This window comes from Lissotriton vulgaris, chromosome 6 (genome assembly GCF_964263255.1).
Source record: "Lissotriton vulgaris chromosome 6, aLisVul1.2, whole genome shotgun sequence".
NCBI classification, from domain to species: domain Eukaryota; kingdom Metazoa; phylum Chordata; class Amphibia; order Caudata; family Salamandridae; genus Lissotriton; species Lissotriton vulgaris.
The window spans coordinates 767,516-911,694 of NC_141694.1; the positions used below are offsets into that span (position 1 = coordinate 767,516).

Genomic DNA, 144,179 nt, shown 5'->3' on the forward strand with positions numbered 1-144,179 from the left:
AGTCAAAGTTGGGGTAGGGAGGGAAGCACAGGCAATCCTTCACCAGGTGGGTGATGGGTAACTCAAGGGTGTGGGGGTAAAGCAAACCCCCACAAAAGGAGAGTTCAAACTCATGTTCTTTAATTTTGAAAAAACTGGATGGGGTTGAACAAAGCCAGACTTACTGGGACGATAAACACTGTAATTATGGCAAAAGGGATATCAAAGAAGAACAGGGAGAGAGCATCAAATCGGAAAGGCAGCTTAAGGTACACAACACATCTACCATTACGCAATGCACTTTATATTGTATGATGCACTTCGGTCTTGCCTAATTAAATAAATAGGCATCTTAATGGATATTACCCTTTTTTTGTTGTTAACGGAGACAATCTCTCCTATAAAAGGGAATTAGGCAGGGAATTATGTAGTCATAATTATGCACCCTCTTGCCGTATTTCTTCCTTGGTTGGTCTGCTGCAGTCAATTGGCAAGTCCTTGTTAGCTGGCCCTATATCTGGTGGAGACTGTGGCATGGGCTGGTTGCCAGTTCTTCAAGGTGCTTCACCAATCTTCATTGTTGGCCTTCGTTACACATGATTGTCTTCCCAGCTACCCTCTCTTTCCTATTGAGCTCAATACTCCATACTCACTGTCTCTACTCTGCCGGATCCTATACTTACTCCCTTTAATATCCTGTACCTCACACTCACTGTCTCTAATCTCCCAGATCCCATACTTACTGTGTCTAATATCCAGTTTTCCAGTCTCACTGTATCTAGTCTCTCAGATCTCATACTCACTGTCTCTAATCTCTTGTATTTCATACTCACTGTCTCAATTGCACTGCACTACCTTCAATGTTACCCTTTCTTTCTTATTGAGTTAAATATCCCATACTCACTGTTTTTAATCTCTTGTTACCCATACCCATTTTTCCTAATCTATCACACCCAATACTCACCGTCTCACATCTCATTTCCCCATTCTCACTGTCTGTAATCCTGTACCCCATTCTCACTGTCTATAATCTCCCAGTTTCCTTACTCACTGTCTCTAATCTCCCAGATCCCATACTCACTGTCTCTATTCTCTTGCACCAGCTTCAATGCTACCCTCTCATTCTTAACTAGTTAAATACCACATACTCACTTTCTCTAATCACTTGCACTCCATTGTCACTGCATTTAATCTCTTGTACCCCAAACTCACTTTTCCTAATCTCCTGTACCCAATACTGTAATCCTGTATTCTGTACTCACTGCCTCTAATCTCCCAGATCCCACACTTACCGTTTCTAGTCTCTTGGATCTCATACTCACTGTCTCTATTTTCCTGCACTACCTTCAATTCTACCCTCTCTTTCTTATCAAGTTAAATACCCTATTCTAGCTGCCTTTAATCTCTTGTACCCCATACTCACTCTCTGTGATCCTGTGTTCCATACTAACTGTCTATAATCTTCTGGATCCCTTACTCACTGTCTCTAATCTCCCAGATCCCACTCTCACTCTCTCATCTCCCAGATCCCACTCTCACTCTCTCATCTCCCAGATCCCATACTCCCTCTCTCCAATCTCCCCGTTGAGACTCATTGTCTCAAATCTCTTGTATATCATACTCACTGTGTCTATTTTCCTGCACAACCTTCAATGCTACCCTCTCTCCCTCTCTTTCTTATCAAGTTACATACCCCATTCTGGCTGCCTTTAGTCTCTTGTACCCCATACCCCCTTTTCCTAATCTGATTTATCCCATAAGCACTGTCTCTAGTCTCCCTCATTATCTCCAGAGCTGCCATCTGCCATATCTTTCTTGTGGAGTTAAATACTCCATATTAATTGTTGGAAATCTCCATTCATATCTGACATGTTCATTTCTTCCTCATACTGTGGAACATGTCACATTCTGACCATTCCAATCTCTTCCTCAAGGTGAGACTCATTCCCTGCCTGGAGTTGGCGCTCTAATCTCTCCCAGTTCCGTCTTGTCTTATGGGATTGAGAAACATAATACTCACTCTCCGGGGCTGCACAGGTCTGTACGGCACTCAAATGATGTGATGGCGGGATGCTCTAAAGTTTAATTTAAACTTTAATTTGATGCAGACTGCCCCTATATACCTGAGCCTGCATGAGGGGAGGGATCTGCCGCCCTCCAGTGTCCAATCATCTCCCAATTTAATTCAATCATTTGTAGCTTAAAGACTGACATTAACTCCACCCTCCTTCATGTTTTCCACTATTTGGATCCCATCAAAGCATTACCTACCTAGGCTCAGTGTTTAGGGAAAAATCATCTTTGGCACGAACACACCAAGACACACACATGCACACACACCAACACATACACACACACATACACACTCACAGAACAGAGGCTTGCCATTGAAGCCACCAAAACAACTACATATTTTGAAGGATGAGCTAAGGCTTTATAACTTTAGATGAAAACAGACCCCTGCCTCAACTGTCCCTGTTGATTTTCAGTGTGGCTCACGCTTAGCTCCATTCCTGACTCCATCCAGACTTACATTAATGCTATATTAAAGATGTCAGTGCAGCATTACTTTTAGTAGAATAACTATAGGATGCCCTATACATGCTCGAGGTTAGTTGACAATGACATTTATTCCGGTCTGAGTCTATATCGCTCCCCATACCTCTTTTGTGTCCTAATGCCCTTCCTAAGATGGTCCAATTGATGATTTATATGGTGCCTCCTTCTCTTGGCGTGTTTGTCAACTGCTCCACTTTCCATCGTATACATGGGCCCTCTTTGGAGCGCCTGATTGAAGGAGCCATTTGGGTTTGAATTATGTGGTACATGTTATTGAGGTGTGTGAAGTTTGATGATGTGACGGGGCACAGTGCACTGACTGTCGCTGTGCATAAGCACAAGTGTTGCAGACATCTGTTCGGGGTCGTATATGGAGTTCACTCAGTAGCGTCAGAAATGCCAAATCATTTGGGGGCTTGGTTACACCACCAAGGAGGATTTTTGGAGCTAATCCAGGAGTGACAGAGAAGCAACCAATTGTAGGCACTCTACAAACACTGTAGTGTAGTTCCTATTTCCCTTATAGGTTCTGCGCATTGGAATAACATGCACGATAGGCTTGGCATAGGACTGAGGTCTGTATGCCCCTATTATGTATATTAAACTTAATTACTGTATACCAGCTAGCTCAGAGGCCACTAGAAACTTCTTGAAGACAAGAAGGGAATAGCTTCCGGCAACCACATAACATAAAACCCACATCCCTCAGGATCATGGAAACAATATACTACTTTTCATTCAGTCACTCATCTCGGAGAAATACATAGAAGAAACAGTCGGGTGTGTTTACAATAACATTTATTGCACAGTTGTTCTTCTAGTACTGGTTATATATGCTGCGACAACTGTTGGACAGAAGCAGAGAATTATGGCCAGCAGTGCAGTTAAATAAAAAAGCTTTGTATAGTTATACCATTTTGCAATAGTAATGAACAAATACATGAAATACAGAATGCGTTAGGATAAAGCCTATACTCCTATGATGCCTAACTAGATGTACCTAAGCTCATCAACTTGCAGGGAATTTCAAACCGTTAGAAAGAAATTACGTATACAACCTGCATGATATGGCAGGAAGGAATACTACCCCTACCACAGCGGCGAGATCGCAGGACCGGCTGTCCTGCGATCTCGCCGCTGTGGTAGGGGTAGGTGCTGACAAGCCTAGTGCCTCGAGCGAATAAGGTAACTACCTTACAGCTCAGGCCCCACAAGGACAGTCTGTGGGGACCGTCTACCAGGGATTAAGGGGCGGGAACTCACGTAGGATTCCTTCCTGCCATATCATGCAGGTTGTATACGTAATTTCTTTCTAACGGTTTGAAATTCCCTGCAAGTTGATGAGCTTACTTAGGTCCTGAAGAATTGCCCGAGTGGCATGAAACATGTTGACCGCACCATAGGCGAGGGTTGATCGAGGCCAAATTACCTTACTCTTTGTGCTTCGGTACCCCTCCCTTCACCAATTTTAACGAGACAGTGAGCCATATCATTAAAGTTTTCTTAATGGACTCTACTGACCTCTTTTAACTCTTCACTCACGCTCACTACTGCACTCTTTAGGCCCCTCACACACACGCATCTATTGGCCTAGGAATAAAATAACTCCGCTAAAGAGTAGCACCCAGTGCTACCCGGCAGGCATTGCACCGCCAGCCTGTCGCTGGAGCGGGAGGCCAATGATGACACGATACAATCATTGGGTAGGATGGCAACAGTCGTCCAGCCTTTTAATTGTGTGAGGCATCCTTAATTCCGTCAAGGGATTACCTTATTCCCTGCTGCACGACCAACATTTTTCAGAGAGAGAGTCACTCCCTCATTTTACTCCACTTTGTGTGGGGAACTCTGTACACGCTTTTAATATCTAGTTGTAAGACACGTACATTGGACCCCGGTAAATATTGTCCTCTATCTGTCCCCCCTTGTTGTTAGAATAGGTCTTTAGAGAGCCAATAATCCCCCTAGGAGTTAGTCTAACCCCACTACCTTAGTGGGACTTCATCCTGATCTCGAGCTGAACACCCACAGATGGGTGATGGACCTCTGCCAGCTGGAGCTGTGGCATGACGCAGGTTGCAGCGCCTCGGGCAGAGTGTCGGCCTGGAAGTCTCTGTCTCCTCTGGTTTGCTTGGGCAAAGGGAGGTATACTTATACTTGATCGGTGTCTTTGGATTGACGTATGGTGGTCAGAGGAAGATGTCTCACAGGAAGATGTGTCAGAGGAAGTTACAAGAATTTATTGTGACATAGGTTAGTCACTGTTGGACATGGAGATTACGTATTTAGGATGGAGCGTCTTCTGCGCACAGAGCACAGAGTGTTCAGATAAGGGGACATCCTCTCTGTTGCTTATTATACTGAGACAGGGTACCTATGTAGGGCCTCAATTTCACTCATGACACCCACTCCACTCTGTGGACAAGAGTTAATAAACCATTTAAAGCAAACCACGTGACTAAAATAGGCATTTGCATATAATTGGCAGGTAGTTTGCATGAGAGGGTTTTATGAGTTAAAATATGTAAAATTATTATAGACTCTGTGGAGACAGGAAAAATCTATAGTGTCATTAAAAATATATATATACTCTTTAGAGTAAGTAGTTACTTATAAAAGTTTCTGTTTATAAAATTGAAAACTCTTTCATGCTTTTTTCAGAAGACGATGCTTTCTTTAAAAAAGTCAATTTAGAGGGAAGGCTCCGAGCACTCGGTGAAACAATAACAGAAAAAATGTGTTTCAGGACATGTTTTGAAGAACTAGAGATAAAAAGTGCTGGTAGTTACAACATTTCTTGTAGCCATTTGCTGCAGTGAACAGACCTTTTTAATACCTCGCATAGTCGTTGTGAAAGCACAGAAAGACAGTGCTGCGTGTTGCTTGTTCTGAGGCAGCCGGTGCTGAAGATTGTACCTGTGTGCCTGGATTTACTCGTACCTCACCTTCAGCCATATTCGCTGATGAGGTCTCAATCCATACCTTGGTGTTGCTAAATGAAGCACCAGGCACCCACTGGATTTGCAAGGAATGCTTTGGTTTGATGGGAATACGCTTGGGACACAGCCAAGCATTGGACTTCAGCAGACCCTGCATGGTGGTAATAGCCGCTGGCGTTTTACTTTGGAAGTGTCAGACAGATGCACATTCTCTATTGCAAGAACAGGTAAGTTGCAGTCTTGTCAGACTGGTCTTTTAAATTAGAAACCATGAGAGGCATAGTTCCTGTTCGAGGTATTCCCAAGGTGTGTCACACTGCTTGTATGTGAGAGACCGAATTTATCAAAAAGGAAAAATGGGCAGTCTGTATTTAAGTCTGTATTTAAGAGTGCTATTTTGCAAAAAAGACAAAAATATTTTTTCAGATTGCCTTAAGCATTGAATTTTACAAAGAAAACTTTCGTTTTTACTACTGTCAGTTTTGGGGCTTTTTTAAAAAAAGGCACAGCTTCCCTACACTGTAGGATTTCACTACCTCTGGATGTTATCTGTACATAACATAGGCCTGGCCTATGTATACTGAGTCCCTTGGTGACGTTCAGGAATCATTTCTGTGACAGGTATTTGTGTCAAAAGGCCAAACCACCCATATTTTCCTAGCTGGGTCTGCCCTGTTGTGTTGTAAATAGCATCTAATGTTTCCCCTGCTGATGTATCTATGGTGGTGTTTGGCAACGTTCCTACTGGTGCTTGAACAACCACATTTCTAGATGCATTTCAATTCTGTATGAGTTGATAACCTTTATGAAGGTAACAGGTATAAAGCGTTGCCATATGAATAAATCTCTAACATTTCATGATCTGAAAATGTAGCAATTATTCTTAAAACAGACAGCATTTTATACCCTGTATCAGTTACCCAGTTTTCGGAAAAATGTACTGAAGGTAATTACATCACTGAATGCATGATAAAAAATAAATGAAAAAGAATGAAAATTCAAACTACATTAATCAGAATTAAAAACGGGATGATTAAGTACATCATTTAGAATATAAAGGTTTGTTCGGGTCGAATACATTTATAAGTCTCTTTTGCATTTGAATTGAAAATGGACGTGGCTTCAGTTTTATGTTGATCCTGTGGTGTAGACAGTGTCCACTAAGAGTCATACTAAAAGCTAGCTCTAAGCAAAGCCAGAACGGAAAAAGATGAACCCAGAAATACTCCATAGTTCTACTCATGGTGAAGCGAGGTCTGTATCTTTTGGTAATGAAAAGGTTCATTAGTTCGTACTTGCATGTTTGTTTGTTTTTGGGCTGGCTGTCGCTTCCTGTTCACGTGGAGCCATGGAAAACGTATCACAGTTAATGAAATAGCCAGTAGCTGTAAGTTCAATTGTTGAAATTGCATCGTATTTATTTGAAGTTATTTCTGCTGTTTTTGTTGAAAACCTTGAAATGTTGAAGTTAAAAGTTGATGTCTCTGCTGAAAAAACTTTCAGATGTTGAAGTTATTATTTGATGTTTTTGTTGAAAAACTTTGAAGCTTTTATTATTTGATGCTGTTGTTGAAAAACGTTGAAACATTTATTATTTGATGTTTTTGTTGAAAAACGTTGAAGCAATTATTATTTGATGTTTTTGTTGAAAAATGTTCAAGCTTTTATTAATTGATGCTTCTATTGAAAAATGTTGAAGCCTTTTTTATTTGATGTTTTTGTTGAGAAAACGTAGAAGCTTTTATTAATAGATGCTTTTGTTGAAAAAACGTTGGTGTACACATTTATTTTTGGCCAAATTGCAACTTGAGTGTAGTCTTGATTTTTATTTTTAATTTGAAGGGTTGGTTCAAGGAGAACTGGTTCCATTGCATTGTTGCATAGTCCCCCACTCCATGGATTTGATTGCTCAAACCTGATGAGCCTTTCAGTTTGAATTTCTGGAATAGTAGTGAGAGGGACGTCTACTATTGTGGAATTCAGGAGGCCTACTGCTCAGTATTGGCCACATAGGTTTTGATTGATTCTTTCATTTGAAATTAATCTGATGTTTTTATCACGGCAGGAGGCGGCAAAAGTTCAGTTCTTGTTCCGTTCACTTTAAGGAGTGGCACATGTATTTCTGTATGAGGGCCCAAATTCCTTTGTGTCCGTGATCTTTTTCTCTCTCTGCCCAGAGCCACGACTTTTGGATTCAGACAGGACTTGCTGTGATTATCTTGACTTCCCAGTGGTGGCCTGTTTCACTTTGACAGAATCTTTGCTTGTTTTTTTGTTTCCTTTAGTTCTTGTAAAACAGCCAAATGATCATAGATACAGAATGGTTTTCATCTGCCACTGTGCCTTCACATGTATGATCAGGTTCCCATTTTTGTAAATGAGGTGACACCTCCTAGAGAGCTTCTTGGCTGAGTGTGTATTTCCCCCTGAATCCATATAAGTGTTTGACCCCACTAATGGCCCGCCTAATACCCTAGCTGTTAAGGATTGCTCTATGCCCCAGTCCTTCCTCTCCTCTACCTTAATTCCCTCAGGATAGCGTTGGAGAGGAGTACCTCAATACTACGTCCATCCCTTCCATGGCCTCTCAGTAGGCTCGAGAGCAAAGGGTGGGGCCACAGTCAGGGTGTAACGTTGATTGCGTATCTCCTGCTGTGGACTTGCAAATCTTTCTATAACAGTTTTGAGCGTCAGCCAAGTGTTGAGGCCATACTTATAGGAAACTTGAGCAAGGACCCACTGCCACTAAGATATATTTTTAAGCCACCTCAAAATGTGAGGGGCCGCAGTGGTCTTTTACACAACACGATCAAGTGGACAGTCTGAGGCTGTCTAGCAATGGGACCTGCGCGGGTCTTGTGATGGTGTAGCCTGGCATTTGTTTGCTGATGTTGCAGTTCAAGACAAAGCCAATAGTCAGACTTCTGATCCCAGGCCACCAATAGCACTGTTGCAATGAAGAAATAGTAGCTATTACCCCTGAATGCGCGGAGCCCAAGCCCTTGTGTGCTTTAAATGATTAATTCCTGCCTACTATCCATATTTGGAAATACTCTATCCCCCACTCCAGGAATCTGAGCATACGGAATGTTGTTTGCATCTAACTTGTAGGAGTATTTGAGTGGAAATTTCTTAGGCACTGCTGTGCTGCTTTCGCGTGAAGCAATTACAGCCACCATATTCTAACCGTCTTTTCTCGTTGTTGGATGAGTGTGCGTAGCTATGGAAGCTATGTGAACAGCCCCCCATGTGGCTTCAACAGCCAATGAATTCCCTTCAACATGCACGCCATCACGTTGATGACTCAGTGTGTTAATCACGTGAGTTTTTGGTAGGTCGTTTCTCAACTCCACTACCTGTTCCCATAATTTTTGTATTTTAATTGTGCCACCTTGTTTCATCTGTAAACCCATTTTGTTCCCAATGGTGTAAATATTTATTATATCATTGCACACAGTAAAAGGAATCAAACACAATGAGTGTTGGGAATTCTCGATCCGTGTTTACAAGTGCAAGTATCGGGGCTTTTAAAGCTGCCAACCAAGCTGTGCTATTACCTAGAGGTAGTTTTTTGGTGCAATGAGGACGGAACTTGCCATCCAGCATCTGATCTTTAACAAAAGCGGCTGGTGGGGCAGACCCATCAGTGTAGATTTTTTAAATTCATACTGATCCAGAGGCAAGATTTCATTTGGTAGATGGTGTTCTTTTTCATATTGCAGCAATGCCTCTGTTTTTGAACTTGAATCAAGTCTGCATTCAAAGTCTAATGCAGCAAAAGAGTTAGTTTTTTGTATCCATTCTGGATGTAAGGCTTTGGCATTAGGAATGCTAGCCCATGTATTGGGGTGACAACAATCATGCCTCTTCCCCTTAGCCAGTGCTCTTTCTTTTGCTACAGCCTGAATGGTTGTCAGAATATATTTATTTTTCTGTTGAATTAAAACTAATTTCAGTGTTTGTGTACAGATGAGAATCGTATGTGAATGGTACAGTTTCACCTTTATTAAAAGTTAAAATAAATGTACCCAAATTGACCCAAAATGATACTGAGTACCAAGTGGTGCTAGTTTACACGTCTGTGTATGTATTTGGAAGCAATAATATCTTCCTGTGTGAACAAAGAATATTGGTCTGTTCTTATGTCCAGTGTTTGACTGAAAAGTCATGTTTGAAAAATGTCGTAGAAAGGTTTTTCTCACTTTGTGAAATCAAAAATGTGTGTTCTGCCAAAATCTTGGAATCCCAGTACTGATAGGAAGTTGTTTAATGTATTTGGAGGCTGGAGCAGTGCACACTTTTTTTTTAAAGTTGGCTGCCAGGCTTTTGCCTTCACTTGAAAACTCTTATCCCAAAAATAGGACACTGAGGTGGGCAATTTCTGATTTTCTCAAAATTAAATTTGTAGCCCCCAGAGGGCAATCTCATAATAATGGTGCTCACCCTGGTCAAGTGTTTCCCCATAAGGTTGTCCGTTTAGATAAATATCACAGAATATAGGACAACACTTTTTCATCAAAGTGCTTTATCAATTCAGTAATTCTTTCAGAAAATACCCCTGAGCTGTTCTTATACCCACGGGGGAGATGACAAAAAATTGTCTCTGGGACTCTAATATACTAAATCCTGTTAGGTACCTGTTTTCAGGTGCTAAAGTTTGACAGAAACATCCATTTGAGATAACAAGTGTTGATTTGTATTTTATCCCGCATAATGTAATTCATTAATGAGGCACTGCCTGCATGTTGGACAGCATGTGTCTTTGTGCAAGTGTTCAAGTGTCTGTAAATGAAAACCAGACTAAATGTATTATCAGGTTTTGATAAGTGATGCAAGGGTTTGTTCATTTGTGAAGTGCATTTTTAAACGATCCCCTTGGATTCAAGATGATCTATGATCTAACTGACCTGTATTTTAGCTTCTTGCTTAAAAGGATTTTGTCTTTGAGCATGCGGTGAAACTATTAACAGGATCACATGGTGGGTTGAGTCCTCATCCCATCCAGTGTGATTTTTATACAATGCTGGAGCCTGGGCTACTGCCCACTCCTGTGCATGTTTATGTCTAAGGTGAACAGGGAACACGGTTGAAAAATTCAGGAAAAATATACTTTCTCCCTTTGGGCGCTCCCTGACGAATGCTGGCGGCTAATCTTATTCTGCTAACAGTATGTCAAAACCAGACTATAGGGTCTTGGCAAAGAGACCTTTTACTTTTCTGTGTTCATCCTCCTCCATGCGGAGTGTTGTTTCATATAACTTGTGTGGGACTCTCACCCTTTTGTCTGGTGTTTCTATGGTGATGTAATCATTACATTTTGCTGGCCAGAAATTCCTTCAGGTTCTGGTGAGCTATTGGTACTTCTGCTGCACAGTCTTAGCATTGTCTGAGCCCAATCCCCGTTCAGAAGTTGAGTCCTTAGGATTCCGTGCAAGTCTAACTTTGACACTTTTAAAAAAAATGTAAATTGAGGTGTGGCTTGTCTTCTGTTTCAGAAGAGTCCTGAGCGTGCTTGTCCCTGGACTGCTTGCGCTCTTCATTGTGTGCTGACTTTCCTTCTCTCCCTTTGTTGTTTATCGGGATGAATGTGTATCAGTATCCTGATACCTGTCAGGTTTCCAGTGCTTAATTTGTGCCGGGGCTTATGACTGTCTGCCACATGGTAGTGATGTCTGCCAATTTAGGTACAAGCACAACAACTTCTGTTCAATATTTAAATTTGCAATTAGTAGTATTTGCCTCCAAAGCCATTCTTACAGCTTTGGGGGCCTGTAATATTATGAATTGTCTCATTTTTAAGAGTGTGATGATTAGTAGTGTGTTGGTGCTGTCATTGGCAGCGCTGCCAGGGGCAATGGATGGTGCAAGCTCTAGTGTCCTCCTGTCGAGAGCCCCGGTACTATTTTATTATTTTTTTTTTTACAAATTAAGCACTGCAGTTTTCCTAATATTATCCCTATTCTAAAGGTTATACCTCTTTGCAGAGGGCTCCTGTTGAGGAGACCTACCTTGGGACTGAGAATCTTTTCTGAAAAATGTTTTTTTTTTATTATTATTTTCCCACTTCTTCTTTAGAAGAAGTAGGTGTCTGCTTAGAAGTGTCCTTCTCAGGACTGCCCATTAGCTGTGATTTTTAAAAGCTTCTCCACCCAATCTGTCCCCTCCCAGTTCTGCATATGCTGTTTTAATTATTTTGGGAAGTTCTTGTGGTTGGTCTATAAGACTGACCTCTCTTAGGTGTTGGCGGATCGCCACTGAAGCTGCTTCCCCTTCAATGTTAGCTAGTATTATTGTTGAAACCTGGTCATAATTACCTAGTAATTTCATACCTAAGCTCAGAGCTGGTTCAGCTCCATACTTCTTCTGTATCTGTCGTAAGACATCTGGAATTACTGCTAAGGAAGGAATACCATGAGTTCTGGTATATATGGCAGCCAAGACTGTACCCCAATTGGTGCAGTCCTCTAACTGTGGTGTTATCACTATGGGCAAGCAGAGTGTTAGCATTATATGCTTTCAAATAGTGTGGTATTTAGAAATACTGCTTCTAACTGGGTGCTTTTCTGAGCTACCCAGAAAGGAATCAGTTTATCCATTACTGTGTGTAACTTTTGTGGAGTGATTTTAGTAGCGGTGCTCTGTGTAGGAGCTGTATTATTTGTAGCTATCGTGGGCTGGACACCAAGTGTCCTCATGACAAGTTGCGTCTTGGCTCTAAGAGTTTTACCAACTCTTTGTGTTGTAAGAGCAGTGTATCTTGTGGCATTATATCAATGTCAGGAAGTGGTGTGTAGCAGGCTAATGTCGGCCATGTAGCTCCTAGTCTACCTAGTGGACTAAGCCTGGTTGTATTTATTTGTTTGTAGGGCGCCATTAAACCAGAAATTGTGATTCTGGTTAGTGAGCGGAATCTTAATCTCCTCAAAAGGAGTGTAGACCGCTGGGACTTTTTCATGTATGTAAGAATGAAAAGTCTGAGTTATTGCATTTACTGCTCGGAATATAACACAAGAATAGAACACATCTGTTTGATAATCTTCGTGTGCCTCTAGAATTATCACTGTAACTCCTCGGTCTGTTAAATCATGTCTGAGGTGTTTTTGTGTGAATCCATGCCTGATTTTGGGTGCAAAATGTATTGCATTTGCTTCCTCTTTGTCGTTTGAGACCTGTGTCCCAGTGACAGAAGCAGCTGCCTCGGCAGACATTGTGTTATGAAAACAAAATGTCCTAGAAAAGGGTTTTCAGATAAGGTTTTAAAAAGGCACAATTGTTCGGGAACTTTTTCCTTCAAGCTTGTTTAACCAACAGCCAATATATAGGAAGTTTGCCTACTCAGCTGTGGCGGAATTTTGTGCCTACCCACTCCAGACGTCTCTGGCATTTTGTGAGTAGGGGTCTCTGATAATAAGCATGACTGAATTACTCAGTTTATAAGTTGTTAAATAAGTGCCACTTTCACTGTTGGGCGCCATGTAGTGTAGTTCCTATATCCTTATGGGTTCTGCGCATTGGAATAACATACACGATAGGCTTGGCATAGGACTGAGGTCTGTATGCCCCTATTATGTATATTAAACTTAATTACTGTGTACCAGCTAGCTCAGAGGCCACTAGAAACTTCTTGAAGACAAGAAGGGAATAGCTTCTGGCAACCACATAACATAAAACTCACATCCCTCAGGATCATGGAAACAATATACTACTTTTCATTCAGTCACTCATCTCAGAGAAGTACATCGAAGAAACAGTCGGGTGTGTTTACCATAAAATTTATTGCACAGTTGTTCTTCTAGTACTGGTTATATATGCTGCGACAACTGTTGGACAGTAGCAGAGAAATATGGCCAGCAGTGCAGTTAAATAAAAAAGCTTTGTATAGTTATACCATTTTGCAATAGTAATGAACAAATACATGAAATACAGAATGCATTAAGATAAAGCCTATACTCCTAGGATGCCTAACTAGATGTACCTAAGAGTACCTAGCATGTGTTTAGGTCTTTAGAGAGCCAAGAATACCCCTAGGAGTTAGTCTAACCCCACTACCTTAGTGGGACTTCATCCTGATCTTGAGCTGGACACCCACAGATGGGGGATGGACCTCTGCCAGCTGGAGCTGTGGCATGACGCAGGTTGCAGCGCCTCGGGCAGAGTGTCGCCCTGGAAGTCTCTGTCTCCTCTGGTTTGCTTGGGCAAAGGGAGGTATACTTATACTTGATCGGTGTCTTTGGATTGACGTATGGTGGTCAGAGGAAGATGTCTCACAGGAAGATGTGGCAGAGGAAGTTACAAGAATTTATTGTGACTGTTAGTCACACCGCGCGGTGCCTGCCGCTTTCTGCATGCAAATGCAGGGGGGTACCATAGGTACCCCCCATGTGCACCCCCCACCCCCCCTTCACCTAGGGGGCCCGCAACGGGCCCCCGCAGTGAAGTTCCGTATGCTTTTCCGCGGTGGAAAACCCGCCGCGGAAAAGCATACTTTACTGGCCATCCTAATATGGTGGACGGTGTCTGGAAGACACCGTCACCATATTAGAGCTTTTCCGCCGTGGTTGTAATCCGACCGCAGCGGAAAAGCTGCGGACGGAAACCAGGACCCACCAGCCATCCTAATCTGGCGGTGGGTCTTTGGTCTGTCCGCTGCGGATTTTCCGCATCCTCGGGGCCGGCGGTGGCTTCCGCCGGCCCCGAGGATGCGGAAAATCCGCAATCATAATGACCCCCTATATATGGTCTATAACCCATCGTTTTTTCAGTGAATATATATATATATATATATATATATATATATTACCTACTGGCGATAGCCAGTAGGTATATATAGTTTGGATTTTTTTCCTATTGGATTTTTGAAAATTCTATGTCGAATAACTTTGGCTTATGAGGACAGAATTGGCTGAAATTTTCAGGAAAATGGAACATTTTGTTTCTGAGCAGCCCCTGAAAATTTGGGGGGTTTTCGTCAAGGGGGGGCCGAGAAAAAAGGGGGGTCCCAAAACGTGTTTTTCCCATGCAATTTTCCATAGGGCGGTTGGCCTCACTTTTAGCCTGAACGGCTGAATGGATTTACACCAAACTTGGCAAAATTGTAGGGACTGGTAGCCCGATGTGCCTTTGCTATGTCTCAAGATATAGGCTCCAGTGGTTTTTACGAAAATTAACTTTGAAAAATATAAATTGGGCTACATTGGGCTATATATATGTTGGAGCCCAAATGTAGCCCAATGTAGCCCAATGTAGCCCAATGTAGCCCAAAGATGGCCACCAGAGACAAAAAAACCAAATGTAGCCCAAATATCAGCCAGATGTAGCCCAACTATAGCCCAATGACAGATTGTCCCAGAGTGTTCTAAAGAACAACTAGAGTGCTAACAGTCCTACTTATTACAAAGGTATGGCACACCTGAAGCCATCTTGATTGGAATAAAGTGGTAACTCTTAAAACATTTAATTTAAAAAGGAACAAAATGAGGGGGTTCATTTTGCCATAGAAAGTATGATTAGCGAATATATGACGAAATCCCGCATACCATCAGTCCGCAAAAAAAATCCCGCATGTACTATTAGGCCGCAAATTAAAATAACGAAAACTTTTAGAACGAATATGCCTTTAGCATACACTAAACAACTAAACTACCCTAAACCCTAAAACACTACCCCCAGCATGACCCTACACTACACAAACAGTACAACACTACCCTAAACCCTAAAACACTACCCCCAGCATGACCCTACACTACACAAACACTACAACACTACCCTAAACCCTAAAACACTACCCCCAGCATGACCCTACACTACACAAACACTACAACACTACCCTAAACCCTAAAACACTACCCCCAGCATGACCCTACACTACGCAAACACTACAACACTACCCAAAACCCTAAAACACTACACCCCAGCATGACCCTACACTACGCAAACACTACAACACTACCCTAAACCCTAAAACACTACCCCCAGCATGACCCTACACTACACAAACACTACAACACAACCCTAAACCCTAAAACACTACCCCCAGCATGACCCTACACTACGCAAACACTACAACACAACCCTAAACCCTAAAACACTACCCCCAGCATGACCCTACACTACGCAAACACTACAACACTAACCTAAATCCTAAAACACTACCCCCAGCATGACCCTACACTACGCAAACACTACAACACTACCCAAAACCCTACAACACTACACCCCAGCATGACCCTACACTACGCAAATACTACAACACTACCCTAAACCCTAAAACACTACCCCCAGCATGACCCTACACTACGCAAACACTACAACACTACCCAAAACCCTAAAACACTACACCCCAGCATGACCCTACACTACGCAAACACTACAACACTACCCTAAACCCTAAAACACTACCCCCAGCATGATCCTACACTACGCAAACACTACAACACTACCCTAAACCCTAAAACACTACCCCCAGCATGACCCTACACTACGCAAACACTACAACACTACCCTAAACCCTAAAACACTACCCCAGCATGACCCTACACTACGCAAACACTACAACACTACCCTAAACCCTAAAACACTACCCCCAGCATGACCCTACACTACGCAAACACTACAACACTACCCTAAACCCTAAAACACTACCCTCAGCATGACCCTACACTACGCAAACACTACAACACTACCCAAAACCCTAAAACACTACCCCCCAGCATGACCCTACACTACGCAAACACTACAACACTACCCAAAACCCTAAAACACTACCCCCAGCATGACCCTACACTACGCAAACACTACAACACTACCCAAAACCCTAAAACACTACACCCCAGCATGACCCTACACTACGCAAACACTACAACACTACCCTAAACCCTAAAACACTACCCCCAGCATGACCCTACACTACGCAAACACTACAACACTACCCAAAACCCTAAAACACTACACCCCAGCATGACCCTACACTACGCAAACACTACAACACTACCCTAAACCCTAAAACACTACCCCCAGCATGACCCTACACTACGCAAACACTACAACACTACCCTAAACCCTAAAACACTACCCTCAGCATGACCCTACACTACGCAAACACTACAACACTACCCAAAACCCTAAAACACTACCCCCCAGCATGACCCTACACTACGCAAACACTACAACACTACCCAAAACCCTAAAACACTACCCCCAGCATGACCCTACACTACGCAAACACTACAACACTACCCTAAATCCTAAAACACTACCCCCAGCATGACCCTACACTACGCAAACACTACAACACTACCCAAAACCCTAAAACACTACACCCCAGCATGACCCTACACTACGCAAACACTACAACACTACCCTAAACCCTAAAACACTACCCCCAGCATGACCCTACACTACGCAAACACTACAACACTACCCTAAACCCTAAAACACTACCCCCAGCATGACCCTACACTACGCAAACACTACAACACTACCCTAAACCCTAAAACACTACCCCCAGCATGACCCTACACTACGCAAACACTACAACACTACCCTAAACCCTAAAACACTACCCCCAGCATGACCCTACACTACGCAAACACTACAACACTACCCAAAACCCTAAAACACTACCCCCAGCATGACCCTACACTACGCAAACACTACAACACTACCCAAAACCCTAAAACACTACCCCCCAGCATGACCCTACACTACACAAACACTACAACACTACCCTAAACCCTAAAACACTACCCCCAGCATGACCCTACACTACACAAACACTACAACACTACCCTAAACCCTAAAACACTACCCCCAGCATGACCCTACACTACGCAAACACTACAACACTACCCAAAACCCTAAAACACTACACCCCAGCATGACCCTACACTACGCAAACACTACAACACTACCCTAAACCCTAAAACACTACCCCCAGCATGACCCTACACTACACAAACACTACAACACAACCCTAAACCCTAAAACACTACCCCCAGCATGACCCTACACTACGCAAACACTACAACACAACCCTAAACCCTAAAACACTACCCCCAGCATGACCCTACACTACGCAAACACTACAACACTAACCTAAATCCTAAAACACTACCCCCAGCATGACCCTACACTACGCAAACACTACAACACTACCCAAAACCCTACAACACTACACCCCAGCATGACCCTACACTACGCAAACACTACAACACTACCCTAAACCCTAAAACACTACCCCCAGCATGACCCTACACTACGCAAACACTACACCACTACCCAAAACCCTAAAACACTACACCCCAGCATGACCCTACACTACGCAAACACTACAACACTACCCTAAACCCTAAAACACTACCCCCAGCATGACCCTACACTACGCAAACACTACAACACTACCCTAAACCCTAAAACACTACCCCCAGCATGACCCTACACTACGCAAACACTACAACACTACCCTAAACCCTAAAACACCACCCCCAGCATGACCCTACACTACGCAAACACTACAACACTACCCTAAACCCTAAAACACCACCCTCAGCATGACCCTACACTACGCAAACACTACAACACTACCCAAAACCCTAAAACACTACCCCCCAGCATGACCCTACACTACGCAAACACTACAACACTACCCAAAACCCTAAAACACTACCCCCAGCATGACCCTACACTACGCAAACACTACAACACTACCCTAAATCCTAAAACACTACCCCCAGCATGACCCTACACTACGCAAACACTACAACACTACCCAAAACCCTAAAACACTACACCCCAGCATGACCCTACACTACGCAAACACTACAACACTACCCTAAACCCTAAAACACTACCCCCAGCATGACCCTACACTACGCAAACACTACAACACTACCCAAAACCCTAAAACACTACACCCCAGCATGACCCTACACTACGCAAACACTACAACACTACCCTAAACCCTAAAACACTACCCCCAGCATGACCCTACACTACGCAAACACTACAACACTACCCTAAACCCTAAAACACTACCCCCAGCATGACCCTACACTACGCAAACACTACAACACTACCCTAAACCCTAAAACACTACCCCCAGCATGACCCTACACTACGCAAACACTACAACACTACCCTAAACCCTAAAACACTACCCTCAGCATGACCCTACACTACGCAAACACTACAACACTACCCAAAACCCTAAAACACTACCCCCAGCATGACCCTACACTACGCAAACACTACAACACTACCCAAAACCCTAATACACTACCCCCAGCATGACCCTACACTACGCAAACACTACAACACTACCCAAAACCCTAAAACACTACACCCAGCATGACCCTACACTACGCAAACACTACAACACTACCCTAAACCCTAAAACACTACACCCCAGCATGACCCTACATTACGCAAACACTACAACACTACCCTAAACCCTAAAACACTACGCCCAGCATGACCCTACACTACGCAAACACTACAACACTACCCTAAACCCTAAAACACTAGCCCCAGCATGACCCTACACTACGCAAACACTACAACACAACCCTAAACCCTAAAACACTACCCCCAGCATGACCCTACACTACGCAAACACTACAACACAACCCTAAACCCTAAAACACTACCCCCAGCATGACCCTACACTAAACAACCACCACAACTCTACACTACACTAACACAACACTACACTACACAACACTATACTACACTACACAATCACTAACCCACGAAAAAATTAACACAAACCCACTTACCTCTCTCGTCATCGTGGTTTTCACAACGCAAATGCATTTACCATACATGCCTTTAAAACGTAATTCTTTGTAAAGGCATGCGCGATAAATGCACATGCGTTTTGAAAAAATGCGGGATAATGGTATGCGAGCTCAATGACCTTGCGGGATAATGGTATGCGGACTGAAAGTCTGCGGGATAAAAAATGCGGGAAAATGGCTGCAAACCATGATTAGCAGCAGACTTCCCTGGTGAGCACTAGCTTGACTACAGTGATCTAATGAGCAACTAGAGTGCTAACATTCAGAATTTATGGCAAATGTGTGACACATCTGAATGCCTTCTTGATAGAACCAAAGTAAACAAGCATTGAAAATGCAATAGATCTCGCCCTCGTTTAAGTTAAAGCCATTCTGTTTGTAATGAGGTGGCTTTTTAGCTTTGCTTTAATTAGTGTTTTTAAAACTTTCATGTAAATAACATGCATATGTATGCATATATGTATATGTATGCATGCATTTATATTTATATAGATATGCAGATTACATATGTTTATATATGTATATTACCTACTGGCGATAGCCAGTGGGTATATATAGTTAGGATTTTTTCTCTATGGGATTTCTGAAAATTCTATGTCTAATAACTTTGGCGTTTGTGGACGGAATTGGCTGAAATTTTCAGGAAAATGGCACATTTTTTTTCTGAGCAGCCCCTGAAAATCTGGTGGGGTTTCGTCAAGGGGGGGCCGAGAACAAAGGGGGGTCCCAAAACGCGTTTTTCCCATTCATTTTTCCATAGGGCGGTTGGACTCACTTTTAGCTCGAACGGCTGAATAGATTTACATGAAACTTGGCAAAATTGTAGATATGGTTTGCCCGACGTGCCTTTGCTATGTCTCAATATATGTGCTCCAGTGGATTTTGAGAAATTAACGTTTAAAAAAATATATATATCTGTGACAGCGCTCCGGTTAGCGCCCCGGTTCGCGTACCTGACGCGTAACGGAACTTCGCGAAGCGAATCTGATTGGCTCTCCGGTGTCTGTCAACATTCTAAACAAACCGGAGCGGCCGCCATCTTGTCTCTCGGTACGATCGAGAGACAAGATGTGGTGAAAAACGAAGGGGGAAATGAAGGAAAGGGGGCAAGGTAGACCATTCCTGACCCCCTAGGATTGATGAGGGGGATATTAAAGTGCCCCGCGGGGCAAAAAATTTTGCGATTTTACGCCGTAGAGGCGCGTCCCGGTACGCGAACCGGGCAGCTCACCGGGCAGCTAACCGGGCAGCTAACCGGCAGCGTAGCTGTCAACATTGTAAACAGTCCGGAGCGGCCGCCATCTTGTCTCTCGGTAGGTTCGAGAGACAAGATGTGGTGAAAAAAGAAGGGGGAAATGAAGGAAAGGGGGCAAGGTAAACCCCTCCTGACCCCCTAGGATTTATGAGGGGGATATTAAAGTCCCCCGCGATTTTTCACGGTAGAGGCGCTTCCCGGTACGCGAACCGGGCAGCTAACCGGCAGCGTAACGGGAGTCCGCCATCTTGTGTTTTTGGAGCGTCCGGTTCGCGTACCGGGTAGCGTCCCGGTAAGCGTAACAAGGGGAAAACCAAGAGAAACAGTAAAAAAAAAATTAAGGGAATAGATTTCCAGCAAACTTGGCAAAATTGTAGGGACTGTTTGTTTGATGTGCCTTTGCAAGGCCTCAAGATATGTGCACGTGTGGATTTTGTCTAATTAAGGTTAAAAAAAATATATATATCTGTAAGCGTGCTCCGGCACGCTTACGTTACGGGTTTTGTTTGCGCTGCAGAACCGATACGTCACGGTTATGCGACGCGTCATGAGGCGTCTCACGTGGCTACGTGATACGTCACGTAATAAAGAATATATTTTACAGCTATAGATATTAGCTTTTAAAAAACCAATGAAATTCACTGAAAAAACCATAGGTTATAGACCATATATAGTTAGGAATTTGCATTTACAAAACCTTGAAAATTCACTGAAAAAACCATAGGTTAGAGACCATATATAGTTAGCTGGACATTTTATTGACAAAAAACCAATGAAATTCCATATATAGTTAGTTGCACTAACTATATATCGCGCACCCGCAATCCACTGCTGATGATGTCACATATTACATCATTCATGACATGGTCAGTGACATCACTGATGACATCACTGATGACATCTCAAATGACATCACTGATGACATCACTGATGACATCTCAAATGACATCAGTGATGACATCATGACACACCAATACCAGTTACTACATACGCACTCACTGATTCCTACGTCTACACACACATTCACTCATTCACCCATACAATCACTCATACATACAGTCACTCATTATTACACTATCATATGCACTCATACACCTATGCAGACACTCACACACTGCCACTCATCCATGGAGTTACTCACACACCTAGTCAGTCCTGTAAAGAATCAATCACACTTCCATTTCCTCATCTATACAGTTAAACACAGAACACTATACTTCAGTGACATCACTGATGACATCACTGATGACATCTCAAATGACATCACTGATGACATCTCAAATGACATCACTGATGACATCATGACACACCAATACCAGTTACTACATACGCACTCACTGATTCCTACGTCTACACACACATTCACTCATTCACCCATACAATCACTCATACATACAGTCACTCATTATTACAACACTATCATATGCACTCATACACCTAGTCAGTCCTGTGAAGAATCAATCACACTTCGATTTCCTCATCTATACAGTTAAACACAGAACACCATACTTTTCACACATATACTAACACATACTTACTCTCTTATACAATCACTGATACAAGTACACATTGATATGCACAGAGTCACACACCTCCCAGCCAGCCACACACACACTCAGTCTTCCATACATCCACTCATTCTTCAATATGTAAAACATATTTAAACTTTACAAAAACACACAGACACTAGATGATGTCATCAGTGATGTCATTTGAGATGTCATCAGTGATGTCATCAGTGATGTCATTTGAGATGTCATCAGTGATGTCATCAGTGATGTCACTGACCATGTCATGAATGATGTAATATGTGACATCATCAGCAGTGGATTGCGGGTGCGCGATATATAGTTAGTGCAACTAACTATATATGGAATTTCATTGGTTTTTTGTCAATAAAATGTCCAGCTAACTATATATGGTCTCTAACCTATGGTTTTTTCAGTGAATTTTCAAGGTTTTGTAAATGCAAATTCCTAACTATATATGGTCTATAACCTATGGTTTTTTCAGTGAATATATATATATATATATATATATATATATATATATATATTCACAGAAAAAACCATAGGTTTTACACACGTTATAGTTAGGAAGTAGCATTTAAAAAACCTATGAAATTCACTGAAAAAACCATAGGTTTGACACCAGTTATAGTTAGCTGGAAATTTTACTGACATAAAACCAATGAAATTCCACGTTATAGTTAGTTGGACTCACTATAGCTTGCGCGTGCAATGTACTGCTGATGACGTCACATATTACATCACTCATGACATGGTCAGTGACATCACTGATGACACCATCCTTGTGACATAGTGACAGACCTCCTTTCACTGTAATGTAATCCTTGAAACACATATTCAAAAATAGAAACTGAAATTTAAAAAAAAATGCAGATACCCATATCAGTTATAACAAGTAATTCAGTAATTCCACCATCTATATACACAGCCACTCATACATATACTCACTCATCATATGAAATGATACACCTATACATCCTGTTACACACCGACAATCATCGAAAAGTTACTCACAGACATACTCACACGTGCAAATAAACTATTGAACATCCATTTATTTGAATATAGAGTTATACACACACTTCCACCTTACTTCTATTGAAAATTACACATATTTATTCTCTTAAACAATCACTTATAGAAACACATACTTATTTAAACAGGAACTCTTTCAATCTCTTACTCTCACATATACTCACTTATATACATCAATATTCACATATACTAGATTAAAACATATGTCGTTACTGATAAAGACACTAGTGAGACAGTCATTCACTCACTAACAAACACATATACACACTCATCCACCCATACAGTCCTGCACATATGCTGTCTTCAAAACACATACAAACAGAGAGTCAGTCACTCATGCATCTATGTGCTAAGTAATACCCCCACCAAACCATATAGACACTCATACTGATACTAAGAGAAACATCTAATAACCCATATACATACGCATGTAGCTACTTACCAACACATGTAGCCACTTATACACAAAGTGAAACACTAATATATATATATTTAAATATTTAAACATTACTCACTAATATTTATTTTTCAGAAAGACACATATTCACAGGATGGTGTCATCAGTGATGTCATGAGTGATGTCACTGACCATGTCATGAGTGATGTAATATGTGACGTCATCAGCAGTGCATTGCACGCGCAAGTTATAGTGAGTCCAACTAACTATAACGTGGAATTTCATTGGTTTTATGTCAGTAAAATTTCCAGCTAACTATAACTGGTGTCAAACCTATGGTTTTTTCAGTGAATTTCATAGGTTTTTTAAATGCTACTTCCTAACTATAACGTGTGTAAAACCTATGGTTTTTTCTGTGAATTTCATTGGTTTTTAAAATGCTAATTCAGAAAAATGTCGTGTATGCAACCTATACTTTTGGCAATAAAGTTCTGGCAATAGTTTTTTTCGAAAACAAGCCGTTTTCTTCACTGTTCAAGTTGCATAGAGACTCCTTGTAAAGCGATACAGAATTCGAAAGTCTGTACCTTGCCTTTTTTTAAACACATTAAAATTTGTATGTAAATAAAAATAGCCTTACTAAACTTTCGTGCGCGACCCGGTGTGCGCACTCTCGGCAACAGTTGTCAATAAAATGGATATCGCATTTCCAGGCTTTCGTGCACGACCGAGTGCGCGCACCTGCCTATATATTTCGTGAAAACTTTGCAATTTGAACTTTCGAAAAACAGCTCCAGGAGCATATTATAAAGGGCGTTTATCGGCTTTCGATCGTGCGCGACCGTGTGCGCGCAACCACCTATATATATATTTCGGGAAAAGCTCGCGATTGCAACTTATTAAATTTCTTCATACACCCACCATAGAACTTATACTACTCAGAAGATATATTAAATCCGGATATGTTTCGATTTACTCCTTTTCACGTTTTGAAATTGGACCGCTACTTCCAACCAGATACTATCACCGCGTACACGTCCTGAGACGCGCATGTGAAGTCATGTGACTTGAAAACAACACTTCCAATTGGTTCCTAGTAGTTTCTATGCTGCGTCAATACCTACGCCTGCTTCAAACACATGCACAGTTTTGAAACAGCATGGGCCTGAAAGTCACTGAGTGAAATATCATACATTACAGTCAGCCACTTTCAAGACGCATTCCTTCAGAGGAACACTTACCGTTTATTAGAGGTAGATCGTCCGACTCCACCGGAAAACACCCCTAATAAAAAAGACATATATATAAAATGCGGACTAGCCGCTGTATCGTACTAGCAAACTTTAACTTAAAACTCGTTAGAGAAAACAAAAGGAATCGAACAAAATCAATAGGCCACTGATAGGATCTCTTTTTGACCTTGCTAAAATAGAAACATTAGGAACAACCCCTCATGAGAAATATGAAACTAGTGAGAGAAACCGAGCTCAACGCCATCTTGCCCCCTTTTAGGCCCCATCACGAACATAGATAGCCCTACATAGCAAAACGTGATCTTATCGCCTGCCCAACTTCAGATCTGAACCCCCCCCCTTTTGCTCTCATGTCCTGTCGGAATGTCCGGCTGTAGATTACAATCACATGTTCCATTTGGGAGGGGAAACGACATCAGAGCGACAAATATTAGAAATATACCACAGGACAGCAAAATAACAGATTAAAACGTTTTTATTCTTGAACAAAAATATATTAAAACAACTATGGAGAACCATTACGCGAATAGTCCGGAGGCGACACCATGCGCCAAGGCCTGTCCCCAGGATGAACCAAGGAATCCGTTCCTGGGACCGTGGCAAAGAGCAGGCGGTCGCCATCGGCCAGAGAAGGCATGGGCCCGACCCGAGATGTAGTTCTCTTCCCATTCTCTTCCTCTTTCGGCGCCTTGCAGGCCACGAGGGGGGGATGTCTTGCATATGCCTCCGACCCCCCCCCTCTCTTCATCGCCTGGTCCGGCCATAACAAATGTCAGCAAAACGCCGTGGGGTACACTGGGAGGGAGAGACGGCGCGGACGATAATCTTTCGGCGCCTTGCAGGCCACGAGGGGGGATGTCTTGCATATGCTTCTGACCCCCCCCCTCTCTTCACCGCCTGGTCCGGCCATAACAAATGTCAGCAAGACGCTGTGGGGTGCACTGGGAGGGACAGGCGGCGCGGACGAGCCTCTCCCGCCTCCCCACGTGCAGGCCCCTCACCTGCACCCCCAACGCTCCATGCACCCGTCAAAGGACTCATCCACTCTTGCGGTGCAGCAACGCTCCATGCACCTGGCAAAGGACTCGTCCACTGTGCCGGTGCAACGATGCTTCGCCCGACAGGCTTGAGTCCATCAGCTCCTGCAACCCAGTGACTGCCGGTGGTTGCAGATCTTTCCTTTCAAAATGCTGCCAACAATATTTACTGAATGGCGTAGCCACGAGACGTTGGCACTCTCATGCTGACGCCAGCCTCAGTTTGAATGACCAACAATCCGGGGCGCGGCGCGGAGCGCGTAACGTAAGCATAACAGGTCATGTGACTTGTTAAGGCTTTTCATTGGTTTAGAAATATTTTTATGAGCATATTTGACTATTTTATTAAAGACACTACACATAACCTGTTTTTCAAGTTATGTTTAATTTTAAATGAAACGGTTTACATTTTCACTTTTTATTTCCAGTAAATTTGAAAAATAAATGTTTATAGTTCCATATGCTGAAGCACGTCAGCTTCCCACCCTATGTCATACAATTCTGACAAATTGGCATCCTCATCATGTTCTTCATCATCCTCAGGATTTAAATCATCTAAGGGTTCCACTTCCACTGACGTTTCAATGACATGTTCAACAATAAGATCGAGACCAACGGATTGCTCATTATCACTCATGGTTAATGTCCTTATCTTTAAAGAAAGAGAACAACAATGAGATGTTGCAGAGTAAGGGACAAATCTCAGACACTATAATAGTAAAATTGTTTAACAACAGTTACATTTTGCAGCTATTATTTGGCCATGTCCAACGATGCTGAGGAGGTGAGTCCTATGTCCAAGTTTTCAGTGAACAGGACTCATCTCTTTTTAACCTTCGATAAGCTTCACCAACTCTGTGTCCCCTGCTCATACTTAAATGTAAAGGAGCAGATTTATGTTAACTGGCGCATCCCCAGAGATGCACCAGTTAATGTGCACCGCTGCTCTGCCACCCATGGTGTGCCGCATTTACAATGTGGAGCACCATTTACTCGCAGTGACAAAATGGCGGTCAACACTTCCTGATTTCCTTCGAATCGAACGTTAACAGACGTCACGCAGCAAAAAAAAATTCCGCTCGCGCGCAGCCCCTCCTTCCCCAAAGTAGCAATGTTGGGCTACTTTTGGGCTGCTTTCTAGTAGGGTTTTTGAGCGTCAGAAAGTCTACAAAAGCCGTCGGCAACGGCCTGGGGTAGAGAACCATTACGCAAATAGTCCGGAGGAGACACCACGCGCCAAGGCCTGTCCCCAGGATGAACCAAGGGATCCGTTCTTGGGGCCGTGGCAAAGAGCGGCCGGCCGCCATCGGCCAGAGAAGGCATGGGCCCGACCCGAGATGTAGTTGTCTTCCCATTCTCTTCTTTTTTCGGTGCCTTGCAGGCCACAAGGGTGATGTGAGATACCTAATAGTATAACTCATATATATCCGACCTCCCCCTCTCTTCATCGCCTGGTCCGGCCACAACAAATGTCAGCAAGACGCCGTGGGGTCCACTGGGACGGAGAGGCGGCACGGACGAGCCTCCCCAGATGGAGGCCCCTCAGCTGCACCCCCAACGATCCATGCACCCGGCAAAGGGTTCGTACTCTGTGGTGATATAGGGACACTCCACGAGCCCAGCAAAGCGTTCGCATACTCTGGCGGTATAGGGACGCTCCACGAGCCCAGCAAAGGACTCTCCCACTGTTGCGGTACAGCGACGCTCCACTCACCCAGCAGGGTCTCGTCCACTGTGGCGGTGCAACGATGCTTCCCCCGACAGGCTTGAGTCCATCTGCTCCTGCAACCCAGTGACTGCCGGTGGTTGCAGATCTCCTAAAAATGGCGGTCGACTTTGCAGGAATGGGCCTGGCGTGAAAAGTTGGCCTGGTCACCTGTTAACCAGAAAATGGGCCCCTGTCTTTCCTTTCAAAATGCTGCCAACAATATTATATCAAACTCTGCATCGGTACTTACTTATAAATGCAGAAACAACTCAATTAACACAAGGGCTCTTTTCAGAGCCACCTTATATCAAAGCACTCAAACTTCTGATTTATCTCCATTTTCACACTTTTGTAAATAGGTGTGCGCGCCCGAGTGCGCGCACCCCGCAACTTTTTCGAGAAAAAAATATATATATTTTCGCTTTTAAGGACCTTACTGCACACCCTGAGAAAACCTATGCAGCAAAACAATCTCTACCTTCTCCCCTTTCCATGTTTCAACGCTTTGAAATGACAATATATTTACTCGCAGTGACAAAATGGCGGTCAACACTTCCTGATTTCCTTTGAATCGAACGTTAATAGACGTCACGCAGCAAAAAAAAATTCCGCTCGCGCGCAGCCCCTCCTTCCCCAAAGTAGCAATGTTGGGCTACTTTTGGGCTGCTTTCTAGTAGGGTTTTTGAGAGTCGGAAAGTCTACAAAAGCCGTCGGCAACGGCCTGGGGTGGAGAACCATTACGCGAATAGTCCGGAGGAGACACCACAAGCCAAGGCCTGTCCCCAGGATGAACCAAGGGATCCTTTCCTGGGGCCGTGGCAAAGAGCGGCCGGCCGCCATCGGCCAGAGAAGGCATGGGCCCGACCCGAGATGTAGTTGTCTTCCCATTCTCTTCTTTTTTCGGTGCCTTGCAGGCCACAAGGGGGATGTGACATACCTAATAGTATAACTCATATATATCCGACCTCCCCCTCTCTTCATCGCCTGGTCCCGCCATAACAAATGTCAGCAAGACGCCGTGGGGTCCACTGGGAGGGAGAGGCGGCGCGGACGAGCCTCCCCAGATGGAGGCCCCTCAGCTGCACCCCCAACGATCCATGCACCCGGGAAAGGGTTCGTACTCTGTGGCGATATAGGGACACTCCACGAGCCCAGCAAAGCGTTCGCATACTGTGGCGGTATAGGGACGCTCCACGAGCCCAGCAAAGGACTCGCCCACTGTTGCGGTACAGCGACGCTCCACTCACCCAGCAGGGTCTCGTCCACTGTGGCGGTGCAACGATGCTTCGCCCGACAGGCTTGAGTCCATCTGCTCCTGCAACCCAGTGACTGCCGGTGGTTGCAGATCTCCTAAAAATGGCGGTCGACTTTGCAGGAATGGGCCTGGCGTGAAAAGTTGGCCTGGTCACCTGTTAACCAGAAAATGGGCCCCTGTCTTTCCTTTCAAAATGCTGCCAACAATATTATATCAAACTCTGCATCGGTACTTACTTATAAATACAGAAACAACTCAATTAACACAAGGGCTCTTTTCAGAGCCACCTTATATCAAAGCACTCAAACTTCTGATTTATCTCCATTTTCACACTTTTGTAAATAGGTGTGCGCGCCCGAGTGCGCGCACCCCGCAACTTTTTCGAGAAAAAAATATATATATTTTCGCTTTTAAGGACCTTACTGCACACCCTGAGAAAACCTACGCAGCAAAACAATCTCTACCTTCTCCCCTTTCCATGTTCCAACGCTTTGAAATGACAATATCTTTACTCGCAGTGACAAAATGGCGGTCAACACTTCCTGATTTCCTTCTAATCGAACGTCAACAGACGTCACGCAGCAAAAAAAAATGTATATATATATATATATATATACATATATATATATAACCTACTGGCGTCTCGCCAGTAGGTATATATAGTTAGGATTAATTCTCTATGGAACTTTTGAAAATTCTATGTCTAATAACTTTGGCGTTTGTGGACGGAATCGGCTGAAATTTTAAGGAAAATGGCACATTTTGTTTCTGAGCGGCCCCTGAAAATTTGGGGGGGTTTCATCAAGGGGGGGCCGAGAAAAAAGGGGGTCCCAAAACGCGTTTTTCCCATGTTAATTTCCATAGGGCGGTTGGCCTCACTTTTAGCTCGAACGGCTGAATGGATTTCCACGAAACTTGGCAAAATTGTAGGGACTGTTAGCCCGATGTGCCTTTGCTAGGTCTCAATATATGTGCTTCAGTGGATTTTGAGAAATTAACGTTTAAATCAAGATATATATCTGTAACAGCGCTCCGGGCAGCGATCCGGTTAGCGAACTTTTCGCGTATCGGAACTTTGCGATGCGAAGCTGATTGGCCCTCCGGTGTCTGTCAACATTCTAAACAGTCCGGAGCGGCCGCCATCTTATCTCTCGGTAGGATCGAGAGAGAAGAAGAGGTGAAAAACGAAGGGGGAATTTAATGAAAGGGGGCAAGGTATACCTCTCTTGACCCCCTAGGAATGATGTTGGGGTTATTAAAGGGTCTCGTGGGGAAAATAAAAAAATATATATTTTTCACGGTAGAAGCGCTTCCCGAGCCGCGAACTGGGCCGCAAACTGGTAGCGAAACGGGAATTCGCCATTTTGTGTTTCGTTTTAATTAAATTACTAGGTATAAGGGGGTGCGGGAGACGTATCCTGACCCCTTATGTTTTCTGAATATGTTGATACATGTCTTCCAGCGGCTGTGCGTGAGCTTTTTTTTTTTTTTTTGCTGCGTGACGTCTGTTAACGTTCGATTCGATGGAAATCAGGAAGTGTTGACCACCATTTTGTCACTGCGAGTAAATATTTTGTTATAAATGAATCCTTATTGATAAACATTGTCTGCGCCATCTTGCCTTTTTGTCCAATGCCACAATTTTGTCGTGCACGGCAGCCATTTTAGATGCCTTGACCAGACCCACTCTCTGCACGCCGTCGATTCTCAGCACGGCTCCCCACCCTCGCAAGCATCTCCTCCACGCACTGGTCACCCCTGCTCTCTCTCTCATGCATGGGCCATATACTTCCCCCCATCTGCGCTGCTCTTCCCTGAGAATCACACCCTGTGCCCGCCCGACACCTCTCTTTCACCCTATTCACTACCGCACCCTCGGACACTCCTCTTCCTCTGTGTCCGATTGTCCAGGCCGGACCCAGGCTATCACCTAGCCCTGCGGATGTAGTTTATGGCTCCAGCTGTAGAGAATCCAGACATACCAATCCTCCCGATTCAGGCGTGAGACTACTGATTTCAGTGCTAGTCTTCCGCCTCCCGATTCCTGCAAGGAAAAACCCGGGGGCATATTACCAACAACTAGCGATAATTTTTGTCTCTAACTTGTTTAGAGACAAAAATTATCGCCGCACATCGGCGAATTTTATCGCAGATAAACCTTGCTATTAGCAAGGTTTATCGCAAATGCGATAAAAAACGGCCGCAATGCATGAATATCGCTGAAAAGTCAGCGATATTCATGCATTATCCAGCAAATGCTCTTAGCCATGTTATCCACCTCCCATTGGATAACATGGCTAAAAACTGCTCAGGGCAGGTGTTAGCTTTTGGAGATATTCGCGCTTAGCGCAAATATCTCCAAAAGTTGGTAATAGGAGATAGCGATGGTTAGGGACTGTTTCCAGTCGCTAACATCTTGGCACGCCCACTTTGCATGTCATTAGTGATAAATATCACTGACATGCAAAGCGGGGCCCAAGATGGTCGCTATCTCCTTTTAGCTGTCACTAACTGGTGTTAGCGACAGCTTGGTAATAGGGAGATAATTTTATCTCCTTTTTTTGGCTTTTAAAGCCAAAAAAGCAGAAATAAACCCCCTTGATAATATGCCCCACGATTCCTCGGGGGTTTCAGCTGACAGGGTTTGGTATTGTGTTACGTGCTAATTCTTCCAGGAAACGTCAGAGGGTCGATGCAGGGGTTCTAGAAGGGGTGATAAACCATTTAAGCCTCATGAACAAGCGCATGGTCTTTTAAAGATTTGTGAAGTACTCGGGGCGGCGGTGTGTGTGTGCCCTCTTTCAAGAGCGGGCGGGGGGGCACTGCCAGCAACTTGTCAGGCCAGGCAGTGTTCAACACGTGCATCACCCTTTCTCTGCCTGCTATTGCGCTCCATGCTTCGGAAAGGTAAGAAAAAGAACGTGCATTTGAGTTTGAAATGTCCGATCCTGTAGCAGTACACTTGCAAAGCCCACACATGACAATAACCCGATTCAAGGCCTCATTCACCCGATTTTTAAAAAAAATATAGTACTCCAAGACAGTTGGATTATAAAACTTTATTAACTTTTAAATATAACGAACGCAACAAAAACTGTAAATATATTTAAACATTTTTTGATAAAAAAAAACAACAATGGTCAGAAGCTGTCTTTTGTGCGAATAGTCCCAAGGCAGCACAACGTGCTGAGTTGTGGAAGGCACCCAGGTGAAGAACCATCCCTTCTTTAAACCCCATGGTGACCAACTATAGTTTCAATGAGTGCTATGTCCCAGGTTTTACATAAAGTAGTGTTTACCTACAGTGGTGCTGTGTAGGACACTCTGAATGGAAATTAACTAGAACTATAACGATAACAACAACAACAACAATAATATAACTTTTCTGCCTAAATTACGCAAACATTTAGCTAATCTGCTAAAGGGGGGAGTCGCCATTTCTTTACAATAATCAATAATGAAAAATCCACATCAATAGGGTTGCCCGTATTCCCGATGCAGCACTATAGTGCAACATACATAGCACCTGGGGTGTCAAGAGTGAACAGGTCCTAGCTGCTTAACCAATGACTGACAAATGCTATATTAAACACTTACTATGTATAATACTTGCGTTCACAATAGTTTTACTTTACAAAACAGAACAAAAGATGTCCCCTGTAAGTAAACCCATATTAGCTGTTTCAGTTATTGAACATCCTAAGGTTTTATGACATGGGGAACAGTGGTGATATCCTGGGCGGGTGATGGAACTGGGATTGTTAATGGGAAAACATCTACAAACAAAACTATTGGTGAATTATACTTAAAAGGAAACTATAACCATAACAACAACAACAACAATAATATAACTTTAATGTCCAAATTACGCAAAGATTTAGCTAATTTGCTAAAGGGGGGAGTCGCTATTTCTTTTGATAATTTATTTATCCATCCGTAGCCTCTCTAATCTCCATTACAATATGATTCTTGCTGTCGCTAGCTGATGAAAAAACTAAAGTGATAACTTCCTCATCCTTATTTTGTCTTTCTTTGTTCCTTAAGATGTTATCTGTGTCAACCTCTTCCGAGAATGCTGATGCGTTAGGGATTTCCTTGTGTTTCTTAATAGCATTGGTGTCTGCACACTTCTTTGTCAATTCTGTGAACATGATAACTGCTTCATAAACAGACGATATCTTTGTTTAGTCATTAGTGTTAAGTGTGTCTGAAACTACAGTGCCCTTTTGTTTTTCTTTCTTCAGGCTCTATAGAGTTTTGTGTGTTGTTCTTTTGAGCGACAATTATTCCAGAGGTTTCAGGTTCACTTGTTTTGTCCTGCAGTGAGTTAACAGCTTTAGAGACTTCATGTTTATTTGCTATGTCCTGCTGTGCGTCAACTGCTTCAGAGACGTCAGCCTCATTTGTTATGTTTGTCTAGATCCTGGACCTGCCCGGCCGCGCCCAAAATGGCGCCGGTGTAAATGGGACTCGTAACTGCTTGTTGTGTACTGGTTGCCCAACCTTGATATCACGAGATACGTATGCAGTTTTGAAGCACATGGCGGAGGCTCGTCTGCTGTAGTGGGTTGCCCCTTCATCGTTTCAGTCGCCATTCCGCCCGCTTTTGCTACACTGTGCCTTTTCCGCCATTCAGCTGTTTACCGCCCGCTTTTACGGCTACAGCGTCTCGCTCACCATGTAGTTGAGTTGCTCCCACTCTTGCGGTGCAGCAATAGGCGGCTGCCACAGGACTCTTAAAATGGCGGCCGGCTCTTCGGATTTGGGCCTGGTCCAGTAAAATGGCCCTGGGACACCTTGGAACTCGGACGCTTGTCTGCCAGGGCTTGGGTTCCATTCTCGAAAGCGTCCCCTCAGCCTTGAAGATTGTACAAAAGTCTTGGGGGCCCTCGACTCCCGCAGGCTTCCGGTGGGGAGCGGCTGCCATGATTGCTTGCGGAATGGCCACGACGGAGCTACGAGATGGTGGTGCTCTCATGGTGACGCCAGCTTCAGTCTGAAACATCCAGAAACAAGGTGGGGCTTTCATCGTTTGGGAAAAAAAATGTTTTAATCCAATGAAAAGTGTTATTTTTAGGTCACATGACCTAGTCTTACATCATTAGGAAAACAAAAGTAAAATGAACCAATGAAAAGTTTTATTAACAAGTCACATGACCTGTTATGCTTACGTTACGCGCTGCGCGGCGCGCTCTGGATCGTTTCCGGGAAGCTGTGCCTTGCGCACCGGAGCACTTCCGGGTGCGCTAACGTGGCGCGTCATATGACGCATTACGCGAGAACGCAGGTCCAGAATATAGTCAAAATGTCTCCACCAACCAGCGGTCGGAATACAACCGCTTTCAGCAGTCCAAAAAGTTCGGTTAAATTTTAAGAGCGGGAGCAACTCAATTACATGGTGAGCGAGACGCTGTAGTCGCAAGAGCGGGCGGTAAACAGCTGAATGGCGGAAGAGGCACAGAGTACCAAAAGCGGGCGGAATGGCAACTAAAACGGTAAAGGGGCGCCCCACTACAGCGTGTCTTCAGGTCAAACGGATTGTGGGACAAGGTCCAGAATGGAAGAGTCATCAAAAGGGAAAAAATTCCGCCAGACCCCGGGAGCCGGCCGCCTATGTCGGGGGCGATCTCAGGCCACACCAGGGCAACACGACTTGGGGAGGGGGCAGGAGCCAAGCGCCCCCTCTCAGTCCGCGCCATCTCACCGCCCCTCGGGGACTCCGTCAAGCGGTTTAGGGAGGCACCGTATCACATTGTTTTCCAATGCAGTCACGTCCACAAACGGACCCCACTTACTTTGAATAGTGAAGCTGCAGCAGGTGCAAATAAGGTTTAAACAGTGTTACAAGCGCTGCTTAGAACTCTGAAGTATGACACTCAGCATCCAGGACTTATGCCATTTGTGTAAGGCAGTGACATCGAAGCAACTCAGGGACAAAAAGCATGAACGAACATTCACGTATGAAAATCTTATTTGGGGAAGGGGCAGGATCCAAACGCCCCCTCCCAGTTCGCGCCACTACACCGTATGTGGAAAATCTGAAGCCATCGTTCTACAAACTCTCAATGCTTGCTATCAGTGCATGAGTTTCATGCTCGATCGATTGAGCTAGCCGGATCGGGCAATAAAAAGTATAAAATAGTTATGTAAATAGTTATTTAATAAAATGTTTTACCCTGTTTCTTTGCTGGTGTGTTGTCTATATTTATAATATTTGCATAGGGTTTGTCGTTATTTTGGGCGGGGTGGGTGGCGGAGTCGAGCTGTCTCAGCCCTCATGGTGTGGAGCTCAGTTCATTTCACTATTTTCGTATTTCTCATGAAGGGTTGTTCCTAATGTTTGTATTTTACCGAGGTCAAAAAGAGATCGAATTAGTGGTCTACTGATTTTGCTCGATTACTTTTATTTTTTTACACAATTTTTCACTATCTGCAAAGACTAAACAGAGTATTGCAACTTTGTGCTTGTTTGTAAATAGAGAATGATCCAAAGAGAACCAATTCTAAAACAGTAAATGCTTGGATAACAATCAATCAAATGGAGAGACAAGCAGGTACGACGGATTACAACGGGGGTAAAGGTCTGCGTTAACTACCGTTCACTATCTGCAAAGAGAGAGTACTACTAAGAGAAAAGAAGGGAGGGGGGGGGCAGCGTTCAAAGCACATCAGCGTGCATAAACACGAAAACGTTTTTACCTATCACGTACTTCACATTTGACAGCTTTTGATATTTGCTATTAAAAAACCATTGAAATTCACAGAAAAAACCATAGGTTATAGTCCATATATAGTTAGGAATTTGCATTTACAAAACCTTGAAAATTCAATGAAAAAACCATTGGTTATAGAACATATATAGTTAGGAATTTGCATTTACAAAACCTTATTTTACTCGCATAAAACCATTGAAATTCCATATATAGTTAGATGCGCTAACTATATATCGCGCACCCGCAATCCACTGCTGATGATGTCACATATTACATCATTCATGACATGGTCAGTGACATCACTGATGACATCACTGATGACATCTCAAATGACATCACTGATGACATATCAAATGACATCACTGATGACATCACTGATGACATCTCAAATGACATCACTGGTGACATCACTCATGACATCATTCATGTGATAATACAATGAACCTCTTCTGACTCTAATATAACCTTAGATACAATCAGTGTAAACAGACACTCACAGACTGTCACTCATCCATGGAGTTACTCACACAACTAGTCAGTCATGCAAACAATCAATCACACCTCCATTTCCTGAACTATACAGTTATACAAACTTTACTTATTCAAATATATACTAACACATATTTTCTCTCTTATACAATCCCTGATACAAGTTCACAATGATCCATACAGCCACTCACACATTCACTGGCTCTTATGCACAGTTATTTATATATGTCAACTCTAACATGTACTGTCTTTTACATATGTACTTACTTTGACATGTAGCACTGAGATATCCATTCACTCACCAATACACTCATACACACAGTCAACCACCCATACAGTTGTTTCCACATGCAGTTTTGAACCCATACATCTAGTGAATCAGCTGTTCACACATCTATGCACAGAGTCACACACCTCCCAGCCACTCACACACACACTCACTCTCCCATTCAAATATTTGGGCAACCAATCAATAACCCATATAGTTACTCATATAGCTACTGATCAACACATGCAGCACTTTACAGAACAACAGACATAATGATGCACAAATTAATACAGTTTAATCACTAACCCATGCACTCAGTGAGACACATTTAATCACTCCCTCATACAATCAGTCATGCACCTACTAAATCCTTCATCCAGACATTTATACATCCACTCATTCTTCAATATGTGAGACATATTTTAACTTTACAGAAACATACAGTCACTGGGTGTTGTCATCAGTGATGTCATCAGTGATGTCATTTGAGATGTCATCAGTGATGTCACTGACCATGTCATGAATGATGTAATATGTGACATCATCAGCAGTGGATTGCGGGTGCGCGATATATAGTTAGCGCATCTAACTATATATGGAATTTCAATGGTTTTATGCGAGTAAAATAAGGTTTTGTAAATGCAAATTCCTAACTATATATGTTCTATAACCAATGGTTTTTTCATTGAATATATATATATATATATATATATATATATATATATATATATATATATATATATATATATATATATATATATATATATTCAATGAAAAAACCATTGATTTTAGGCCATATATAGTTAGGGATTTGCATTTACAAAACCTTATTTTACTCGCATAAAACCATTGAAATTCCATATATAGTTATAAGCGCTAACTATATATCGCGCACCCGCAATCCACTGCTGATGATGTCACATATTACATCATTCATGACATGGTTAGTGACATCACTGATGACATCACTGATGACATCTCAAATGACATCACTGATGACATCACTGATGACAACATGCAGTGACTGTATGTTTCTGTAAAGTTAAAATATCTCTTACATATTGAAGAATGAGTGGATATATAAGTGTCTGGATGAAGGATTTAGTAGGTGCATGACTGACTGTATGAGTGAGTGATTAAATGTGTCTCACTGAGTGCATGGGTTAGTGACTAAACTGTCTTAATTTGTGCATCATTATGTCTGTTGTTCTGTGAACTGTTGCATGTGTTGATAAGTAGCTATATGAGTAACTATATGGGTTATTGATTGGTTGCCCAAGTATTTGTATGGGATACTGAGTGTGTGTGTAGGTGGCTGGGAGGTGTATGACTCTGTGCATAGATGTGTGAGCAGTTGATTCACTAGATGTATGGTTTCAAAAGTGCATGTGGAAACAGCTGTATGGGCGGTTGACTGTGTGCATGAGTGCATTGGAGAGTGAATGGATATCTCAGTGCTACATGTCAAAGTAAGTACATATGTAAAACACAGTACATGTGAGAGTTGACATATATAAATAACTGTGCATAAGAGCCAGTGAATGTGTGAGTGGCTGTATGGATCATTGTGAACTTGTATCAGGGATTGTATAATAGAGTAAATATGTGTTAGTATATGTTTGAATAAGTAAATTTTGTATAACTGTATAGTTGAGGAAATGGAGGTGTGATTGATTCTTTGCATGACTGACTAGGTGTGTGAGTAACTCCATGGATGAGTGACAGTCTGTGAGTGTCTGTTTACACTGATTGTATCTAAGGTTATATTAGAGTCTGAAGAGGTTCATCGTATTATCACATGAATGATATCATCAGTGATGTTATCAGTCATGTCAAATGAGATGTTTTCAGTGATGTCATCAGTGATGTCATTTGAGATGTCATCAGTGATGTCATCAGTGATGTCACTAACCATGTCATGAATGATGTAATATGTGACATCATCAGCAGTGGATTGCGGGTGCGCGATATATAGTTAGCGCTTATAACTATATATGGAATTTCAATGGTTTTATGCGAGTAAAATAAGGTTTTGTAAATGCAAATCCCTAACTATATATGGCCTAAAACCAATGGTTTTTTCATTGAATTTTCAAGGTTTTGTAAATGCAAATTCCTAACTATATATCCACTATAACCTATGGTTTTTTCTGTGAATTTCATTGGTTTTTTAATAGCAAATATGAAAAGCTTTAAAATGTCAAGTACGTGATAGATGAAAACATTTTCGTATTTATGCACGCTGATGTGCTTTGAACGCTGCACCCCCCCCCCTCCCCTCTTTTGTCTTAGTAGTACTCTCTCTTTGCAGATAGTGAACGGTAGTTAACGCAAGCCTTTCCCCCCTTTTTAATCCGTCGTGCCTGCTTGTCTCTCCATTTGATTGATTGTTGTCCAAGCATTTACTGTTTTAGAATTGGTTCTCTTTGGATCATTCTCTATTTACAAACAAGCACAAAGTCGCAATACTCTGTTTAGTCTTTGCAGATAGTGAAAAATCGTGTAAAAAAAATAAAAGTAATCGAGCAAAATCAGTAGGCCACTAATTGGATCTCTTTTTGACCTCGCTAAAATAGAAATATTAGGAACAACCATACATGAGAAATACGAAAATAGTGAGATGAACTGAGCTCCACACCATGACGGCTGCAAGACAGCTCGGCTCCATCACCCATCCCGCACAAAATAACGACAAACCCTATGCAAATATTAAAAATATAGACAACACACCAGCAAAGAAACAGGGTAAAACATTTTATTAAAAAACTATTTACATAACGTTGGTTTATAAGATGATATCAGTAGTGGACCGATGTGTGAATAGATCGAAAGCAGCACAAGGCTCCAAGATCCGGATGGCAAGCTCCTGGATGTTGGGTGCCATAGTTTAGAGTTCTGAATTTGAGCCTTTTTCAATGCCTGTGCTTTGTTGAATCAAAATGGCGGCTTGACACAAAGCTGACTCAAGCGTTGCTACTGATGCTATGCAGACCAAAACTGGTTTTCAGTTTGTACATTTTTCTAGATTTTTCAATCCAAGTTTGGTTGACTTTGTAGAACGATGGCTTCAAATTTTCAACATACGGTGTGGTGGCGCTGACTGGGAGGGGGCGCTTCGCTCCTGCCCCCTCCCCAAGTAAGATTTTCATACGTGAAAGTACGTTAATGGTTTTGGTCCCTGAGATGCTTCGATGTCACTGCCATTCTCAAATAGCATAAGTTCTGGATGTTGGGTGCCATAGTTCAGAGTTCTGAGCAGCGCTTGTAACACTGTCTGAAGCTTATTTCCACCTACTGCAGCTTCACTATTCTCAAAGTAAGTGAGTGTCGTTTGTGGACCTGACTGCATTAGAAAACTTGGGCGGTGTGATGGCCATGGACTCGGAGAAGACGCTTGGCTCCGACACCCTCCCCAAGTCTTATAGCACTGGTGAAGCCTGAGATCGCCCCCGACATAGGCAGCCGGCTCCCGGGGTCCGGCGGAACTTTTTGCCTTTTGATGACTCTTCAATTCTGGACCTTGTCCCACAATCCGTTTCACCTGAAGACAAGCTGTAGTGGGGCGCCCCTTTACCGTTTTAGTTGCCATTCCGCCCGCTTTTGCTACACTGTGCCTCTTCCGCCATTCAGCTGTTTACCGCCCGCTCTTGCGACTACAGCGTCTCGCTCATCATGTAGTTGAGTTGCTCCCGCTCTTGCGGTGCAGCGATAGGCGGCTGCCACAGGACTCTCAAAATGGCGGCCGGCTCTTCGGTTTTGGGCCTGGTCCACTAAAATGGCCCTGGGACACCTTGGAACTCGGACGCTTCCCTGATAGGGCTTGGGTCCCATTCTCGAAAAGCGTCCCCTCAGCCGTGAAAATTCTACAAAAGTCTTGGGGGCCTCCGACTCCCGCAGGCTTCTGGTGGGGAGCGGCTGCCATGATTGCTCGTGGAATGGCCACGACGGAGCTACGAGATGGTAGTGGTCTCATGCTGACGCCAGCTTTAGTCTGAAACATCCAGAAACACTGTAGACTACCAATTCGATCAGTTCCGGTAGCGCCCCAACATGACCCGGAAGAGAAGAACTTGCCCTCCCCTCTTTGACTGATGGTTCTTGTTGCCTGTCCCCTCTGTTGTCATTTAACAGAACTTTTTGGACTGCTGAAAGGGGTTGTGTTCTGAACGCTGGTTGGTGGAGACATTTTGACTATATTCTTGACCTACGTTGTCGCGTAATGCGTTATATGACACGCCGCGTTAGCGCACCCGGAAGTGATCCGAGGCGCGGCGCGCAGCGCGTAACGTAAGCATAACAGGTCATGTGACTTGTTAATAAAACTTTTCATTGGTTCATTTTACTTTTGTTAATTTAATGATGAAAAGCTTGGTCATATGACCTAAAAATTACGCTTTTTATTGTTTTCGAACAATATTTTTTTTTCAAACATATGTTATAATATTCCAGGCTAATGTACTTTCCCGGAAAATTTACAACTGTCTTGCAAGTAAAATATATTCCTTTTTCGAGAAAAAGGGCGTTTCTTCCTTCCATGACGGAACCGTTGAGTAAAAGAGATTCGGCCTGCTGTCTTAGTCGCCAATACGCCTGATTATCAGATTCTTATCGATCACTTTATGTTGCAGACATGAAAAACACAACTGCCCTTGACCATTTATCTTTACTGCGTTCCTACATATTATACCTTTTATCCGTCATGTAATTGGACTGCTTTATTTCACTTGCCTTTTACTGATTCGAAAACAGTGACTAAAAGTAAAAACTTTACCAATGTAAATACTACTACCGTGTTTTGTTTTAAAAACCTTTATTGTGAAAATGTCAGTATACAAATACGGGCCTATAACCACGTGGGCCGGCCACGGAGCAAACTGAAATCGTATATGATGAGGAGACATTTACACTGTAGAGGAACGTAACGAGCGGGCCATTAGGTTGCAAGAACTAAGGTGTCTAACAGTTGCGGAATCGGTGGACATACATTTTGTAATTAAAATAGGACAGGGCCACTTACAATAACATTTTCTAGATATACATTTGCGGGCAAGGAGTTACGAGTCCCATTTATACCGGCGCCATTTTGGGCGAGGCCGGGCAGGTCCAAGATATAGTCAAAATGTCTCCACCAACCATCGGCCAGACCAGAACCCCTTTCGGCCCTTTATGCTACAAGATGGTGTCTTCCATTCAGAAAATATTGTTGGCAACATTTTGAAAGGAAACAGAAACAGCCGTTCTCCTAGTGAGTTTCACATTGTTACATTTAGGAAGAATGTTGAAGAGTAGTATGTGGAAAATCTGAAGCCATTTTTCTACAAACTCTCAATCAGACTTGGATGGAAAAAAAAAACCATGAAGAATGTACAAACTGAAAACCAATTTTTGTCTGTATAGCATCAACAGTAACGCTTGAGTCAGCTTTGTGTCAAGCCGCCATTTTCATTCAATCAATAGCGTCCCCCTGCACACATTCAGGGACCTGGTCGTGTCTTCAGATGAAACGGATTGTAGGAAAAGAAGCAGAAAGGAAAAGGCAAAAAGTTCCGCCGGACCTCGGGAGCTGGCCGCCTATGTCATGTGCGACCTTTGGCCACACAAGGGCAATAGTGAAGCTGCAGCAGATGCAAATAAGCTTCAGACAATCTTACAAGCACTGCTCAGAAATCTCAACTGAGGCACTCAACATCCAGGACTTGCCATTCGAATCTTGGCGCCTTGTGCTGGTTCCGACCTATTCACACATCGGTCCTGGATCTCGGCGCGTTCGACTCACTGTACCGCAACAGTGACCGCAATTCAGCTGGACAAGCCGCCATTTTCATTCACTCAATAGCGTCCCCCTACACACATTCAGGGACCTGGTCGTGTCTTCAGATGAAACGGATTGTAGGAAAAGAAGCAGAAAGGAAAAGGAAAAAAGTTCCGCTGAACACCACCTTGGGCAATAGTGAAGCTGCAAAAGGTGCAAATAAGCTTCAGACAGTCTTCAACTTACTCTGATTCTTATAATAAACTTCAGATAGTCTTACAAGCACTGCTCAGAACTCTCAACTGAGGCACTCAACATCCAGGACTTGCCATTCGGATCTTGGCGCCTTGTGCTGGTTCCGACCTATTCACACATCGGTCCACTACTGACATCACCTCATAAGCCAATGGGGCACCCCACGCCGACTTTCGGCGCAGCATTGTAGGATGGCCACACCAGTGCGGCAACTTGCTGGACACAACATCGGGGCCATCCAGATCTCGGCGCGTTCGACTCACTGTACCGCAACAGTGACCGCAACTCAGCTGGACACGCCGTCTTTCGGCGCAGCATTGTAGGATGGCCACACCAGTGCGGCAATTTGCTGGACACCACCTCGGAGCCATCCGGATCTTGGCGCGTTCGAGTCACTGTACCGCAACAGTGACCGCAATTCAGCTGGACACGCCGTCTTTCGGCGCAGCATTGTAGGATGGCCAGAGAAGTGTGGCTCAGGGGTTAGAGGCGGCAGACCTGGAGCTTGAGTTCGGCCCTGGACCAGGGTTCAATTCCCCGCCTCGGCGGGTCTTGGGCTCAAAAATTCCACGGACTCGTTAATTCTCGCTCCGGTGCCTTCTCGACTCACGGGTTCACACTCTGCGACTCTGGGCAATAGCTTGCTTAATCTCCACAATGGCCCCTCGCGGCGGGATGCCTGACTTTCACCTTGTGGATACCCGCTGGGGCTATCACACAGGGGAATATCAGGACGGGTTCCCTAAGCAAGCGCCGGGACACCCACTGCGGGTAGCTGTGCGCTATATAAGCTCAACTACATTTACATTTACATTTACACCAGTGCGGCAATTTGCTGGACACCACCTCGGTGCCATCCGGATCTCGGCGCGTTCGAGTCACTGTACCGCAACAGTGACCGCAACTCAGCTGGACACGCCGTCTTTCGGCGCAGCATTGTAGGATGGCCACACCAGTGCGGCAATTTGCTGGACACCACCTCGGTGCCATCCGGATCTCGGCGCGTTGTGCTGCCTTCGGCCTATTCGCACATCGGTGGGCTACTGACGCCGCCTCACGTGCCAACGGATTTTCTACGCTTTTTGTAGCCCTATGCCGCATAACAGGTCATGTGACTTGTTTATAAAACTTTTCATTGGTTCATTTTACTTTTGGTTTCCTAAAGATGGAAGGCTTGGTCATATGACCTAAATAACACTTTTCATTGGTTTAGAACATTTTTTTTTCCCAAACGATGAAAGCCCCACCTTGTTTCTGGATCATTCAGACTGAAGCTGGCGTCAGCATGAGAGCACCACCATCTCGTGGCTCCGTTGTGGTCATTCCGCGAGCAATCATGGCAGCCGCTCCCCACCGGAAGCCTGCAGGAGTCGGGGGCCCCCAAGACTTTTGTAGAATCTTCACGGCTGAGGGGACGCTTTTCGAGAATGGAGCCCAAGCCCTACCTAGCAGGCAAGCGTCCGAGTTCCAAGGTGTCCCAGGGCCATTTCAGTGGACCAGGCCCAAAACCGAGGAGCCGTCCGCCATTTTAAGAGCCATGTGGCAGCCGCCTATCACTGCACTGCAAGAGTGGAAGCAACTCAACAACATGGTGAGCGAGACGCTGTAGCCGCAAAAGCGAGCGCAACTCAGCTAGATGGCCGCCACCTGGGGAGGCCCGTTCACGCCGCCTCCCCCACCCCCAGGCCGCCGCACGCCAATTTTCGGAGCAGCATTGTAGGATACCAAAACCAGTGCAGCAGTTTACTGGACATCACCTGGGTGCCTGTCGTACATGTTGTGTCAGCCATGTGACACTGGACACAGTCCCATCAACATCTCAACGCGTTCTGCTGCCTTGGGACTATTCGCACAACAGACCGCTACTGACGAGGCCTCCCCCCGCACCACCCGGGACGCCCCACGCTGTTTTTCTGTGCTGCATTGTAGGATCCCAAAACCAGTGCGGCACCCAGGCGACATCACCTGGGTGCCGTCCAGAACTCTGCACGTTGTGCTGCCTTGGGACTATTCGCACAAAATACAGCTTCTAACCATTGTTGCTTTTTGTGTTGAAAAATGTTTAAATGTTTTTAGTTTTTGTTCCGTTCGTTATAGTTTATAGTTAATAAAGTTTTATAATCTTACTTTGTTGGAGTGTTATCTATTTTTTTTAAAACGGGTGAATGGGGCCTTGAATCTGGTTATTGTCATGTGTGGGCTTTGGAAGTGTGCTGCTGCAGGATCGGACATTTCAAACTCAAATGCACGTTCTTTTTCTTACCTTTCCGAAGCATGGAGCGCAATAGCAGGCAGAGAAAGGGTGATGCACGTGTTGAACACTACCTGACCTGGCAAGTTGCTGGCAGTGCCCCCACCCCCGCCCGCTCCTGAAAGAGGACACACACACACCGCCGCCCCGAGTACTTCACAAATCTTTAAAAGACCATGCGCTTGTTCATGAGGCTTAAATGGTTTATCACCTCTTCTAGAACCCCTGCATCGACCCTCTGACGTTTCCTGGAAAAATTACCATGTAACACAATACCAAGCCCTGTCAGCTGAAACCCCCAAGGAATCGTGGGGCATATTATCAAGGGGGTTTATCTCCGCTTTTTTGGCTTTAAAAGCCAAGAAAGCGGAGATAAAAATATCTCCCTATTACCAAGCTGTCGCTAACACCAGTTAGTGACAGCTAAAAGGAGATAGCGACCATCTTGGGCCCCGCTTTGCATGTCAGTGATACTTATCACTAATGACATGCAAAGCGGGCGTGCCAAGATGTTAGCGACTGGAAACAGTCCCTAACATCGCTATCTCCTATTACCAACTTTTGGAGATATTCGCGCTAAGCGCGAATATCTCTAAAATCTAACACCTGCCCTGAGCAGTTCTTAGCCATGTTATCCAATGGGAGGTGGATAACATGGCTAAGAGCATTTGCTCGATAATACATGAATATCGCTGACTTTTCTGCGATAATAGCAAGGTTTATCTGCGATAAAAATCGCCGATGTGCGGCGATAATTTTTGTCTCTAAACAAGTTAGAGACAAAAATTATCGCTAGTTGTTCGTAATATGCCCCCGAGTTTTTGCTTGCAGAAATCGGGAGGCGGGAGACTAGCACTGAAATCAGTAGTCACACGCCTGAATCGGGAGGGTTGGCATGTCTGAATTCTCTACAGCTGGGGCCATAAACTACATCCGCAGGGGTAGGTGATAGCCTAGGTCCGGCCTGGACAATCGGACACAGAGGAAGAGGAGTGTCAGAGGGTGCGGTAGTGAATAGGGTGAAAGAGAGGTGTCGGGAGGGCACAGGGTGTGATTCTCAGAGAAGAGCAGCGCAGATGGGGGGAAGTATATGGCCCATGCATGAGAGAGAGAGCGGGGATGACCAGTGCGTGGGGGAGATGCTTACGAGGGTGGGGAGCCATGCTGAGGATCGGCAGCGTGCAGAGAGTGGGCCTGGTCAAGGCATCTAAAATGGCTGCCGTGCACGACAAAATTGTGGCATTGGACAAAAAGGCAAGATGGCGCAGACAATGTTTTTCAATAAGGATTCATTTATAACAAAATATTTACTCGCAGTGACAAAATGGTGGTCAACACTTCCTGATTTCCATCGAATCGAACGTTAACAGACGTCACGCAGCAAAAAAAAAAAAAAAAAAAAAAAAGCTCACGCACAGAGCAGTTTTTAACCATGTTATCCAATGGAAGGTGGATAACACGGCTAAGAGCATTTGCTGGATAATGCATGAATATCGCTGACTTTTCAACGATACTCATGCATTGTGGCCGATGTGCGGCGATAATTTTTATCTCTAAACAATTAAAACGAAGCACAAAATGGCGAATTCCCGTTTCGCTACCAGTTTGCGGCCCAGTTCGCGGCCCGTGAATCGCTTCTACTGTGAAAAATCATTTTTTTTTTCTTTTCCCCACGGGACCCTTTAATAACCCCAACAACATTCCTAGGGGGTCAAGAGGGGGATACCTTGCCCCCTTTCATTAAATTCCCCTTTCGTTTTTCACCTCTTCTTCTCTCTCGATCCTACCGAGAGACAAGATGGCGCCCGCTCCGGACTGTCACGCAGCAAAAAAAAAAAAAGCTCACGCACAGCCGCTGGAAGAGATGTATCAACATATATCAGCCTCCTCAGCCACCCTCAGGAAACATAGGGGATTAGGATACGTCTCCCGCACCCCCTTATACCTAATAATTTAATTAACGAAGCACAAAATGGCGAATTCCCGTTTCGCTACCAGTTTGCGGCCCAGTTCGCGGCCCGTGAAGCGCTTCTACCGTGAAAAATCATTTTTTTTTTCTTTTCCCCACGGGACCCTTTAATAACCCCAACAACATTCCTAGGGGGTCAAGAGGGGGATACCTTGCCCCCTTTCATTAAATTCCCCTTTCGTTTTTCACCTCTTCTTCTCTCTCGATCCTACCGAGAGACAAGATGGCGGCCGCTCCGGACTGTTTAGAATGTTGACAGACACCGGAGAGCCAATCAGCTTTCTGCGCGCAAAGTTCCGTTTCGCGAAAAGTAAGCGGACCGGATCGCTGCCCAGAGCGCTGTTACAGATATATATCTTGTTTTGAACGTTAATTTCTCAAAATCCACTGAAGCACATATATTGAGACCTAGCAAAGGCACATCGGGCTAACAGTCCCTACAATTTTGCCAAGTTTCGTGCAAATCCATTCAGCCGTTCGAGCTAAAAGTGAGTCCAACCGCCCTATGGAAAACTCAATGTAAAAAACGCGTTTTGGGACCCCCCTTTTTTCTCAGTCCCCCCTTGACGAAACCCCACCAAATTTTCAGGGGCTGCTCAGAAACAAAATGTGCCATTTTCCTGAAAATTTCAGCCGATTCCGTCCACAAACGCCAAAGTTATTAGACATAGAATTTTCAGAAATGCCATAGGGAAAAAATCCTAACTATATATACCTACTGGCGAACGCCAGTAGGTAATATATATACATACATATATACATATATACATATTCACTGAAAAAACCATAGGCTATAGACCATATATAGTTAGGAATTTGCATTTACAAAACCTTGAAAATTCACTGAAAAAACCATAGGTTATAGACCATATATAGTTAGGGATTAGCATTTACAAAACCTTATTTTACTTGCACAAAACCATTGAAATTCCATATATAGTTAGTTGCACTAACTATATATCGCGCACCCGCAATCCACTGCTAATGATGTCACATATTACATCATTCATGGCATGGTCAGTGACATCACTGATGACATCACTGATGACATCTCAAATATATATATATATATGTGTGTGTGTGTTGAGTAAAATGCTTTGGTTAAATATAAATGTGTTTGTTTTATTAGCATTTAACAGAAAATACTCACATTATTGTTCTTTCTGTTTTGTTGATGGCTTTATTTGTTGTTTTTTGAGTTTCACTGTCATAATTTCTGTAGATGCGGTAGAAAATTGTTTATGTTATTTAATTTGGGAGATTACTTTTACTTTCTTTGTCTTAATAATTTATTTACAGTGAAAGTATACTTACTTTTTGTAGTAGATTAATTTCATTTGGTGAATGTTCTTTGGTAGATACCGTTTGTTGAAGCTGTGATGAAAAATATATAAAATAGTTTTGTTTTATCTATTTAAGCTTGTAAGAAAATTAGACAATGGTATTTTATTTCTAGGTAAGTTTATTTTTTAATAGTTCATGTTTATTGTCATGTAGAATTAGATAAGGTACCTAATCATGTTTGTATTTTATTTGTTGTTGTTGTTAGGAAGTTTAGTTTTAATTTAAAAAGAAGAGAACATTTAATCAATTTAGGGAGTTAGGTTAACGATGTTGAGGCATTTATATTAATTAAAAATGTTTTTCTTACCTGTGTTGTTGTATAATCTGTTATAGTAGTGTTTGTAGATCTTCTTTCTCTCTCTCTCCAGGAAAGTAATGCTCTTCCTCCGTGTTTGGCAGATATACGGTAATTTTCTTTAAGTTAGGTATTAGTTTTTATAGTGGTTAGTTAAGTACTTCTCAATTTTAATTGGTTTGTGGTCTTTTACTTTAAATTCATTGGTTTAGAAGTAGTGTGGCTCACTGGTTAGAGGCGGCAGACCCGAGAGCAGAGGACGGCCCGGGACCAGGGTTCGATTCCCGGCGCGGCAGGTTTCTGGACCATGGTCAGCGGACTCGATAATTCTCTCGCCTTGGTGATCACACTCGGCAACTCTGGGTATTAGCTTGCCTCATCTTCACTAACGGCCCCACCAGACCGCCGGGGATGCCTGGTCTCACCCTGGAGATACCCATTAAGGGACCATCTCTCAGGGAAGCCAGGAAGGGTTTCGCAGCGGTCGAAGCGCCTTGGGACCCTACGGGTAAGTAGTGCGCTATATAAATGCCTATACATATACATTATTTTGAATTAGGTAGCAGTTACTTTTTAATTAGACAACTACATGTGTTGTTTGTTAGATGTTTATAACATATTTTTGTTGTAATGTTTTAAAAGTATTTGTTAATAATTTTAGTTTATAACTTAAATAATTGTTGTATATGATATCTAGATGTGAATAAGTATGTGTCAGTGAGTATATTTATTGTTTTATGTGAATGTATATATTTATTTGTATTTTTATATTTGTTTTAAATATATATTACTTTTATATATGTTGGTATTATTAAATACTATATGTTTTTAAATATTAAATTATTATATCGTTGCACGGAGTGCTTATTTAATATTGAATAGTATTATCGATAATTTTTGTATAAGTTATAAATATATTTGTGCGTCGATATTAGTGTTATCAATATTTTTGTTGTGTTTCTTCTTAATTTAATATTTTCAATGTTTTTTTTTCGATATGTTTGTAGTCTATATTTGTGTTAACGATATTTATTAAGGTGATAATTAAAAATCAATATTTATGTAAAAACTCCATTATGTATAGGATGGCGATATTTTTGTATACAATATTTTCACCTCAATATAGTTGTACGTCTGTGTTTTTTGTGATCGATAATTTACCAGTGATCCCTATGTTTTATTGGGACTCACAAAGGTGTTTAACACTGATAATATAGGAAATATTTTCTGCATTTCCACCTATCAAATTGTATATGACAGTGAATGAGAAAAAGTGATTTACATTAGCTGGGTTTCACTTTTTGTCTCCACTGGTGCAATAATTTTCCCCATTGAGAAATCTATTTCCTTACATCCTCTACTATTTGACCCATTGTCCCTGAAACAAACTCAATACTGCACTTGATGAGAGTAAATCTCCATGCATTTCGAGTTTAATGGACTACTCATTATTTGTGTGTGTACAAAAACATTTCAAAGTGTTGCCACCAGAAATGCCTGCTTGACACCCAATGGAGGGGATTACATTAGTTTACAAGTGGAGATTCACCTCTTTTGAATAGCAAAAGTCAATTTGATTTCATATATCAATCGGAGGGTGGTACACAATATTTATTTTTAAAGTAAGTCGAAAATTTTAATGATAACTAATTATTTTTAAGACCATCCCTATCTGAAATGTATATTTATCTTTTTTAATGATTAATTGTAGTGTAGTTCCTATATTCCCAATAGGCTCTGTGCATTGGAATAATATATACTGCAGTTTAGACGAAGGACTGAGGTCAACTAGGTCTCTGTAGCATGTATTAGACTTAATTGTGAGTGCCAGCTAGCTCAGAGGTCACTAGAAACGTTCTCGAATAAACAAGAAGGGATTAGTTTCTGACAACCGCATAAACAATACAACTTTGTTTCCCAAGAATAAGAAATCAATCTCTAGAGTCGCGGAAACAATAGAATACTATTTTACTCAGTCAATCGTGCATGCTTCGTTTCACCAGAGGTGCTGAGAAAATAGAGAGACGGGCGTTTTCAATAAAAGTATTTATTGAACAGTCTTCTTTCTCAAGCATAAGAAATGAACTGCTACAATCGTAAAACTGGTTATATAGTACAAGGCTTATAATACAAAAAGTACTGTAAAAGCATTGTATGGTTTCTAAGCCATATAAAATAACATATAAAACATACAGTAATAAATAATACCTAAAAGTACTCAACTGGTGCTTCTAAAATATGCCTACCCCGGTGTACCTAACCTTTGTCTAGTACGAGGGAAGAAGTAAGGGTCCCATTACGATATCGGGCGGATTGCCTCCGCCAAGGTGGCGGTGGCCACCGCCACCAAGGCGGAGGGAATCTGCCCGACAACCACTCTCGTGTTCCCCTCCGCCTGATTAGGATGGCGGAGGGTACAGCGGCGGATGGAAAGACCGTCCGCCACTTTACCGCCACGGTCGGCTTGCGACCGCGGCGGTAATAGATTAATATGGTGGCGGTGTCCAATGGACACCGCCAGCCATATTACAATGGCACAAAGCAGAGGCCTTTCCGCGGCGGCAATGACGCCACAGAAAGGCATGCAGTGATTCCTGCGGGGGCCCCCTGCAGGGCCCCCAGGTTGGTGCCACTGTCTGGGGGGCACATGGGGGGTACCTATGGTACCCCCCCCCCCACATTTGCATATGCAAAGCAGCAGGCACCGCGCGGTGCCTGCCGCTTTGCATATGCAAATGCAAAACAGCATTTTTTACATTGTGGCGGGCGGTGCAGAGTATACCGCCCTCCACAATGCAAAAACTACAGGATGTGCCCGCCACTGTGGCGGGCACATCCTAATTCCCCCCACGGGACCCCCGCCCTTATGGCGGGCGGTCCCGTTCTACGATAGGGTGGCGGGCGGACAATGTCTGCCCGTCATCCTAATGGGGCCCTAAGTGAGGTGTAGCCTAAGTTTTAGTATTCTTGCCAAGAATCTTTTCCAAGAATTCTCTAAGAGTCTAATCAGCTCTGTACCTTGGTGTAGAATGAAGGAGGTCTTGTATCTCTCTCTCAGGACTCGATTTCCCAGCTACCCGCAAGGGTAGGCTGGAAACACTAGAGCTGGATTTCTCGGCACGAGAAAAGACAGAGTCTCTCAGTGCGTCTGCTGGAGGGTCGGCTTCCTTTGGCACTTGCGGCTGCAGGGTGTCAGGCAAGTAGTTAGTCTATCTGCTCCAAACCACTGCGTGTTTGTCTGGGCAAACGTGGGCATATGTATACCTTGAATGTGCTGAGTTTGACGTATTATTGGATTTAATAACGCCATCAAAGACTCAGTTCTTTGAAAACTCCATTATTTCCTAGATAAATTAGTATTCAAGCAGGGGGAAGTCCCTAGCTTCTGAAGGTGGGTTTTTCTAAGAAATCGTTGTTGATTCTCGGAACTTAGTGGAAGTAGCCATGCCGTATTTGGGCTGCATAGGCTCAGTCTAAATATGGTAATGATTTCTATGCCTATATAAGGATAGGGTATTTTATACCAATATATGGGCATGAATCGGGAAAATTACACTAGGGTCCTAGATTCATATACAACACCCACTCCACGATATTAAGTTCAATACATTTTAATCTATAAGCACTGAACATATCTAAGGCAAGTGTTTACATTCCCACCCAAAATACTAATTTGCATTTGATAAGAATGTTCACATGAAATGAGTAAGCATAGTATGAGTGCAAAATATAGCAACATAATAGAATATGAATTTACATTCATGAAATGTCTCTTAAATTACAGAAAAAAGGTTGAGACCATCCCATGGCATAATATATAAACTGTTTTGTTTTTAGGATAAGGCCAAATATTGTCATTAGGAAGTCTCTCAAAAGAAATCTTGTTCTTTAAGAATAGTTCTACTTTAAGCAGATTGCTCTGTGCCAAAAGTTCTATTTTGGAAAAAGTTCAAATCGTATCGGAGAAAAAGTTTCCAAGTTAGGCAGTTTACTTAGGAAAATTGAAGCCCGAATTTCAGAGTTCAGGGAACGCTGGGTGCATGAATCAAAAGTTATTCTCAGTGTCAGGAGAAAACATCAGATCGTCTAGGCTGGCAAAGAAACCGTCTACCATAGTAGGTGAAAGTGGAGCCACATTAGTTAGCATGTCAAATGTGCATCGATGAGGATCATCGCCGTCAGCGTTTGATGAATTAGCAATGTCCGCAGTAGGTGGTACCTGTGTGTCTCTAGTGTCTCGTTACACACCCTCAGTTAGACTTGCCGATGAGACCTCAATGAATACCGTCATCAGATGGGCAGCCGTTGGGGGAAACACGATTCATGAGTCATTACCGGACCTAGCAAGGCGTCAACATCCGATGGCAGGACTGATGGAAGTGTAAGACAAATGTCCAACAGGCATTCTTCTCTGCAAAGCAGGCATCTTAGATCAGGTAAGATGCAATCTTGCCAGATTGGTCTGAATGAAAGGAACTAAGTGGTGTTCAGATCTCTTAAACGAGCCAAGCCAAGAATCTGTGTAATGCGTTCACGATACCTTATGACAAGGAGGGCTTGTTCCATGGTTGTCTGGGTATCGATGGTGACTGGACTTGCCATATCGGAGCAGAAGGAATAAAAATAGAATTTCTGCTACGAGACCCAAGATGAGAGGCAGGCCGCCGAACACAGAGTGCACGAAATTTGGAAAAATGCAGAGGACTGCTTCAAATGGTGCTAACAGTCCCGAGAAAATCGTCTTAAATACATTTGCGATGCCACTGGTATCAGACATATTTAAGATTTGACTTAACATTTTGGTGAAATGTACCGGGCAGTTTGTTGATAATAATGCATGTATCTCCGCAGAAGTCCTTGCAACTTGCAGATCATAAGTTTCTCTAGATGAAGTCAGTGGCACAGTTTTTTGTAAAAGAATGGCTTTCATTCTGCTTAAAGTATCAATTCGTATAGAAGAGATATTCAGTGAAGGCCATAACGCCGTCCCCCTGTCTGTCTTGCTCTTTGGATACAATACTTGCATACAACAAGTGACCCTAGATGACACACTAACTAGGTATGCTTTTCCTGGCAACATGCCACAACAGATGTGGTCATTGAGCATAACGTAGCTGCCATTGGAAAGCTGTCTGAAAATTGGTTCTATCATTGTGGAGGGTGAACCGTGCAGGTGGCAAGAGAGGTTATTTGCAGAACCATCGCAGGCTCTGTGTAAATTAATACCTTGGCACAAAAGTGTACCACTTAGTGAGTTCTTACAATTCTTTCCACTAAGGAATACCTCCTTTCCCCCACTCCAACATTTGTGTGTGTAATGTAAAGTCCAGGTTGACTTAATGTATTCTTTACCCAACCTTTCATACAGGCTCACTGGCATATGCAGTAGACTATACTGGAATTGGAAAATCGTCACTGGTATCGTGATGGTGCCAAGTATTATCCATTCAATGACAGGCTTCTCAGAAACTGTCAATTGTAATCTTTCCAGTTTTTCAATGCTCAGCACCGTATAGTCTGCGCCTCTTTGTGTCAAAGAGATTTGTTTATCTGTAAGGTTAAATACAGCAAACAATGACGTTGTGTTGATTAGACGCCATGGCACGAAGCCTGAATGCAGATTTTGTAATGTCCAGACTAGCTGCATTATAGAACGTAATTGGGACTGACCATGTTGTAACATTAGCAAGTCCTGCTCTATTATGTCAATGCCAGAGGATACAATGCTGTCCAAAGAATATATTCTGGAGGACAGAGTCGTTAACCCGTTGTTCACCACAGAGAGACTTTTCTCTAAATTAATACAATCAATTTCTCCTATTCTTTCTGCAGTTTCCACTTGCATTATTTTCCAAGCTTCGTTGTACGCAGCCTATATACCGGCGTATACGAAACGTTTTTGACGTGGTTTGCGAGGTCTCATTAAGAAATCTCACAAATCATTGCCTTCTTCAAGTAAAGATAAGTGTTGTTGGATTTCTGGAAGTGTAGATTTCTGTAGCCACTCGAGGCATAGCTTTCCTATACTTTCAGCGGTTACTATCCCTGGATGTTGTCTCTGGGAGTATTCTGGATCTGGCCTTTCTACTGTGAACCCCTGTGTTTTGTTCAGGAATCTATCTTGACAGTCATTAGTGCCTGTGGGCCAGATTAACCATTTTTTCCAATCAGGATTAGTTCTGTTCTGTTTCAAAATATAGAGCACGTCTACCTCCTCTTCTGTAGTAGCATCACTGTCAGATGTGGGTCTGGGTATAGATGGTGTTAGACCCGGGACCCCGGCTGGCCAAGGCTCACACCAAAGTCAGTCAGAGATCACCATGTCTAAGGTCAGGGCAAGGGAGTTACACACCAAGGTAACCCCTGCTCACCCTCTAGGTAACGTGACCTGAGCAGCAAGGCTAATCTCGGAGGCGATGTGTAAAGCATTTGCGCGCACCCAGCAACAACACCCAAGGCCCACCACAAAGGAAACTCCGCACAAGTAATTACTGGTAAAGGGTAAATACCTCCTATCCAACCCTAAACACTGTAGGAAAATCACGCAGGGAACAAGGACCTTAATATCAGAACCTATAGAAGGAAAACCAGCACCTAAGCAGGTCACTTTTAGCAAAGGGGATAAAACATAAAACCCATTGCACATGAGGCATTAAAACACATGCAGAGGTGCAGGTAGAACATTTGCGCAGGAATCAAATAAGCAAGTAAATCACAATGCGCAGGGTGCACATAGCACAACACTAGAACTGTCCCCCAGGCCAACTGGCCTCGCAAGGGCTGAAATGCCCTGAGTCCAAGTGTCAGGGAAGGCTGCGCAGGCAGCCAAGAACACAAGCCTAAATGTAGCAAATGTCCACTAAGTGCTGGACAGTTGTAAATCAATGATGGCCAACGTTGGAGCATCGTGGGCTCAAGAACAAGGGTGAGGGCAAGTACTGCGTGGGAGCCTCGGGGCTCTGAAGTACAAATGGCGCAGTGAGCCTTTCTGGGGCTCTAAACAAATATGGCCGGGAGCCCCTCAGGCTCGATGAACAACTGCGGGCGTGGGGAGCCTCTGGGCTCAAAAACCAGAATGCCCTGAGCCTCTCGGGCTCTCAACACTAAAGGTGTGGCTCTCTCTTGGGCGGTGGGGTCCCTCACGGGGGATCCGCGGACACGTGGGGCGTCTTTGTTGGAAGTCCCCCCCTCTGGGGGACTCGAGATGCCACAAATGCCCCTTGAAGCCCTCGTGGCTTCACAAGAACAACGAGCGCGAGATCGCGCTACCGGGGGGGGGGGGCGGACACCGACAATATGTCCCGGCGCCCCTCCCTGCTCCTCTACCCCACTCACTGGGTCTGGCGGCGGCTCTGCTTCTTCTCCGGGGCTCTCCCTTCGCTTGGAAGCCTCGGCAGAGCACGGCAGGCTGCTTCCTGATTCTTCGTTCCTCCCCCGATGACGCGGCAGGAGGCTCCGCTGGCTGGGCCAATCCCAGCGCAGCAGGGCCGATGATGCGGGCAGACCCCGGGCCCGCGGCAGTGATTTCTTCCAGCAAAAGGGAGGAATGGGCTCCCTCGATTAAATCACTAAACAGGGAATACGCAGCGTGGGCAGCCGCGGAAGGACGTAACCGCGCTACCAAGTGCTGAGGGGACAATAACAACACTCCCAGCGCTATAAGCGAAAATGGGACAGAATCAAGCGCTCCCAGCGCCATGGGTCAAATAAAGTGCTCTCAAGCGCTAGGCATGGAATCATAGCGCTCCCCAGCACTGAAGGACAAGAGAACAGCGCTCTCAGCGCTATGGGCAAAAGCAAAGCTCCAGCAAGGTCTGGAGGCAGTTCCAGACAAAAAACGAGGTACTTAGCTGAAGGGATACTATGCGCACCACTGAGTATTTGGAATGGTCTATACAATGATTGTGCTAAGGTGGTGCAGCTAGGACAAGGGGTGACCTGTACAACCCCTAAACAATGTAATGTGCAAACACTTACATATAATTTGAATAAAGAAAAACCAGCGCAACCACAAATAAATACAGAACTGTAATAAATTCTTTGGTCTTGATTATACAGCAACAACAGAGGACAGTTGGTAAATGCAGCAATATTATTTATTGCGCCAGCCGACACGTGTTTCATTAGAGTGCAATACACTCCAAATCTTCAGGGCCAAATCCAAATGGACAAAGGAAGAATAATCCCCCACGACTGATGATAATTCCAACCCAGTCCGGGTACAAGGATCTTCAAGTCAGGTGCGCCGGTTGCGTGTGGAATACACTTCAAAGTCATTCTGTCTCGCCTTCACTAGTGTGTTGCTGTTTCCGGGTCAGGAGGCAGGCAGGGGGGCAAGGCTGGGCCCAGAGCCAGCTCACTGGGTCTCCAGGCAGGGAGACAATCCAAGTGGCGGTCCTCCTGGCCCCAGCTACAGCAGCAGCCCCCTCAGCTAGGATCCAAAAGCAGAACAAATTGTTAGGGGACACAGCCCCTTCTTATACTGTAAATTCCTTCGTCTGTAGGTGCAGGGTGAGGGAGAAACCAGTCGCAGCTGGTTTTGGAGCACCCTTGATGGCTCAACCACCCATTTCATTCACTAGCAGGGCTAGGGTCATCAGCCGCACCACAGGGGGTGGAGCCAGCAATGTTTGGGGAAAGTCCAGCCCCATCAGGGACCAGGTGCACTCCTCCCCAGCCATCAACACGCTAATCTCACACTCACCACCAGGCAGACCCATCCAGCCTTCCTGGAGCCAGGCTCACCGGCCAGCTCCAGCCAATCACACGCCAGGCATATTTTATACTAATATGCCAACTCCTAGAAGTGGCACTTCCACACAAGAGACAATCATGCCACATACATCATTGCGAAGCATTCATTCTCACGAGTTTGCACATACCAAATTCGAGCCTGCACTCCCCAACGCATCAGGAACTAACAGGGACACACACATTCCCCATGCATTCCTAATGGGAGAGCAGGCCAGCCTAACTACATGCACGCACTTTACTCTGGGACACAGGGAAAAATGTGCGCAGAGACCAGAAAATCATCAACACAGATCACAGATTAAAAGCAAAAAGATTAGGGGTGAACCTGCCAGAAGGGTCAAGTCCAACAGACGGTTTGTTTAGATCTTTTATCTTAGCAAGGCCAAGACAAGAAGTCTGTTGAACAGTGTCGTTCAAAAACATTATGTGTTCTGGAATAATGCAGGCTCTGAACAAGGCTTCTAAACCTTGCACCTGCCAATCTTTTGTGCCCAAGACAGTTTTTGTCCCAATGTTGTCTTTCCAAAAGTCAAAACCTAATGTAGACAGTTGAGCATAAAAGTTTGCAGAATACATATGGCTGAGATACCCGCCACCCCCTCTCAACACAATCCCCAAAAGGAAGGGAAACCGGAAACTGTTCTTAAAGTTTTTGGATGTGGGATGGAGTGACCATCCCGGCCGTATTTATTAAAACAAAAGATTAAAACATTAAACGTTTTCATGTTATGTACAATTTCATTATCACATTACGATGTTTGGCTAACCTTAACATAATCTCTAATACAGAGGTTCTCCTAGCCGAACTAGCATCCTACAAAACATTCTCTAAGAATACTGAAATTGTACATCCTAACGTTTAAGGGCCAACGGCGAGGTCATAACCGGTGTCAAGATCCCTAACCAGACTTACCCCTCCCACTTAGGAGGGGCGATGGCACAGGGGCTTACCACAAGTGCAACTACTAACAATTTCCCTTGACTTGACGGGGGCACTTAAGACTCGACGCCATTTAAAGGTCGTTCGAACACTTGTGTGTGGTATCTAGAAGGTATCGTTGACCTCTCCCCACCCCACACAACTTACCGCATCTGCCGTCGCAGATGACACTAGCCCCGGGAAATTCCCCAGGAGGGGGCTGTAACCCCTCCTACAAAGGAAGGGGCCTTGACCGCCTTTCCTTTACTTCCGGCGACCCGCCCTTAGACGGGACCGCCTCCCCACTGAGGGGCCAATGGCCACCTCTCCCGAGCGCTCCCATCCGTGTTGGGTGACGCCCACTCATAGGGATCTACCAATTAGTGCTCACCGATCATGACCTTACCGCCTACCAAAAAATAAATACGACAGTTCTTCAACCTATGAAAACATTGGTCGCTACGACCGAAGGAACATGCTAAAAATGCAACATCACATCAAATCACTTTAATCATAACAACCTAAACGATATTCACCATCTTTATTAACTACAAACTGCTACTGTTATAGCCTGTAAACGAAACGGAAAAACAAACTTATCAATTCACTTTATTGCACAACAACTTTGCTGTCCTCAGGGGCTGGTGGGTGGGTCAAAATTGGCTCTTCGTTCCGTCCCGAGCTCACGTGTAGCGAGGAGGTGCAGCTTCGGAGCACAAGAACAAGAGGACGTCTTCTGGTCTTGCGCCTTCTTTTATCCGTCTTCAGGCCGGGCGAAAACCCGCCCCTGCCCGCCCCGGGGGCGTGGCTGGCTGCGTCGGTGTCTAGGCCAGCCCACTCTAGGGCGGGAAAAGGCGCGCCCCGGCTACGCCGCTTCGGGCATACCAGCCGAGACGCGCCTCCCGCCCAAAAATGGCTTCCCGGGGGGATCGAGGCACTCATCCATACGTTCGGGGGGACCGAGTGGTCGCCCCTTTCCATATGGCTGAGATACCCGCCACCCCCTCTCAACACAATCCCCAAAAGGAAGGGAAACCGGAAACTGTTCTTAAAGTTTTTGGATGTGGGATGGAGTGACCATCCCGGCCGTATTTATTAAAACAAAAGATTAAAACATTAAACGTTTTCATGTTATGTACAATTTCATTATCACATTACGATGTTTGGCTAACCTTAACATAATCTCTAATACAGAGGTTCTCCTAGCCGAACTAGCATCCTACAAAACATTCTCTAAGAATACTGAAATTGTACATCCTAACGTTTAAGGGCCAACGGCGAGGTCATAACCGGTGTCAAGATCCCTAACCAGACTTACCCCTCCCACTTAGGAGGGGCGATGGCACAGGGGCTTACCACAAGTGCAACTACTAACAATTTCCCTTGACTTGACGGGGGCACTTAAGACTCGACGCCATTTAAAGGTCGTTCGAACACTTGTGTGTGGTATCTAGAAGGTATCGTTGACCTCTCCCCACCCCACACAACTTACCGCATCTGCCGTCGCAGATGACACTAGCCCCGGGAAATTCCCCAGGAGGGGGCTGTAACCCCTCCTACAAAGGAAGGGGCCTTGACCGCCTTTCCTTTACTTCCGGCGACCCGCCCTTAGACGGGACCGCCTCCCCACTGAGGGGCCAATGGCCACCTCTCCCGAGCGCTCCCATCCGTGTTGGGTGACGCCCACTCATAGGGATCTACCAATTAGTGCTCACCGATCATGACCTTACCGCCACAGGTCCGGATAGTTGACCGGCTATCCGGACCCCCCACAAAACTCCTACCTAAAGGTCATGTTCCAAAGATTTTAACCAGGCTAGGAAGTCTCCTATGAGTAACTCATTCCCCGCCCTCGACAAATGCACACCATCCCCCAGATACATACTGTCATCATTAATACAATTATGCGAGATCGAATGCAATGCCTTGGAACGGAACAACCTACTCACTTTGTTATTCAATTTTCTAACCGAATGATTCAAAGCAGGGATCGAGATAGCCCCCCGCCACACTTTTCGTGGGATCATATGAGACCATGCGATTAGGCACCCCGGAACTCTCCTCGCTAACCAATTTACCGTGGAAAGCATAGCCTCCAGGAGAAGTCGTCTACCGGTGGTGACCAAATCATTGCCCCCCAAATGCACTATGACTATGGACGGCGGTGACCTCATCCGCTCTAACAAGCCCTCAAAAAATTCCTGAAACTGGTCAATACAGAGACCGCCCCTTCCGTAGAAGGACACTCTGTACCCGTATTCCTCAGGTACGTGAACCATGTCACCTGCTTTGAATACGTCTGCAGCCCGTCTCACGTATGAGTGGCCCACGACCCAAACCTCCTTCCTCACAGCCGGTGACGTGCGACCGCTGACCTGGTGTTGGGTCGACTGCTCAGTCTGCCCTGCCGCGTAGGCTTGCGCAACTGAAAACAAACAAAAACAAGAGGCGTGAGTACATGATTACAGTTTCACAACATGTGCAATCGCACGTACCTCTTATAACAATTGGAGGACCAGCGCCCCACACGTTTCACTTGTTCTACATTAAGACCTCTGGCTGTAGCTTCAGTGGCAGCCCCTATACGAAAGGAGTGGGTCCCAAATTCGCCCGGGTCCAAGCCCGCTGCAGCAATGGCCATTGCAAGCACCCGTTGAAACTGAAACCTTGTCAGCGGGGTGGCGTCTGCATGCCTCAACAATGTCCCTCCCCATGATGCCACCCTTCGTGCTAGGTAATCTTCTAAGCACTGTACCGGACACATGGATGAGTCGAGGTTCCTGCGGATGATCGTGCAGTCCCCTCTCCCATCTTGGTCAGTCTTGGACCTGAGAAAGGAGACAATCATCGCATCACCCCTGATCTGGACATGCTCCCTGCACAAGCCCCCCGTCACGTCCCGTTTGTTCCTTGCAACCAGCTCACTAACTCTCATAGCCCCGTGAAATGCCAGCGTAAATGCAGTCCGGAACAAACAGGTCTCGAACGGGGACGAGCATGTGTTCGGGAGCGTGACCAGTAACTGGGACAACCTGTCTAGACCTATCGGTCGTCGTACATCTACTCTGCGACCCTCTAGACGTTGCCACCCACGTAGCGCTTTTTGTACCGTGAAAGACGCTGTTGGGTCCAGGATGCCATGGGCCCTGGCAACAAAGGAAATGGCGGCACGATGCCTTTGGGCCGTAGCCACCGATTTCCCAGCCCTACGTAAGGACATCAGAAAAAGTACTACCAACTCCTCCTGACCCCAAAGTCCTCCTCTCTCTGCCCCCAAAAAGGCTAAATAGGCCTGGAACGCCCCTTCATATGCCTTCCTTGTCCTGGGTGCTAGACTCTCTCCCACGAGGTGACGAAGTTCGGGGCACCGAGAGACCAGAGAGCTTCGGGGAAGGGTGCCGGCTCCGGGTCCGCTGAAGGAAGGAAACCCGAGAAAGCCTGCATGTGAAAACGAGACAGTGCATCAGCAGCCTGATTCATCACCCCTGGGACATGTTTTGCTCTGAATACTACGTTCAGTTGCATACACAGTAAGACAATTTCTTTGAGGAGCCTCAAAATCAACTTACAACGGGCTGCCTGACTATTGATGCATTCTACCACGGTCATATTGTCGGACCAGAACACAACAGAATGATCCCTGAACCCTTCTGGCCAGGTTCTCAGGGCCACCAGAATGGGAAATAGTTCGAGGAAAGCGATGTTACTTGTCAGCCCCTTCTCGTGCCACCATAGGGGCCACTTTTGTGCCGACCATTTTGTGCCGAAGATGGCGCCAAAACCTACGCTTCCTGCTGAGTCTGTCCATAGCCCAAGCTCTTCAGAGGAGACGGCTGGCTTGTTCCAGACGACCCGGCCATTGAAGTCCGCCAAGAATGCTAACCAAATCCGCATGTCCTGGCGGACCTCGGCCGATAACCTTGTGCGATGATGACCCTCCTTTAAGCCAACCATCGCTTGGGCAATTGAGCGGGAAAAGGGGCGAGCCATTGGTATCACCCTCAAGGCAAAGTTCAACTTTCCCACTAACTGTTGCAACTGATGCAGTGTAACTTTGGATGCCTTTAAACATACTTGGAGGGCTGCCCTGAATTTCGACACTTTGCTAGCTGGTAAACGGAAGCACCCCTCCCTTGAGTCCAACTCGATCCCCAAAAACTCGAGGCAAGTCGTGGGACCCATAGTTTTACCTGGTGCCAATGGCACGCCAAGATGATCCATTAACACACAGAATTCAGCTAAGGCCCGGGCACATTCGGAAGTACCGGCGGGGCCAAGGAACAGAAAATCGTCAAGGTAGTGCATTACATTTTGGAAACCCGTTTTCTTAGTGAACACCCATTGCAGGAAAGTACTGAATTGCTCAAAGTAAGCACATGATATAGAGCATCCCATTGGCATACACCTATCCATGTAAAATGACCCCTGAAACCCGAATCCCAGAAGACGCTGATCGTCTGGGTGTACCGGAAGCAACCGGAACGCTGACTCGATATCAGATTTCGCCATCAACGTCCCGTGCCCCAGGCGATTCAAGATGGCTACCGCCTCATCAAAAGATGCGTATCGCACCGAACAAACTTCTGGCTCAATTGCGTCGTTCACCGAAAGACCATATGGAGAAGATAGATTATGAATCAAACGAAACTCACCCGGGTCCTTCTTGGGGACCACCCCTAACGGAGAACAAACGAAATCCGGTACCGGGGGCTCACTAAACGGGCCGGCGACCCGTCCCCGGCTAACCTCTTTCTGAATTTTTTCTTGCACTACAGATGCATGTTGTAAAACGGAAAGTTGATTTTTGCACATCCCTACACCCTGAAAGTCCCCTACCGGGATGCGGAAACCATGTGTAAAACCGTTCCGCAGCACCCCGGCAGAAGTGCGATCCGGGTATTCGCTGAGCCAGGGAATCATTGCCAAGGTATCAATCGGGGTTGGTAAAGGCGCCCCTCGGCCTAGCTTAGACCTGTTTGGCGCCTCCCTTACCCCCATTCTCACTCGTTCTGGCTCTGCACGATGACTCAGGATGGGACGACCCACACGTACTACACTCATGTTTGAATTTACACGATCCCGGAGGCCTGGTACACTTCCCCTTGTTAAAATTAAAACAGAAACCCTTTCTCCCTGTATTGCCTGCGGGCCTCGACTGGTCGTCGGTGCTCGTACTTGGTCGAAAGGGCGTCCCCACATTTTGGCGGGAGTAATCAACAACAGTGCTCCCGACCAATGGCATTCTTAACATTCCCGATTCTTTCATCTTATCCCATGTTAAAGAATCGTAACAATCCCAAGTCAAACCCTTGTTATGTTCCTTTTCTTTCCTGAACAAATTGTCATAACAAAACCAATGGTTACCTTGATACGCTGTCGAGTAACCCATAATTCGTGATTGATAAACGGGAAACTCAGGAAGCAACTCGGGCCTACGTTCCCCCAAAATTGATGTGAAAATACCCCATGCATTGCCCCAGTTGCCAATGTTCTCATTTACCTTAAAGGCGGCCATCTTTGCGCGCCAAACACTCGGATGCATTAAGTCCTTCTGACTTTTTACATGTTCCACATCATAATGATCAACAAGCAGGGAAAAAATATTCACGTACTCCCCCGCCCAGATCTTTTCCTTTATAGCTAAAGGCACATGTTGTCCTAATCTCTCTCTACGAGAGGGTGCTGACTCGTCCCTTGCAATCGGCAATGGCCGCTTACCTGCACCGGACGCAGCTTCTGCCGCTTGCGGCTTGTCTATCCCCGCCAACGGTGTAGCCACTCTAGCTGCCTCTTTCTTCTCACGAAGCCCTTTTATCAGCGCCTGTGCTTCGGCAGCCGTGGCGCCATCACTACTATCCCCCAACCATGCTGCTAGCTGTGCTGCCAGCTCGGGGGGCATGTCTTCCTTGGATGTCGGGGTGACGACAACGGGGATTGGATTCCCCTCCATCGGTACTGGGGTCGGCGCCTCGAGCGGGGCAGAGGGAACCGGGACGGCCCCACCGGCTGGAACCTTTCTCGGCCTCTTAGGTCTCCCTCCAGCCGGCGGGGTGCCCGAACCCTCCTCCCCATCTCGCTCCGCCAACCGTTTCTTTATGTCGGACACTTCTTTGCAAAGGGCCCGCACCATCTGATCGGTCGTCATTCTTTTTGCGCCTTTCTTGGGCATCTCTCCGAGGAAATATCTAGAAGACAAAGAAAAAGATCAAAACGCTCAAAATTGGCTCTTCGTTCCGTCCCGAGCTCACGTGTAGCGAGGAGGTGCAGCTTCGGAGCACAAGAACAAGAGGACGTCTTCTGGTCTTGCGCCTTCTTTTATCCGTCTTCAGGCCGGGCGAAAACCCGCCCCTGCCCGCCCCGGGGGCGTGGCTGGCTGCGTCGGTGTCTAGGCCAGCCCACTCTAGGGCGGGAAAAGGCGCGCCCCGGCTACGCCGCTTCGGGCATACCAGCCGAGACGCGCCTCCCGCCCAAAAATGGCTTCCCGGGGGGATCGAGGCACTCATCCATACGTTCGGGGGGACCGAGTGGTCGCCCCTTTCCATTTGTTTAGTATTGGTCAACATTGTTTTCATTCCTGTCTTATTTACATTTTTGAAATAAAACTTTTCTGGATTTGTAACATTAAACCCTGAGAAGTACGGAAACTTTTCATAAAATGTTTTCAAGCTGCCTTTTGGCGGTGTTGAACAATGTTCCCATTGATTATATGTAAAAACCTTTCTAGGGCTTGCAGATTTATGCAAATAATGGTGACCATAATGATTAAAACAATACATTTGTTCATAATCTGATGAACCTTCTAAATAGTCATGTTCTGTGAATTTAGCTGACATTTCTAAGTCTGTCATCATGTTGTTAACAGTTTCAAACTCCCAATCATCAGAAAATGTGCTGGGTGATACAAAGTAACTTAAAGAAACCTTGAATTGGTGTAGAATCTTGAGCAGTTCCACCGAGCCATAGATGTCATAATCAGTTCTCTCCCAAGCTATACCACCAGATATAGGAACGGCTGTGATGTTCACTGTTGACAGGTCTCTTCGTTCACGATGAGATGATTTGTGAGATTTCAGGAGCAAGTTGATTTTTTTACTTGCTGTGTCCATTTTTTCTGTATTTTCCATCTATCATCCTTCCCAAACTTAACACAAGTATGAGCCAAAGCAGGAGGAAAAGTTCACCTAACACAATCCAAAATTCAACCTATGGTGAAACCAGATACATTTTCTCAAGTTGATGAAAGAGTTCTGTTATTTTTGCTTTAAAAGTTTTATTTGCTGGCATTGTTTCTGGTTCACTGGGATCCTCAGAAAAGTTATTATTCGATAACTTTATTTCGGTCATAACGGACCATAAAAGTACAAGATAAAATACATGCATACACAAGGATAAAATCGATAAATAAGATACAACAATACAGGGACAATCACAATCACATATATATACACAGTATTCACAGAGTTAAAACTATACCTTTGTTCATCCCATCATAAATCCAAATTAAACATTCAATATAGTTATCGACTATGAACATTACATTTTGTGCAAATTTTCCAGCTATCCAATTATTTCACTAAAAAACTTTTGCGTTTATGCCACATCCCATTTAAAAAACGGGAAACGGCAAAAACAATAGGGGGTGCATGTCATACTTTTTTTTTTCTTAAACTCTTTATTCGTGACTGTCACAGGATACCATACATTTCTGTACATTTTCTTATCTCAGCTTACATCAGACTTTTCCCTTTTCATAACCATTAATTTGTGGGAGCAGTACATTACAGATATAAGTTGCTTGTCAGAGCAATCCCCGGATACGTCCCATATATACTCTGTAAACTCCAGAATTGTGTCTTACATAAGTATCACACCCCAACTGTCCCTCCCTTCCCACCCGCCCACCCACCCGCTGTCTCCTGGTCGTTCTCACTTGTGCACCCCCCCTCCTGGGTCAGAGTGGCTCTGTCTATTTGTAATTTGGTAAAAGCCGTAGGTCTGGTCTAGCCCTTGTGAGTCGCAATGGTGCTCGTGGTTCTCGTCCCCCTCCCATTACATATGTGAGGTCACTCCACCGGGTCTCCCGAACTATCTAGGTCTGTCTCTTCCAGCTCCAGCAGCATTACGTCCCATTCCTGAGCTATGGGATATTTGCGCAGGCCCTTGCTCTCCTCCTCTCGCAGTGCCGCAGATTCTGATTTACCCCATTTCAGTAAGTCGCTGCGCCATATTTCTATTTGTGGGGCCCTGGGCGACTTCCATCGCATGGTGAGCACCCTGATCGCCAGCACTAGTGCCAGATCCATATGTCTCAGCTGTGCCTTACATGTCTTGGGTCGTTTCCTGTTCCCCAGTAGGCATGGTGACGCTCCCTCAGGGATCTGGAGTGTTGTTATGGAGTGTAGCGTATGTTTGACCGTTCCCCAATAAGTGTGCAACTTCGGGCATGACCACAGCATGTGGAGAATATGTGCTTCTTCTTGGTAACATCTCGGGCAGCAGTGTGCGGTGGCAGGGAACATCCGATGCAACCTCTGGGGTGTAAGGTAAGTCCTGTGGAGAACCATGGCCTGTATGAACTGAAACTTAACATTCCTGGACACCCGTCTATGATGGCCTAGGAGTGCATGTCATACTTTAGGACTCTAAAAGCTTGAGAGCAATGTCTGAAATCTAAGTTTCTACAAATAGGTATCACCCAATGTTTGCATGAAGCCTGGTAAACGGGGCAGAAGATAAAGACATTAATTTTATTTTTAAGATTGTGTTTACATACTGGACACTCAGGGGTTGATTCCGATCCTGGAAAAAAACGTCTGTTCGATTCGTATCCGGAACCCTCTCAGTATGAATTGTAAACATGCCGTACGACCCGACGAGTACGATCCGGACCGGGGTATGAGGACGCGATTCGTACGGTCCACATCAGGTAAGGGCGATTCGTATGGAAAAGCACACAATCACATGCCCACCGTACGGTCCATACACCCCATGATCGCTGGGTACGGTGTGTACCCCTGCGATCATGCGGTGTATGCACTGTACCCCTGTGATCGCAGGGTGTATGCACCGTACACCCAGCGAACATGGGGTACGGTCCGTACACCCCATGATCGCAGGGTATGGTACGTGTACCCCATGATCACAGGGGTACACACCGTACCCCTGCGATCATGGTGTGTACGCACCGTACCTGGGGGGGGGGGCGTTCCGTACCTGTTTTGAGGCAAACTCTGCTTTTACAGCTGTTTTCAGCTCCTGTAGAAAAAGGGTCGTACGGTGCGTACCCGACACGAATCGTACTTACTGGGTCAGGAAAACCAGCCGCGAACCATACGGATGTCGCGTACAGCCGGTTCCGAGGGAGATTCGTACGGGGATTTGATTCGTACGGTCTCTGTACGATTTATATGGAGTCCAGCTCCTGGTACGAATCCTACTTCGTTATACATACGGAGGACGTTGCAGGGTACGATTCGTACGGGAATCGACCCCGCAATGTTATTTTTACTGTCCCATTTGCTAGTAAACTACATAAGCGGAAGACTGCCCATCCTGAATTGCATGTATAATTTCCTCGCCAAAGCTGGATAGATGAAGTCTAGGAATTCTTCCTTTTTATAATCTTTTACTTGGACAAACGTAATTGTCAATCCACCAACTGTAGAACTCACATGAAGAGATGATAGATTACAATGCCTTAAGTGGCGAACCAAAGCAGCCCTGGTAGTTGCTGGGCATGCTACATCTGGTGTTTCCCAGAGCTCGGGTAAACCAATCCTAGTGCTAATTACCTTAATATGAGTTAGCCACAGAGTTTTCTTTGTTCTCATTACAGCCCAAACCTCCCTAAATTCGTTAGGTGGTTAGTTCAGGGACTGTCCATAATCTTCTCCAGTACATAAGTGGCCGTAATGCCACTTCCTCCTCAATAGGGAGTAGCCCTAGATCCATCTGGAGTGGTACTAGTGGAGTACTAACTGATCCAACAAATTCCTCATAAATGTGTGCTCTGCCTTCCTGAGGTTTGTAGGCCCATAATGCCACCAGAGCTCCGCCCCATACATAGAGACCGCTCTGGCCTGTAATTTATAAATTTCAATGACAGGGGCAGCTGGCTTGAACTCGAACACTCTGTGCATTTTCAGTATCCCTCCCGCCTTTTGAGTTAATGTTAGAGCTGCCTTTGCCAGCTGCGTATCCCATTCCAGGTGTTCTGCCAGGGTAATACCCAAATACTCAAAAGTCTTCACTCTCTCCAGGAGAGTGCCATCCAGTAGTGGATTTGGGCGGGTCTGCCTGGGGGGATTGAAAATCATAAATTTGATCTTAGTTAAATTTATCTCCAGGCCTCTCAATGCTCAGAAATCTACAAAACCGTCCAGGGTACGTTGGATACCCGTTGATGTTTTGGACAACAACAAAGTGTCGTCTGCGAACATCAACGCGGGCACCCGACCTGAAACTACCCTTGGGGCATCAATATCCTTGACTCCAAGTAGGTGGTCTATAAGCCCATTAATATATAGACAGAATAAGGTGGGGGCCAGGACACACCCCTGGCGCACCCCCTTTTTCACCCGGAAGCGAGTTGACAGTTCTGCGTGCTTCCCGCACCTAAATTGTGCGTAGGTTTCAGTATGAAGCCTCATTAAAACATCCAAAAGGTATGGTGGGATGCCAAGATCCAACAATACGCTCCACAAACGCAGAACTCAGGTCAACAAAGATGAGGTAGAGGCTGCCACCCTCCACACTCACCGTTTTCCAATACAGGACTTGAAGTCTGAATATCTGGGCAATAGTAGATGTACTCATCCTGAAACCAGCCTGGAAGGGACTTAAGCTCTTATTTTCCTCAATCCAGCCCTGAACTCTGTCTAAAATGATCCATCCCATACATTTTTGGGTGATATCTATCAGGCTGATAGGCCTGTAGTTAGACGGTAGCAGAGGACAGCCTTTTTTGTGGATTGGAACTATCTCGCCAGGTATCCGGCGGGTCCGTGCCCTTTAAGATAGTATTAAAGAAAACACATAAGTATGGTGCCCATATTTTTGGTTCTGACTGAAATAAATCCCCTGGGAGCTTATCTAAGCCAGGCGCCTTATTGGGCAGTAGCTTGACGATGGCGAGTTCAACCTCACGGGGTGTGATCTCCCAAACCCCTCCAATCGATGCTCATGGAGGAGGCTGGTAGTTGAAGTTGAAAAATCGTCATCGTCCAAGTATGCATACAGGGTTCCAAAATGAGCTTCCCAGACTGCTGGTGCTATATTAGGTTCTGTCGCTGATCTACCCTCCCTCCCCCGGAGCTAACTATTGTCCAGAAAGATTTTGAATCCTTTCACTGGAGTGCAATTCTATTATCTTCCCATTTATTGGCTTCCCAATCTTTCTTTTCTGAATGGTCGACCCGCTTGTACTTAAGCCGGCATTGCTTGATCCTTGGCTTGTCCTTAGCCTTTACAGCATTTAACAAATCTGTTTTGGCTTTGCGGCATTTGAAATTGAACCAGGAATGGGCTGAGACAGGCTTTACCTTTTTACTTCCTTCCGGGTAGAACACATCAAGCAGTTTAGAAGTCAACTGTTTGTGTATTTCTAAGGACCTGTCATCCAGCCCTGATTGCGTATCTATCGGCCCAACCTCACCCATTTCTCTTAGGTATGGCACAACCTGCTGGTATATGTTTGTTAGTTTGTTTGGGGAACCCTGTGTGTGGGGCCATTTTACTCTCCACCTGTTGTATTGAGGATGTTGTATTGAATTGGGCACTGGCAAGGGGTTGGACAGGCCCCAGCTCCCTGGTTTGAGTGTCATAACTAGGGCGATGTGGTCACTATCTTTCCTCTGGTGGATCTGGAAATCCAAGACCCTATCCCATGTTCTGGATTCAACCAAAATATAATCTATAGTCGAGTTTTGCCCTTCTCTGTTGAAGGTGGATAGGCCAGGTCTGTCCGATTTTGTCCTCCCATTACATGCCCTCAGAGAAGATGAAAGGGTAAACGAGTTTATTTGGAGGACCAGCGGCGTCCATGCTCTAACAGGTGGTGTGAGAAGTTGGCCTGGTATATAATGCTCACTAATTATAGTGATCACTTTGTACCATGTCAAGCAACCCTTATGATGATTGGTTGTAATTCAACCTTGTAGACCAGTTATCCTAGTGGTAACGTGGACAAAGCAGTCTTAGGCTAAACTCTGAAAGGCATGTGAAGCCAGCTGTATTACCATACACAACCCCCTTGAATACCAAATGAAAGGGACACCACACAGATATATATTGAAAATATATATTGATTTATTAACTATAAAATCCCCTGGACTCTTTATGAGCACAGAAGCACAAGCGTTAAATCACAAGACAGTTTAAAATACACAAAAGTTGCACAATATGGATGAGCCCTAGGGGCCACCTAAACCATATACTAAGAAAGTGGTATAAGAGATACCAATCGGAATGGGAACAGGCCTAGGGCCTTGGGAATCGCTGGAGCTATTCGAGACTATCAATGATTAAGTCGGGAAAGGCCCGCGGGACTCGGGCGCAATGTTCAAAGTGCACGCACTTTCCAATGTAAAGTCTATGGTGCGTAAAAAGTACAAAGTTAAAGAGTTAGGAACCTTCCGAGTGACCTAGAACGCTGAAACTTAAGACACAGGCCCTTGAGATGTGTACCAGTGTAGGAACACCGGCGGAGCTGAGTTACCTCACCCACAGGAAGCGGGTGCACAGGGTCGAAGTAGTGTCGGGTTTCGTCACGCTGGTCGATGGCGCTTGGAGCTGAAGATGCTGCAGGCGGCTCGAGGTGAAGAGTTCCGGTGGATCCAAGGGTGGATCTGAAGATGTTAAGACCTGAAAGCAGAGGGGACAATGTTCAAAGTCACTAGCCAGTGGCTACCGTGGAACCAGATTGGAACCAGGCGATGTCGGGTGCAAACAGGCATTGTCAGGTAGCTTCTCTTTGCAGCCACGTGGACACCGGGGATCGAGGACGTCCAGGAGTCGGTCACGAGCTGTCCCACGCAGGCTTCTCACTGTTGGCGGTGTCGGCGACCTGATCGGAGCAAATAGGCCTTGGCTAATGCAAGCCACGCAGGAATCGAAAGATACTTAACACTCGGACCAGCAAGGTCAGAGCGAGTGCTCCTTTTCACAGGAGCTTGGGTAGGTCTGGAGCAACCAGACCTGCTGTGTAGTTTGTCGGTTTCGTTGCCAAGATGGCCGCTGACCACATGGCTAGTGGCCGGGATGGCGCGTCGAGTGGCACAATGCAAAAAGGCCCCATGCAGATCATGGAGATGCTGGGGGGCTGATCTTCTGTGCAAGGGCTGCTCGATGGTGGGGGTTCTCAGTACCCAAAGCACAACGTCGAGGATACCTCAGAAGCTGCGCAGTCAGCTTTTCGAGTGTCTCCCAAGAGGTCCGGTCCCACGTCACTCGGTGCCTCCACGGGTCCCTTCTTTGCAGAGACTGTGGATCGGGCTCTGAGAGGTCTGGGAGTCTGGTTCTTGTCGGGCTCTGGGCTCGGGCTCCGGCGGGAGGCGGCGGCAAAGCAGACGTCGAGTTGCTGGTTGGTGCCTGTGTTCACAGGGTGGCCACTCCTAGGCCACAAGGGAGATTCTCTTCAGTCTTCTGAGCAGCAGAATGTCGAAGTCCAGTCTTCTTCTTTGTTTAAAGTTGATTCAGGATGATCTGCTGTGCAATGGCACTGCTCCCACTCTTATTCCCAATCTGAGGGGTGGATCACCTACTAGGTCCCTCCTCTGGGAGGAACCAGGAAGGGGGCGGTTACACCCCCTTTCCTTTGTCCAGCTCCTCGCCAGCCCTGGGTCTGGAAAGTCCCAGGACCGGTTTGGACTGGCCTATGCACGGGGACACCTTGTGTGCCCCGGGCATGTCTGATTCTATTCAGCCCTGTCCTACCCAATACACAAAACCCTGTCTGGGGTGGTGCTCGCACCTCCCAAGGCAGGAAACCCTTTGTCCAGGCCACCATCTGCCGAGTTTCGGTCAGCAGCAGGAGGCCAGACTCGTGTCTGTGGTGGCAGCATCCATTTTGTGATGCTGAGGCTCTGGTTAACTTTAACCGGGGTTAAGGCTACACACATGTCGTGTCCCTCTAGAAGGGTGGAATGCTATCCCCGTCAACAGAACTGTCAAAGGGATAGTATTCCAATTCGTATGACACCTTACTCGACATGTTTTGATAAAGCCAAACCAAAGATAGCATTTAACCGCGAGGATTATAATGCACTTAAGAGTATATGGTATGGCAATATCCCGGAACAGCTTAGGGAGTGGTTCCCGACAGCTGCAGACAGGCTCAGCTCATGCTAGAGCACCATCTCACATATTTCCAAGCACTCTGCCTCCAGGATTGATGAGGCCTTCCATAGGAGTGGCTGATAGGAACATATGTGTCCAGTTTAGGGTTAGGCACAGGCATACTGTACCTAAGTAAGAGGTGATTACACCAACTTACCCCAGCTGAGTGATCAGCCAGTTGTGTCAAATATGGAGGCAGGCCAGGGGTGGCACAATACATGCTGCAGCCCCTGGTAGGCCTTGGAAACACCTGTGCCCTGGGTACCTAGGGTACACTGTTACAGGGGCTAATAAGGTGAACCAGTTCCAATTAGTAATGCACCTAAAGTGCATTGGCAGTAATTTAGAGAGAGAACAGCAGGCTGTGGGTCTGATTAGCAGGCCCACAGCCACATTAAGTCATAAACCAGTGAAGCAAAAAAGCAAAAATTTGGGGTGACCATAGGATAGCAGACCCTACTCTCCTACATAACCCCCCCAAACGCAGGGACATTAGACTAACCTTGACCAGTTGTGTCTTCATGTTCTAAGTGGAAGTACCTGGAGAGACCATCTGCGTTGCCATGATCAGTCCCTGGGCGGTGCTCCACTGTAAAGTCCATCCCCTGATCCCCTGTAGGGAAATGGACCACCTGAGTAGTTAGGGGTTTTCACCCTTCATCTGATTAAGCCATAAGAGGGGCTTATGGTCGGTCTGAATCAAGTGAGTGCCAAATAAGTATGGTCTCACCTTCTTCAGGGCCCACACCACAGCAAAGGCCTCCCTCTCTATAGCTGACCAACGTTTCTCTCTGGGGGTCAGCCTTCTGCTGATAAAAGCAATGGGCTGGTCCTGGCCATCTACATTAAGCTGTGAAAGCACTGCTCCCACTCCCAACTCAGAAGCATCTGTTTGGACAATGAACTCTCTTGAGTAGTCAGGACTCTTCAGGATAGGTGCAGAGCACATGGCCTTCTTCAGGTCATCAAATGCCTTTTGACAGACTTCTGTCCACTGAACCTTTTTGGGCATCTTCTTGGATGTCAGATCATTAAGAGGAGTCACAATGGACCCATAGTTCTTAACAAACTTCCTGTAGTACCCAGTCAGACCCAAGAAAGCTCTGACCTGAGTCTGGGTAGTTGGAGGGGACCAGTCCTTGATGGTCTGGATCTTACTCTCCAGTGGTTGAACTTGGCCTCCACCTCCAAGGTGGCCCAGGTATACAACCTTGCTCTTGCCTTGATAGTGAGGCCTACCTTTTGCAGAGCCTCAAGCACTTCCTTCAGGTGGACCAGGTGATCCTCCCAGGTGGAGCTAAAGACAGCAATATCATCCAGATAAGCTGCGCAAAAGTCATCCAACCCAGTAAGGACTTGATTCACCAACCTTTGGAAGGTGGCAGGTGCATTTTTCAAACCAAAGGGCATTACCACAAATTGATAATGCCCACTAGGGGTAGAAAATGCTGTCTTGGCTTTAGACTCCTCAGATAACCTGATTTGCCAGTAGCCAGCTGTCAAGTCAAATGTGCTCAAATATTTGGCAGAAGCCAACCTGTCAATGAGCTCATCTGCCCTTGGAATAGGGTGTGCCTCTGTCCTGGTGACAGCATTGAGTCCTCTGTAATCCACACAGAACCTCATCTCTCTCTTGCCATCTTTGGTGTGAGGTTTGAGGACCAGAACCACTGGGCTAGCCCAGGGGCTCTCTGAAGGCTCAATAACACCTAATTCCAGCATCTTTTGCACCTCAGTCTTTATACAGTCCCTGACGTTGTCAGGTTGCCTGTAAATCTTGCTCTTTACAGGAAGACTGTCACCAGTGTCCACCACATGTGTACACCAGTTAGTCTGACTGGGTGTCAATGAGAACATATGCCTGTATGCCTGTAGAACTTGTCTGCAGTCATGTTGCTGATGTTCAGTGAGGCTGCCACCTAAGGCCACACCATCAACTGAGCCATCCTCAGGGTTCTGAGTGAGCAGGTCTGGGAGAGGGTCACTCTCTTCCACCTGTCCCTCATCTGTAGCCATGAGCAAGCCCAAATAAATTTACCTAGTCATTTTTACTGTATAATTATCATTACAAGACAGCTCATTCAAATGAGAGGCAGAGTCCGTGGTATCTGAGTCATACGGGTTTTAATGAAAAACCTCGAGGTTGGAGATCATGTTCCGTCACCACTAGGGTTCGGGAAGGGACAGTCAACGTTTTATTAACATTACACATTATATATAGTAAAGTAACATAATTGAATCCAATACAGTAGGCGTAACAGGTGAAAAAGAGCGAGATAAGAACACATGTGCGTAAGAAAAGGCGTGAAAGAAGGCGTGTAATAGGCGTACACGGAGGCGTGCACTGTACATGTCAGAGAAACGTCACAAGAATCGTCACATGTGGGTGGGTGCATAGAGAAAGGTGCAGAATCAGCAGAAAGTGCGGATGCGCGCGCAGCTAGCATGACGTGACATAGACGTGTAACTGGGGAGAACTTTAACACTAGTAGAGGAGACAGAAGTCTGGGATGTCAGAACGACCTGGATCTATAACATATCTGGTATCTTATGTTTGGAGGATGTATTATCTGGAGTAAAAGGTCTCTCGGGCAGAGGCTATTCTATACTGAATGCTAGTGCGTGCATATGGGTCTACGTGTCTACGTGCAGGGTCATGGGCCTACTATGGCAACGGGAACTGTAAATTACTTGCATGAAGACAGGAAGGCTTGCTCTTTGCTCTGCAGCCGGGGAGCTGTTTACCTAAATCACTAGACAGGAATGTGTTTTCGAGGAGGCTGAACAGATAACTTGAAGGCAAAATACGGTTTTGGCAGGCAGGCCAAGTTGAGCCAGGCACCGCTTCGCTTGGCAGGAAATAAGGCAGAGGTCAGGGATACGTGTCCATGCTGCAGCTTTCAGAGGCAGGAGGCAGAAAGCAGAAAGGGCTCGGAGACAGAAATCAGGGCCTAGCTCGGCAGAGCCAGGAAAAACGTAAAAGTGTACCATGTAAAGACGTTGGCATGGTATGGTTAGAAACTGAATTATCGATCCATTCATGGTGGATCTGAAAGAGGACATGTTAACGTTGGACGCAAATGTATTTGCGTCTTCATATTCGGTCATGGAGGGAAATTACATGTACTTTAAGCACGTACATGGAGACGTTGGGGTACACGTTAGGGGACATACTTGACCATAAAAATTTCAATTACCTCATTCCCTCCTTGTCCCCTACGTTCCCTTCAGGATATATCAATCTTCATGAGTCCATCTATCTGTTCATATAACATCATTTGCTCATCTTTTTTCATTCGGGCACGAGAACGTGAACTTGGACGGGGAATACATGATGTGGCGCACAAGCCGCAAATCGCTGGCCCACATTGTAGACATAGGCAACAACTGAATACTATGAGTAGGGCTATTCCAAGGAAGGATAGGACTTTCCATCCCCAGGCTGATAACACGCTCCAGAGCCAACCGGACCAGGTCCAGGTGCCTGGATTTTGGTGTATCTGACTTGCAATCTCGTGGAGCCGAGTTATGGCTCTGTATACTGACGGTGCGTTATTTGGAATGAAAACACAACAACTGGATCCGATGACTCTACAAGCCCCGCCCCTATCTGCCAGGATGACGTCAAGGACGAGACGATTTTGAAGAATGACAAGTCTCATAGCAGACTGCTCTTCTGTTAAGTTACCTAGGGCAAAAGTAGTTTCATTTACTACAGCTTCAAGGGTTCTGGTCAATTTACGTATCAGTTTACTGTTTGAGACAGTTCCTAAATAAGGAAAGAATCCTTTATTGAAATCTGTGTATTGTTCCCATGTTGTTTCAGTGTAATCGACAATCGGGAGTTCTCTCTTGGGTCTAACATGAATGAGATGAGAATTTCTATGGTAATCAGGTGGGGCTAGAAAAACAGGTGGCAATAGGAGTGCAATGTAACAAGTACCATCCCAGTCTGGAGGTAAACGTATGTAAGCAGTATGGCCACAAATGAAATAGGAATGTCGGGAAGCTTTGAATGTAGACTTGCCTTTATCACTGAATCCAATAACTGTATTACAATCGCTGTGTCCTAGATGTACTGAACCATTCTTTCTAACGCATAGGTCACCTTTTACTGGCAAAACTGATATTGAGGGTAAGTTCGAACTAGTTTCTGACTGGACATTCAAAATCATGAGGCTAAGTGTAAAATTACCTAATCCATACACTTCGTTTTCTAGATCGGTACCTGTCATTTGGGGAAGACCCTCCTTGTCAGGGAAACATGCCTTATTCATAACTGTATTCAGGTCTCCCCATATCCAATTACCTTGGGAAACTTTGGACTTACTGTCTAACGAGGACATTAATGTAAACCATGCACCACATGAACCATTATGTGTAAACGGGTAAGGAAAAAGAGGCAAGGCTCCCGTCATTTTCTGATAGGGAGGGAGTCGGCCACATACCCAGCAATTAGTAGCATTGCTGGTCTGGTGAGAATGATGTAACATACGGATGAAAGAATTGTTACGCAGTGCAAGTCGGTAAGAAAGTTTGTGCGGGGGCAGATCACTAAACGTGTGGTCTGCAGTGTCATTGAAAGAAGAATGTGCTTGTATAGGAAAATATACATGTAACATATAGCTTAGGCATACAATCGTAAGACTCAGAAAGAACATGACAAGTAAAGTAACAATACATCTACTTCGGAGATTCTTGCAATATTTCTGTTTCTTGATCTCCTGTCTATCTCTCTCACTATGTGGGTCTAGCTTGTACATGTCAGGAACCTGTCTAACCGCTTCACCCAGGGGGGGACTTAAACAATTAAACTGTCTGACTTAGTAGACCTCAACTTTAATTTGTACTCCTGGGATGGAGTTTTCTCTACCAGGGGGAGTTTAGTGTCAATGATTGGAATGCGGCAATCCTGGGAAACAGTTTTTGGCGGAAGTCCATAACATTTCTTGACGTGGCTCGAGTGGAGCCAATTTTTTCTGCCTTCGAGTTTCACGGCAGTCCTTGTGGTCATCAAAACGATCTTAGGTTCCTTCCAACGGGGCTCCAGAGGGCTTGACCGGTCAAAATTACGGACGTACACGCAATCACCAGGGACGATCTTGTGTGGCTTCACCTCGGTGTTGTCTGGGAAGGCTGCTCCGACCTGTGAACGACATGATTGTAGTGCAGACATCAAGGAAGCAAGGTAATCTGTCAGCATATTACTGTCAACATCGGTTAATTTACGGGGCAGAGGCGTCCCCCACATATTCGGTGGCCGGCCAAAAACCACCTCATACGGGGATAGCCCTGTCCTAGAATGGGCTACCATTCGCATACAGAAGAGAGCAACTGGAAGGGCTACTATCCAGTCTACTCCTTTTTCTGCACAGACCTTGGCAAGACGTGTTTTCAGAGTCTGATTGTGTCTCTCTACTAATCCAGCTGCTTCGGGATGCCAAACACAGTGGAACTTCCATTGGTACCCTAACAAAAGGGAAACCTGCTTCATGAGCTCGGACGAGAATGGCTGTCCGTTATCTGAATACACGACACGAGGCAAACCAAACCTCGGGAAAAATTCGCGAACCAACTGCTTGGCAGTGGTCACGGCAGTGTAATCTGGGACTGGATATGCTTCTGTCCATCGGGAAAGTGCACATACAACTACGAGGACATACTTGAATCCTCGACAACGGTCCATCTGGATATAATCCATCTGAAGGACTTCAAAGGGGTGATCAGGAGGATGAAATCCACCTTGCTCTACTGGAATGCCTTTACCTGGGTTGAACTGACAACAGATCATGCAAGTACGCACTTTCTGTTTTGCTGCTGCTCGTAAATGCTTATTGAACCAAAGGTTTTGAATACTGTCTAACATAGCTTTTTCTCCTAAATGTGCATGACTATGTGCTGTGTTAATGATAACTTGAACCATAGAGTCGGGGAGAAACCATGTGGCTTTTCCCTTCGTCATCCATCCTTGTTCTGTCTGGATCCCTCCTAGTTCTGTCCATTTCTTGATTTCGTCTGGGGTAGCATGTGTCTGTATGTCAATTACATCTAGTGCGGGATCCCTAACTGTCATGCAATGTGTTGGAGCTACTGTCTTTGTCATATCAGTCGTATGAGTATGAGTCTGTGCTGTATGTTTGGCTGTTCGATCTGCCAGGTCGTTACCCTGGGAAATGGTATCTGTGACTTTCGTATGTGCCTTACACTTCATGATGGCTATGGTTGTAGGCAAATGTATTGCTTCTAACAGAGCTTGAATGAGGGGACCGTGCTGTATCTTGGCACCGTGGGAAGTTAAAAAACCTCTCTCTTGCCAAAGGACTCCGAAGTCGTGTACAACTACGAATGCATAACGGGAATCTGTGTATATGTTAACTTTCAGGTTCTTGGCTCGAATACAGGCTTGGGTCAGAGCGATGAGCTCTGCTGCTTGGGCAGACAGGGTGTCAATACGATGTGTTTCTATGACTTCAGTTTCAGTGGTCACTGCATACGCGGCCACCAACTCTCCTGTACTTGTTCTCATACATGAACCATCCACATAAAGTGTCAGGTCTGGATCTGGTAATGCGATATCTGTCAAGTCTTGTCTGGGCTTCGTCATAGTGTTAATGACTTCCACACAGTCATGTGCCATAGGGTCTGTTGTACTTAACGGTAACAGTGTAGCAGGATTCAGTGTGTTGCAGCGTCTGATTTCTATGTGTGGCTGGAATAACGTCAATTCATAACCCGTCAGTCGTGCTATAGTCAAGTGCTGAGTCTGTGTTCGGTTTAAAAGAACTTCCACGGAATGTGGAACCTGTACTGTCAATTGGTGTCCTAATTCTATGGAATCACTTTGTCTAATTGCTAGAGCTGTTGCCGCAACTGATTTCAAGCACGCAGGCAGAGCCTGGGCTACTGGGTCTAATGTACTAGAAAAATAAGCACATGGTTTGTGTGAACCTGCTTGATCTTGGGTGAGTACTGACAATGCAGTACCTTCGCGTTCTGTGACAAAAAGTGTAAAAGGCTTGCTGTAACATGGTGTTGCTAAAACAGGTGCTTGACATAGGGCTTTCTTCAAGTCGTCAAAAGCTTGTGTATGTTCCTGAGTCCAAGGGAGGACAGTCGATGTCGCTGCCTCCTGGGTTGTCAACTGTATAAGGGGTTTGGCTAGATATGCGTACTGAGGGATCCATTGTCTACAGTAAGAGGTGAGGCCTATAAAGGCCCGTACTTCTTTTTGTGTCTTGGGTTGTGGCATATGTACAATTAACTGAATGCGGTCAGGTGTAAGCTGTCTCCCCCTCTTGGACAGCAAGTGACCAAGGTACACAACTTGCTGAACACAGAATTGCAGCTTCGAAGGAGACACTTTGTGTCCCTTGTCGGCCAGAAAATATAGGACTGTCAGAGATGCTTGTTCACATTCTTGTTCACTTCGAGCGGTGATCAATAGATCATCGACATACTGAAGTAGGGCAGTGTTAGCAGGCATGTGGATACTGTCAAGTTGTCTTTTCAGTGCTTGGCTATAGATACTCGGACTTTCCGTGAACCCTTGAGGTGCGCGTGCAAATTTAAAGCTTCGGCCATTTAAACTGAATCCGAAAAGGTACTGGCTTTCTGGATCAATGGGAACACTAAAGAAGGCATTCTTAAGATCGATTACAGTAAAGAACGCCGCTTCGGAATCAATAGCAGTCAATAGGGATGAAATATCTGGGACCACTGGAAACTGAGGTATGATACATTTGTTAAGCTCTCTAAGGTCAATCACTAGACGATATACAGGAGGTGCATTTGGATCAGTACGTTTGAGAATCGGAATGATTGGAATATTACAAATATTGGAGTCAGTTTCCACAACTACTCCTTGAGCAATAAGCTCGTCAATGATTTTCAATAAGGCTGCTACAGCCTCAGGTGGCAATTTGTATTGTCGGATTCTGGGCAGAACAACACCTTGCTTGAGTGTAACACGATATGGTGTGATATGCATACAACCTACATCGGTCGGACCTTGTGCCCATAAATGCTGTGGTACATTCTGTAATCGGGGATCAAAATCTCTCAACACATAGTGACCCTTGAAGTCACGTAAAAACAATCTCACTCCTTCCGGAGAACAACATATTACAGCTCCTAGAGCTTTTAGCGTTTTAATACCCAGCAGGTTTTCTGGACATGACTTCGTAAGCAATAAATCCGTAGTACGGGACAATGGACCAACTGCAAGGGGAACTGGTTTCGATACTTCATTAACAATAGGCTTTCCTGAAAATCCAAGGGAAACATTCTGCGAGCCTGAGAGGGGTGCCCCTGGAACCTCGTCATGACTAATGGTAGTTCTGCTTGCCCCTGTGTCAATCAAAAATTTTCTGTCTTTTCCTAATACCTGACTATGTACATAAGGACCGTCTTGATCTACAGGAATCTCGATGAGAGGCAAACCCACTTCCCTCTCTAGGCTGTTTCATGAATACTGTTGGTAATCTGGATACTCTGACTGTGCATACTGGTACATCTGCTGTGTAACGTGTTGTGTTGCGGCAATGGGCTGGGGCTGTGGGACCGCTACGGTCTGTTGCTGAACATGTTGTGGAGCACGTTGCGGATTCTGTTGAATATTCTCTTGAACATATTCTGGCCTAGGTTGACGTGGTCTTTCTTTCGTTTTGCCTGCAGCAATATTATGTTTCAGAACGGCACAATCACTAATAAAATGACCGGGCTGTTTGCAATAATTGCAATTTCCTTTAACGGGACCTGTAGGATGACTAGTCTGTGTGTTCTGCGTGTTACCCCTCTTCTGACCATCTGCTGGAACAGACTGGGCAACTAATACTTTCATTTTAGTGTCTTTCATGCGTCTCTGTTCATGATCGTGTTCCTCTCTGATTCTATTCTGGTGGTACTGTAACATTTGTAACATTTGGGAAGGCGTATTTGCTTGCCATGTACTTTCGACTTTCAATACTCTGTTCTTAACCTGGGGTAAGGAATTCTCAACTAATTTGGTTACAAAAAGATGTGGAAATGACTCGCTACTTGTTTTCAGGCCACTATTAATAATGAAACATTTCTCGAATCTAGAATAAAAATCACTACTGTCTTCGTCTGGTTTCTGTTTGCAGGCTGAGATTGCATCCCAATCTTCCTTTTTAACTGTCAATAATCTAGGCAAAACCTGTACTAACAATCCTGGTAATGCTTTAGTTTTGTCCCCAAGACCCAAACCTGGGGTACGTCCTTTTTCTTCATCTTCTAATTCGGTCCAATTAATCTTTTTATCTCCCACCTCCCAATCCTTCTCTTTCAGTTTTTCGTAAATCCCTGCTGGCAATAATACCTTTAACATTTTAAGAATGTCTGAATATGTGTAATCGCCCATAAGTAACATATCTTTCAATTCACGGTGGAACCCTGCAGGATCTTTATCGTGACAAGGTACAATTTTCTTCATTTCCAATAATTCCATTTTAGTCAAAGGAGTGTATACAAATACACGTTCAAGCGTATCATCTGGCTTCCGGATTGGATGTACTTCTTGTAAAGGATTCTGTCTGTCTAGGTGATATGGCTGTCTAACTGGGGGTGGAACTGAAACAAGACGTGGAGTCAGGAACGTATTATATTTGTGACGTTGTTCTAAAATGATATCAATTAAATCGGTACCTAGGCCTCTCCATCTTCTCAGGAGTAAGTCTTGCAATAGATTATACAGCGGACCTGGATCAGACTGTTGGTTTTCATACTGGGTAATGAGATGTTGAGTCATGTATATACCAGCTAGTCGCTGTTCTTCTGGAGTAAGACTTAAAAACGTTTGCACTACTAGATCATCTGTATATATACTGTCATCCCCTGCCCATTGGACTGCTGACCGGGCTAGTTCCTGATCACGTAAGGTAGTGAGTTCATGATAATCTACTCTTTCTTTCAGGATTTTATCAGTAACTTGGAATATATGTTCAAGAGAACATTGCTCTGGTATCGGGGAAAGGTATCGTTTCTTGCTTTCTAGACGAATGGGTCTGTCAAAAGGACTATTTAAAGGATACTGTTTAGGAGGTTTCGCTCTACCTACATACGCTAACAGGTCTTGAGTTATTGTAGCATTCTCTAGTTCTTCCTCCTCTGAGGTATCTTTATCGTCTGACTCGGGAGGCCTATCAGCCTCCCGTCGGGCATGTATTGCTACTATTTCTTTACGGATCTTTCTTGACATGACATCTATACAATTCTGTTTGTCATGTTTACAATCTGCAATATTCTGACTCCATTTTGACAATCCCTCCATCTCTTCTTGCGAAAAGCCTGGCTGGTCTTGTTCCCTTATCAAACAATTAATCAAAAATCGCAATATTAAACCTTGTGTCTCAACTTTCTGATGTGCCATGGCTTCACGAACACAACCTGGCCTCTCTCCTGTTCTAATAAAATGATATATGTTGTCTAGATGTTCTGGCATTTCTGGTAATAACATCAGATAATCTGTAACACGGCGTAGACGTAATGAGGCTAACATCATGGGTCCTGTCTTGCCAGGTACTGGATCATATCTACAATCCGTAAGTAACTGTTTAAGCTTTTCGGCTGGGCTTGCTTTAGGTGTACGTTGCATTGCTAATTCCCTCATTGTCACTCGATGTAATTGTGGCGGGGTGTGATAGGGACCTCCTGTAGCACCTCCTGAGGCGGAAGCATGAGCATAACCTGACGGTAGGGCAGGCATATGTAACGGGATTGAACCCTGGGCTGCATCTGTCGAGAAAGGATTAGTAGGGGGAACAGTAGGGGAAGTGACAACAGGTGCGGGAATATGCTGACGTGGAGGGGTCGGGGCTTGGGCTTGATCAGCAGGAATATGTTGTGGCAGATTATTATTAGCAGGTTGTGCGGGTACATTGGTATATGCGGGAGCTACATCATCTAAATAGGAAGAAAGGAAAATATCTGCTGCGGTCTTATGGTGACGTACTTTAGTCGGAACCAATGGTGGTGGCAAGTTACTGGATACTTCCGGGTTGGCCTTAGGCAGGCCCTCGGCAAGAACTGGATACATGCCTGTAATGAGTGCATTTCTTTGACGGTCTAATTGTTCTGATTTGACCTGTTCTCCTTCTTCTAGTAACTCTTTTTCTTTGGCTTTTTCGGATTCTTCTCTAGTTCTCTCTGCTTTTCTGAATTCTTTCTCTGTTCTTCTATGCGATTATTTACGCCACAATTCTATGGCATCTTTCTGAGATTGTCTGGCTTTCTTTTTCCATAATGCTTCTTCTACTCTCATGATGCACTCGGCATCCCATGTCCCTGAGACAGGCCATCTAAACTTCTCTTCTAAGTGCTTGGTGTAGTCCACCCACAAATCTAAATACAATACAGCGTCTAAGCCGTGCTTGTGGTACATAAAATATCCTGGAGTGTCCCTAGGCGGGACAGGCACTGCTTCTTCGAGTATCCCTTTCCTAGTTCCTATCTGACGTAACTTTAAAAATAACGGCATTTTTACTTTGACTCGAACACAATAAACACAGCAATGAAAAGCAAACAGTCATTCATACCACGACATGAAACACATTAAAACATTTCGAATAGATACTGTCTAGTACATAAAACACAATACTTAGAATCACGTGAGAATAATGCTAGAAGGCTTGAATACTGAATCACTGAATCACTGAATTACTAGATGCACTGCTGAACAGTACAGACCGGTCCCATAAAGAGACACGTCATACCGCGCTCACCTAAGTGAACACGTACGGACCAGGACTGTGTACCCAGACCTGTCTTGACCGGACACAAACTAATGCACCCGTCTAGATGCGTCCCTAGCAACGGTACTCACCGGGAGCAATACTTGAACTTGAACTTGAAGGCCTCTGACTGGACTGGACTTCTACTGGTACTGTTACTACGCATGCGCCTCGATACATCGGAACAGGTGGGCCTCTGGATACCTCGGACACTGCTACTCTCGGCTGGGCTCTGGTCGGGATCCTCCGCACTCCTCACCGCCCTGTCTGGATGTCGACCGCAGTCTCCGTCACCTCTGTAGGCCTGAGGGAGATACAGGAAAACCTGCAGATGCGCATAGGTGTCCGTCACGGCTGTGGCAGGGGGCAAGGCCTGCGACGCATCGCCGGCGCGTGGGGTGGGGGAGGGGTCCCTGTTCGGGCGCCAAATTTTGTGGTAAATAAATTTACCTAGTCATTTTTACCGTATAATTATCATTACAAGACAGCTCATTCAAATGAGAGGCAGAGTCCGTGGTATCTGAGTCATACGGGTTTTAATGAAAAACCTCGAGGTTGGAGATCATGTTCCGTCACCACTAGGGTTCGGGAAGGGACAGTCAACGTTTTATTAACATTACACATTATATATAGTAAAGTAACATAATTGAATCCAATACAGTAGGCGTAACAGGTGAAAAAGAGCGAGATAAGAACACATGTGCGTAAGAAAAGGCGTGAAAGAAGGCGTGTAATAGGCGTACACGAAGGCGTGCACTGTACATGTCAGAGAAACGTCATAAGAATCGTCACATGTGGGTGGGTGCATAGAGAAAGGTGCAGAATTAGCAGAAAGTGCGGATGCGCGCGCAGCTAGCATGACGTGACATAGACGTGTAACTGGGGAGAACTTTAACACTAGTAGAGGAGACAGAAGTCTGGGATGTCAGAACGATCTGGACCTATAACATATCTGGTATCTTATGTTTGGAGGATGTATTATCTGGAGTAAAAGGTCTCTGAATGCTAGTGCGTGCATATGGGTCTACGTGTCTACGTGCAGGGTCATGGGCCTACTATGGCAACGGGAACTGTAAATTACTTGCATGAAGACAGGAAGGCTTGCTCTTTGCTCTGCAGCCGGGGAGCTGTTTACCTAAATCACTAGACAGGAATGTGTTTTCGAGGAGGCTGAACAGATAACTTGAAGGCAAAATACGGTTTTGGCAGGCAGGCCAAGTTGAGCCAGGCACCGCTTCGCTTGGCAGGAAATAAGGCAGAGGTCAGGGATACGTGTCCATGCTGCAGCTTTCAGAGGCAGGAGGCAGAAAGCAGAAAGGGCTCGGAGACAGAAATCAGGGCCTAGCTCGGCAGAGCCAGGAAAAACGTAAAAGTGTACCATGTAAAGACGTTGGCATGGTATGGTTAGAAACTGAATTATCGATCCATTCATGGTGGATCTGAAAGAGGACATGTTAACGTTGGACGCAAATGTATTTGCGTCTTCATATTCGGTCATGGAGGGAAATTACATGTGTTTTAAGCACGTACATGGAGACGTTGGGGTACACGTTAGGGGACATACTTGACCATAAAAATTTCAATTACCTCATTCTGACATATGCCTTCAATCTGTTGACATGGAGCACCCTGTGGGGGCTCCTGGGAGTTCCTAGGTCCACCAAGTAGGTAACCTCTCCCTTCTTCTCCAGAATTGTATGGGGTCCAGACCATTTGTCTTGGAGTGCTGCTGGGGCCACTGGCTCCAACACCCATACCTTCTGTCCAGGCTGAAACTCAACAAGGACAGCCTTTTGGTCATGCCAAGCTTTCTGTAATTCTTGGCTAGCCTCAAGGTTTTTGGATGCCTTTTCCATGTACTCTGCCATCCTGGAGCGGAGACCAAGTACATAGTCCACTATGTCTTGCTTAGGCTTTTTGAGAGGTAACTCCCATCCTTCCTTCACCAGACACAGGGGTCCTCTTACAGGGTGCCCAAACAACAATTCAAAGGGGCTGAAGCCAACCCCCTTTTGAGGGACCTCTCTGTAAGCAAACAAAAGGCAGGGCAGTAGGATGTCCCATCTTCGCCTGAGCTTTTCAGGTAATCCTTTAATAATGCCCTTTAGGGTCTTGTTAAATCTCTCAACAAGCCCATTACATTGTGGATGATAAGGAGTGGTGAACTTGTAGTTGACACCACATTCCTTCCACATAGCTGTCAAATATCCTGACATGAAGTTGGCACCTCTATCAGATATTACCTCCTTAAGAAACCCCACTCTGGAGAAAACTCCAAGTAAGGCCCTGGCAACAACAGGAGCTGTTGTGGTCCTAAGTGGAATTGCCTCTGGGTACCTGGTGGCATGATCCACTACCACCAGTATAAATCTGTGCTCAGATGCTGTAGGGGGATCCATTGGACCTACAATATCAATCCCCACTCTTTCAAAGGGAACCCCCACCACAGGTAGTGGTATTAGGGGGGCCTTTGTTGTTCCACCTGCTTTACCACTGGCTTGGCAGGTTTCACAGGAGCGACAAAACTCCTTGGTGTCTTCAGACATGTGAGGCTAGTGAAAGTGAGGGACAAGTCTGTCCCAGGTCTTATTCTGGCCTAAGTGTCCTGCTAGAGGAATATCATGGGCTAAGGTGAGAAGGAAACCGCTAAATTGCAGAGGTATAACCAACCTCCTGTTTGTACCAGGCTTGGGGTCTCTACCCTCTGTGTAAAGGAGTCCTTCATCCCAATAAACTTTATGGGCACCTTGAGCATTCCCAGCAGCCTCCGCAGCAGCCTGATGTCTGAGGGGTTCAAGAGAAGGACAGGTTAACTGAGCCTGCCCCAAGTCTGCCCTAGAAGGTCCCCCTGTCCCCAGAAACTCAACCTGATCAGGTTCAAGTTCTTCAGAGACAGTTCCTTCAGGGGTCTCAAGACCAGCTTCCTGTGAAGCTTGATCCTCACTTGCAGGCAGTTGGGAAGGCACAGCCTTAACCCTCCTGTTCTTCTTCTTGGAAGGTGCTTGGTCCATTGTTCCAGGATCCAAGACCTGAGGTTCAGAGAGGCATTTTTTGGCCTGTGACCTGGTCACAGCAAGGACATGTGATGATGTCCCTAACATCTCTGCATGAGTCCTGTACTCAACTTCTGACCATAGAGAGTTCTCCTGGTCATTGCCCAACAAACATTCAACTGGGAGATCAGCACTAACCACAACTCTTTTTAGGCCAGTTACCCCTCCCCAGGAAAAGTTAACAAGTGCCACACTATGTGTAGTAGTGACATTGCTGGCATTGGTCACCTGGCATGTATTGTCCAGGGTCCACAAAGTTGGGTGTCACCATAGTGACACTGGCACATGTGTCCTGTAAGCTTGAGCCACTTTGTTATTAATCAAAGGCGTCTGTCTGTATTTGCCCAGGTTACTGGGGCTTATGTCAGGGGTCAAATCTATGTCCCCTTCACAAATCAGAACAGCTTGAGTAAGGGTTCTGACTAGGTCAGAATCTCCTTCAGTTCCCAAGGTGATACCCACTACCCCCTTGGTTTGTGGACCAGCACTGCTAGCTGTACTAGTGGGTGCAGTTGCCTTAGGGGCCGCAGTGCTGGGGGCTCCACCCTTTTTACACTCACTTGTCCAGTGAGAGGTGTTTTTACAAGTTTTACACCAGGGTTTCTTCTGACATTCTTTCTTCTTCTTCTTGGAAGTTTGGGACCCACCCTCTGTATCATGTTGGGGCCCTGTTGAAGACTTCTGGTCTTTAGCTTTCTGCTCCCCACCCTTCTGGTCTGTTTTCTTCTGGTCACCACCCTGGTTCTGGTTCTGGTTCAAGTCAAGTCAAGTCAAGTCAAGTCATAAAATTTTATATAGCGCACTACATACCCAGAGGGTTTCAAGGCGCTTGGGGAGGGGAGGGGGGTTATTTGTCAAATATCCACGTTTTAAGCTGTTTTCTGAATGCTAGGTGATTCTGGGTGAGGCGAAGGTAAGCGGGGAGTGAGTTCCATGTTTTGGCAGCCAGGTATGAGAAGGATCTGCCTCCCATGGTGGTTTTGTTGATGCGAGGGACAGTGGCGAATGCTTGGCTGGAAGATCGAAGTTGGCGGGAGGGGGTGTAGAAGGACAGTCGAGAGTTGAGGCAGTCTGGTCCGATGTCGTAGAGTGATTTGTGTGCGTGGGTAAGCAGTCGGAAAGTGATCCTCTTGTTGACGGGTAGCCAGTGGAGGTCTTTAAGGTGACCAGAGATGTGTTCGTTGCGTGGGATGTCTAATATGAGCCTGGCTGAGGCGTTTTGGATTCGTTGTAGTTTCTTCTGTAGTTTGGCGGTGGTACCTGCGTAGAGGGTGTTTCCGTAGTCCAGTCGGCTCGTGACCAGAGCATGGGTGACTGTTTTCCTTGTTTCGGTGGGGATCCAGCGAAATGTTTTTCTGAGCATGCGAAGGATGTTGAAGCAGGATGAGGATACGGCGCTGACTTGTCTGTTCATTGAAAGTGAAGAGTCCAGGATGACGCCAAGGTTCCGTGCGTGGTCTGTCGGGATGGGTGCTTTTCCGAGGGCTTCCGGCCACCAGGAGTCGTCCCATGCAGAGGGGGATTTACCTAAGATGAGGACTTCTGTTTTGTCTGAGTTCAGTTTCAGACGGCTTTGTTTCATCCATTCGGCGACTTCTTTCATTCCTTCGTGTAGGTTAGTTTTGGCGGTGCTGGGGTCCTTGGTGAGAGAAAGGATCAGTTGAGTGTCATCCGCGTAAGAGATGATGTTGAGGTTGTGTTGGCGGGCGATGGTCGCGAGGGGGCTCATGTATACGTTGAAGAGGATGGGGCTGAGTGAGGATCCTTGTGGTACGCCGCAGATGATTTCAGAGGCCTCGGACTTGAATGGTGGGAGGCGGACTCTCTGGGTTCTTCCGGAGAGGAACGAGGTGATCCATTCCAGTGCCTTTCCTTGGATTCCGATGTTTCTGAGGCGCTGTAAAAGGGTGCTGTGGCAGACTGTGTCGAAGGCTGCGGAGAGGTCGAGGAGTATGAGGGCGACTGTGTCTCCATTGTCCAGTAGAGTTCGAATGTCGTCTGTTGCTGCGATGAGGGCGGTCTCAGTACTAAGTTTTGCTCGGAAGCCAGATTGTGAGGAGTCGAGGGATTTGTTGGCTTCGAGGAAGGCGGCGAGCTGGTTGTTGACAGCTTTCTCGATGACTTTGGCCGGGAATGGAAGAAGTGAGATGGGGCGGTAGTTTTTGAGTTCGGTGGGGTCTGCTGTTGGTTTTTTCAGAAGTGCGGTGAGTTCAGCGTGTTTCCAGTCTTCTGGGAAGGTAGCGGAGTTGAAGGAGCAGTTGATGACGTCTCGGAGGTGCGGAGCTATGACGGAGTCTGCTCTGTTGAAGATGTGGTGAGGGCATGGGTCTGTGGGGGATCCAGAGTGGATGGAGTTCATCAGGCGGATGGTGTCCTCAGTGGAGATTGGGTTCCAGGCGTTGAGGGTGTTAACGGGGGGAAGATGGTCAGCTGATGGTAGGGTGGGTTGGCTTCCGGGTTGGTTGTCAAAGCTGTTGTGGATGTCAGCAATCTTGTTGTGGAAAAAAGAGGCTAGGGAGTCGCAGAGAGTTTGAGAGGGGGTGATGTCGTTGGAGTTGGCCGAGGGGTTGGAAAATTCCTTGACGATGTTGAAAAGTTCCTTGCTGTTGTGGGCGTTGTTGTCGAGTCGATCCTTGAATGCTGTTTTTTTGGCTTTTCGGATCAGTTGGTGGTGAGTACGGATGGCGTTTTTGAAGGCGTCCTTGTTGCTGGTGGATGAGTCTTTTTTCCAGGCCTTTTCAAGGGAGCGGCATAGTTTCTTGGATTTCTTGAGGTCCTCGTTGAACCATGAGGCCTTCTTGAGTTTGTGTAGGCGTTTTTTCAGTGGTGCTAAGGTGTCTGCGGTGTTGGATAACCAAAGGGTGAGGTTGGAGGCGGCTTCGTTGGCGTTAGAAGAGAGGGCTGGGGAGGTTTGAAGGAGCGATGAGGAGATCTGTTCCGTGGTGATTTTGTTCCAGTTTCTTTGTAGAGTTGGTTGGAGGTGGATGATGGGTTTCGGCTTGTTGTAGGTGAAGTGGACGCAGCTGTGGTCAGTCCAGAGGAGTTCCGTAGTGTGGTTGAAAGAGACATGGTTGCTAGAGGTGAAGATGGGGTCGAGTGTGTGACCTGCGATGTGGGTGGGGGAAGTGACCAGTTGTTTAAGTCCGAGGTTTGCGAGGTTGTCTAAGAGGGTGGCGGTGTTGCGGTCGTTGATCTTCTCAAGGTGGAAGTTGAGGTCTCCCAGGAGGATGTAGTCTTTGGAGGGGAGCGCGTGTGGAGTGATGAAGTCCGTGATGTCTTCACTGAATTTTGCGCGGGGTCCTGGTGGTCTGTAGAGGAGGGTGCCTCTGAGTGTGGTCTTGGGGTCGATGTGGATCTGGAAGTGGAGGTGTTCGGAGTTGGCGAGGTTGGCGTCAGAGCTGGTTGAGATGCGGATTGAATTCTTGTGGATGATAGCGATTCCTCCTCCTGTTTGGTCGGTGCGGTCCTTGCGTGTAATTTTATAGTCGTCAGGGATAGCGATGGCGATGTCAGGGGCGGAAGAGGCGTTCATCCATGTTTCCGTTAGGAAGGCGACGTCAGGAGAGATGGTGTCTAGTAGGTTCCAAAGGTCAATGGCGTGCTTGTGGACCGAGCGGGTGTTGAGAAGGATGCATTCTAGGTGGTTGGGGTCGGGAATCTGTGGTGTGGTCGGAGCGGAGATGTTGACGGTGCCGCTGAATTTGCAGGAGGGGCAGGAGAACGGTCCATGGGTGCGTCCAGGAGCGGCTTGGACGCAGTTGGGGGCGCGACCGGGGTTAAGGGCTAGGAGGGTGGCGGCATCGTAGGTAACGCGGGGGGGCTGGGTAGCGCGAGGGGCAGGGGGTCTGGCGCTGGGCGCGGTCCAGGCGCGGACGGGCGTAGACGGGCTTACCTTTGGCGCACCTTCGGCGCGGATTGGGCGCGGTGGCTGCGCGTGAACGCTGCGCGCGGGAACTCCTGTCATATATGGATAGTGGAGGGGGAGGGGCGAGGGCGTCACAGCTGGGAGGCGGGGCGGGCACACGAGGACAACAACAAACAAAATGGAGGCGGAGGGGGGGCACAGCGTAGCGCTACAGTCTAGCGCGCTAATAGGACAGAAAGCGCTGTGTAAATGACCAGTTAAGCGCTAATGAAACAAAGCGGCAAAATTCTACACAGCATATGCAGTTTCCTAAACAATTACACAGTTTAAACAGTGCAGGCAAGTCAGCGCTACGTAACAGTTAAAATAGCAGGCGGAATGCAGTCACAGAGCAGTTCAAACAGGCAGCGCTAATAAGTGAATACTACAGCAGGCGATGTGAAAGCAAATCAAGGCGCTTTTAAGTTAAAATTTCTGGCAATGCAGCGCGATAACCAGATGCCTGCAAGAGACACTGGGAGCGACCACTCAGCTTGTAGGCGAGGAGCGAGTCACGTCGAGTGAGGGGAGTGGAGCGTTCTTACTATTCTGCGGGAGGGCGTCACAGCTGGGAGGCGGGGCGGGCACACGAGGACAACAACAAACAAAATGGAGGCGGAGGGGGGGCACAGCGTAGCGCTACAGTCTAGCGCGCTAATAGGACAGAAAGCGCTGTGTAAATGACCAGTTAAGCGCTAATGAAACAAAGCGGCAAAATTCTACACAGCATATGCAGTTTCCTAAACAATTACACAGTTTAAACAGTGCAGGCAAGTCAGCGCTACGTAACAGTTAAAATAGCAGGCGGAATGCAGTCACAGAGCAGTTCAAACAGGCAGCGCTAATAAGTGAATACTACAGCAGGCGATGTGAAAGCAAATCAAGGCGCTTTTAAGTTAAAATTTCTGGCAATGCAGCGCGATAACCAGATGCCTGCAAGAGACACTGGGAGCGACCACTCAGCTTGTAGGCGAGGAGCGAGTCACGTCGAGTGAGGGGAGTGGAGCGTTCTTACTATTCTGCGGGAGGGCGTCACAGCTGGGAGGCGGGGCGGGCACACGAGGACAACAACAAACAAAATGGAGGCGGAGGGGGGGCACAGCGTAGCGCTACAGTCTAGCGCGCTAATAGGACAGAAAGCGCTGTGTAAATGACCAGTTAAGCGCTAATGAAACAAAGCGGCAAAATTCTACACAGCATATGCAGTTTCCTAAACAATTACACAGTTTAAACAGTGCAGGCAAGTCAGCGCTACGTAACAGTTAAAATAGCAGGCGGAATGCAGTCACAGAGCAGTTCAAACAGGCAGCGCTAATAAGTGAATACTACAGCAGGCGATGTGAAAGCAAATCAAGGCGCTTTTAAGTTAAAAGTTCTGGCAATGCAGCGCGATAACCAGATGCCTGCAAGAGACACTGGGAGCGACCACTCAGCTTGTAGGCGAGGAGCGAGTTCTTTTGCTTAACTCTGGTTCTTACCCATTTATCTGCCCTCTTTCCCAATTCTTGGGGAGAGGTCAAATCTGAGTCAACCAAATGTTGGTGCAACTGCTGGTTCTGACAATTATTTAAAATTTGTTCTCTCATCAGCAAATTATACAATCCTTCATAGTCTGTAACCTTGCTTCCCAGCAACCATCCCTCCAGAGCCTTAGTGGCACACTCAACAAATTCAGACCAGTCCTGAGTCTGTGTCTTCTGGGTATCTCTGAACATTAACCTGTACTGTTCAGTGGTTAAGCCTAACCCATCAATCAGAGCACTCTTCAGGACCAGGTAGTTTCTAGAATCCCCATCACTAACTGTGAGGAGTCTGTCTTGGCCTCTACCTTCAAAGGAGAGCCACAAGATTGCTGCCCACTGCTCTTGAGGGATCTGCTGTACTCTGCAGGCTCTCTCCATTGCAGTTATCCATTTATGGATGTTATCCCCAGCTTTGTAGGGGGGCACAATCTTACTCAGGTTTCTGTTATCAAAAGACCTGTCTTTATCCTTGTGGATATTGCTGCCACCAGTGGGTTCTATTACCCCACTCTCTCTAGGCTGTCTTGCTCTAGCAAGTCTCTCTTGGACCAGGGCAACCTCTAATTCTCGCTTCTGGATCCTAAGCTCAGCCTCTCTCATTTTGGCCTCATGTTCCCTTCTCTGAGGGCTAGTCATCTCCCTTCTGGAGTGACCATGAGAGCCTCTAGAAGCATGGGAGTTGTCAGAGTCACCTGAGTGAGTCCTTCTCCTCCTAGGCTTCTGGTTAAGTCCACCTGGGGGTCTGAATGGGTTGTTACCAGATTCATTCTCAAGTAGGCTTAAGTTAGCCTGGTTCAGTCTACTGACCAGCACCTGACTATTTCTGTCATCATCTGACTCACTGCTTCCCCCCTCTGTCTCTTCTTCCTCTTCCTCTTCCTCCTCATCTACCTGAGGAGCTCCAGTGATGGGGGCTTCCTCATCTACTAGGATGATAGGGCCAGGGGTATCTACAGTGTCATCCTCTGAAGGATGGCCTCCTTCAGCATCCCCTGTGGGGTCTGCCTTAGAGGAATTTAGAGTCTCAGACTGATCCAAGATCTCTCTAAGGTGGTCTGTGGTAGGGGAAGGCCCTGTCCTCAGACCCCTTAAGACACAAAGCTGTCTTAATTCCTTAAAGGAAAAAATAGCAAATTTGGATGGTGCCCTTGGAGGGTCCCTCTCAACAGGGATGTTCCCAGTGGAACCCTCTGCTCCAGACATTGCTCTAGTGTGGGTGGATGTGTTGCAATCTACCTACACTGGTGTTTACCTACTAAACCTATCTAGTAGTTGTAGCTAGGGTGTGCTACTCCCTTTGCTCTACAACAACTAAGTTCAGTAGAACTTATGTATACTAGTCTTGTTTTATATGTACCTAGCAGGTACCTGTATGATCTTTCAAATGATAATCTCAAAGATTGTAATGGTAAAACAACAGCAAGCTCAGATCCCAATCCGCAGCTCACCAATGTGAGAAGTTGGCCTGGTATATAATGCTCACTAATTCTAGTGATCACTTTGTACCATGCCAAGCAACCCTTGTGATGATTGGTTGTAATTCAACCTTGTAGACCAGTTATAAGCATGGGCGAATTTTGCGGATCTCGCGTTCGCGAATTTTGCGGATTTGCGAACTCGCAATCCGCAAAATCCGCGAATTCCCGCGAATTTGCGGATTTTTTTTTTGTGTTCGCAATTGTTTCTGCCAGTTCGCGAGGATTTGGTACTAGTTCGCAATTGCGAACTTACTTGTCGGCTCGCAACGGTCGCGACTATGTTGTTTCTACGTCTGGTTCATCATCACAGCCTCCCAGCACCCTCTGTTTCACCACTGGCACCCTCTCTTTGACCCATGCCACCCTCTGTTACATCAATGCCACCCTCTGGTTCATCATCACTGTAGAAGATGGGGGGGAAAAGCAAGCCCACCTGCCCTGCTTGAACTGACATGAATTAATTTGGAGTTAGTTTATTAACAACACCTGCCCTGCCCCAACTGACAATAATGAATTAGGGGCTAATTAATGTGTCACTGAAAGAATTTCAACTTCCAGCCTGGCACCTGCTTGTCTGCTCCTTTAGCTGTAAATCAGGACCTTTGTGGCATACAGTTAAGGTCAGAGCAGGGTCACACAATAGTTGCAAGCAGGCAACCGAATTCTGGAGGGCCCCCTCAGGAAGCACTACAAAGAATCGTTACAAATCATGAGGTTGACCTTTTGCACCTGCTCATTGCTTTTGCTTTTGCTGAAATCGTTTTTCGGTTTTTTTCGCGCTATTCGCGGGGCGCGGCGTCGTGCGAAACCGACCGCGGAAGCCGCCAATTCGTGCAAATGAGCATTTTATTTTTTTGCGGCTTGTTGTTTCGCGAGTTTTTTTGCAGTATTCGCGAGCCGCTTGCAGCGCAACACGCGAATTTACCCCAAGATCGAGTACGGGCGCGGCCATTTTGTTTGCGTGACGTATTTCCGTTTCCGCCCGCTATGTATAATCTCGCGCAGTAAGCGCATTGCGAGTAGAGGTTCGCACGAGATCGCGCGGGAAATCTAGAGGTTCGCACGAGATCGCGAGGAAAATCTTGCGCGAACTTACTTTCGCGCTCGTGAACGGGCGCCGGCCATCTTGTTTTTCATTCATTTCCTGTGTCTAGGCATGGTGTTTAATCCTCTTGGTATCTTTGCCATCCTTTGCTTGTTTTCAGTTTTTTTTTTACGATTTTGCTTCTTATCTATCCCTCTCTTTTCCTAGCTGTATATTTTTGTCTTTTCTGCTATTTTTCTTTACTTTTAAACTACTTTTTTAAACTCTTTTCTTTTCTTCTTCCCTATCCTATTCTTTCTTAATTTTCTACTTCTTCCTACCTTAGCTGCCCAGACCATGGTCAAGCCAGGCGCCGTGAAGCTGCCCAGGCACTTGAGGGCCGCAGCGGTGGCGGGGAGTAGTGCTGGACCCAGTGCCAGGACAGCATGCGGGAGATTGAGGGGGGAGCAGGTGACGCGACGGGAGATATTCAGCCCGGAGGAAGTGGGCGCGCTGGTCTACTTCGTCCAGCGCCGCCTGCCCAGGACCATCGCGGGAGGCGGCAGGATCGCGGCCGGCGGCTACAACATGCGGGAGCGCCGGAAGCGGTGGGAGAAGGTGTGCTGGGCCATATCCCACCTCTACGGGGTCCAGCGCACCTACAGCCAGGTCACCCATCGCTGGACGGACCTCCTGGACCGCGAGCGCGACCTGCTGGACCAGCTCGGCTTGGAGATCCCCGGGCTTGGTGAGTAGTAGTAGCCATTTAATCACTCACTACTATGATGTTTTCTCCTGCTCTGTGTTGTTGTATTGCAAATATTTGTTTTTTACATGGAGCAAGCCAATAATGCCGCTGATGACGATTACATTGTAGTTAAATTATATTTCAAAATCTTCTGTGCATTTCAGGTGCACTGCTCTCCTTCTCAGTGGCGTTGCTACTATGCTTATTTGTTTTCTATTTCGTGGTCTCATTGGCCTGAGTAACTATTATGTATGAGTGTACTTTACAGAACTGCGTAATGCTAGACACTAGGGGGCAGATTACATTTACAAGCCCCTTGCGCCACGTTTACGTTGCCTTGCGTGACGCAACAGCGGCATAAACGTGCCGCATCCCTGCGAGTCATTTACAGCATGACGCATCTAGGGAGATGCGTCACGTTATAAAGCCATGGGCCTGCACCACAATGGGTGCGTTCCTAGTACGCAGGGTGGCCGGTCCAGCGGCTGTGCGCCTCGCAAAATTGCCTGCGTGAAATCTACAAGATTTAACGCAGGCACTTCTGCGACGCTGCTACGTCAATTCAATTCCTTATGTCTGCTCGAAGCAGGCAAAAGGACTGACACAGCATGTTAAGTATTGGGTGGCCCTGAGCATTACTGGAGTTGCATTGCGTTGGCGACGTGACTCCAGCGATGCGCCGCTCTTACGTGACAAGATGAGTCACGCAAGTGCCTACCCTTGCGCCAGGGCGCGCCGCATTGTAAATGAGGCACATCTGCCGTGTCGCAAGGGTAGTTTTGCGTGACGCATTTGATCTGGCGCATCTCTGGAGATGCGCCAGAACGCGTAAGTAAGTATGCCCCTAAGGGGCAGAATTGCAATTACCGTCGCATCCCTGCAAAGTAGCAGGGATGCGCCATTAATTGTGCGGCCCGCTACCACCACCAAACATGGTGCGCCGTATTTGCAATGCGGCGCACCATGGGCCCAAAACGTCACCGAAGCTTTACTGCTGTAGTTGCGTCGCAACGATGGCGCAGCTCCATCAATGCTCTGGGGTACCCTATCTCCCCAATGCTGGGTCAAGCCGTACGTCTGCTTCAAGCAGGTGCAGGGTTTGTGTGACGCATCATTGTCCTAAAGGTGACTGATTGAAATTTTGTAGATTTCCCTCAGCCACTATTAGGATGTGTTCCAGCGCAGGAATGCCCTCCCTTGCGCCGGAACGCCCCCTGATGGCGCAGGGCTTTATAACGGGATGCATCTCCCAAATGCGTCACGTTGTTATAATATTATACGCCGCACCATGGCGCCCTTTTTTGTTTAGCTGCTGCGTCACAAAAGTCACGCAAGAACGGCGCAAAAGAGCCGCAAGGGCTTAAATCTGCCCCTTCCTTTGTACCCCTGACAATAAGAAAAATAGTGGCGGTGGATTGATAGTTTGACTATTTAAATGACTGGTAATGTAGCAGGCAACTGTTAGTGTTGTCACTGATCTGACTGAAATCACAATGGAGTTTGTCTGTCACTTTGCGTCTTGCCTGCGGACTGCTGCCTGCCAGTCCTAGGTGAACGTTTCAGTACTTTGTTTAGTGAGTTACGTGACTTTCGAAGTCACAGGTCCGCAAATAAATGAAAACTAACCATAATCAATATAATTTCGCGGAAATATTTTGTTATTGTTCTTTTGAAATGTTTGATTTGGTTGACATTGACAAGCAACAATCATCCATGTTTTCTGTTCTTTCTTTCATGTTGTACGTCAGCTCCCCCCAGGGGCGAGAGGAGGACACAGGAGCAGCAGGCGGCGGATGCTGTTCAACAGGGCCAGGATCGGGCAGGCGAGGGCTCCTCTGCTGGCCCCAGTAAGTTTTCATTTTAGACTAGTACCTATTTTTCCTAGCGTTCCTCATTTGACTTTTTTCAAAATTGTCTTTGCTCTTCTTGTAGACTGTATCTAAATTCTTATCCTGCCTCTACTATGACTCCCTGTGGTATTACTAGATTATTCTTATTAGTCTGTCTGTGTAGCTAACTAAGATTGCACGGTTGGCGAAACTCCCATGATTCTAGTCAGCAATAGCTCTATCAACTTAGTGCAGTCCTCTGGGATTGTCCATAATGTCTTTTGATGTGTTCTATCTGGACTCATGCTTGCAAAAATTGCAAAACCTTTCGCTCACTCACTCTAGTCTGGACCAAAAAACACAGATTGTATTTAAGTTTAAAAGCTTTATTAAAAGTAAACACATTTATTAAAATTAAGTCATAATAAAACTAAACGTTTAACTGATAATGGAAAAGTGGTTAGTGCTGACGATTAATTGAAGACATTTCTTGTGGTCGAGCCGAGCTCTCACCTGGTTTCAACTTGATCTTGTTGTTAGAAGTCCATCTTCTGTGTGTGTCGAGAAAAATGGTGTGTGTTAAAAAAACAGCCTTCATCAGTTGTGCCAAAAAGTGCAGCAAGACAACCTTCCCTGGAAAAAGGGACATTTTTTTTAACTTTAACGTAGACAGTCACAAATTACATTGTTTTCACATGTCTTCATTCCTAGACCAAAGACTAGTGAGTGCTTTATTCTAACATTCTTAAATGTACTTTGTAGGTGGAACATCTGGTGGCGGGGCCAGTGTGGAGGTGGTGGTGCTCGACACGGAGGCGGAGGGCGATTCTTCAGGGGAGGAGGCGGCGGCTGTGAGAGTTGAGACGGTGGTGGTGGCGGCCAGAGGTAAGCTCTTATATATTCCTTACTTATTGAGATTGAAGACTAGCTGGGAAGGCAAGAATATGAGATGCATGGCTGGGTGAATGATGAAGCAATGATGGGTGGAAGGACAACAGCCTGGGTGGGTGACACAGAAAGTGTATGTGTCCATATACCTGGATCATGCTACTATCTGACTCTTAGATAGCATATGTGTATCTAGAGCAGGGATACTCATAGTACGGCCCGCGGGCCGGTGGTGGCCCGGCAAGCCTTCCTTGGCGGTGCGCAGACCTTGCAGACAATCACTGCTCCCCCGGCCCCCACAGAGCAGAGGCTTTTTTGTATTTCACCTGTTAGCGCCCCTGCATCTCCACTCTGACAATCACTGCTCCCCCGGCCCCCACAGAGCAGAGTGGAGATGCAAGGCCACAAAGAGGTGAAATAGAACAAAGCCTCTGCTCTGTGGGGCCGGGCAAGCAGTGATTGTCAGGGTGGAGAAGCAGGGGCGCTACAACAAACAAAGCCTCAATAATATGTTAATGGTCTTTTAAAGACCTGTTAAGTACTTTGGTGTTGTTGTCTGTGTGTGCGCGTTGAGGAAGCGGTCTCAACCCGGGCTGAAGGCTGACACAGATAGACACACACACAGTGAGATGACAGAGGGGGAGGGAGAGGGAGGGCAGGAGGGAGAGAGAGATGGAGGGAGGGCAGGAGGGAGAGCAGGAGGGAGAGAGATGTATGTAAATGCTGGGTCTGGTGGCTCAGTGGATGAGGGCATCTGCTGCAGGGACCTGTGTGCAACCTCATGGTCACAAGTTATCGTTTTGCTTTAGCCCCGCCCCCTCTGACTCCGCCCCCACCAGTGCGGCCCTCGGCCCCAAACTACACTGTAAATGTAGCCCCTGAGAGAAAGTTTGTGAGTACCCATGATCTAGAGAGAGTAGACGGTCAGTGGATGAACTAAGTGTAACTTTGAAGAGCATGTAACACTGCACCCGCACGTCCGTTCCAGTGTAGGAAAGGCAAGGAAAAGAACTTTTAATTTTGTCCAAATACTACCATAAATAGTAGCAGTAGTTTGTATTGCAAGCACTGCATAGATCCGGTTATTACGGTGGCCACTCCCTACCTCTCTTAATAAGTTTAGTAGTACTCAGTCATTCATGTGTGGATGTATCACTGGTCACTCAATAAAAAGCAAAGCACCTAAAGTCATCCCATATATAAGCAAAAACATCCCATGTGAAGTGATAGATAATCAGATTATTTATCTTCTTCAATTTTCCATTTCTAGTACTCATTTCCACTGTAGGGTGAAAGTTAAATTAATTAAGCAGTAGCCCTTGAGTTGTAACAGAGTATTCTCAGTGCCACCCGTAATAGAAAAGTAAGAGCTTCACCACCTGCATGTACTGGACGGGTACAGTAACGCAACGCAAGTCTAGGTCACTCCTCATGGCGTGCGTCTCTTTTTCTCGGGTGCAAGTTTACTGCGCTGGCATTATGCCGGCTTGCAGAAAATAACGTACCAATTTTTCAAAACAAGAGATAAGAAGAAGAATAAGACTGGTGTACTTTCATAGTTGACTCCAATGGAAGTCCACAGTGCTCGTAGAATTTGTTCCTTAAACTCCCACTAATGTTAGAGCAAGGATGAAGAAGTGTGAGGTTAGATAGATACTGCCCTCAATAGTTATGTAATGCGCTTGCAAGTTGCTAGTTGTACTGCAACACAAATTTCTGCTGAATGATTGAGTTAATCTTAAAGAGCATTGGTTACAGACTATGTCTTTCTTTCTTCATATAGATGCTCCTTCCAAACGAACAAGGAGGAAGGAGCTGGCTAGAGCGGCCCGGCAACGGAGGATCGAGGCCACTGTTGCGGAATATCGGCGGCTGGTGGCCCTGGAGGACGAGGAAAGTGTGCAGTCGACAACAACAACAACGTCGTCTGCATCGGCCTCCGTGGCCCCACGGGCTGCCACCCAGCACAGTGGTCCACCCAGACTGAGCCGGGCTGCCAAAGGCAAACGCCACCGCCGAGCAGCAAGGCCAACAGCTGCCTCTCACAGGCATTGCACCTGCAAGGCAGTGAAGGCACGCCTGCGCCGCACTACCCTGATGGTGTCCCGCCTTCAGCAGGAGCTCGCCTTGCTCCGCGAGGAGCATGATGCCCTGGCCCAAAAAGTTAACAGCATCCACCCATAGTGTCCCTTGCCCCTTTTTTAGAGACTTTTGGGGGGTGGGAATTGGGAGTTGGGTTTTTGGGGACTTTTGAAGGACAATCGTTGGGGTTAGGGAGGGTCTTGCGGGAGATTATTTTGTTAGGGATATAAATATACTTTTTCAAACTTTATCTGAGCATACCTGTTTTTTACTGCTTGCCTGGTGGGTGGGGGTTTAACGTTGACTGTTTTCCTGAAAGTTTAGTTCCATTTTCTTCCTTTAAGTGTAAATGCCCAAATGTTTTCAACACTAAGTGCCTCTCACAGACTAAGTGAAGTGAATCTAAGAGTCCTAGGACTTTAGTAGTACTACCTTCAGTCTCTCGTCTCTCGTACTAATACTCCATTATACCCCCAAACCACCAAACGCTTATCTTACCTGTAATTTGTGTTTGAAAGTAGGGCTAGACCCAGGGCTGGCTCCACGGGAAACACCGAATAAGGTTGGCAATCTTGGTCGGATAACATTTCCTCATAGCGGTGGTACTAGTGGTGTGACACAGTGGCAGTTGCATGCCTATGAAAAAAAAGAAAATGAAATCTGGTTTGTCCTCCTGAGCAATTCAACGGTACAACTGAGAATATAGCAGGTGACAGAAGTACAGTAGAACAGTGCCACATTGTAGCCTAACAAATGGTAAAGTATAACTACTAATTCGGTTGAAGTTCTTTCACATTAGCAATGGTTCTTTGTCAAGCAGAGTAAGAATATATCCTCGGATTTCTTCACCAGCCTGTTGCTATCACCTTATCCTCCCCAGCAAGTGTGTGGATTTATTGCTGTAATAATAATTTAGTCACACATCAATCAAAACCACACATCCCGGGGGAAGAGGGTTAGGGTTTGAAAAATGGATGGGTACGGGGGTTTTTGGGAAAGGTTTTGGGAGACAAGAAAAAATAGCACAGCATAGACAAACAATTGTGAACATAAACAAATCTTTGGGTACAAACCTATCCATCAATCTTTGAAAGTGCATGCACTACTGCATGCATGTCAGTGAAAAGTAAGTAGTACATTTGACAACTGTGGAAAGAAAGAATGCGACAGTACAGGGCCTGTGTGGAATTATTGATAATGATATTCAACATAAGGTCTCTGTAGCCAGATACCCGAGAGCCTTGCTGGTCACTATAAATCCATTCACAACAACACTCAATGGGGTTGGTCTGGAAGGTGTCAGGTTTACTCCCCGTGATCCAGTCGATGCAAATATGGTTCCACCTCCAAATGTCACCAACACCCAGAAGTGTAAACACAGGGTGTTCGAGCCATTAGGCGGGGGAGAAAAATAACAAACTAAAATAAAAAATGTGGGATGGGTAAAGGTAGGGTCAGCAGGGAAAGGATACCTGTAACAGAAGACAAGACAGGCATCAGTGAAGTGCTGTCCTAACATACAAGGCTACTCTCATATAGTCTCACTAAATAACCAAGGAAGTAGACAAGTACCTGAGCACCAAGAAAACATGACCTTGGATAGGAAATACTATAGCCCTTCTGCCACAATCTGTGAGGAAGGCCTAAGAAACACATAAACATATAGTTAACGAACACACTCCTGTCGCACCAAACACACTCGCGTTATACTAAGACATCAAACCCACTACTCACAACATACCACAAACATGGTAGAGGACTCAATGTACAAAGGGGGTTCCAAATAGTCAAAGCAAAGATGTATGGTCCAACAAAAAGGAAGAGGGAAACGGTAGTGTGTAGGAAGCAAGAACTACAACACTGCGCTCTCTAAGTAATGACCCAGTAGAGAATCTTTGGTGAAGGTCAAACAGAAAAACGTAGTTGCGACCACCACTGAATTCTGCCAACAACACACCCCACGGTGCACTACACAAAGAGAACTGGGGTAGCCTGTAGTTACCTCACTACATGCGAAGTTATGGAGGTCCTTTGAAATACACAGTTATACAACGGAGACGCGTAGTTGTCCTTACTACTGCGCTCCGTTTTAATAGTACAAAAACGATCCCCGATATGAACGGTAACACGTGGTATAGACCGCCACTGTGCTCCGCCACACACAATTCAACCAAGCAGGAATTCAGCAAAGGTAGAATTCTGTTAGAAAACAGTCACAGAACCTCCCTTAACAATCCGTTCAGGCAGTAATCAGCTGACCGCACGGGCGGCCGAAGAGTTTAGAGCGGCTTTACCTGAAGACGCGCGTGAAGTCCGTCTACCGCCAAGGACAGAACACGGAAGCGCTCCCCACTGAGCCTCAGGGGGGGGGAAGGTGATAGTCCACAGGAGACACGATAGAAAAGCATGCAGAGCGTCCGCTCTCATGCCGGTGCAGAACAGAAGCCAGAATAACGCGCAACAGGAAGCGCGTCTGTTCCCCAGATAAACTTCCTGCAAGTCTCCCGCCTACTCATGGGAAATGTAGTTTCATAGTACGGTAGGCGCTTAGGGGCTGCGTAACCTGACAGAAGGTATAGTAGATAGAAAAGGAGAAATTGCTTTTTTTCTAGGTGTCCCCTCACTCACCAGGGTTGCCCCTTGGTGACATGCTTCATCATTGGGGCCATCCCAGTCCTCTACGGCCTGGGGCGTGCTGCGACTTGCGAATTACATAGGAGCACTTACAAATGACTATGTGTGGTGCAGATGTGATAGTGGAGTGGACTAAGTGATGTGTTAAGGGATCAATTTAGAAGCCGAGAGAGAGCCAAGAAATGCAGTCACAGTCAGAGAAAAAGGCAAGGGATGCTGTATCTATGTGGTTGTAGTGGTCCTGTTGGAAGTGGTAAGTAAGTTAGCTGCAGAAAAAAAATCCTCCTATTAGCGGCACTCCTCCATTGCAGCCGACGCTTCGTCCATCGATGTTGGTCACCAGAAGACACCCTGTAAAAAAAGCACAGCATAGACAAACAATTGAACATAAACAATTCTTTGGGTACAAACCTATCCATCAATCTTTGAAAGTGCATGCACTACTGCATGCATGTCAGTGAAAAGTAAGTAGTACATTCGACAACTGTGGAAGAAAGAATGCAACAGTAAAGGGCCTATGTGTAAATTATTGATAACGATATTCAACATAAGGTCTCTGTAGCCAGATACCCGAGAGCCTTGCTGGTCACTATAAATCCATTCACAACAACACTCAGTGGGGTTGGTCTGGAAGGTATAGTAGATAGAAAAGGAGAAATTGCTTTTTTTCTAGGTGTCCCCTCACTCACCAGGGTTGCCCCTTGGTGACATGCTTCATCATTGGGGCCATCCCTGTCCTCTACGGCCTGGGGCGTGCTGCGACTTGCGAATTACGTAGGAGCACTTACAAATGACTATGTGTGGTGCAGATGTGATAGTGGAGTGGACTAAGTGATGTGTTAAGGGATCAATTTAGAAGCCGAGAGAGAGCCAAGAAATGCAGTCACAGTCAGAGAAAAAGGCAAGGGATACTGTATCTATGTGGTTGTAGTGGTCCTGTTGGAAGTGGTAAGTAAGTTGCCTGCAGAAAAAAAAATCCTCCTATTAGCGGCACTCCTCCATTGCAGCCGACGCTTCGTCCATCGATGTTGGTCACCAGAAGACACCCTGTCCACTGCCTGCCTGATGCTGAATTGTGGCTCGCTACTGTGAAGCCTGACTCCATCCTTTTTTCCCCATTGCAGAGACTGAAAGCCGGCCTGTAATTATTCAACGAAAAACAGGAAGTGATATAATATTACAACACCACTGATAAATAAATATAAGGTATGTAGGCTGTGGAGTGCAAAAAGTCACAATTTGATTTTCCTAGTAGACAGTACAATATTTTTGAAAGTGCGTACTCTGAGTCACCTTTTGAAGGATAAATAAGTATGGGCAAATTAATGTAGCGGATCTTGCCCCTCAAGCTAGGTGTACTGTAAACTGTGTTTTAGAACAAAATTAGATCTTCCTAGCAGTGCTCCCACCCAGACCCTTACTAAAGCCAGTCGCAAAAATGTAGAAGACCCCCAATCAAATCTCAAAAAACGAGGCCTAGCAGAAAACTGGTGACAAAACTTACTTTGAAAGTAAAAGTAGGCCGAAGTACCCCCTTCCTAATTACCCATTACCCACCGTGGATTGCATTAAAACTACTTGCAAGCAACCAAGCAAAAGTAGCCATAGCCAGCATCGCTCCAAGACTCGAAATCCCCCCCCCTCAAACACATGCAATAGAAATACTGCTAACCCTAACAAACCCTAAGTTAAGAATAGTGGCAAAGGCTTTCTTTAACTATGCCAAATCCCCCCTTTCCCACCATGGATTTTCTTCAAATGACTTGCAACCAAAATTACACATTCTCACGAGTGCTCTAAGACCCCAGAACTCAGTTGGAAAAATCTAGAACACCCCGAAACACATGCAATCCTGCTGCTAGGGCTAACCCTAACGAACCCTAAGTTACAAAAAGTGCCAAAACTAAAGGCTTTTCCGCGCGGATTTTATCCCAACCACTTCTACCCGGTATTAGACCTTCCCAGGAATGCCCCAAGACCCGGCAACCCACCCGCCAAGAAGCATAACACCCCCAAACAGGCCAAAAGCAAAATCTCATACTTGCAATATTTCTGGGCCTTCGGTCCAAACGCGCTGCGTAGCTGGGCCATAAGTCGGGGTTGCCACGACGGATTTCCTGAAAAGCAAATGCAATCAAGATTAGAGTGTCCCAGCCGTGCTCCCAGACCACGAAACTCACCCACAAACACCAGGAAGCCCCCCAAACAGGCCCCCGAAAACGCTACATAGAGCAAAATGTCAGAAATAGCCAAAAAAAAAATCGGCCTGGATTTTGTCCCAATCACTTCTACCCGGTATTAGACCTTCCCAGGAATGCCCCAAGACCCGGCAACCCACCCGCCAAGAAGCATAACACCCCCAAACAGGCCAAAAGCAAAATCTCATACTTGCAATATTTCTGGGCCTTCGGTCCAAACGCGCTGCGTAGCTAGGCCATAAGTCGGGGTTGCCACGACGGATTTCCTGAAAAGCAAATGCAATCAAGATTAGAGTGTCCCAGCAGTGCTCCCAGACCACGAAACTCACCCACAAACACCAGGAAGCCCCCCAAACAGGCCCCCGAAAACGCTACATAGAGCAAAATGTCAGAAATAGCCCCAAAAAAAATTGGCCTGGATTTTGTCCCAACCACTTCTACCCGGTATTAGACCTTCCCAGGAATGCCCCAAGACCCGGCAACCCACCCGCCAAGAAGCATAACACCCCCAAACAGGCCAAAAGCAAAATCTCATACTTGCAATATTTCTGGGCCTTCGGTCCAAACGCGCTGCGTAGCTAGGCCATAAGTCGGGGTTGCCACGACGGATTTCCTGAAAAGCAAATGCAATCAAGATTAGAGTGTCCCAGCAGTGCTCCCAGACCACGAAACTCACCCACAAACACCAGGAAGCCCCCCAAACAGGCCCCCGAAAACACTACATAGAGCAAAATGTCAGAAATAGCCAAAAAAAAAATCGGCCTGGATTTTGTCCCAACCACTTCTACCCGGTATTAGACCTTCCCAGGAATGCCCCAAGACCCGGCAACCCACCCGCCAAGAAGCATAACACCCCCAAACAGGCCAAAAGCAAAATCTCATACTTGCAATATTTCTGGGCCTTCGGTCCAAACGCGCTGCGTAGCTAGGCCATAAGTCGGGGTTGGCATGACGGATTTCCTGAAAAGCAAATGCAATCAAGATTAGAGTGTCCCAGCAATGCTCCCAGACCACGAAACTCACCCACAAACAGACGGAACCCCCCCTAAGAGCACCTCAAAGGCAAGCAAGTCATCAAAAACACAAAAAAAATTCCGCCTGGGATTTGGTCCAAAACACTTTTATCCGGTATTAGAGCTTCACAGCAATGGCCCCAGAGCCGTCAACCCAGGAGAAAACGAGTAGAAGACCCCCAAACAGCCAAAGAGCAAAAGTACAAAAATGGGGACTTAGTCAATTTTTCACAAATTTCCCAAATCACTCCGCGCGCGCTCTGCAGCTAGGCCCTAAGTCCCCTGTGCCACCATGGATTTGCTTCAAACCTCTTGCAAAGTAAAGTGCATATAGCCAGCAGTGCCTTCAGACCACGAAACTCACCCACAAACACCAGGAAGCCCCCCAAACAGGCCCCCGAAAACGCTACATAGAGAAAAATGTCAGAAATAGCCAAAAAAAAATCGGCCTGGATTTTGTCCTAATCACTTCTACCCGGTATTAGACCTTCCCAGGAATGCCCCAAGACCCGGCAACCCACCCGCCAAGAAGCATAACACCCCCAAACAGGCCAAAAGCAAAATCTCATACTTGCAATATTTCTGGGCCTTCGGTCCAAACGCGCTGCGTAGCTAGGCCATAAGTCGGGGTTGGCACGACGGATTTCCTGAAAAGCAAATGCAATCAAGATTAGAGTGTCCCAGCAATGCTCCCAGACCACGAAACTCACCCACAAACAGACGGAACCACCCCTAAGAGCACCTCAAAGGCAAGCAAGTCATCAAAAACACAAACAAAATTCCGCCTGGGATTTGGTCCAAAACACTTTTATCCGGTATTAGAGCTTCACAGCAATGGCCCCAGAGCCGTCAACCCAGGAGAAAACGAGTAGAAGACCCCCAAACAGCCAAAGAGCAAAAGTACAAAAATGGGGACTTAGTCAATTTTTCACAAATTTCCCAAATCACTCCGCGCGCGCTCTGCAGCTAGGCCCTAAGTCCCCTGTGCCACCATGGATTTGCTTCAAACCTCTTGCAAAGTAAAGTATATATATCCAGCAGTGCTCCCAGACCACGAAACTCACCCACAAACACCAGGAAGCCCCCCAAACAGGCCCCCGAAAACGCTACATAGAGCAAAATGTCAGAAATAGCCAAAAAAAAAATCGGCCTGGATTTTGTCCCAATCACTTCTACCCGGTATTAGACCTTCCCAGGAATGCCCCAAGACCCGGCAACCCACCCGCCAAGAAGCATAACACCCCCAAACAGGCCAAAAGCAAAATCTCATACTTGCAATATTTCTGGGCCTTCGGTCCAAACGCGCTGCGTAGCTGGGCCATAAGTCGGGGTTGCCACGACGGATTTCCTGAAAAGCAAATGCAATCAAGATTAGAGTGTCCCAGCAGTGCTCCCAGAACACGAAACTCACCCACAAACACCAGGAAGCCCCCCAAACAGGCCCCCGAAAACGCTACATAGAGCAAAATGTCAGAAATAGCCAAAAAAAAAATCGGCCTGGATTTTGTCCCAATCACTTCTACCCGGTATTAGACCTTCCCAGGAATGCCCCAAGACCCGGCAACCCACCCGCCAAGAAGCATAACACCCCCAAACAGGCCAAAAGCAAAATCTCATACTTGCAATATTTCTGGGCCTTCGGTCCAAACGCGCTGCGTAGCTGGGCCATAAGTCGGGGTTGCCACGACGGATTTCCTGAAAAGCAAATGCAATCAAGATTAGAGTGTCCCAGCAGTGCTCCCAGAACACGAAACTCACCCACAAACACCAGGAAGCCCCCCAAACAGGCCCCCGAAAACGCTACATAGAGCAAAATGTCAGAAATAGCCAAAAAAAAAATCGGCCTGGATTTTGTCCCAATCACTTCTACCCGGTATTAGACCTTCCCAGGAATGCCCCAAGACCCGGCAACCCACCCGCCAAGAAGCATAACACCCCCAAACAGGCCAAAAGCAAAATCTCATACTTGCAATATTTCTGGGCCTTCGGTCCAAACGCGCTGCGTAGCTAGGCCATAAGTCGGGGTTGCCACGACGGATTTCCTGAAAAGCAAATGCAATCAAGATTAGAGTGTCCCAGCAGTGCTCCCAGACCACGAAACTCACCCACAAACACCAGGAAGCCCCCCAAACAGGCCCCCGAAAACGCTACATAGAGCAAAATGTCAGAAATAGCCAAAAAAAAAATCGGCCTGGATTTTGTCCCAACCACTTCTACCCGGTATTAGACCTTCCCAGGAATGCCCCAAGACCCGGCAACCCACCCGCCAAGAAGCATAACACCCCCAAACAGGCCAAAAGCAAAATCTCATACTTGCAATATTTCTGGGCCTTTGGTCCAAACGCGCTGCGTAGCTAGGCCATAAGTCGGGGTTGCCACGACGGATTTCCTGAAAAGCAAATGAAATCAAGATTAGAGTGTCCCAGCAGTGCTCCCAGACCACGAAACTCACCCACAAACACCAGGAAGCCCCCCAAACAGGCCCCCGAAAACGCTACATAGAGCAAAATGTCAGAAATAGCCAAAAAAAAAATCGGCCTGGATTTTGTCCCAATCACTTCTACCCGGTATTAGACCTTCCCAGGAATGCCCCAAGACCCGGCAACCCACCCGCCAAGAAGCATAACACCCCCAAACAGGCCAAAAGCAAAATCTCATACTTGCAATATTTCTGGGCCTTCGTTCCAAATGCGCTGTGTAGCTAGGCCATAAGTCGGGGTTGGCACGACGGATTTCCTGAAAAGCAAATGCAATCAAGATTAGAGTGTCCCAGCAATGCTCCCAGACCACGAAACTCACCCACAAACAGACGGAACCCCCCCTAAGAGCACCTCAAAGGCAAGCAAGTCATCAAAAACACAAAAAAAATTCCGCCTCGGATTTGGTCCAAACCACTTTTAGTGCTTCCCAGCAATGGCCCCAGACCCGTCAACTCACCTTCAAAGAGGTAGAACAACACCCCCACAAGTGCTGAGTCTTTCTTCATTGGGCGTAAACCAGCCCTCTGCTTTGATGGATATAGGAGTCTGGAGGAGGAGGATAGAGGAGCATGTTCTTCTGAACTTGTGAACCTGAGGAATGCAGACTGCGGCACTTTCAAATAAATTAGCAAACCAGTGAAGACAGTTCTGCTGATGGGCTTGTTTTTGTGATTATCTGATTAAAGTTTGAATTATATTAACTGTGCACAACAAAGAAAGACAGACACAAAGGAATAAAAGTGAATAAGGATGAAAAAGAAAGTTATTGATTCGTTGTCTCATTTTCAGGGCTCGGTATCACGGTCCAGGAATAAGAATAAGGCTTCGTCATCATACTCTGCGAATTCAGGCAGGGTGAGCTCAGTGTCACCTGACAGAGTAGAAATTCCCTCATCTATGTTGCTGCCCACCTCCTCTTCATCCGGCACGCTCTCTCGTACTCTGAAATCTGGTGGTATGAGGTGCTGATTCATCTTGATCATTGTTAACCTCTCCACATTTTTGGGCAAGAGGCGGCTCCGTTTGGGAGTTACAATCCCACCAGCCGCACTGAAAACCCGTTCAGAAGACACGCTTGCGAGTGGGCAAGACAAGTAGTTTAAAGCCAGGTTGGTGAGCTGTGGCCACAATTCTTTTTTCCCATGCCAATACGCCAATGGGTCAGAATTAACATAGACCTCTGTTGAGTCATTCAGATAGTCCTTCACCATCGACTCAAGGTCCTCATCCAAGGTTCCTCCACTTTGCTTAGCTCTTGCTGTGCCTCTGACCTTTTGAGAACCAAACCCACGCAGAGCTAGCCAATCTTCTTCAGCCTCCAATGTTTCTGTTGTCTTTCGTGCAGATGATCCTGTTGCCGGTGTCTTTAACGGCTGAGAGGTCACTTGTGCCACAGCCACAGGTGCAAAGTGGATTGTTTTGACTGGGGATGGCCTGCTGATGTACTGCCATTTCCTTCAATTTCCAGCCGTTCTGTTTCAAACTTCTTGGCTGACAAGGCTAGCCAACGTTTGTACTTTGGAACATGTTCATCATCAAAAGGAAAGAATGCTTGGCCTGCCAGCGCCTTTTTGTAGCGTGGATCCAGAATAGTAGCACAAATGTAATGCTGTTCTGAGTGGATCTTTTTAAGACGTTCATCACCTTGTAGGAGCTCTAATAATTGCTCGGCCAGAAGCAAAGAGTCTTGGTTTTTATCTTTTCCAAACACAGAACACACCTCCTTCAGTTGGTCCTCCAGCATGTACAACAATGGGATAGCTTTTCCCAAATTAGAGTCCTCCTTGCTGACTGCACGCGTGAAGAACTCAAAAGGACGAAGCATGCGTGTCAGGCTTTCAACTATGTTCCATTGCGGCCCACCCATCCTCAGCTCCTCTGCACCCTCTTTAAGGAAATATTGATCGAGTTCCGTATACTGCTCATACAGACGCTCAAGCATGTAGAAGGTTGAGTTCCAACGTGTTACCACCTCCTGGATGAGTGCTTTCACTGGCATTTGATGTTGATATAGCAGGCTCCTCAGCTGCTTCCGGGCCTTAAAAGAATGGCTGAAATGCTTGCACATTTTTCGGCAGGTGTCCAATACACTGTACGCTGCACTGCCTTTATTACCCAAGAATTTTTGGACAACCAGGTTTACACAGTGCGCCAAACACGGCACTCTGAAATAGTAACCGTCCCTCATGGCCTTAACTATATTGGCGCCATTGTCCGTGGAAACATAACCAACCTTGCGTTTTAGTGGGGACAGACAGTTAAGGACCTTTGTGTTAAAGACATCCAAAATGTTTTCTGCTGTGTGACGTTTCTCCAAACCAAACATGGCTAGTGTTGCATGTTTCCGAGCACCTTTAAAAACAATGTTCGTGTCAACACCTGCGTTTAGCTTTGCTTTAGCCCCTGAAAAAGAGACCCAGTGTGCAGTGATGCACATGTAATCAGCGCCTGCGCCACTGGTCCACATGTCTGTTGTCAGATGTATAGTGTGAACAGCACTCTTCTGCAAAGCTGCCCCAATCACCTTCAGAACATCTTCATGTAGTGCTGGAACCGCAACTCGGGCAAAATAGAACCGGCTAGGAACCTTCTATTTAGGGCAGAGCGCTGTCACTAATTCTAGAAAACCAACCCCTTCTACAAAAGAAAAAGGGAGAAGGTCCAGAGCTAGCATTTTAGCCAGCTTAGTGTTATACAGACGGGTCATTGGGTGGTTGCGTTCATATTGCGCTTCTGTAAACAACATCTTTTTAATGTTGCCCTGGACCAATGATTTACGGGATGATGATGATCTCTTCGACCCAGTTACGCTCGCTGATGAACTTTTCCGCATTGATGTCTCACTCTCTCCCACACTCTTAGTGTGGCTCCCATGGGGTGTGCTGCTGACATGGGAACTGGGTGTAAGTGAAGTGTTTGAATTGTCTTCTTCTACCTCCTCGTCATCAGCAGATGAAAAATCAACGTTTTCATTACGTGCAATTCCGGCTTTCTTGTCCGCCTCTAGGTGCGGAAACCATTGGACAGCGTGCGTTCTCTCAAGATGACCTCTCTGGCCTCCGGTACCATAGTTAGAACCAAGCTTACCACGACTAAATCGAAGCTTACAAAGGCTACAAATGGCTACGTTTTCCTTTTTTGGGCAAACACTAAAGAAGTCCCAAACTGGAGACTTGAAATGTCTTCGGGGGCCGGAGGAGGCGGCGATACTGGTGGTGGTGGTCCTGCTGCTAATGCCAGATGAAGTGGAGGATGTGGATTGCCGAACTTCAGTACGTTTTGCACTTTCACCACCACGAATTGAGGTCGAGGACGAGGTGGGTACCTTCTTGCGAAGAAATATGGAAGCGGTAGGTTTTGGTGTACTACTTAACTCCAAATCTAATGATTCCATTTCCATTGCCTCCTCGCCGACATCATCATCACGCTCAGCAGCTTCTCGGGATGGGGTCAAAATGTCTCTTTGCTGCATGCCCGGTGGGGCTGCAGTGACCTTTGTGATGACTGGCTCGTCGTCATCGTGAGAGGCTTCATCACCAGCAGTATCTGTCACTTCTTGTTGAGCCTCATCACACTCCATAGGTTTGAGTTTTTGGACGACCTTCCTTTTACGCTTAGGTACCGGTGTCAGATCATGGTGTGCCTCACTGTCAGACCGCAGTTGTGGTTCCCAAGACAGATCACTTGCATCAGAACGAGGTGGGCTTGAAGAAGATGTAGACACCCCCTTGATCTTTTCCTTGCTAGGGATGTGGAAGACAATGAATGATCATCAGGAGGAGTGGCTTCCAATGATACCTCGGCTTCATTGTCGATTTCCTGATGTGCCCCTACTTCGGGAGGAACAACTATTGTGGGCACTTGTGAACCTCCATGCACCTTTGCTTGCGCATCTCCTTTTGCTGCCTCTCCTTCCACATGTACTTGGGCGTGTACTTGCACATGGTGTTGTTGTTGCGGCTGTGGTTGTTCAACACTTGTCAGATGAGTTACAACAACCTGTGTTGATTCAGGGACATTGCTGCTACTTTCTTGCGATGAGCCAACATCACTGGTCGATGGTGATTAGAGAAGTACACTGACTGCCTCTGAAGCACTCAAGGGCTTTGACTTAAGTTGGCGTGGTGGTGGAGGCACTGAACCCAATGGAGCAGGGGTGCTGCTCCCAGCGTGGTCCCCAGCAGATCCTGCTGCTGCAGGCGTACTTTTTTTTTTGCTCCCAAAAAACGTGGCGGGTGGCAGACCAGCCTCCTTGGTAACTTGCTTCTTCTGCTCCTTACTAGCAACTTTCTTGCTAGAGGAGCTACGGAGAACTTTCTTTGGGGGCGGGGCCATCTTCTTCAGAGCAGGTCAGACAGCAGGCCGCAGTTGCACGAATTGTAGAGTTGTCTGAGGCTGCACACACACACCGCTGCAGGACTTCTTCCTGGCACTGGTGGTTCTCTTGAGTCTTGTGCACCTAAAAAAAATGGAAGACAGAGGAACATCAGTTCAGTTATAGAGCACAAAAAAATCGAAAAACACTGCAAAATCAGCACAATCCCAATCCATCCATGCCCTCCATAATGTTTAAATTCAAGACAACCCACAGAAAGACTAGGCCCATGCAAGACTCACTACCCCTGGGCATAAATAAAGGTTGAAAAGTAGGCAAAATGGTTGGAGGCCTAACAACAAAGCCTGCATTCAAAATGGCCACTTGCCTGCCAGTGCCAGCACATGGCCAGTGCCTGTAGCTGCACTCAAAATGGCCACCAGCCACATGTCATGTCCCTCCCCATGAACACCCCCAAAAATCGAAAAACACTGAAAAATCTGCACAATCCCATTCCATCCATGATGTTTAAATTCAAGACAACCCACAGAAAGACTAGGCCCATGCAAGACTCACTACCCCTGGGCATAAATAAAGGTTGAAAAGTAGGCAAAATGGTTGGAGGCCTAACAACAAAGCCTGCATTCAAAATGGCCACTTGCCTCCTAGCACATGGCCAGGGCCTGCCTGTACCAGCACTCAAAATGGCCCCCACCCACATGGCCTGTCCCCATGAACACCCCCAAAAATCGAAAAACACTGCAAAATCAGCACAATCCCATTCCATCCATGCCCTCCATGATGTTTAAATTCAAGACACCCCACAGAAAGACTAGGCCCATGCACCACTCACTACCCCTGGTCAAGGCCCCAACAACAGGTCAAAAATCGAAAAACACAGAAAAATCAGCACAATCCCATTCCATCCATGGCCTCCATGATGTTTAAATTCAAGACAACCCACAGAAAGACTAGGCCCATGCAAGACTCACTACCCCTGGGCATAAATAAAGGTTGAAAAGTAGGCAAAATGGTTGGAGGCCTGACAACAAAGCCTGCATTCAAAATGGCCACTTGCCTGCCAGCACATGGCCAGTGCCTGTAGCTGCACTCAAAATGGCCACCAGCCACATGGCATGTCCCTCCCCATGAACACCCCCAAAAATCGAAAAACACTGCAAAATCAGCACAATCCCATTCCATCCATGGCCTCCATGATGTTTAAATTCAAGACAACCCACAGAAAGACTAGGCCCATGCAAGACTCACTACCCCTGGGCATAAATAAAGGTTGAAAAGTAGGCAAAATGGTTGGAGGCCTAACAACAAAGCCTGCATTCAAAATGGCCACTTGCCTGCCAGCACATGGCCAGTGCCTGTAGCTGCACTCAAAATGGCCACCAGCCACATGGCATGTCCCTCCCCATGAACACCCCCAAAAATCGAAAAACACTGCAAAATCAGCACAATCCCATTCCATCCATGCCCTCCATGATGTTAAAGTTCAAGACAGCCCACAGAAAGACTAGGCCCATGCACCACTCACTACCCCTGGTCAAGGCCCCAACAACAGGTCAAAAATCGAAAAACACAGAAAAATCAGCACAATCCCATTCCATCCATGCCCTCCATGATGTTTAAATTCAAGATACCCCACAGAAAGACTAGGCCCATGCAACACTCACTACCCCTGGTGAAAAGGCCACAAGTACAGCCCAAAAAAACGAAAATCACTGAAAAATAAGCACAATCCCAAGCCATCCAGCCCCTCCATGATGTTTAAATTCAAGACACCCACAGAAAGACTCAGTCCACCCACCACTGAGTACCCCTGGGCAAAAGGCCCCAAAACAGCCCAAAAATCGAAAATTCCAAAATTTTAATTGCAGCAACTGTATTGCCCCAAACAAACTTACTTGTAAAATTTCTAATCCAACAGTGATCCAAAGAAAGTCAAAAAGGCCTCAAATCCAAATATCCAGCAGCATCCACAAAAAGTAATCCTTCCAGCTCCAGACCCAAATGAAAAGTGACCAGGAGATGGACAAAGCACTGGGAGGAGCCTGCTGAACAGGAACAGGAAGTTGAAGACTGTGGGGCACTTCCTTCCTCTCACCCCCCCTGCCCCCCTCCCCAAAATGGACTCCTCGCTAAAAAAGTGCAGGCAAATGTCAAACTAAGGAGTTATTCAGATAAAAATCATCATTTCTAGAAGGTTTATGCTGCTTGCTGGTGGATTTCTTGTGCAGAATTGCAAATTTATATTTTCGCTCGCCGCATCTCAAATCTCGCAATTGCGAAGTACCGCGAGACGTGATCTCGCCGTACTCGCGTTGACAAACTATCGCTGGCAAGCCGCGATGACGTAATCGCGCTCGCCAATTCCCGCGGGATCACACAGCAAGATCCAAAATGGCGCAGCACTCGCAAACTATCGAAAAAAACAACTCGGCAAACGATGATAAACGCCGCGCGCCGCAAAAATTGTATCACCAACGCCGCGCGCCGCCAAAAAAATCCGCTGCGTGCGAATTTGCGGATTTTGCGGGAAATCCGCAAATCTCGCGGATTGCGGATTTCCCGAAAATCCGCAAAATCCGCGAGCGTAACGGATTTTCTGCCCATGCTTAACCAGTTATCCTAGTGGTAACGTGGACAAAGCAGTCTTAGGCTAAACTCTGAAAGGCATGTGAAGCCGGCTGTATTACCATACACAACCCCCTTGAATACCAAATGAAAGGGACACCACACAGATATATATTGAAAATATATATTGATTTATTAACTATAAAATCCCCTGGACTCTTTATGAGCACAGAAGCACAAGCGTTAAATCACAAGACAGTTTAAAATACACAAAAGTTGCACAATATGGATGAGCCCTAGGGGCCACCTAAACCATATACTAAGAAAGTGGTATAAGAGATACCAATCGGAATGGGAACAGGCCTAGGGCCTTGGGAATCGCTGGAGATATTCGAGACTATCAATGATTAAGTCGGGAAAGGCCTGCGGGACTCGGGTACAATGTTCAAAGTGCACGCACTTTCCAATGTAAAGTCTATGGTGCGTAAAAAGTACAAAGTTAAAGAGTTAGGAACCTTCCGAGTGATCTAGAACGCTGAAACTTAAGACACAGGCCCTTGAGATGTGTACCAGTGTAGGAACACTGGCGGAGCTGAGTTACCTCACCCACAGGAAGCGGGTGCACAGGGTCGAAGTAGTGTCGGGTTTCGTCACGCTGGTCGATGGTGCTTGGAGCTGAAGATGCTGCAGGCGGCTCGAGGTGAAGAGTTCCGGTGGATCCAAGGGTGGATCTGAAGATGTGAAGACCTGAAAGCAGAGGGGACAATGTTCAAAGTCACTAGCCAGTGACTACCATGGAACGGGATTGGAACCAGGCGATGTCGGGTGCAAACAGACGTTGTTGGGTAGCTTCTCTCTGCAGCCACGTGGACACCGGGGGTCGAGGACGTCCAGGAGTCAGTCACAAGCTGTCCCACGCAGGCTTCTCGCTGTTGGCGGTATCGGCGACCTGATCGGAGCAAACAGGTCTTGGCTAATGCAAGCCACGCAGGAATCGAAGGATACTTAACACTCGGACCAGCAAGGTCAGAGCGAGTGCTCCTTTTCACAGGAGCTTGGGTAGGTCTGGAGCAACCAGACCTGCTGTGTAGTTCATCGGTTTCATCGCCAAGATGGCCGCTGACCACGTGGCTAGTGGCCGGGATGGCACGTCGAGTGGCACAATGCAAAAGGGCTCCACGCAGATCGTGGAGATGCTGGGGGCTGATCTTCAGTGCAAGGGCTGCTCGATAGTGGGAGTTCTCAGTCCCCAAAGCACAACGTCGAGGATACTTCAGAAGCTGTGCAGTCAGCCTTTCGAGTGTCTTCCAAGAGGTCCGGTCCCACGTCACTCGGTGCCTCCACGGGTCCCTTCTTTGCAGGGACTGTGGATCGGGGTCTGAGAGGTCTGGGAGTCTGGTTCTTGTCGGGCTCTGGGCTCGGGCTCCGGCGGGAGGCGGCGGCAAAGCAGATGTCGAGTTGCTGGTTGGTGCCTGTGTTCACAGGGTGGCCACTCCTAGGCCACAAGGGAGATTCTCTTCAGTCTTCTGAGCAGCAGAATGTCGAAGTCCAGTCTTCTTCTTTGTTTAAAGTTGATTCAGGATGATCTGCTGTGCAATGGCACTGCTCCCACTCTTATTCCCAATCTGAGGGGTGGATCACCTACTAGGTCCCTTCTCTGGGAGGAACCAGGAAGGGGGGCGGTTACACCCCCTTTCCTTTGTCCAGCTCCTCGCCAGCCCTGGGTCTGGAAAGTCCCAGGACCGGTTTGGACTGGCCTATGCACGGGGACACCTTGTGTGCCCCGGGCATGTCTGATTCTATTCAGCCCTGTCCTACCCAATACACAAAACCCTGTCTGGGGTGGTGCTCGCACCTCCCAAGGCAGGAAACCCTTTGTCCAGGCCACCATCTGCCGAGTTTCGGTCAGCAGCAGGAGGCCAGACTCGTGTCTGTGGTGGCAGCATCCATTTTGTGATGCTGAGGCTCTGGTTAACTTTAACCGGGGTTAAGGCTACACACATGTCGTGTCCCTCTAGAAGGGTGGAATGCTATCCCCGTCTACAGAACTGTCGAGGGGATAGTATTCCAATTCGTATGATACCTTACTCGACATGTTTTGATAAAGCCAAACCAAAGATAGCATTTAACCGCGAGGATTATAATGCACTTAAGAGTATATGGTATGGCAAAATCCCGGAACAGCTTAGGGAGGGGTTCCCGACAGCTGCAGACAGGCTCAGCTCATGCTAGAGCACCATCTCACATATTTCCAAGCACTCTGCCTCCAGGATTGATGAGGCCTTCCATAGGAGTGGCTGATAGGAACATATGTGTCCAGTTTAGGGTTAGGCACAGGCATACTGTACCTAAGTAAGAGGTGATTACACCAACTTACCCCAGCTGAGTGATCAGCCAGTTGTGTCAAATATGGAGGCCAGGCCAGGGGTGGCACAATACATGCTGCAGCCCCTGGTAGGCCTTGGAAACACCTATGCCCTGGGTACCTAGGGTACACTGTTACAGGGGCTAATAAGGTGAACCAGTTCCAATTCGTAATGCACCTAAAGTGCATTGGCAGTAATTTAGAGAGAGAACAGCAGGCTGTGGGTCTGATTAGCAGGCCCACAGCCACATTAAGTCATAAACCAGTGAAGCAAAAAAGCAAAAATTTGGGGTGACTATAGGATAGCAGACCCTACTCTCCTACAAGTGGAATCTGGGGTTCCGGAATATGCCAATACTGGTCCTCGTCGTCTAGGTCATCTGAGCTTGCATTGGTAAGGGGCTCAAACTGACAGTTAAAATCGCCCCCTATTATTAAAATAATTACAGGATCTAGAGTCGAAAAATACTGCCTCAGTTGATCAATTACTCCAGACTCCTGCCCACTCTACGTTGGCCTTGAATAGATGTTAATTAGGGCAATTTGTGTATTATCTGGAAGAGTTAAGTGGACGCATTGTATAGCCAGAGAATTAGTTGGTAACTGCTCTGCTTTGACACCGAGGTGCGTACCCACCCAGATGCTTAATCCCCCCGATGGTCTACCCCTGCCCCTCGCTATGGCCAATGTACTAAAAGTGTCAAAACCTCTCCTCTGGTTGTCTTCCAGAGCCCACGTCGCCTGCATTAAACAAACATCAGACTTCTCTACAAACGAGCACCAATCTTGATATGCTAGTTTGTTTTTAATCTCAGCCACGTTCCAAGATAGACTTTTGATATTGCCGTTGGCCTCCCACACTTGGGTTTTCTTTTGTACCATAGTGCAACTATCATCCCCAGCTAATGAACCACCAGTGTTCGTCCCCACCCTACTCAGGTTAGGCCCCTTCTCCCTCAATTCTCTACTGTGGGCCCTTCCTGTTACCGTAATAGCTACAATACTACTTACACCCTCCTGTGTTGCTGGAGACGGAACACCAGGCAGTACACCAACATACTTGCTCCTACTACCCCCTCTATCATTTCCCCTAGTGGCCTCAAGGAAACTCTCACTCCCCTGGGAGCTAGATAGGGCGATAGAACATTCATTTACCACCGAACCTTCCCTAGCTTCTGGTAGACCCAGATCTTCAGCATTGGGGAATAGGACCAACTACTCCTCAACCGTCAGTCTACTTGATCCAGAACGCTGAATCTGTTGTTCTGAGGGAACATTGCCAATGCTGGGGTGTGATTTCTATCTCATCTCCTATTAGCGTTCCCTGCCTGCACACTATGACCCAGACTGTCCCAATCCCCCCAAATCTGCCCTCTTCTATTAGAGTTAGACTTGGAATTAGTAAGAGTGGCAGGATAAAAGTAGGTTAGGGGAAGGGATTAAATTTGCGTTAATGAACACGCTAGATCCCAGTTGCAGATGTGCTTGACTGCCCATCTGTTCCTTAAATTGATTACAACGCAATCACCCTTAGTATTTTTTTCCCAAGGCCCCACCCAATCCACTCGTGGGGAAAAAAAGAATTTCGCTAGATACCTTATTTGGAAGTGGCCTGTTATAGTTCAGCCAATAAATGCATTTATTTTTAAGCTCACTGTAGGCCTCCCTTTTTCCCTGGCTCAGAACTGGAACCCCTACAAGCACCACCACATACGGTATAGACTCGGGAGGAAGATCTATGCATGGTAGTGCTTTCTTGGATACGTCATAGGTCGTAATGCTGTTTACTGGAGATTGTTCTTTCTCTATTCTTCTACCCCCCCCCCTATTCTCCACACTTCCACTCATTAATAAATCGTTCATCACAGCAGATTCACTTAATTGGATTGGGAGATCATCAGACCGTACCAAAGGGGGGATAATTCACCTACATTATTGGGGCAGATGGGATTAAGGGGTTACAGTCTACATTGGTTGGCCTGGACAGCCTCTCTAAATTTCCAGTACCACCCTCGACCCTTGTACCATCCTCAGCCTGGGCAGGAACGAACAATAGTTCAAGGTGCCAAAGTCTATCTTCTATGGAATTGAGTCTATCATAGAGAGGAAGACATGTCTTGGTAAATAGGATTTCCAATTTGGAGCAAAAGTCTGCTCCGAACTCGGTAGGAAATACATCACCAATGCTTAATGTAGCCGTAGTCACTTGTTCAGTGGGCTGGCGTATATCAGGGCTAGTTTGAGTTCTTATCGTTGGACTTTCCCCCACATTGCTACATTTCTGGATTTTCACTTTTCTATTTTTCAGTGGGGCTCCTCCACGCTTCCTTTTAACTATTGGATCTGGTGCAGAATGTTTAGCCCCCACTTTAGAACTAGATGCAGACCGCGGTTGCAGTCTTGGAAATTAGGTTCTGGGGTGTTCATGATTTTGCGAAGAGACACATGGATATGACATCCATGCTGGCAGAGGGACAAGGCAAGCCACCAACATCTTGAAATAACTGGCTACCCTCGCCATTGTGGCCTGGAGAAACAATATCTATAGTTAATTGTTGCTCTGGCGATGGCGCCTGGGCCAACCTGCCCATGGACGACTGTTTATCAAAAGTGGGATCCAATGATAACCTCCTTTCAGTCATTTTAATTTCATGTGCTAATACGGAGAATTTCCTAGTTAGAAATTGGTCCAATGTGCCCACAATCGACCCTCCCGGTATGGACTTCCTGCTCTTCCCCACCTTGGAGGTAGTCATTACTTGAGGGGGTCACGGAGCAGCTACTCCACTAGTCAATTGCGATAAAAATACAAAAGGAGAGAGAGATACCAAAAAGCAGTCCAAATATTCCAGCATACGGATACTAACCTTCCTATGTAGGTTGGATTGGTGGTGTAAGGGGGGGCCCCGTCCCGTCCTCGTCCGTTCTCGAACGGGTTCAAACGGGCCCGCCCCAGGCCAGGGCTTCACCCGCGTGCGTTCCGCGAAGCGGGAGCGGCGAGATCCTTTTCTAGCCCCCGAGCGATCACAGGAGAGGGCTGTTTGGCAAAGAAGCTCCTGGGACGGATGTATGACGTTACATCGCAAACTTTTACAACGCACACCGTTACAACGCAATTTTTACAACGCAGATACATTTACAACGAATGTCTTTACAACGCATGACATTACATAGCAGATGCTATTACAACGCATGCCATTACAACGTAAGTATAGGTAAGTATATTATTTAATAAAAATTGTAATTTATTAAAATTTATTTAATTTAATAAATTAAATAATTTTTAAATAATTAATTTGTAAATATATATATATTTTAAAAAATAGTTTATTTTTAAAAGAACTATTATTAATAAAGAACTATTATTAATAAATAATAACATTATTAAAATTAATTTTTAAAATTATTTAAAATTATTTATTTAAAAACTGAACCTTAAAAATACCCCAGTTACCCTGAACCCTAAAAATACCCTGTACCCCCAAACCCAGCCCTGAACCCTAAAAATACCCCTGTACCCCAAAACCCAAACCCAGCCCTGAACCCTAAAAATACCCCTGTACCCCAAACCCAACCCTGAACCCTAAAAATACCCATGTACCCCAAAATCCAAACCCAACCCTGAACCCTAAAAATACTCCTGTACCCCAAATCCCAAACCCAGCCCTGAACTCTAAAAATACACCTGTACCCCAAAATCCAAACCCAACCCAGAACCCTAAAAATACCCCTGTACCCCAAAATCCAAACCTAACCCTGAACCCTAAAAATACCCCTGTAATCCAAAAAACAAACCCAGCCCTGAACCCTAAAAATACTCCTGTACCCCAAAACCCAAACCCAGCCCTGAACCCTAAAAATACCCCTGTACCCCAAAATCCAAACCCAACCCTGAACCCTAAAAATACCCCTGTACCCCAAAATACAAACCCAACCCTAAACCCTAAAAATACCCCTGTACCCCAAAATACAAACCCAACCCTGAACCCTAAAAATACCTCTCTACCCCATAACCCAAACTATATATATAAAATTACTTTAATTAATTAATTTTATTTATTTTTAATATTTTTGTAAATAAAAAAAGGTTAAATAAAATGAAATACTTACCTATACTTACGTTGTAATGGCATGCGTTGTAATAGCATCTGATATGTAATGTCATGCGTTGTAAAGGCATGCGTTGTAAAGGATCCTGCGTTGTAATGGTGTGCGTTGTAACGGTGTGCGTTGTAATAGTTGCGTTGTAACGGTTGTTTCCCTCCTGGGACATGCAGTCCGTAACAAATGGCAGTGGCCGCGGCATTGCTCGAAGCGGCTCCTCTATTCAAGATTCACTAGTAAAGAGTCACTTACAATATTAATATCTCCTGCTTCATGTTGCAGTTCTTCGTGAAAATCTCTGAAATACTCCTTATGTTTCCTCAAGCGTCCGACCAAACAATTTAGAGGCAGATTTCGAGTTTTAACTGCCTCCAGCTGCACAGCAAACAAAAGGCCGGCAGAGTTAGGGTGAAAAAGGCAGACTTCGAACCTTACTGCCCTTAATCCATGATGCCGTCACGATTCCCCCAGCTCTCTGCTCCATTTGACTCCATTTCGGCAAGAAGCAGCTCCGAACAACAGAAAGTTTACAGCGGAGAAAGGAAAAGCCGCCTGCAGCACACAGCGTCTTGGCTCAGCGTCTCCGCACACCTGAAGCTCTGCTCGGCATCCGAAAGTGAGGGGGAGGGGAGTCACCATGATGAAATAGCCAGAGGCAGTTCTGTCAATTGTTGGAATAGCATCAGGATTGTTTGGAATCGTTGGAGTTGCTTCTTCCTTTGTCATATTTGTATAGTCACTGGCTACATCATGGTAGACAGGTGATTCTTGACCAACTGTTATTTGGGTCTCAAGAGGCACAAGTTCCATGGCTTTGTTGCATAGTCCTTCTTTTCTCACTGCAGGTTTATCAAAAGTAAGCATGGGCGAAATTTGCGAATTCGCGTTCCGCGAATTTGCGGATTTCCCAGCGAAATGGCAAAAAAAATCTGCGAATTCACGAATTTCCCCGCAAAATCGTGGATTTTTTTGCGATTTACCCTGGAGTACTTTCTACTGGCTAATCCAGTAAGTGCTCCCTCAGTGGGTAAATGTATAGCGCTTTTACTACACTGCAGCTGCGTAAAGGGCCAGAAGATGTGTCTCCAGTGACCATGTGTGCCTGTAACACAGGCACAGACACACATGGTCACTTGAGACACATCTTCTGGCCCTTTACGCAGCTACAGTGTAGTAAAAGCACTATGGGGCAGATTTACAAGCCGCTTGTGCCTCTTTTGCGCCACAGTTGCGTCACTTTTGTGACGCTGCAGCAGCACAAAAGATGCACCATGGTGCTGGGTATTAAGAACGTGACGCATCTGAGAGATGCGTCACGTTGTAAAGCCCTGCGCCATCAGGAGGCGTTCTGGAACAGGGGAGGGCTTTCCTGCGCAGGAACGCCTCCTAAAAGTGGCTGAGTGAAATCTACAAGATTTCACTCAGTCACTTTTAGGCCAATGCTGCATCAAAACCCTGTGCCTGCTCGAAGCAGGCGCAAGGCTTGACGCAGCATTGGGGGGATAGGGCCCCCCAGAGAATTGCTGGAGCTGCGTCGCGCTTGCTACGCAGCTCCAGCAATGCGCTGCTTTTACGGCACAGATGCGTGACGCATCTGTGCCATTTTTGCCACATTGCGTGCTGCAATGCAAATACGGCGCACCATGAGTGGCGGAGCTGCGGCGCAAAATAGCTGGCGCATGCCTGGGGATGCGCCAGTTAATGTAAATCTGCCCCTATACATTTAGCCAACGAGTGAGCACTTACTGATTAGACAGTAGGAAGTACTCCAGTTGTGTAGAGGTATTGCACAAAAAGGTGGCATCTTCGTGGACAAACACGCAGGGCGAGATTTAATCTGCCCCCTGTTAGACTCGTTTTTTGTGCCCTTCTGCCCTCTGTTAGACTTGTTTTTTCCTTGTTTTTGTGCCCTTCTGCCCTCTGTTAGACTCGTTTTTCCCTTGTTTTTCAGCCCTTCTGCCCCCTGTTAGACTCGTTTTTTGTGCCCTTCTGCCCTCTGTTAAACTAATTTTTCCCTTGTTTTTCTGCCCTTCTGCCCTCTGTTAGACTCGTTTTTTGTGCCCTTCTGCCCTCTGTTACTCCGTTGTTTTTGTGCCCTTCTGCCCTCTGTTTGACTGCTTTTTGTGCCTTTCTGCCCTCTGCATCACCACATCATCACTCAGTGCTACCCCAGCATCACTCAGCACCACCACATTATCACTCAGCACCACCACATTATCACTCAGCACCACCACAGCACCACTCAGCGCCACCACAGCATCACTCAGCACCACCACAGCACCACTCAGCACCACCACAGCACCACTCAGCACCACCGCAGCACCACTCAGTGGCACCACAGCATCACGCAGCACCACCACAGCATTACTCAGCACCACCACATTATCACTCAGCACCACCACAGCACCACTCAGCACCACCACAGCATCACTCAGCACCACCACAGCATCACTCAGCACCACTACAGCACCACTCAGCACCAACACAGCATCACTCAGCATCACCACAGCACCACTCAGCACCACCACAGCACCACTCAGCGCCACCACAGCATCACTCAGCGCCACCAGAGCATCACTCTGCGCCACCACATTATCACTCAGCGCCACCAAAGCACCACCACAGCATCACTCAGCACCACCACAGCACCAATCAGCACCACCACAGCATCACTCAGCACCACTACATTATCACTCAGCACCACCACAGCACCACTCAGCACCACCAGAGCATCACTCAGCACCACCACAGCACCACTCAGCACCACCCCAGCATCACTCAGCACCATCCCAGTATCCCTCAGCACCACTCAGCATCACCACAGCACCACTCAGCACCACCACAGCACCACTCAGCACCACTCCAGCATCAATCTGCTCAACCATTCAACAACAACTGTTTCAAATATGTTATCTCAATGTTTCAAGCTTTATTACAAATGTCACAAAAAGATGTTAATATTTCACTTCTATTCTTGGATTTTCGTCACAATAAAATACACTGAACATAATCTTCACAAAAGTTATTTACAAAAGATTAAGCTATAGCCATTATAAATTAAAATCACTTTTATTTAAGTATTAATTATTTAAAAAAATAAAATCCATTGTAATTTGTAATATCAATACATCTATGTCACGTAAATACAAAACATGTTGCATTACAAATCCTATAGGTGTCACATTTGCGAAAGTTATAACTATTGGCATTGTAAATGACAAAGCTATTAATTTAGCTATTTTCAAAACGAACACATAAATACAAAAAATTGTCATTTACAAGACCAATAGCTCAAACTTTCCTAATGCGAGACCTATTGCATTGCAAATGCTTGTTTTTATATCTGCCAGTGCTTCCTGTTGAGGTTTAATTTTCATGACAGGCTCCTCATTGCCTACTTGTAACTATTCTCTGACCCTGCTTCAAGGGTCAGAGCAGGGTCAGAGAATAGTTGCAAGTAGGCAACGAGCCGCCAGGAAGCACTTACAGGCTTACAGCAGCAGGTGCCCAAGCTGAAGTTAATTTCTTTGTAACCTTTTTGTAAAAGGTTACAAAAAATTAGCTTCAACTTTTGCACCTGATGCTGTAACCCTGTAAGTGCTTGGCTGAAAATTCGTCCCCGCTGATTTGCGGATTTTACCGCGATTCCGCGAGATTCGCGGATCGCGAAATCGCGGAACATCCGCAAATTCCGCGAGCGGAACGAATTTTCAGCCCATGCTTAATCAAAGCTGATTAGTCTTTCAGTTTGAACCTCTTGGATTGTAGCAAGATTTGGACGTCTGCTACATCTTGGGAGTCCACTGGGCCTACTACTTATTATCGGCCACATGTTGTAGTTTGACCAGGTCGATTGATACAACTCTGTTCTCCCTTTTACCAGCAAGGGGTAGTAGTAACACTGATCTTGTTCCGTGGATAGCTAAGACAGGTACTGCTTTTCTGTTAGAAGTCCCAAATTCCTTATTCACCGCAATCTTTTCCCCGAATAGATCCCCAATCTTGCAAATCCAGACAGGTGGTTTTTCTTCAGTGGCTGTTGGCTTTTGTGCCGTGTTACTCTGACTTCTTCTTTTTTCATTCAAGTCCTGTAAAACAGCCAAACGATCTTTGACATCAAAAGGTTTTTGTTCCACCACTGAAGTTTGACAATCGAGGTCTTCGATTATCATTCTAGTACCAAACAGTATTTCATATGGAGTGATTCCCCCAGAGAATTTCTTGGCAGACTGTTAAGACTACGTTGCACACTTAGTGGACTGATAGTGGTTTTGTATAGGTCTAATTGGCGCCACTTAGAAAGTATCACAATTATTGTTGTTGAAATATTTAATGGTGCTAAAAGGTAGAGGGAACCACTTTATCCCCCCCAAAAAACGGCTACTGCCTCCAAACTGTATAGCTCCTTAGCACACGTATATTTCAATATTGCTATATATGCAAGTGTCTCCACCAATTGTCCCAAAATATAGTAAAGATGAATTCTTGTTCTTGTATTCAGGTTCAAATTTATTCCTGTTCACTGGAAACTCTCATACAGCCGACACGTGTTTCGTCGTATATGGGAATGTAACCCACAACTTTTTCAAGGCTATTTCCAGATCTGTTTTTCATTAATCGTACGCGGTGATAATTCCAACCCGCATATGGATTCTATGGGGGTCGTCCGTGGTGTCTAATCCGTAAATATCTTTGTTTAATTATGGCTCCAATATCTTCAAGGTGGCTTTCGCCGGTCCGAAGTTTGCTTTGGGAGTCCCCCGTTCACTGAGCAGCGTGTCCGCTCGGAAACTTGTTGGAATTATCCCCGAGTACGATTAATGAAAAACAGATCTCAGATCTGGAAATAGCCTTGAAAAAGTCGTGGGTAACATTCCCATATACGACGAAACACGTGTCGGCTGTATGAGAGTTTCCAGTGAACAGGAATAAATTTGAACCTGAATACAAGAACAAGAATTCATCTTTACTATGTTTTGGGACAATTGGTGGATACACTTGCATATACGTTGCAAACTTATTAGATGTTTGACCCACCCGTCACCCGAACCTAATACCCTAGCTGTTATGGATTGCTTTATGTCACAGTTTTTTCTTTCCAGTACCGCATTACCCTCAGGATGGAAGGGACTAGAATACCGCAATTCAACGCCCAAGCTAGCCATGGCCTCCTTGTAAGCTCGAGAGCTAAATGCAGGACCCTGGTCAGAATGTAGCGTGCCGATTGCATATGTGCCGATAAAGACTCGCAAATCCTTTATAACAGTTCTGGCGTCAGCCGAGCGCTGGGGCCACATCCAAATCAATCTTGTCCTAATAGTTTTGGGATCGCATTCGTCCATTGTGACGTTTGCGTGTAGATAGTCTAATGCTGTCTAACAATGGTGTCTGAACAGGGCTGGCTACACTGTTGTCAGTTATCTGGTGATCTTCAAAGCTTTGATATCTATCAAAGTTATCACAGTTAATTCCAAATTCGTAAACTTGGACGCTCATTCCCGGCCACCAGTACATCTCTTCTAATTCTATTAGAGATTTTAAGATCCCTTGGTGTGTCAGACCCTCTCCCATGTGTGCTTCGTGAACCAAAGCAGCTCTCCTGTTCCTGTTTGGAATTACTCTATCCCCCACTCCAGGGATTCGAGCTAAAGGGACAGAGTTTGCATCAATTATGTATGTATACTTGAGTGGATAGTTTAGAGGTAATGCTGCATAGCTTCCTTTCATTGAGGCTTTTACTGCTAGCAATGTTTCACTGTCTATTACTCTTTTTGAACGAGTGATTGTAGCTGCACAGCTGCCTTCGCTGCTTCATCAGCCAATGAATTCCCTGCAACGTGAAAGCCATCACGCTGATGACTCAGTGTTTGAGTCATGTGAGTCTATTGTAGTTCTTTATGTAATAGAACTACTTGTTCCCAAAACATTTTATGCTTGATTGTGCCACCTATTGCATCTTTGAAACCGTTTTGAACCCAGTTCTGCAAGTATTCATTGTAAGACTGGACACAGTAATACGAATCGCACACTACGAGTGTGGGGAATTCGCGATCAGTAATTTCAAGCGCCATCTTGAAAGCATGTAGTTCAGCTCGCTGAGCTGTACAGTCTCCGAGTGATTGAGTTTTAGTGACCATAGGTCTAAATTTACCTTTGCGCCAGTGACCTTCAACAATCGCGCACGCAGCACTATAGGCTTGTTTCCCGCAAATTGCTGGCTGTGCTGAACCGTCTGTTTATATGATACAGCCGTAATGTTCTAGAGGCAGAATTTTGGTCGGCAGAGGACATTCATGTTCATATTGTAGGAATTCTTGTGTTTTTAAGTTAGCGTCAAAAACGTATTCAACGTCTGTTGCAGCAAGAGAATTAACCCATTGTATCCATCTTGGATGTAAAGCTTTATCATTGGGAGTGCTTGCTTTCGTCACTGCCTCTAAGGCAGGTACAGGTGTAACGATCATTATGTGTTTACCCTGTGCTAGGGCTCTCTCCTTTCCTACTGCAGTTTGAACCGCTGTCTGAATTTTTTCTGTAGAAGTGAATTTTATTTCAGCTTGTGTGTACAAGTGTGATTTGTATGCTATTGGTACCTTTTCACCTTCATTAAAGGTCAGGTACGTGAATCCGCATCTCCCTGGGATGATTCGGATCACAAGGTTGCGCACATTATCGCGTGTTTCTAATTGTGTTTTTGTTAACATGTCTGTTTGCACTGAACGCAAAATTTCTGTGTGCGTTTGCGTCCAATTAGTTGGTTTGAAATCAGGTTTGATTAGTTCGTAGAGAGGTTTAACCCTTTTTGCGTAATTTAGGACATTAGTTCTTCCAAAATTCAGGAAACCTAGAATTGACTGCAAGCTTTTCATAGTCTTTGGAGGCTGGAGAAGTGCACATTTCTCTAGCAAGTTTGCTGCCAGGCTTTTGCCATCACTTGAAAGTGTATCCTAAGAATAGCACGTTGTGGTGGGCAATTCGTGATTTCTTAAAATTGAATTTGTACCCTTCAGAAGCAAACCCAAGTATTATGGCGTTCACTCATTTCAAGTGCCTGTCCAAGTCATTGTCTGTAAGATAGATGTCATCGACATAAGATAATGCCTCATCATCGTATGACTGTAGTAACTCTGTTACTCTGGCTGAAAATAACCCTGGACTATTCTTGAATCCCTGGGGGAGACAGCAAAATTGTCGCTGTGTCCCCATGATTGAGAAAGCAGTCAGATGCCTGCTTTCTGGTGCAATGTTTAGACAAAAAAAACATTTGAAATGTCTAATGTCGTTTTATATTTTTTGCGCACAATGTTATTCATCAGTGCTGTACTGTGTGAATTTTGTACTGCAAATGTTTTGCAACAAAAATGTAGATGTCTGTAATCCAAGACTGGACAATATGAATTGTCTGGTTTGGACACAGGAAACAAATGATTGTTCATTGACGAGATGCATGTTTCAATCACCCCTTGGTATTCAAGTTGATTTAAAATCTCCCTGACCTGTTTTTTAGCTTCCGTTTTACAGGATGTTGCCTTTGCATTGTAGGTTGAGTTTGTTACTGTATTTTATGGGGAGGAGAGTCCTCATCCCATCATACATGATTTTTATATAATGCTGGAGCTTGGGCTACAGGGCATTTTCTGGCATATGTGTATTTTTGGGTAATTGGAATGTGATTTGAGAAGGCAGGCATAATTATCTCTTCGCCTTGTGGGCACTCCCTGACAAATTTAGGTGGCCAGTCTTGTTCAGCTAGAAGAATGTCATAACCCTTAGAAAGCTTCTCCCAAAAGAGTGCTTTTATTTTTCTAGGTATGTTCCCTTCCATCCGGAGTGTTACTTCATATAACTTGTGGGGCACACTAACCCTGGTGTCGGAAGTTTCACTTTGAATGCATTCATTCAAATCCACTGTCTCCAGATGATCCTCAGGATCCTGCGAGCTATGGTTACTTCTGCTGCGCTGTCTAGCATTGTCTGGGCCCACTCCCTGTTCTTGTGTTGTGTCCTCAAGATCCTCAGCATGTCTGATCTTTACGCTTGCTACCTTCTTCTTGTTGAATTGAGTTTTCTTATTTTTTGGAACGTGCTGTTCTTCTTTGGACTTCACGCATTCCTCTTTCTGTTCTGATCGTCCTCTTCTATCAGATTTCTGTGAGGAAGTCTGAAAGGTACGAGAGGAACGTGTATCAGTATCTTGATATCTATCAGGTTTTCTCAAAGTATCCCTATTCCTGGGGTTATACCTCTTTTCAGAGTGCTCCCTTTGGGGAGACCTACTTCCCCGTTGGGGAGATCTTCCTCTGAACTGAGAACGCTTCTCTATAGGAAGTGTCTGTTTAGTGTTTTGCCACTCCTTTTAGGAGTAGTGAGATTATTTTAATAACATTTTTTTCAGGATTTTCAGTTAGTTGGGGTTTTAATGGTTTCCCACCCAAACTATCTCTGCCTAATTCTTCATATGATTTTTCAATAATTCTTGCAAGCTCATATGGTTTCTCTGTTATATATGTTTCTTTTAGTTTTTGGCGGATTGCCACTGATGCTGCTTCACCTTTAATGTTGGCTAATAGTATAGCCGAGACCTGTTTGAGATCTTTTAGTAATTTCATACCAAGATTTAAAGCAGGTTCTGGTCCATATTCATTTTGAATCTGTTTTAGGACAGCTGGTATTACCGCCATAGACGGAAAACCATGGGGTCGATTCCGATTCGGGAAAGGAAACCGCCCTACGATTCGTATTTGTAGCCGTTTCCGTACGATTCATACAATGCCATCCGTAGGTAGTACGATCCATTTCCAAAGATTCTGTCCGAATGTTTAAGGAACGTACGAAAAACTAGCGAAGAACCTTACAAAACGGACTCGGCTAGTGAACCGTACAATTTGTAAACATGGCGTACGACCCGCCAAGTATGATCCTGATCGGAGACCGTAACTGCGATTCGTACGGGAAAATGCCGTCGCGTATGAGCTGCCATTTGTACGGAAAACATCGCGTATGAGCTAGCCGCAAAATCAAATAAAAAGTGAAACCCCATTAATGAAGCACACGTATACCCCGCAAATATGTTGCGTATGAGAGAGCCACACTATAAAGTACGAAACTAACCCCCCTTAACCAAGCGCATGCGTACACAGTAAATGCGTCGTGTATGAGAGAGCTACACAATAAAGTACGATTCGAACCCCCCTCAACGAAGCGCATGCATACCCCGTAATTACGTCACGTATGAGAGAGCCACACAATAGAGTACGAAACAAACCCCCCTCAAAAAAACACACGTACCCCAAAAACAGCACAAGGAGTGTTCAAAAGAGTCACACAACACCACAAAATATATCTCCTGTGTACAAAGCAATGTCCTGGCCAAATCAAAAGTGGCAAGCAGAGGGCCCAACTCAGACCAACCCCTTATAACACTCCCACAAAAAATTTCAAAATAAGCCACGCCCACAATGGACCAATAAAAAGGGCCCACACCCACAAACCAGCATCCTTTGCAACATACACATTTACCTAGAGACTGACAACACATCAACAACTGCACACATCCAGCTTCACACATATCCACAATCATATTCAGACCCACACACCCGCTTCACATTCTGACCCACACCCCCATCCATACACACAGTCACCCCCCCAATCACATTAGCCTCACAACATGACTGCACCAAAGAATCTAAAGTTCACAAACCAGGAGATGGAGATCCTTGCTGATGAAGTCATCAGAGTAGAGCCACAGCTGTTTGGCGCATTGGTCAGACAGACCAGCATAGCTAGCAAAACCCAGCTGTGGGAGAGGATCGTCAATAGGCTCAATGCTGTTGCACCCATCAGGCGCTTCAGGAAGGATTGCCAGGCCAGGTGGTATGATGTGCGGAGGATGGTAAAGTGCAAGATGGACGAGGACTATGACAACACCCATTACACCGGAGGTGGTGGTCCCCGCAGACCAGTACAGTTCCAGCCCTGGGAGGAGAAGGTCATGTCCCTGCTACCAATGGTGGGAGTACATGGAATTGAAGGAGCCGTGGAGCCTGGTGAGTATACAAACAACTCATGTCACATGGGTGGATCCCCAGCAGTGCCCAGACATGACAGGGGTGGGTGGATATGACTCCCAGCAGTGCCCAGACATGACAGGGGTGGGTGGATATGACTCCCAACAGTGCCCAGACATAGGCATAGGAGGGGGTGTGCACAGGACTCCCAGCAGTGCCCAGATATAGGAGGGGGTGTGCATATGACTCCCAGCAGTGCCCAGACATGACAGGGGTGGGTGGATATGACTTTCAGCAGTGCCGAGACATAACAGGGGTGGGTGGATATGACTCCCAGCAGTGCCCAGACATAGGAAGGGGGTGTGCACAGGACTCCCAGCAGTGCCCAGAAATAGGAGGGGTGTGCACAGGACTCCCAGCAGTGCCCAGAAATAAGAGGGGGGTGTTCACAGGACTTCCAGCAGTGCCCAGACATGACAGGCGTGGGTGGATATGACTTCCAGCAGTGCCCAGACATAAGAGGGGGTGTGCACGAAACTCCCAGCAGTGCCCACACATAGGAGGGGGTGTGCACAGGACTCCCAGCAGTGCCCAGACATGACAGGAGTGGGTGGATATGACTCCCAGCAGTGCCCAGACATGACAGTGGTGGGTGGGTATGACTCCCAGCAGTTCCCAGACATGACAGGGGTGGGTGGATATGACTCCCAGCAGTGCCCAGGCATAGGAGGGGGTGTGCATATGATTCCCAGCAGAGCACAGATATGACAGGGGTGGGTGGATATGACTCCCCGCAGTGCCCAGACATGACAGGGGTGGATGGATATGACTCCCGGGCATGACAGGGGTGGTGGATATGACTCCCAGCAGTGCCCAGACTTGACAGGGGTGGATGGATATGACTCCCAGCAGTGCCCAGTCATAGGGGGGGTGCACAGGACTCCCAGCAGTGCCCAGACATAGGAGGGGGTGTGCATATGACTCCCAGCAGTGCCTAGATATGACAGGGGTGGGTGGATATGACTCCCAGAAGTGCCCAGACATGACAGGGGCAGGTGGATATGACTCCCAGCAGTGCCCAGACATGACAGGGGTGGGTGGATATGACTCCTAGCTGTGCCCAGCCGTAGGGGGGGTGCACAGGACTCTCAGCAGTGCCCAGACATAGGAGGGGGGGTGCACAGGACTCCCAGCAGTGCCCAGACATAGGAGGGGTGTGTGGATATGACTCCTACAACTGGTCAACAGCATGGGGGTGGGTGCAAGGCTCCGGGTCAGAAGACTGCAAGGGGGATGGTGAAGAAGGTTAATCTAAGGACAACCCTATCACCACTACTGTGTACGAACAAGCCCAATTGCAAGCATCCCATATGGACCAGGTACACACCCATGGACCATGCTCAATGTACAGGGAGTGAGAAAGTACTGACAACATAGCTGACACTGGGCCATGGTGTATGCTGCAAAAGATCATCCTGTGACCAGTGCAAACGGTAACATCAGGACAACAAGGTCAGATACCTTAAACCGGAACTCACAAACATGGTCAGGGCACCATGCTCCATGTGGGGACAGCCACACAATGAGTGAGGCACAGTTCCAACGCACACTCAAACTACCAGCACGGCCTGTCACACACACCCCTTACATAAACATAGCCAGCTGGGACAGGCAATGTAGTTGGCCACTAACACCACCCTTATGTAACACTACAAATACAGATTTGATGAAGCATCTAAGCCAAAAATGCACAGGCCTGATTCACAAGTCACTTGCACGTATACCACAATGCCGTAGCTACACCTTACTGACGCAGCGGACGCACAAATATTACTGCAATGGTGTTGGGTATTGAAAAGGTGATGCACATGGGAGATGTGTCACGTTCTAAAGCCCTGCGGCGGAAGTATGTGGACGTGTCATGGTGTGGTTGTGTTGTGGTGTGCGTTGGCTGCCTGTCATGATGGCACAGCAACACCTCCCAAAAGTGGCTGACTGAAATATTAACAATTTCACTCAGCCACTTTTATGCGCATGCTGCCTCAAAAACATGTGCATGCCTGAAGCTGACGTAAGGATTGACACAGCATCGTGCAGATAGGGCTGCACAGAGCATTGCTGGATTTGCGTTGCACCAGTGACACAACTCAAGCAATGTGCCACTTCCATGGCACAGATGCGGGAAACACCTGTACTGTTATCACACTATGGGCATCCACAGTGTGAAATTGTTGCATCCATGTTGGCATAGGTGTGGTGCACAATGACTGTCAATTCACTACTGAAATGCGTGCCAGTGCCATTCAATGAAAATAGACCCTCACATTAAAATGTGTCCTGAACACAGATCAATCTGACACCACCAGTGAACAGTGTGAAAAATTTAAAGCAGGTGTAACAGTGATAAAGAAAATTTATATGAAACATATTTTTTCCCATTAAATGTCATTAACATTGTCTGTCTCTCACACACAGGGCAACGTGCACAATCTACCCCCAACCAGGGTGGAGAAGGATCACAGTTGCAGGCTCCACAAGACCCTGAACCCACCAACAGCGACGCCTCTCATCACTCCATGGATGACACAGACCAACCTGGCCCCTCTGGATCCCAAACCCGTGCAGCAGCTAGATCTGGGGCATCTGCGCCAACCACCACACCCATTCCTGCCACATCCCAGCAGATAGCTTAGAGCCCTGCCCACAATCCACAACTGAGCCAGTCTGACAATGAGGGACAAGGTTCGGCGGACACCCAGGAGGAGGTAGACAACACCACCACTGTCAACCCTCAAGGGTCCCGTCGACCCGATGTGCCCACAACAGCAGGCCTGGCTCGTGTGGGCAGGGGTGGTGGGAGTGGCTCAAGGTGGAGGCGAGAACCTGAGCATCAAGCTGATGGGCCCGGTTTGTCTGAACTAAGAAACATCATGGAGGGATACCGGCAGGATACCAGGGAGTTCAGCCAGGGAGTGGGGGCCCTCATTGCATTAAAAACCCAGCAGACTGAACAAAACGCCAGTCAACAACGACACCACTGGTTACCAATACACAAGCGTATTTTATTTAAGGTCCTTGTTATCACCTTCAGAGCCTTTCAGCTACAAGGACCCAGGTACTTGTCTAATGGCTTTAAACGTTATCAGCCAGCTCGTTGCCTGAGGTCCGCCAATCAAAATCTATTGGTAACCCCCAGATTTAGATTCGTCACTAAAGGTGGGAAATCTCTTTTTGTCCTGGGTTCCAGGGCTTGGAACAAACTGCCACTCCAGCTTCGGCTTATGTCTAATGAGAGCCACTTCAGGAAATCCCTGAAGACATGAATTTTCTCCCTCACTGACGCTGCCTGTAGGGCATTGGTGTAAAGTGTGTAGTGTGTTTTGAGTTGCCTCTAGTCCACCAACCTATTCCAGCTGGGTTGGTCTTGAGCACCGAGATGCTCCATGGAGTGGTAGTAGCGCTATATAAATGTGACTTTACATTACATTACATTACACCAAGGACGGTTGGAGGCAAGACTGGATGAGCTCTTGGCAGTGCAGAGGGACATGAGCCATTCACTACGTCGGATTGCTGACTACATGCAGCACCCTCCCTGTGTCACTAGGCCACAAATATCCAGGCAAACACTGCCAACAGGCACAGGAAGGGAGGAGGAGGTGGATACATCCGAAAGAGAATCCCATGCATCGTTAAAGGCCTGCATATGAGTGTCCCCCAAGGAAGTTGGGTCGTCTACGGCGAAGACGTTGAGAGGCAGAGGGCCATGCACATCTCCCAGGTCACTTGGTCTGGCATCTTGGCTTTCTGTGCAACAGTTACACCTTATTGACAGTTACACTCTCCCACATGGACTTGCTGGTCACAGTGTCACCAATGATGCCAAACACTGTGTTCTTGACTCTGTTGAGTGAAACTGCAAGGCATCACATCTCCTTCTGTGAACTTTGGATTCCCCACATTTTTGTACAGCACCTAACACCTACTCACATTTCACTCACAAGATGGAGAATAAAATAAATATAACACAATACGTATTGATGTAGAAGTAAGTTTTTAACCCGGAGTCTACAACATACGTGTTGGGATATGTCAAAGTATTGCCAGAGTGTTGAACAAACACAAGCCATCCATACACTGGGATCTGAGTCTGGTTGTGGATACACATAGGTCATAAAGTATGATTAACTACATCCATTGTGGTAAAAACTCACACCTGATGGTTACGATCTGCTGAGGGGGGTGGGTTGCCATACTGCCCTGACAGACAGTTACAGACGAGTCTCATGAAGGTTTACAGGTCATGGGTAATGTGTTGGTGTCCAGGGAGGGACTACCAGGTCTGTTTCTTAATGTGGGATATCTATCACCCGCATGCAGTTGTGCTGTGGAAGTGATGAATGTTGTCCAGGGCAAGGGTGGCTGGACGGACTACAGGCAACATGTTGGATGGGAGACGTCCATATTAGTATTATTTGGTACTGGTTGTGGAGTGCCTACTGAGTGTGTATGAGGAGTATAAAGGTCTGCCTGTAGTTGACAGTGGCACTCTCAAACAATCAAACAGGATATTTCTAAAATGCGCTATATACCCGTGATGGTTTGAAGGCGCTGGGTGGAGGGGAGGGGGCTGCTACTGATGGAAGAGCCAGGTATTAAGGAGTCTTGTGAAGGGAAGCAGCTCCTGGGTCTGATGTTGGTTGGTCGGGAGAGTGTACCAGGTCTTGGTGGTGAGGTGGGAGAAGGATCAGCCGCCGTTGGTGGATTTCAGGATGTGTTCAATAGTGGCGAGGGCCAGGTTAGCAGACCGGAGGCTGCGGGTAGGGGTGTAGATGCTGAGTCGGTCATTGAGGTACGTTGGTACGGCGTTGTGTAGGGCTTTTTGTGTGTGGATATGGAGTTTGAAGGTGATCCTCTTGTTGACGGGGAGCCAAAGCAGGCCTCTAAGGTGGTGTGTGATGTCACTGTGTTAGGGGGCATAGAGTATCAGTCATGCCGAGGCATTCAGGATGTGTTGCAGCTGTCTCAGGAGCTTGGTTGATGTTCCTGCATAGAGGGTGTTCCCGCAGTCCAGTCTGCTGGTGACGAGGGCCTGGGTGACGGTTTTACATGTTTTGGAGGGGATACTTTTGAAGATCCGGCGGAGCTATCGCAGGGTGTAGAAGCATGATGCGGAGACAGCGTTGACTTGCTTGGTCATGGAGAGGGCGGATTTGAGGATGAGCCCCAGGTTGTGTGGGTGGTTGGTGGGTGCGGGGCCTGTTCCTAGCGATGTTGGCCACCATGAGTCTTCCCAGGCTGATGGGGTGGTGCTGAGGATGAGGACCTCCATCTTGTCTTAATTCTGCTCCAGCCTGCTGTCCATCATCCATTCTGCAAAGGCCTTCATTCCCCTGTGGAGGTTTGCTTTGGTGGTGTGGGTGTCTCTGGTGAGGGATATGATCATTTGGGTGTTGTTGGCATAGATGATGTTGAGGCTGTGTTGTTGAGCAATGTGGTCAAGCGGTGCCATGTAGATATTGAACTGTGCTGGGCTGAGGGATGATCCCAATGGGATGCCACAGATGATCTTGGAGGTCTTGGAGCAGAAGTGTGGGAGGTGTATATTCAGGGTACTGCTGGAGAGGAAGGATGCAGTCCAGGCCAGGGCCATCTCTTGTATTCCAGCGTCATGGAGGCGTGCTGTTATGGTGCAGTGGCAGACCGTGTTGAAGCCTGCAGAAGAATGAGTGCGGCTGGTTCTCCTTGGTCCATCAGGATCCAGATGTCGTTGGTGGTGGTGATGACAGGGGCGGTGCGTCCATTGGGGGTGTTGGGGCGTTGCACCACTAGCCATGGACGACCCCACACGCCACAAATGCATTTAAAGGCTTTTTAAAAAATGCATTGATGTCTGATAAATAAATCATCTAGCGCACTGCGCGCTACCTGCCCGGAAAAGCCCGACAGAATCGGGTATCGTATAGGAAGTGGGCCATGGCGGGCAGGGCTGCGGGAGAGAGTGACAGGAGGCAGCGCACAACAGAGCAGTCGGAGACTCCGAGTAGACAGCGCAACAATGCACATGTGGAATCCAGGAGTCTTACAAATTTCTACCTGCCCGCGCATGCGCATAGTAGTAGACCTTCCCTTCCCCCCGCCTATGGTACTCGAGACACAGGGACTGCCAGGCAGGGACCCGGGGTCCACGGTCTCCTAATGGGCAGATAGTATCCTGCTCGTAGCCCAATCCTGGTGCAGTGTTGCTGTTAACGCTGCACTAGGATTGGCTGCTGCAGCAGGATGGTGGCGAGCATCAGTGTTGGCTGCCATGCTTAGGGACCGCACTATATGGCCAATCACCATATGGCTAATTCCAGCCCATGTCGAGGTGATTGGCCATTTCTACGCTGTCTGTCACGTCACCATGCGTGGTGCACTGCTGCCTGGCACAACAACAAGTAGTAAAAAAGAAAGTAAAAGTAGTAAAGTACAGAGAATCACGAACGAACGAAGAGTCTAGTCACAACAAGACCAGTGAGTAGAGAGACTGACCACTAGCAGTCTGTCTGTTCATTCCACTCGAGTCGAGTCTCCAGTTCGTTGTCGTTGGTTGTGTGTAAACTAAGTGCGAGCTGAGGGAGTCTCTAGACTGTGCCACAGACTGTACGGGTCCGGACCGCCACACCACCCACCACCACCACGTAAGTTTTTTTCCTGTGCCGCCACTCCAGCACTAGCACTGATGATAAGCCTGGCATAATAATGATAATGCATTCTTTTTAATGTGACATGCATGCTGCCATGCTGTCACGCGCACACTGACAGCAATTATGGTGGTGAGACTGGAATGCACACACAGCCGAGATTTGCTGCAGCCTGGGTATGTAATGTAAAAAAAAACGGCCCTGTAACGGATGTAGTATGCTGCTGGCCAAACGATTGGTAAATGGTTGCAAAGCATTGGGGTGGAAGAAACGTGCCCAACTGTTGGCTTAAACTTTGTATCTGTCTTAGGGATCTATACTCACACAATATCCTAGCAAAGCTCTACCATGCACAACTTAATGTCTGAAATCCAAGAGCAGATCGAATGGGAGTGGTGACGTCCAATGTCAGCCACATTCTGTGCCAGCCCACTCTGGCCTTCCCTTGTCCATGCGGTCGACATGGCTTTGTGCTGTAGTTATCCCCTTGCACACACAACAAATGTGTTCTCTATGCTGCGTTACTTGAATAATGATTAAATCATCTGCACTTATGTGTACGCTGCCCTTAAGTCTGTGTTGCCATTAGGAAAATATTGCCATTAGCCAACAGTAGGCGGGACCTGAAATTAATTTAGTGCACTGGTATGTGAGCAGTTAATAGTCCGTGAAACAACCGTGCCCTGCTCACCCCGTTCACTTAAATGGTGAGTGTGGCAAAGCAGGTCTTTTGGAAATGAAATAATGTTGGCTATTGGTCTGGGAAAAGTCAATCTGTCACACTGAACCCTGACATGAAAGATGTACGAAGCCCTTGGCTGTGAACTGAGGGAAGAGACCAGACCAGCGGGTCTATGAGTGATGCTGGTCTGGTGCTGCTACAGACAATGCGATGGCACAGTGTGGTTTGCTTGATATTGCTAATTATAAACCCCCTAGGTGTGCTTCTATTACATATCGATGCACTAAGACGTAGTACACATTAGAGAGCTTTACATGATAACATTCTTGAAGCATATATTGTGGAGGAGTTTAAATACTGGAGTATTTTAAAAGGGGAAGCAAATATTTCACATACTCGAGGGAAGGGTAGTATTACTTAGGCATTGTCACAGATTAGCTGTGTAAATCTGTGTAAGTGGCATTGCAACCAACTGAGTCTGAGTATGTTAATGTGCCACTGTCTGCCACCACCGTGAAGCGCCGCAGCTGAAAGGCGAGCGCAACAGGCCATAACACAGTGTAGATGCCAATCATCCAATATCAATGATGGGCTTCTCTCCCAACCATATTATAAGTATCCTGCTACTATCTCCCCAGAGGGCTCCATCAAGTGTGATCTAATGTTTACCCTTGTAAAATGGACCGATGGTTTTAAAATAAAGAGATTGTCCTCTTAGTAGAGCATAGAAGTATGTTGTAGAGTGCTTCTGTAAAAATTAGTGTGATTTGTGAAATCAAACTGGTGCTCGAGTCATGTAAAGTGCTTCAATGCCTTTGGTGCGAGTTCACGCTATACAAAACCGGGAATAACATGCACAAAGAGGTAAAGCAAACAACAAATAGACACCCATCCACTTGTACAAAGTGAAGCAGAATGCCTGCCTGGGTAAATTGCGGCTTTCCGCTTGTATTGTGTGATCTTAGGCAAATATTTTATGCTACCAAGACTTATTTCTTCATTGTCACGTATGCAGGTATTTTGAAATATGATTTTATAATATCAGATGTGTGTAAACTACAGAACAAGCATTGGCATAGCCTACAGGTCGCGCCTCTGGGGCCTTATAAATGTTTAGCCATGCAACACTTGTTGTTGCGCCAAGGATATTGTTAATGTTTTTCCTAGAAAGAGATCCGAGTTTTGTCTAATGGAAGTTTTGACTCATGGAAAGGTAGCACAGAAGGTTAATGTGCCTGCTGCAAAGAACATGTACCTGATGCAGATCACAAAATGCTGTAAATAGGTCAGTGAGTCACTGCATTTGTCAGAGAAATCATTTTCTCACTTGCAGTTCGTAAGTAAAAATCCTAACATACAACAGGTAGCTATTGAATAAAATTGTACCGTTATGTCCCCCCCCCCCAGTCTTTGTTTGATTACCCCAATGTCTCAAAAATGAATTTTAATATTTTTATTTCCAGCACCTGGTAAAGCCTGAAAACCTGAACCTTAAGCTAACTTTTTGGGCAATTTTTGGAGAAAGAACAAGATGTCCCAACCTCCTTGCTGCTCTTTCATCCCGGCTACGACCCAGCAAACCACTGCGTTCAAGGTAAGGAAACTGATGGTATTTTTTGTAGCTTGGAGGTAGGGCTATGTTTGTGGTCACTCACTCTACATGGTGGTTGGGGTGGGTGCACATTCTGAACATTGTATCCGGACCTGATGGAATTTACTAATACTGAGCCTGACCTTAGCCCCGTGCTTTGGGCAATAACGGTTGTTGAAGGCACTATCTATCCTTACCTTGTTAAAGGCCCTCAAACAGTGTCTGTTTCAGTGCCACTATGGCACACAGAGGAAGCAGCCAGTCAGGCTGTATTTTTTACTTATCCTGTTGTCCAAAGGGGAGCGTTATGTAGGAGAGTAGGGTCTGCTTTCCTATGGTCACCCCATTTTTTTGCTTTTTCCTTTACTGGTTTACGACTTAGGAAGGCTGTGGTCCTGCTAATCAGACCCACAGCCCACCTGTTCTCTCACTAAATTCACACAATGTACTTTAGGTGCATTGCCAATTGGGTATTGAGTCACTCTTGTGAGTCCCTGTATAGTGTACCATAGGTACCCAGGGCTAAGTGCACCCAGGGCCTACCAGGGGCTGCAGCATGTATTATGCCACCCCTGGCTGGCCATTCAAATGAGCTGTTACAGCTATATTGCTGTCATGCACAAGATATATGTATTTGTACTGAAATTTGATTATTGCACCAAATCTTATACGTTGTACTTTGACTATTGACAGGCTTCTTTCATATTGGTAAGGACAGCATCGGCAAGATGAATACGGTACAACAATTAATTACACTGTCATTCCATGCACGACCACTGGAAGATAAACTACAGATAAAGAGGTTAGGACCTGATCGGCCTGACCTACAACTCCAACAAGTTACCCAGGACAGAGGAAAATCTTACAATCGTACATTCTCAAACACCTGGTACACAAAAGCTGATTGGCTTACAGGGTGCCCTTCAAGAAACAGACTGTTCTGCTTCCCCTGCTTGCTGTTTAATGGTGACTTTCCTTGGACAAGAGAAGGAGTGATAGACTTGAAGCATCTGTCTGAAAAATAAAGAAGCATGCACACACAAGAAAGCATATGGAAAACGTTACAAGACTGGGAATGTTGGGAGACGCACCGATTGAGCACCACACAAGCGATGCATATCGCCAAACAATACAGAAACACAATGAAACAGTTGATAGGAAGAGACACATACTATCAAAAATAATTGATTGCATTCGTTTCTGTGGTGATTTCGAACTAGCATTGCGAGGCCATGATGAATCGGAAGGTTCCACAAATCCTGGAATATTCATGGGTCTTGTAGATTTAGTAGCAAGCATAGACAAGGAAATGGAAGCACATTTAGCAAGTGCTACAGTCTTTAAGGGCACCTCTAAAACGATACAAAATGAACTCCTGGAGTGTATGCTAGAAATAATGAGAAGCCATATTGTCCAACAGTTGCAAAACACAGACTTTGTGGCTATTGAGGCTGATGACACCACTGATGTGGCCACACAAACGCAGTCCGTATTAGTCTTTCGGTACCTGGACAATGGCTATAATGTTGTGGAGAGGTTCTATGGTTTCACTCACTTAAAAAACTCCACTGCAGAAACCATTACTGCAGCTATACTGCGCCAACTCAACTTAATTTTTCCAGAGCTGCAGCAAAGAAAAAAAGTTATTGCACAAAGCTATGATGGTGCGTCCGTAATGAGTGGAAGCCATGGTGGCGTTCAGAAAAGAATTAGAGATGTCTACCCGAATGCTCATTATGTGCACTGTCACGCCCACCAACTTAATCTTATTATGGCAGTATCAAAGATCTCCGAGACACAAATTTTCTTTCAGAATGTAGAAGGCATGGCAGCATTCTTCTCACATTCCCCAAAAAGAATGGAAGCACTTCAGGAGATTGTGGACAAAAGGGTTCCAAGGGGAGCCTCAACTCGTTGGAACTATAACATACGTACAGTCCAACTAATATTTCAATATAGGGAGGACCTTGTGCAATGTTTTGAAGCCATAGAAGCCAATGAAACCTTTGATTTCAAAAGTCACAGTGAAGCCTGTGGCTTTGCTAGAACACTAAAAGATAGGGAGTTTCAGTTCTTAATGTTTTTATTTGAAAAGATAATGACAAATGTCGAGACTTTATACAATCAGTTGCAAGGACGAGACGTAGATACAGTGTTAGTGAAAAGATGTACCACAGACTTTGTCGCAAGCATAAAGAAAGTGAGAGATGAGGTTGACAATTTAGACAGCCAACTGCCAGAGTCTTCAACTTTTTTAAACCACAGGAAAAACATCACCACTCTGGTCCGAAGTGCAAAAGATATCTGTGACATTGTAATTGTGCAGGCACAAGAGCGCTTTGCTTTCACAAAACATTTGGGGAGTGCCGCATTATTGGAAAGTAAATACTTTGAAAAATATAATGAATCCTTCCCTGAGCATGCTCTACATGCGGCTGTGGAAGCTTATCCGATGCTCAACCAAGAGGACCTGAAAAGTGAGTTGGCAGTAATGTACTCAATGCCTGTGTACCAGAAGGCCAAATATGGCAGGTCTTTGCTGTCTTTAATTCATGAACTTAATATGGAAAAGACATTTACAGAGACAGTAGCTTTAATAAAAATCGTCATTACAACTCCTATGACAACCTCAGAGGCAGAACGATCTTTTTCCGCCTTAAAAAGGATTAAGACATTCCTGAGGAACACCATGCTTCAGAAAAGACTCAATGCGTTGGCAATGCTCTCTATAGAGAGCAAGCTTGTTCAAAATATTGCTGACTTTAACGTTCAAGTAATTGAAAAATTTGCTGCGCTTAAAGACAGACGTGCTGAATTTAGATACAAAAAGAAAATATGTTGAATGATGATAGTTTGTGACCTGTTTAGTTGGTTCTTTTGTTGTTTGCAGTTTAAAACAAAAAAGTTGTTTGTTTTGTTGTTTGCAGTTTAAATAAAAACAATCTGTGAGGTTCTCAGCATTGTATCTTGAAGTCTGTTATGAAGCTCTGTTGTTATACTGAATAAGCAGCTACCTTGTATGTTATATGACAGCTCTTTAATAATGTAATACCTGCACTTTCACAATTGCTTTATTAACCTTCCTGCTTTCTCAAATTTGCTTGGAAATGCTCAATTTTTCCACTATTTCTTTCAAAATTTTCTCGGGGGGAAATCCACC

General features: G+C 46.0%; 1 protein-coding gene across 1 annotated transcript; it reads left to right on the forward strand.

The window, feature by feature from the left end:
• Positions 1–5,568: 5,568 nt before the first annotated feature.
• LOC147706663 (uncharacterized) lies at positions 5,569–100,607 on the forward strand. Its single transcript, XM_086925228.1, has 4 exons — positions 5,569–5,704; positions 97,308–97,406; positions 98,151–98,273; positions 100,060–100,607. The coding sequence occupies exons 1-4, from the start codon at positions 5,569–5,571 to the stop codon at positions 100,458–100,460; spliced, it is 759 nt and encodes a 252-aa protein (XP_086781354.1). The 3' UTR covers positions 100,461–100,607.
• Positions 100,608–144,179: the final 43,572 nt, after the last annotated feature.

Coding starts and splice junctions, on each gene's coding strand:
- LOC147706663 (XM_086925228.1), top strand. CDS start 5,569: ATGCTTTGGTTTGATGGGAATACGCTTGGGACACAGCCAAGCATTGGA. Junction 97,407..98,150: donor GGGCTCCTCTGCTGGCCCCA/GTAAGTTTTCAT, acceptor TGTACTTTGTAG/GTGGAACATCTGGTGGCGGG. Junction 98,274..100,059: donor GGTGGTGGTGGCGGCCAGAG/GTAAGCTCTTAT, acceptor TTCTTCATATAG/ATGCTCCTTCCAAACGAACA.